A 143,594-nucleotide genomic window follows, 5' to 3' on the forward strand; every position below is an offset into this window, starting at 1 on the left:
CTTTTCTTATGGAAAGCCGTCTCCCCCAGTTGGATTTGAGTGCGCGCGCCACATCTCTGCTCGCGTGTGACGACGGCTGAGCGAGGTCCGTTCGGCTTCGAACCCGCGGCGGTTTAAACTCCACGTACGCGAATTTTCTCGAGAAGACAAAACTGCGGGCTGTACACTTGCCTAGCCTTTACCAAACTATCCCAACAAACCCGCTGATTACCCGGAAGCGGACCATTCACGCTTCTGGCTTTCCGGTCGTTCCTTCAAGTATTGCGGTGGAGCTCGTCTTTGCCTCGGCAGGCACGCCGACCTGTTCACCGCCGCTATAACAGCGTAGGCTTCATATACCGTAGATTAGACATGCCTTTTCATATAGCTGTAAGATAGTCTAAATATTTAGGTGCTGAACATCCTATAAGTTCTTTCTGCCGGAAAGAGGATGTAGAATAACACTTCTTTCCTACGGGCCGCCGCGGTGGCTCAGTGGTTATGGTGCTCAGCTGCTGACCTGAAAGACGCGGGTTCGATCCCGGCCGCGGCGGCTGGAATTTCTTTGGAGGAGAAATTCCAGAGGCCCGTGTACTGTGCGCGTTAAAGAACCCCCGGTGGTCGAAATTTCCGGAGCCCTCCACTACGGCGTCTCTCATTTAGTCGCTTTGGGACGTTAAACCCCATAAACCAAACCAAACTTCTTTCCTACGAATTGTTCTGCACGGTGAAATGCGTCCCGGGTAACTAGCGCTCGATTCCCTAGTCCGTATACCCGCTCTTCAGAGGTCGGTGCAGGAGCACAGACGGCGCAAACGCTATACAATGATAGCTGGCTCCTTAAACTACGAGCTGATCGATGTGAAAGATTACGGGACTGTTTACTAAGTGCGAAGCGAAGGCACCGACATAATGCGTATCTGTGCTGAGTCACGTCGCATGCCGCCGTCGCTTACATGCAACCTGATGCTAGTGACAGCGGTTTTCGCTGCGCGCAACGGGGAGCAACAACACCGATCTGTGAAATTTGTGGTAGTGTGGAGATGTGAGAATGGGCGAGCTTTTCTTTGCAGCTGCTCGAAAGTAGCGAAGGCTGAGCTCCATGTAAGCGTTGCAAGCAGCATGATGGGCATACGTTGGACGTGACTTTATCCATGGGCCTACAGCGACGTCCGGCGTACCTTTAATCGGAATCGACTGGGAACGTCGGGCATATATGTTTAGACATTTCATAGTTTTTATTTTAACTGTTATATTCTGCACGTTACAGTAAAAGCAGGAACTGAATGAAAGTTTTTGTTACTGTTCTCTTTAAAACTGTTACCGATAACATGTAGGAAAACGCGCGTAAGCTAAGCGCTTTGGTGCTTATTTTAGGATTCCCTTGAATTGAAGGTAGCGTTTGCTGTAAGGTAGGTTTGTATTGGGGCAAAGTTAGCTTACAAAAAAAAATCAAAACGAAACGGTGGTGCTGTTGTTGGTTTTACGCTGAAACTTTCTTTCAAAACAAACACATTAGCAATGCTTCAGTAATAAAATAAAATCCATATTAAACAGGGACTCACTCAAGATGAAATGATTAAATAGGACAGCTGATGTGGTTACAAGGTCGATGTCGAAATTGGCACTTGCTCCAGAGAGGTCAGGCAGGGAACGATGCAGTTGAAAAAGCTTTGTGATTTGTTACTAACTTCAAAATAAGCCGCAGTAGAACTTCACACTTATTCCTAAAAAAATGAAAAGGCAGGCGGATTGAAAACGACTGAATTCTTTAAAGTTGAGAACTCGCCGAAATTTCATTAGTCTTCTTGCTCCTCCGCACATCCCGAACCATAACCCGAACTCCCCGGCACAGGCTTCATTTTGGCAGACATACGCGTTCGTGGCTCCCTCTGTGAACTAGCGCTAGAATCGAGGGTCGGCGCGCGCGAGATTCGTGCTCTGTGAAAAAGTCTGTCGAACCAAAACATGGTCGTGGCGCGGAAATACTTTGTAAAGCGAGTAATTTCGATAGCCGGGTATATTTTTTTCAAATATATAATTTCAGTATGAATCATCAACGCGTTTTTCGGTTAGCAGCGAGCCAGGGACGAATCTTTGCAATCATTGCTTGGATCTTGTGTCCCAAGGCTTGGAACGTTCTTCTGAAAAGCCAGGAATGGAATTAGGACAAGTCGCATATTCTATGTTCCTCATACCCCCCCCCACCCCCCCCCCCCCCCCCCCCCTTCTTCTTTAACTGTAGTGCAGGGTCCGTCTCTTTCCTATCAATCGTCCCCTGCTCAGCAGCCCGCAGGTGGACCTTAGCTGGTAAAACTGTCTGGTTTTCAAAGAAAACCATTCCCCTTTTCTTCCTCTACAAAACGGAAAAAAATTCGTTCTCGGCAACGGACGGAATGCCGTGTCTTAGGATTAACAATTCAGAGAAGGAGGTCATGCAAAAGAACCAGTTACTTGCTGGAAGGCAGCGCAAATAAACTAGGTCGCTGTACAACACTCGTGTCTGCTCGGGTTTCTGGTAGACCTCGTTGCACACCGAGTCAGGAACGAAGAGACCCACGGGTTTCGAATCCCCGGGAGCAAAGGTACGGATCGCCATGCGAAAGAAGAGCGGCACCGCGACTTCGCTAGGGAAAAGAAAGGGTCGGAGCCAGCATGCAAAATATCTGCGGTACGCATCCCCAACATCGCTCTCCGACTCCCTCGCAGCACCGGTGGCGTGGCCTGTCGTTGCAAGCTTAAAGGGATGCTTCTTCCCTTCCCAACCCATTCTCTTCCCGACGTATTCCTTTTCCTTTGTTTCTTTCATTTTACCTTAGCGCGTTGTGTATTTCTTATTATGTATTTTTTATTTAAGCGACATTTTTAAAATTTTTTTTCCCCGTACGTGCCTGCAGGGAGCGCCCCCGGCGCGCTGTTCTTGCTTGTTTGTCTGGTGTGCGTCGCGAGTCGGATTCTTCTCCTCCCTCGGCTCATTAGAGGAGGCTTTAATTAAAGGGGAGAAAGAGATTAACACCACGCGCTGCAGGGACAGCGGACGCGCGCGCTGGGCAGGGTCCCGGCGTGTTTTTTGTGTACGCGTCCCCAGGCTGGGTACAGGGAGGGAGGGAGCGACTGTCCCTATACTTCCCTTTTCTTGCTCCTCTGGGCGCGGCCTTTTTCTTGCCTCCCGAGGCGCATTCGCTGACTCAGCGGGCGCTTGTTTTACCGCGCATTTCATTCACACCCATTCGCCCGGCAAGCAACGAGCGGTATAACAATACCGCACCCTGAACTTCTCCTCGGGTAGTGGGGATGGAGGGTGCAATTGGGGAGGGAACGTGGGGATGGAGGGGGAGCATCGGGAGTGAGGCAAAAAACAGGAGGCAGATTAGCGGACAAACGAGTAATGGAGTTTTCTGTTTTATCGCACGGCGGGAGAGGTGAGTTTAAATGCGAATGTGGAATGCTTTTTTGTTGAGACTCGATTTGTTTGCCTCGGATTCTATATATCTGCGCCCTTCTTGGGAGCACGTCAGGTGTTCCTTAGGTGGGGTGGCCATGTCATACCAGAGTCTGTTCTGGGTGGCTCGTTGAAAGTCATCCCCGCTTGCAACCGCGCTCAGTGGGGACAACGGTTCTGACCTGAGCGAAAGCGCAGTCTTTATCTGGCGCCGAGCGAGGGGTGATGCCAGAAGGAACTGCTTGCAATCAACGGTGTACTAACGCAATCCTCTGAGATTCAATGGCTGTCATCTGGTGAGGTTTAACGTGGGTTAGACAAAGCCACTTTTCCAATGAAGGAGACAGGTAGAAAAAGAGAGGAAATGGCAAGAAAAAAGGGAGAGATCAAAATTCTCTTGCACAGAGGGACTTTGGATCAATGCTCGCGCACACTGCTTGCTAAAAGCTTAGGACTACTGGACAGTAGTAACACGGATGAGGGAAGAAAAGGTACACAAACACAGGCGCTATGTTTGCGTCCTTTTCGTTGTACTGCGCTGTAGTCCTAATTATGCACAACTAACTATCCAGCCATTACGTATTGGTAGTGGCTATTTGAACAGAACTCCGCTATGGCTGCAACACGTCTCGCTGCCCATCGAGATACTTTAAAACATCAGATCTCCGTAAGTCCAGACAAAGAAAAGTGTAGTACACTGCAAAATTTAAGGCATCGGTCCGCGCGTATTCCTAAAACTAGAACCGAACTTCTGCACTGAAATCTGTGTGAATGTTTCGAGGTTCTTTAACTTAATCTTTGCTCTGAACGCTTCACTAGAAAAAACCCTGCACGGCAAACTGGCTCACTAAGACGTCGCGTTGAATCTAGGGGAATCGTAAAAGCTTATAAATGTGTTGTGTGCACATGACCGATCTTATGAAAAGAACGTAAGATCAGTTTTCTTAGAGAGTCAGTTTTACAACTTGCCACTTTTGTCCAGATGAAAATCTCGCATTGCTGTTTGTGCGCAACCGTCTCGTCCAACTTTCTTCGTTAATTACACATTGGATTATCAAAAATGCGAAAAGATATTTTGACGAAGGTCACTGGGGGGGAGGCTAGAAAAAGTAAAAAGAGACAAACTTTTCTTTTAGACGTGTTCGGCTTGCCAATGAGCTGACTGTTCAACTTTTCCGTATTTGTTTTTTTTTTTCCCTCAGACAAAATTCAATGGCCCCGAGTGCCATGCCAGTCCACCCCTTCAAAAAGGTATGTCCACCTTTATTCCGTCCTGCAGTGGCCCGATGGGGTGCTCCAGAATATAGTTAATGGTGGCACATAGCCTTAGCTTTCACCTGCTGTGCTTATTTCTTGCGTTGCCCTGTTTACATCCTTTGGCCGCAGTTATTATTGTGCGCTATGCAGTCACTAGCGTGTAGACCTGCTTTTACCGATGCAGCGACAGCTTATCTCGCAAAAAAAAAAAAAGTATGCTATCTAACAAAGTGCGTCAGAAAGGCCCTAAAAAAAGTTTTCTAACAATTCAAAACTTATTGACAGGTGTATCAAAACAAAATTACACGCGCACACGCACAAAAAAAAAGTACCCTGGGGCACACAAGAGATTCCAGGGTACAAAAACGACATGCGGAACCCCTGATCTTGTAGTTAATAAAGCACCGCCAATGCATCTTTCAATTCAGTGTAACACAAGGAAGTAAGTGTGAAAAACAAATTATAATTTTACGGGACACTATAATACAAACATCTAATGAAATAATATTATCAATATTGTTACAATCGCCCTTGTGCTTGAGTTGGCTTCGCCCTTTAGCATGTCAGTCATTATGGCGGCACCCTTTACAGGGGATTGAAAGACTGCAGAAAATAGACTACCTGTTCTCGGTTTAAATGTGTGGAAAGTGCTGTGCGAAGCGATGGTAAACGCTGGAGAATAACTGTGATGTAACCATTAGCCCATTATTCGTCCAGCTAGTGCCTTTCTCTCTCTCCAGTGTGAGATCTGAGGCGAGGCTTCATTCGGGATGGTTGCAACTCGATCATCAGATTTCTTTAAACTTATGTGGAATCGTCAACGCGTTTCGTGAACTGCTTCATTACTTGGAAACTGGCAGCGGCAGTGCTTTCTGCACGGCTGCTAAGTAGCCTGGGCACTCGGCGCACTATAGCCTCTCGCCACGCACGCAGAGCCGCCCCCACCGTACCCTCGGAGCCTGCTGGCTCCCAAGCCGGGGAGCACCGCCGAGCCTCCGCATGGCTTCCACCGATGGACTGCCGCAGGTGAGACCGCTTGGTTCCTTCGCTTCCCTCAAAGAATAGGAAATTGAAAAGTGCGGGCAACTTCCCGCTCTGTCGGAATTATGCCGGAAGAAAGCAGTTGTAAGTAAGGGCATGTTTACACCGGCGAGTCACGGTGGTCGCCCAGTCTGCTCCTAGCGAACGTCAACGAGCTACAGCAGTTAGTTGTTTATACAGGAGGTCTTGACTTAGCACTAGTGAGTCGTAGAGGGATGTTGGCATTATTGGCGAACAAGCATCAGGTGCGAAACATGTAGTAATATGTAATGCCGCTCCTACGGTCATAGGACACGGCAGTAAACAGTAGTGGTAATTTAGGACCTTCATACCTATTCAAACCTGCATCGCGTTTCATCCTCGTGCCGTTAAACGTGCTCCGGAAAACAAGAATACAGTAAGACTAAGCAATACATCGGTGAGTGTCGGTTCCAAGTTGAGAACACATCTATATCACACCAAACCTGGCACACTATTTCGAAAATATTGATTTCAAAATATTCGATTTCATTATCATTAAAAGGAAAATTTTGTAAACATTGCCTTGTTTTGAAACACATCAGAGAGCACCCGTAGAATCCTTGGTAATAGGATCCGACGTCGTGTCGCGAAACACGTGACTGCCCTACACAAGTCAGCTTTTGACTCCGCTAATGCAGGAAAACGGCAAAAACTAGTCGCACGACCTTCACGACTCACTTGAGTGGATGTGCCTTAAGATAGGTGAGTTAGGCCCGAAACTATAAATCTTTAAAGCATTTAAATTTAAAGCATTTAAATTTAAAGCATTTAAATTTAAAGCAAGCATTTAAAGGAGCGTAATTACAGTCCAGCTCTAGATTAGACAAGTAAAAATTCTAAAGCCAGTGTACCGGCCCGCACTAAACGTTTGTCTCGTTCAGGCGGTAATTATTATCTAGTTGGCGGAAAATCTAAAAAATTTCCTATCTTTCTCACATCCATGCCAAGATTGCACATTAAAAAAAAAAAATCTTCGCCTCCTTTTAGGATTAATTATGCGATTTTTTTTCGGGTTCTCAAATATCCACAAACGTGCTTCATGGCCTTTTTCAAGGTCTCAGTTTTACTTCTTCTGGCACATTTCTGTCATAAGAAGTCGCTAAACTCAGCCCAGTTTGGACACGTTTAATCACTCATGCTTGTTAAGCAAGGAAACTAAAGTACATACTCACGGAAGCCATACTGGAGCTTCCCTAAAAGGCGGAGGCATCCATTTCAAAGAGAGTTTTCTTCGTTAGTTTCGCAAGCCTGGCTTGATATGTTTCCACGCAAGGTTTTTGCAGATTTCAGCACATTTTACGAAGCACAGATTTGTGTGCACTGCACCCTGCATAAGAGTATTTGATAGCTTCATAGATGCGGACGAAGAGCCTGAGGGGGTTATGCATCGATACAGAGTCGAAACATGACAGAGTTCTTCAACATATTCAAGTTCAAACTTCGTACTCGGGAATCCAGGCGGCGCAGACCTAGTCTTTCTGAGTAATACGGTCGCTTTTCCATCAGGCTTGAATCATAGCCACCGACTTTCTTTTCGTGGGCATGCATAATGCGAACATTTCGACAAGGCTTCAGTGAACTGTCGTTGCCGTCAGCTATCATCGCAACGGCCACCTGCTTGCGTAAGGTCGGTCAGACTGTGAGGACGATGTCGATACCGATCCGCTCCGGTTCGGCTATTATTCATCAAAGCAGTCCCGCTGATTGGCGCCTGGGGGTGCAATGAAGGCGACACAGAAAGCGCGGGGTCGCGGTTGGCAATTAGGCTGATGGCTCGAACCCATCGAGGGAGCGGATGTCAGTGCCACCCCATAGAAGTCGTGCACACAGGTTTCCTTTTATGGTAAAAAGAAAGATTGAATAGGCTAGCCAACCACAATGCTCACGTAGGGACCATCGTTATAAAAAAAAAAAAGGTACACCAACGAAGCCTGTCTTCTTGAATTTTTTGTTTTTGCTTTTAGGCTACCTTTGTTTTATAAATCTGAGATTTGTACGCGAGAAACGTGCTACTGAATGAGTTTGGCTGAAACGATTGAAGATTGCGCGGAGAAGACGAAGAAAAGTTGAGAAATTCCATTAGCTGTGAAGCCGGAAGAGTAGGGCCAACAGACTGGATGATGAAAGGGTGCTTTTAGAGATGCTCATGAGGTAACGCTGTCCTATCGGAGGGGGGGGGGGGGGGGGGGGGGGGGGGGAGACAGAGAGAGGTTATGTAGAGGAGGAGAGTAAGAGAAGGCATCAAAGGCGAAAACTTCTTCATTCAAGAATGGACGGGGGCTCTTCATTTGGCTACTTAGCTGTTTGCACGCTACCAAGTGCTTAAGGAGGAAATACGCTTGAGGGGAGAGCGCGAATCAAAAAGGCAAGAACAGAAACGGGTGTGTCAACGATGGGTTTGAAGCAAAGAAACAAAATCTTGTGCAACGGGACGCGAGCTCAATCGTGAATACTTAGAGACAGAAAACAAGAAAGCCTAAAGTGAGCTTAAACAATATGCAAGGAAATAAGACTCGTTGTCTGTGTGAGCATACGCCATTCTATAGCGAAACTACGAATGAGAAAGCATGTGAAATCAACTTTCGTTTGCATCACTCTTTACGCACATGGCCTTTTCAGCTGTAGAGTTGGCTTCACCTTACGTTAAACAGTCTAGTGGCGAAGCAAGCTTCAAAGTTTCTTTTGTAGTGTGTTGATAAGGGCCGAACTATATAATGCACAACCGTAACACGTGATGCAAAACTGCAAAACACGTAACTGAAAGTTGTGAAGAAACGGTGCAAACATTTCTCAACAGTCATTTACTCGGAGCCAATCCATAATTGCATGTGATGATAAGGGTGCTGATAATTCATCGATTTTCAAAAGAAGCATCCACATTTCTTGTGGTAGGAAACTCTCGAGGGAAACATTTTCCGTTCAGAGAAGCCAAATATCGTAATTTTATGACCACAGAGGCATACTTTACCTGTTTTCACATGCTTTCTATCTCTCAAAACAGGATCCAGTGAGTGATGGGTGCAAGACATTTATAGTTTTAGTTTTCCATCAAGCAAAGCGAGGGTAAACAGAAAAAGCTCATTGAGAGATTACGTCAAAGAAACTAAAACGTCACCTGACACGAAGGAGCAGTTGCGCCAAGACCAAGGAAACACATGTAAATACAATGCTTTTTTACACCGCCTGGTGTTTTATTAGCTAAATATCGCCAACCTTTGGTTAGACGGGGCTGGGATATCCATTTCTGTACGCTTAGTTAGACTACTCGACGAAACATAAAACTCACACAACGTGATCACTTCCGATAATGTTAGCAGTGTGTAAAAACGATATGTTATGTAAAACTCCGAGCTACGTGAAGCCCTGCAGAGGAAAGGTGACTTCGTATCTAGCTGCCAAAACAACTGCGGGGGAAAGGCGATGAATAATAAACTGGCTGTTTTTCTACATAATCGTTGTCAGCCTTTTAAGGTCTAATGCATAGGGGCACGAAATGCGTTGCATTGACTTGTGATTCCGTGCCCGGTATCACCATAAACACGATTCTAGTCAGTCGACCATGCACAGAGAGGGTTTTTTTTTTTTTTAGCCATCTTTCCTGTCGTTTCACCGTGATGCTCTCAACACACGCCTCTCGCCACAGCCTGTGACACACACAGGGTGGAAGCGCTGGCAAATCTCCATTGACCGTGGGGGGCAGCGCCCACCTTAGTGCCAGACAGCGCCGCCAGCGGCAGTATCGCCCCCTGCCACCGATAGCTCGTGGTCAGCGTGCTGCTTGCGCCGCCGCCGCGGTAGCCAGCGACAGAGGGAGTCCAGCTTGCTTTGACGCGTCGGGAGAGATCAGGCGGGCGCCTCCTCCGAGCCAGCGAAAAAGGCTCGCTCGCTACTCAAACCCGCGCCGGGCTTCTTCGCTGCGGCGGCGGCGGAACAGCGGCCCGCTTTTTTCCGTTTCCGCGCCGCCCTGCGTGTCGGGATCCCGCCGCCCGGGGGCGCCACGTCGAAGCTCGGCGAGCCTGCGCGCAGGGCGGCGCGCCGCCATGATGGACAAGCAGCCTTCCCCAAGTAAGTAGGCAAAGAGCGCCTATTTGAAAAAAGAAAGCCGCGGCAACATAAAGCGTCGGGCCGCCCTTCTCTCTTCCTCTTCTTTTTCCGCTCCGGGCCGAGCCGCGCGCGCCGCTGCATGCACTCGCGTCGTCTGCTGCTGCCGGGGGCGCCATTACCGACTCGCGTCGCGGCTCCGCTCCTGGTCGCTCGACCGCTGCCGTTGTCGTCCGTGGCGTCGTCCTGGGTTTGCGGGGTTCTGTGCGCGCGCCCGGCAGCCCTGGCTCGACTCGCGGGCATCGATCGGGTGAGACGCGTGACTTGGGGTTGCGCGGACACGACACCGTTGCCGGCTCTTCCCGTTGCTGTGGAGAGGCAAGAATTAGCGCGTCCGCGACTTCGAGAGAGAGAGAGCGTCGATGTCGGAGCTAGAGTAGATGGCCCGCAAGTATGATGGCTGGCTCCCTCTGAGGCTTGGGAGTGATGGCTCCCCAACGCGTCTACTAGCGAGACGGTCGTCCCTTAACGGTAGCGTTGAGGGAGGTGTGTCGCGTCGTAATGGGTGTGTCGAGAGGTTGCTTCTCCGCAATGCACGCTCATGGTGCGGCGAAGCTAGCGCACGGGATGCGGGCGACGAAAGGTTTGGGTGGAGTGTGTCAGTGGGTTTGAAAGGAAGAGGAGAAATATCACGGTGAGGGGGAATGACAGGGTGGAGACGCGTCGACTGAACGCTGAAGGAAATACTGGGTGGTTCGCACGTCGATATTTGGCGAGTGCAAGCAAAGCTGTGTTTTGAAGAAAGTTTGAAGGCTACGGTGGGAAATGCTAATTGATTGGCGCTCGCGGAAAGGATCAATGCTAGGCGTTTCGGAGCTCAGAGCTTTTTCGCTTCGGCGACGAAGGTAATCGCTCGGCTCATCCCAACGACATTTGCTGCGGGCGCTGGCTCTAAAGGTGTATATATATTTTTATTTTTATCCTTTTCTCCTCATTCCCCAGTAGGGTTCTCGAGTTGATCGTTTAATTTGTAATTTTTGCCACAAAGATTTTCTTGGCGCAGCAACTGATGATAAAAAGTTGGCTAGCCGTTGTAAGCTTCACGTACCGCTTTAGCGCCGCTTATAACATACTGAAACGTAAGCAAACCATCACGCCGATCCTTGGCTTTTTACACAAAACAAGCTCGAAAAATAGGTGACTATCAAGCGAGTTTAATTAGAGGCACTGGCAGGTTTTCTATCTCATACTGCTGTTAGCATTAATGAAGTTGGCAGCTTGAAATTGTTCCGGCTGTCCTGTATCCTACCAGAGCATTGCTGCACTTGTGGTTGTTTCAGCATGGTATTAGGACGGACGGCAGCATGACTTCTAAATCTTGCTTATGGGTCCCCATGACTATACAGACACCTACACACGTGACACGAGAGACTATGGAGCAAATGAAAAGAAATAAGCAAAAAATTGGTACCAACGAAAGGGTTTCTTCTCGGGTACTAACACTTAAGGCAGCAGTCAAAACCCTTCATCCGCGAAGAAAATGAAGGCCATCATGAACATTGTAGAGCTAATTATAGAGCCAGAAGGCGTAATTGTCAGACGCGTATTTTTTTCTTCGTTAAATTTGGAGCGACGCGAAATCGCAAAAGTTGTGATGTAGTGTACTGCACTGCGCCGCTACAACGACTAGTAAATGCTTTTTCAGTACCAGTGACACGTGAGTTGAATGTTCTGCTGCGGTTACGTGAAGTGATCTTAACTCTCATTTAAAGCAGGTCGCCAAGCTACTTCGTGTTTCCGCGAAGTCAGCGCACGCGTTGACTTGATTTTCCTGGCAAGAGCGAAGATTTCCATGCAACGTATCACAATCCTCTGCAACAATTATACAGCGGACTGCGTTCGTTTGGTTGTAAAAAAAATCACTTAAATCCAGAACTGAAAGAAAAGCAGTTATTTTATGTTACTATATATATGCCATTTCTAGTAGGGACTGCGCACTCTCGTGACTTATATCGGTTTTCTGTCAAAATTCTGAAATGTTCAGTTTAGTTAACTGTGTTCATGACAGTAAGTAAGATAACAATGAGTGTCCGAAAGGCGACGCTGCAGGTTTGTACAGTGCGAAAGTAGACAACTTGGCTTTGTTCGACCTCCTGCTCATTTTGATTAAGCCGCCGCGGTGGCTCAGTGGTTATGGTGCTCGGCTGCTGACCCGAAAGACGCGGGTTCGATCCCGGCCGCGGCTGTTGAAATTCTTTGGAGGAGAAATTCTAGAGGCCCGTGTGCTGTGCGATGTCAGTGCACGTTAAAGAACACCAGGTGGTCGAAATTTCCGGATCCCTCCACTACGGCGTCTCTCATAGCCTTAGTCGCTTTGGGGCGTTAAACCCCATAAACCAAACCAAACCAAACCAACCAAATGACTTTTCGAACGTAAAACGATGGTAACTTATGAAACAGATTTATACTTCATGGATCATTTGAAACCACATAAGGAGTAACGAAACTGTTACAATAAGCTACTTATAGTCTGAAGAGAATTTCATTCGGCTCACCCCTGCGTGCCTGCTACGACTCAGTGAGCGATATTTGTTGCCAAAAACTCGCACTAAATACGGCGAGCATACTCGTCCGAAGTACCGAAAATCCTCAGTGAACTCCCTGAAATCTTTTCTTTGAAGACGATCAGAGAAAACATTTATGCTCGAAGGGCCACTTCCATTACGGCAATAAGCGAAAAAAAAAAAAGAGCCAGTACAACACCTCTCCGATGAATTGCGGTGGACCGAATGCCCAGAACCTCAGTGATCGGGAAGTTTAGACGTGTCGTCGCAAAACTTCTTTCTGAAATGTCTTCGTTACATAACTCATTCTTCAATCTTGCATGACTACACTGCGTTTAACATGAACCAAAATGTTTTGCCAATATGCAATGCGAACATATGGTAAGGAAAGTAAAATGAAGACGGCAATGTTGAAAGGCAGAAAGAGAGGAATGAAAGCTACTTAGACTATAATACAAACTTGCACTAGCTAATGGTCTTTTAGTTAAGGCAACAAGTATATTCTTATGTAGAAAGGCGTAGCCGGGGCCATTGCATAGCCAGATGGGCAGATGAGATTAGTAGGTTTTCGGTGATAGGTTGGCCGCACCTAGCGCAGGAAGCTTAATTTGATATCGGAAGAGGTCATCGCCCTGTAGAGGATGTTACCAGCGAGGATGATGATGATATGGCCAACACCACTATAGGAGGATTCAGCTTGAAAAACAACCGTTGTTAACATTGGGCCATGGTCCACAGCGTCCTGCTTTACTCTGCTGACCAATAATCACAACAGTAAAGAAAGTCAGCTTTTAACGTTTGGCTGTGTGAAACAAGCCACAGGCATCAAAATTCTGGAGCTTATAATTTTTTTCGTACATAGCTTCTTTTTTAGATAAAAAGAAAGACTACCAATGTACTACTTTTTTTACCGTGGAGGAATTCAATGTGGCTGTCTTTAAAGTGGGTGGAGCTTCTCTGCAGAGTTAAGTTCTATTCGTCTATAGAGCATCATTGGATGTAGTGCGTCACAATCAAGAGGGGATGCTCAGCGAAGTCTTACCACATTTCCCCTGAACGAATTGAGCGGCGTCGTCTCATAGGGCTTTGCATAATTTAGGTAGTTCTCTACGACTCCTCATGGTTAGGCATGCCTCTGCCCGTGTAAGAAATAACGTGATGAGTCCCGGACATTAAACATCCAGTTTAAATGTGAAGTGAATACAATATAACGCGTTCACCAAAGGCAAATGAAAGAGAAATTGTGTTATTCTGTTTCGGCTTGGGCTCCAACATATGTTAAAGATTACGCTTTCGCTATTCTGAAAAGCAAATAATCAGTTAGGGAGCAATTACTTATTAACGGGGCCATACAGCTACAGAGAAAAGCTAAACATATTTTTCAGAAGCTTCGCAGTTAAATTTTTTTTACCAGGAATCGAACCCGGGACCATCGCCTAACCGGCGCAGTCGCTCTACCAAATAAGGCATAGCCAGGATGGCGAAAAGATAGATGGTATGGTGAGGCCAAGCTGATGAGCAGTTCGAAGCAGGAACGGTATTAGCGCCAAGCACTTAGGGCAAATCGCCAATGCAGAGGAGTTTAAAATTAGGGAGTAATTACTCATTACTAGCCACTGATTTAAAATGACCCCAATTAGTCATTACTCCCGATTCGTAAACTACTAAACTTTGGGGGTTTCCCTTAAAGGGACCAGGATGTATTAATTTCTGAGGTTAAGTAAAGCAGATGAGTGATAGTAATATGATCACACGACGCCCCGTCACAAGAATTTTCCACCTAGGTTCATGACACTCCTAAAAATGACACTCCTCCTCGGCCCCTCAACTCATACACGCCTAGGCACCAGACAGAAATAAAGAAAACAAAACACGTTTGGTTTGCTTTGGTTTATGGGGTTTAACGTCCCAAAGCGACTAAGGCTATGAGAGACGCCGTAGTGGAGGGCTCCGGAAATTTCGAACACCTGGGGTTTTTTTAACGTGCACTGACATCGCACAGTACGCGGGCCTCTAGAATTTCTTCTCCAAAGAAGTTCAAAACAAAACAGTAATGAAAACGTCATGGTTGACGCGCTTGGTTTACCCACTTTAGAGCACCCTCCACACACGAATACACCTACATGGGTGTAAAAAGAGAGTATAAGCCATCCTCTAGCGCACTTCCTTTTATATAAGGGAGTGCACTAGAGGACAGTTTACTCCCTATTTACTCCCTTCAGTTTAGAGTGCACCCGCGTTTTCCCTAGCGTGGGTTTTCGCCTTCGTGATCTTCCCGCACATACGTACTTGGCTCATCGCTGATCTCGTCCTTCTCGTCTTTCGTCGGCAATGAGAGACCCGAAGCAAAGCGTATTCATCTCGAGCGGACGCAAAAGACACGTCGGTTGAATCCGGAACCGCTGACGGAAAGATGCGGCAGCGGCAAATCGGAACCACGTGTGTGAAGGCATTGACCTTGCTCACGCACGCCCCAGTGGTTCGCGCAGCAACACGTGCGTACGACTTTCGCGGCTACTGGAAGAATACCCGTGACGTCATGGCTGCAGCGAATGGCAGCGTCGGGTGGTCTGTCGCGTCTGGTGACCGTAACGTCCGCTAGCCTCCACGCCGCGTAAAGACCAGCGCGGGGACAAGAAGTAAAATAAAACAAAACCTGTTGCGTTTGCCGTAGGAAATCACAAGAAACGATGTCTCTGGCAAGGCATGTTCACTTCCTGGGAGATTAACTCGGGTTTTAGCCCTAAAGTGCGGCAGTAGAGTGCGAAGCATACTTACGAACAAAGTGCTGCATCAAGTAAAACGAATTACACCAATCTTAGACGCACGCATTAAGGTTCAGCCACATTTGGATTGAAAAATGTGCTTTCACTGAGCGTTATATCTGGCACACACACACGCACAGTACACATACCTTCATAAACATAATTCCATCAGACATTCATTCGCTAGTAAGGCGAGGAATCTTCATAGTTTTTACATGCAATGAAATGTATCGTACATGCACGTGCGCGTCAGAGCGATGCAAGTTACAAGCCTTACACGTACAATGTTTTTTATGAAATTATGCTCAGCAGCAGGGAGTATCCATGAAAATAATAAAAAGAAGCGTCAGCGCATTTTTTTAGGAGCATTTACTTCGATTCGAATTGTGGCGAGTTTTGTGGCGAGCTTTCAGGCCGCCCATTTCTCCGATTTCTTCCAAACAGCTAACAAGCTCGGCTCACATCTCTGCTCGTACTTGCATATATGTGCAAGTAAGGTTGCATATGAAGTTAACTTTCTTCAGATTTAATCAGCGTGTGATGTAATTGACGAAACTGGCGGCCGACTCATGAGAAAGACCTCCGTGTACCTGCAAATTTTCTGGCGCAGTCGACAGGATACAGCTTTAGAATGTGCCCTACGCATTTCAAAGAACCGTAAGCTTGATGACAGAAAAAAAGTTGTTTCACTTCGACTCGTCGATGCCAGCCATAGGTAGCGAAGCATCTCCTGAACAGCAGAGCCAGTCTACAAGCCTAATCTGCTGGGCCAAGTCTTGCTTTATTTTAATCCAGTCACAGCGCCTGCTTCCCAATAAAAACTCTTTGGACGCCTCTGCTCGTATATATGCGTAGTAATGTGGCGCCACTAATAGAGAGTTGGCTTGCATCACAACGCGAGCTGCTGGCACTGCTGGTGAATGCAGCATTATAAAGCACCGCTTACGAAGTACAAGAGAACGCAAAAATTTGTTCCTCCATTTCCCGTGGCATGTCTCTGGTGGTGGTGAGCTCTTTCCTCCTTTACAATTGCACATGCTGAGGAGGCGCGGCTCACAAATGGGAGATAGTAAGATAGGATAATAGGAGAGGCGTTTATCTGCGAAAGTCAGCTCATCTGGTTCGGAGTGATATCGAGGAGGCATCGGCTTCTGGGGAGCAAACGCTATGCGACTGGTGCTATGTGTAATGAACTTCTAGCACAGCGGGATAACGTTAACTCGAGTCTGTTGGTACGTGTACATTAAATGAAGTTACGAACTGCGCACAGACAGGACACAGCCAGAACAAGCCCTCGTCCTTTCTTGCTATATTCGGTCCGGATTTATTTTCTCTTCGTTTAGACAGCACTAACTGGTTTTTAATCTGCACGTTTCCTTCACGTTCTGCGATTTTCTTTTCCTTCGAGAACGTTCTTGAGAAACTTAGGGTCTTCACGTTGTCCACCGAAATGCTGTTACTCTGAATGAAATGGACGGCGGGGATTCAGAGGCCTCGACAGCACTGCTCCTAATGTCTCTAAACTTAGGCTATGCCGCTCACAGTGAACATCACAGGCGTCATGTCGAAACGAACACTTCGGAAGATAGCGCACTGTGGACAAGCAGTTGTTGGTGTACGTTGTCGGTACACTAAAGAAAATGGGAAGATGTGTCTTGACCGGAGGCACTACCATTTGTGACACTTTTTTTTTATTGGGTGGGCGGCCATGCAGATTTCAAAGCATGCAGCCAGATACAAACGGGAGGACGTGCTTGAGAGACGTGCGCCAAGAAAGACAGCAATGCCCGACAATATACACGATCGTGGACGCCATCACCTAACGGTCGAAAAGACAGCGAGCTTTACATTCGGAAGCGTCACCTTTCCCTTCACCAGGAAAGCTGCGGAAAATCGTTCGCTTCAACTTCATTTTCATATCTAGCAGGCCCTTTTGTGTCCCTATAATCTTCTGTCTACGCTAAGAAGCCTTCCACCATATTCCTCTGTTCTGAGGCCATTGGCGCAACGACAGCAGGAAGGGGACCGTCAAGGGACACACGGAAGTTTCTGTAGCCGGCCTCATACGCCGGTATGCGGTGAAGGTGGTGGCTAGCAGTACCGTTACCGCCCACTTCGTTTTGGTTTTGGGGCGTCGCAGCAAGGGGCTGTACCCTGCGAGTGGTGCTCCCCCACCCGGTTGTGCCTAGATTACACACGCCATGTGCAGACACGCGCCACGTGCCAGCACTGCCTCATCGCTGCCGGGATGCGTCGTCGGTGCCATGGACTTGGGGTTCTCGCCAAGCGTCCCGAGGGGCGGCCGCGGACGCTACCATCGCTCGAGCAGCAGCAGCAGCGACATAGCTTCGCTGTGCCTGCCTCCCCTTGTTGAGGAAGCAGCAGCAGCAGCGATGACGCCTCGAGCGGAAAGAGGGGAGCGCGGGCAGGCATCGATCGCGTGGCAAGCAAGAGTACAGCGTGCTTGTTTTTGAGAGGCGCGCTTTCGCGAAAGGGTGACTCCCGCTCGTCGGGGAACCCCTTCGATTGGGGGAGAGGAGGGACGCATGCAAATGGAGCCCCCAGCAAAACACGCACAAGGCGCAAACAACGCCCTCGCAAGCAAGCTCGCGCGCAAGCGCACACAAAGGGGAAGCAAAATGAGGGTTGCGTCATCCGCGCGGAGGGCGGCGGCGTTCCCTTAGAACCTGCAGAGCGACGAGCAGAAGCATCGGCGTCAGCGGCCGCGGCGAGATTCGCGGCGACGACGTCGCGCGCTGTTTGACCACCGGTCGGCGGCCGCACTGGCCACGTGCGGCTTCGTGGAGTCGCCGGCATGCCTGGGCACGCCCCAGGCTGCTCCGGGATCGGCGTGCGCGACGCCCGTCATCTCGCTGCAGAAGCTCAAGTCGTTCCTGTCGCACCACAAGGGCTGGCCGCCGCAGGCGCAGAGCGGTGCCGATCCGCCGCAACGAGCTCATGGTGAGCCGCATAGGTAGCGCGAGGCTCGTGCTGCATTCCACCTTGCATCCTGGTTCGTCACCCTTTCCACCACCGTGGTAACTATTCCGGTTGAGCTTGCTCCAGAAGCTGCTGCGCGTTCGGCAACGCTTGTCGTTGCTCCCAGAAGCAGCAATTGTCGGTGCTGATGTCCAACCAACGCTAGCGTCCTCGTCGGACCATGCAGTCAGCCGTGCTTAAAGGGACATTCAAGGGCAGGGTCCTTTCAGGTGGCTGCATTCAGGTGATGGCAAGTTCGACTTGATGACCGCACTGTAACCACAAGCTGCCTTGAAGACATCTTTCGGTAACGCTGTTTGCGATGTTTGGAGTATATGGGATCGTATAGAGGATGTTGTCTTACAGCGGACAAGAACATAGCGAAGAATATTAGCCACGGTCGAGGCATCAGTTACTGGGTTTCTACGGCATTATAGTCCCGCATTGCACGGTTTCACACTCTGACTACGCGAGTACCAGGTCATCTAGACGTGCAGCCGCGGCTACATTTCGTTTCACTTTGTGAGGACGAAGCCTTGAGTGCGTACATTTCTTGCCTGTCCTTAGTTTGGTTGAGTGTTCAGTAGCTTACGAAATTAGCCCCAGCGAACCTGCCCGATGCTAGGGCGTCTGCACCGCAGCTACCCCGCGCTTCCAGTCTCACCTCAGCGATGGCCACCGTGCATGCCTGAAATCTGGTCGCGTTCCGGCGTAGCCGCAACATGAGCGCTACACAGTTCTACGTCTGGCCATTTCTTCACAACGAAGAGAAATGTGAAGAAATGCTTTCTGTAAGGGTGTACTTCCAGGTAAGCCAAGAAGCTTTGCAGGGCCTTCTACTGCAGAACGCAATGCCACTGACCTGCGTGCTCAGTTCTAAATTGCGGCAGCATGATCTGTCCGGTCACTGGCTAACCTATTTATTTTATGCTGGGTTTAACGTCCCAAAGTGACTCTCGCAATGAGTGACGCCGTAGTGAAGGTCGAAATTTCCGGAGATCTTCGTTACGGCGTCCCTCATAGCTTGAGTCACTTGGGGACGTTAAACCCCCATAAAATAAATATGTTGGCCAGTGACTGGAGAGTGCATGTCCCGCAGTTTAGAACTGAGGGCCGAAGCCTATAGGTCGCGCATCTGTGGCACTGCATTCTGCAGTGGAGCCTTGCGATCCACTGGGTGTGTCACTGCCTCCGAATCTCTTTTGTGTCTGCGGCCAGGAACTACAGCTTGTAATTTGTACAGTATAGCGGTTGCTCTGACTACTGCTTGCCCTTGCCCCATTTCCTCTCGCAGGCCCGAGCTTGGAGGAAGGCGACCTGCTGCCCATGTACGGCGGCGGCCGGGCCTCGAACAGCGGCTCCTCGTCGTCGCCCGGCACGCCCAGTCCGATGCTGGCCGCGCCGCAGCCGCTCAAGGCGGCCAACGGCGCAGCCGCCGCCACGGCGCCGCATGGCCACCCTCCGCAGCAGAGGAAGTACCAGTGCAAGACGTGCCCGCAGGTCAGTGTCTCTGCCCCCTTCTTCCTCTTGTCTCTGTGGCCCGCGCGGCACCCGCTCTCAATAGCCTTTGACCTGCGATGTGGGACTCGTTAGAACAAAGCAATCGCTCTAAGGTGCTCCATCTACATCCTTTCTCGGGCCTTCCTGTGCCTCCGCAGGTCCACGGGAAGTTGTCTTACGAACCTATTGTGGCGTATGTGTAGCTTGCTCGGTATACTTTGTTATTCTGCCCATATCGCGTTTGTTGCCGTGATCTGGTGCTTGTGGAAAAGGTTGGCTATTTCATATTTCAGCAGATATACTTCCCATTGTGTCTCTAGGGGTTTAGGAGGACTTTCTCTTCGCTTGTAGGTGGTACATTACATAATACACAAGAGGCCCGTTTGTTGAGTGTTTACGTTTGCGCTTCCTTTGTCCATCGGGAGGGGGGGGGGGGGGGGGGTTCGTTGCGCATGTATGCATTTATTATCGGCGTCATCTACCTGTCGAGCTGCGTGTAAAACCGTGCATTCGCATATGTGGAAAATAGTCGACGGTCCTCACGAAGCTTTACGGTCTCAGGACAGATTCGGAGGGAAAAAAATATCTGATGAATTTGCGCACATTTGCTCAACCGTTCGAGGACAACGGCGAGGAACTGAGGTTGTGCTGAGAGAATTCTGTCTCCCTTTCCTTTAGCTACAACCAAGGTATTCTCGCTGCCATGCCATAAGGCTAGTAACGTTGTTCGAACGACATTTTGATGCGAAATGCCGACCTTTCTGGGAGGAAGCTGTTTGCATTATTTCGCAATTTCATGAGACGCTTACGGTTTGCAAAGGCACAGCAGCGACGCTCTTTGACAGTAGAGGTAGGTTAGGGGAGTGTTGAAACTGGTAGTATTTTGATTCTGCAGAACGCTGACGTAAAGGACGTTTTATGTTACGTGCCCTCGCGAGAAAAGAAAGACTAGTATGCCTAAATATGAGCATGCGAGGCGTCAGGGGCGAGATGGGTTCCCGTGAGCAGGCGTAGAGGAGTTCAAGGTAAAAGACAAGACCAAGATGGTATGTTTGCTTAGTTTTCTGACTCATGGTCACTGAACTTGAAATCATTTTTGGACCATCAAGGTGAGTAGGCTTAAGGGGAACTTTATTAACCTTGAGTATTTATACACGACACTAAAAGTAATGCTGAGAGTATGGTAAACCACAAGGTGTGCAGATTCGTCCATGCGCTTTATTTGCAAGATAGTTTCACTGCGACAGGATTCGAGCGTTGGGAAATTTTATTCTTACCACCCAACACCTTCATCTCTGGAAGTTTTAATCTGTCCCCTGGTGCTTTTCTGTGGCGGCTAGTACGGGATGAAATCGGATGCCTTCTCTTAGGAGAAACTTCGCGAACATTCGAAATTAATAGACATGTAAAAATTTATAGCGAACCGTGGGCAAAATAGGAACCAACAGAGTCTAACGTTAAAGTACTATGGATCGAGTATTTCGGCTTGCCTAGCTGTGTACAATGTTAAAAAAATTTTTACTTTATCGAAGTGGTCTCTGCTTGTTATGCTAAACGCCTGGGCGGAACTCACAAAATCTAATACATTTCAAATGTGTTTTTGTTGCGGCTACAGTGCAGTGGAACATATTCCACGTCTTTCTGATGTTAGAGTCAGTTGGTTCGCATGCCCGTACAGTTGGTTTCGTGCGAATTAACACAGCTGCATTTATAGCTCATGCATTGGGATTACGACGCCTAGTGAAAGAGATTGAATCAACCGGCCGGAATTTCTGCATAACGCAATTGTAAATTACACGCGACAAAAATCTTAAATTGTACTGTACGTTTGAGTTTTTTACGTCAGTTAAGAAAGTTCTACAAAATTGATAGTAATACAATACTAGTACCGCTTTTGCAGAGCTTTAATTTACATAAACTTAAACATGAGGCAGAGTTTAAGTTTGAACTTGGTCCAATTTAAGCTTCCTATAAACGGTGAATAGTTGATGTCAGTTTCTTTTGTGTGGCTCTAAACGTGCACGAACGAAGTCTCCGATCGGTATATTCAACTGTTTTCGGCAGTTTTTTTTTTTTGCGCAAATCACGAGTCTGCATTGTTATCGTTGCGTTTTTATTAATTTTTGCTAGGAATACTTCCGTTTTACGTCCCATTTAAAGTCACGTTGAGGACAACGGCATCAAAGCTTTGTTCTTTGTTAAATTCTGTTTTGTGGCTCTTTCTGGCTCTGTTGATGCTTGCCTGTTAGCAAATGACGCATTTATTGGTGAAGAAATCGCATGTAGAAATTTTCCCGCCACTCGATTCAAATTTGTGATGTCATGACAAAAAAAAAAGCGTTCCGCGATTACCATTAACAAGTGAATTGCGGTGGTCGGCTATTCTCAGGAATTCGCGCCCAAGAAACAGTTCTGACCACATTGGTCCTGACGCACCGCAGTTGCTTCCGAAATCGGCCGATGGTGGCGACACCTGTGTCCGTGCAGCCTAGCGTGAGCGGAAGTAGGGGGAAAGGAGCGGGACCAAATGCCCCCTCACGGTGGCCGTGGTCACATGACCATCTCATGTATATAGACGATGCCTCGCACCTCGCGCTGACCTTCCTGAAACAAACGCAATCGTCGCGCATTCATGTGCGCCAGGGAGGAACAACTAGCTCTCGTCATCCGCATGACCACGGGCGTAATAGCCGTAATTTATCTTTTGAAGCGAAAAGCTTCACTAGGCTAGTCAACACCGGGTCTGGCGTGCGCCGTGATCAATTTCAGCCACAGCTGCACATGCGCGAGTTCGCCGCGTGACGTCACTGGAGAGGCGCAGGTGGTCGGCGGAGCCGCCGTCGAGCGCGGCTCCGCCGGTCGACCTTAGCCGTCGTTCGCACGCTCTGCGCGTGTTTGCCGAGTGTGCATCTGCGCGCACTCGGCTTCCTCGTATGACGCTACTTGCAGCCGCGTGTTTACCACAGTTACTACGCATGCGGAAGGAGGGCTATATAACGCGCTTGCCTATACACCGTTATCGTGGTGCTCCCAGTGCATTGTGCGCGAACTGCGACAGCCGTGACGTCAAACAAAGCATAACTGCAGCTTTTCGCTTGTATATCCAGGCTTAACCAGAGCTAAGCCACTGCCAGTTTTTTAACTTATGAAAGCTCGTTTTTTGAGAAAGTAACGTCTTTGGGATGAGAACGTGGTATTCTCTCGATACAGGCCAAGTTCAATCTGTCCTCAGAGACTATGTGAATAGGAAAATGTCAGGAAGCCGCGGGAATGATATGGAAGACAGTTACTTAAATTGTGTGACAGCTAAAATCTAATTGCCGATGGGAAGGGTCCTTCATGTTTGTTCCTAAATTCTAAATCGCAAAATTTCCAAGTTTGGAAGGTTCTTTTTTACAAAAGCTTTTAATCTTGGTAATGGCAACAGATCTCAGGTTGCCACACCCATTAATCAGACATTTGAAATTCGATTTTTTACTATGCCGTGATCTTAGAAATCAAGCTTTTTTTTTTTGCGTTCTTGTGACCCGCGTTAACAATTATCCGCATACTGCAGTTAAGAATGTGAATTTTGTTTGCTGCAAGCGCTGAATAAGATATGGTTTGCGAAGCTTTTATGTTTTGGTACGGAGCTTGAAAACTGATATGGCTGTTGCTAAAAAACAAGCCAAATGTGTTGTATAAAAAGCAAGCTGCAAACATGCAGTTCGCAAAATTTCTATTTGCAGAAAGCACCTGCTAAATCAATATTTCTGCTTCCACTAGTCCCTTCATTATAAGTTTTCTTTCCGGGATGAGAAAAATTAATCGCATTTCGTGCAGTGGTTTGTTTAACAAAATCTTCCCCACGTTTCCAATATAATTGAATATAGAAACCGGAGTTAGAGCTTCGAGCTAACGGAGAACGCCTGTTGAGGGTTCAGCGTCAGGCGTTGTTGCCTAGGTTACATCTGTAGCTATACTTATGTTGCTTCCGAGGCGATTTCAATATTTAAAGCAGATTTCAAGGTGAAATAATTGTATAACTCTTAACTCTTTCTGGCTAACTTTCACCTTTAGGTTTTTACTTCTGCTTTTTGAACTTGTCTTGTGCCTGGTGTTTACAGCGGTGCAACCTCCACTGCCCATAATAAAGTTACTTTTAAATAGCTTGTTCTATTTGAAACAATTTATCGTATACACTTTTTGTCGCGTTGTATTTGCGCCTAAAATAAAGGCTTCGTACTAACCAGCACCAGATGAGCGCCGAATCAGCGCTTGTTTGTGACACAGTATCTTTCATTTTAGAAACTCTTGGGAGTTAATTTATGTTGGAGTTATCCAACAGTCTATCCAAGGAGCTATTAGTGATGAGCGGCGACAGAATGAAAGTGATTATTCCTTGATTGAACTGCATGTAATTGTGAATACAGATAAATATGCAGGGGTTTCCTGCACCGTTAGGTAGTGCTTCTCATCAAAGACGTAACTTGACGCAAGAAAATTGTTTCGAGCGGCAGTCATTTATTTGAAATTTAACCTTATCTTGAATAAAATAACAATTTCGACGAAGGTGTTTTAATATCTAGCAGAAATATTAAGACTGAGTACACAAATCGTTATTTCGAGAGATGTTCGAAATATAAAATGTCAGCCCCTGCGTTTTTTTAAGGTATGCTTGACTTCAGAAACAAAACTATAGGGCCGTCAGTAAGCGGTTTTCCTTCCTATCGACGCCTGCTAGTTTGTCTCCACCACTTAACGCGGGAAGTACTGGCGACATTCATAGTTTGGCAACACGTAGGGATAGGAGCCTTTATGAAGTTGCCAGCAAGAACTGACACCCGGAACAATTTTTTACCGTGGGTAGTGCAGGGTTTTGTGTGAAAAAACCGCCAACTACAATGTTCGCGTTGCATTCCGCGTCATTTTGTGCTTAAAAACAAAAAAAAAAGAATGACAAAAGGAGCAGAATAATTTCTTTCGGAAAGAGGAGGAGAAGAGGATCCGGTGTTTCATTTAACGAAAGAAACCTGCTTTCAATTAAGGAGCAGCAAAAACAAAAAGTTCAGTACAAAACGAAGGCCCACTTAAAAATCAACAAGAATACTTCGCAGAAAACTTAGTGTAGCTTCTCGTGAGGCGACAAAAATGTAAGTGGTTTCAATCCACTGCCGTAAAGAGCGAGGTCTGAACGAACGCACGCTCCGTATCACTTCTGTCGTCTGCTAGCCCGCCCGCGTCGTCTGCTACGGCGCGCGGCCGAGCGGTTCGAGAGTTGTATAGATGTACTCTCGTTACCGGCGCCGTTGGGGGCGCTGGCGAATTTTTTTTCAAACCAGCCCTCTTTGTTCCGGCGGAGGAAGGAGGGCGGTGGACGAGTCGGAAAAAAAAATGGCCTTCGTCGAGCGATCGCGAGAAGAAATTTTCGTTTGTCACCACCGACCGCGCGTCCGCCGCGAGTACGTTATGAAAATTACACTGTGAACGGCAGCTGCGAGCTGGAAGCGACGTGTGGCGATGCGAAGGTTGACGAGGGAGTTTGTACGCTCGTCCCTGCTGCGGACTCAGCCGGCCTGAAGGTGAGCCAGCACCACGGCCGCCATTTTAGTTGTTGTGGCGGGCGAGGAGAAAGGGGTGAGGGTAGCGTGTCGGAAAGAAGAGGGAAAGCGGTTCACTGCTCTTCGCGCGCGCTCGAATGCAGCGCAAAACGGTCGCTGAGTCCCCCACCCCTCTTTCTGCTAAGGGCTCTCCGGCTGGCCGCTGGCGTCACTAGCTGCTGCTGCTGCCTTCAGCGTGCGGTGGTTTCTCTGCGCTCCGCTACGCTGGGCTGGGGTGGTGTTAGCGCTGTTAGCGCGATTTGTTCGGACTTCTTCATTGCGTCGGCTTAGCGTTCTCTTACGCCAGACCCTTGCGCGAGCTGTTGCTCCGCAGATGGCGTCTTCGACGTTCACGTTGCAACTGGGGTGGCCGCTGTCCATGTGGATATCCCGACTCCGTGCTTTTTTATTTTGAGTCGGCCCGTGGTTCGCCGCCGAGTTGGAGCGGCGCTCGCAGTTATGCAACTAGACAGGTGCTCTGATGCGGGGCTCTGACTGGCGCTGTGCCTGCGTTTTGGGTGCGAACTTTGTGTCTTTTGCATCCTTCGATGCCACAATGATGCGGTTTGATGTGAACCAAGATTACAAGACTTACGCAATTTCTTTGTGTTACCGGAGGTTACCTGTCCTCGACGCACATGCAGTGCAAGCATGCGTTGGATGCAAATATTAACTCACTATTGCGGATATGTAGGGCTTTCCGCTTTGAAAACAAACCAACGTCATTCGTAGGTGCAAAATTCAAAGTGGAGGCTAAACGCGGGCGTAAACACAAGCAGGTAATGGCTAATTTCGGTTTGATGCAGGCATTTACAGTGAATCATACATCATTCCATCATTCGAAACGTAATAAAGAAAACATACTAGGCATTATTTGCTTCTTGAGTGTACGATGTCGAATTCGAAGGTGGCGGGGGGGGGGGGGGGGGGGGTGCAAATGCCCATCAAGGACTGGCGAGTTTGATTGGTGGCAGCCAGTGCTGCTCTTGAGTTTAGCAGCTTTTAGCCTCTAGGACATCGCAGTAAACCCGCTGAAGGTTTTCCCCTAGCTTGAAACTACTGCATGCAGCTTCAAAAATTACACTGCCAAGTATTTCCAAATAAAAAGATGACACCTGTGAACTGTTGTTCACTCATGAACACCCATTTCGCACTCAATGCCCATAGAGAGAGTTGAATGCTTATGGTTGAGCGGAGCCAATTTTGCTATCGATGCTGTAAAAGTGCGCTGAATATGAGATGTGTGCTAGAGCACAGTTGTGAGGGGAAAGTTTTTATAATTATGTTGGGAAATCAATGCATAGATGTTGCAGCAGTTTCACAATATCACAGAAGGGTCTTTTATTTATTGAATCTTGAATACTTTGGCATTAGATGTGATCCCCACGCCCTCATTTTTTCCATGCAGGCTGGCGGGGTGCTCTAGTACGTAAAGAGGCAACTTGCTGCTATGATTTAGTGCTATGATTGGACCTATATATATATATAACTTATTGTTGTGACATAGGATGTCTTGATTAATGCAGAGGAAAAGACCCATAAGAAGGTTCACATCAAGCTGTCTTCTTAGTAAAACTCTTCTCTAGCAGTCAATTTATTGTTAAAGGCTTATATCATTCAAAGTTAGCCCGTATTTCTAAAGGCCTGCTGGATAAAATATTTCATTTTTTAACTGTGCTTTTGACATGGCATTACATAGTTTTACTACTGCTTTGTAAGAGTAAGTAGTCTGAGAGGTAATCATAATTTTGTGAAACTTGCTTGTAATCTTTATTTTGTATATTTACAATTGCTACTATCCCATTTCATAGTGTCATTACAGAAAGTGGATACAGAACTTTTTTAGCATGCAACAAATCGATAAATTAACAGGAAACATGGTTTGACAATTCTCTCTTATTATGATCACCTTGATGTCCACGTACACAGATACACAGTTTTATGTAGATGTCAGGCTGGTAACTGTTAGCTTGCCTTGGTGCGTTTGACAGAGTTGTTGTGTTTGATGAGGGGCTGTCGTTAATTTGTTTGGTAGATTATGCAAGTGCCTTAGAAAGTTCAATGAGACTGAGCTGCCAGGTTAAACAAACCTGTTTTGAAAACTGACCGTTGTTAATGTTTATTTTTCAAATGTAAATATTGTATAGACCTCAATGAACTGACGGCTTTGGTATAAGAGGAGGATCCACACACATCTTTTCGCGTACACAAAATATGGCAGGGAGAAAGCAGGATATATGTTGGAGGCAAAATGTATTCACAGCTGAGCGCGGAAATAGCGCATATATGGCCAGGGGTTGGATGAGGTGTGATTAAGCCTACATGTGATTGGAGGGCAGCTAGGGCGACTTGTGAGACGCAACCTTATCGCCTGGCGGCAACAACGCGTTGCTCCATTTCAGTGTGCGCGAATCGTGTCGAAACATATTCTCTTGGCATGCACCTACCAGATGCATAGGGAAGCCGCCTAATTCTGCTGCAACTGCTGATGATGCAAGTACCATCTTGGATGGCTGCCATAGTTGCCGCGGTTGTTCTCAACGGCGGTGAAAGTAATGAATTCTGGATCAGTCGAACTATGGAGCAGCTCAGTACGTGTGAATCTCTGCTCTACGCAGCGTAGCTTAATGAAGCCACGAACGGTGCCCTGTTGAGAAACTCCGAGCTTGTTTGGACCACAGTTGGGACTTGTTCATGCCAGCCATTTCTAAATTGTTGTTGACTTGTGTGTGCAAGCACGAACACACGGCTGTCTCCTTTCTGTGAGTGCATCTCTGCTGTTGATGTGCTCGGAGCATCGTGTCTTGTGTTAAGTGGCCTTCGGATATGCCTTTTTTCTCCGCGGTTGTGCCAGGCTGTACTGTGCCCACGCAGGCACGCAGACCACGTGTTAGCTCGTTTTGTGTTCTCGGCACGATATTGTCACGTAGAGGTGACTGCAGTCCGGCGAGCAGGAAGACAGCGAGCATGGCTTCTAAACAAAACTCTTTATTTGGGCTGACTTGCGCCCGCAAAGAACTGAATGACTCGGCGGCGGCGTAGCAACAGGCGTTCTTGGCGGTCGTCGAACAGAATGTCTGCCGCTCTCAGCTGTACTCATTTAAAGCTGATAGCGAACTTTCCAGATCAAGCTTGGAAAGTTAGTACAACATTCTGGAACAACGTAGAATCCGCTCCGCCTGGATGCGGTCAATCGAGATAAATCTGGCCGCGTCTTGCATCACAAACAAAGCGATAAAGCGGCGCGCCGGTAGCTGTGAAGAATGAACTAAGATTACTCCCATTTCTATTGCGAAGATGGAGCCTTTGTTCTTGTTGGCACGGATTGTACGGATTCCTTATTCCTGTGCGGCATAGAATCGCTCCTTAGAGCTCTAAACAGCAAGATCTTTTAGAGTGTGGAAACAAATGATTTATTAAACCATGATATGTGAGGTAGCGCAAAACCGGACAAGGGACAGAGAAAGACGCACATAACACAGGCGCTAACTTTCGACTGACCTAGGCTGGATCACCATCACCATGGATCGCCGTTACCTACTCGTCCAAGTTTCTACCCTTGTGATTTATTAAACGTGCGCATGTTGGGATCTGCAGATCATAGAAGGGTGGACTTCAGTAGGAGCGTGTCGTCGGATCAGGAGATTATGGGGTTTGGGAGATCCCAAACGCCAATTGAAGAGGGTCATGGGAGATACCGAGTAAGAAGGCATTTCGGAGACTGACGTGGCGCTGAGGCAGAAGGCGATTCGGAGCGGTGTACTGCCGCTGTACTGTCTCCGTGGTTGCGGAATGGAGAATTCGCATGCGCGGCTGACACACACGGCCGAGTTTACGGTGGGTCCTGTATACAAACGGACCGACGTATTCAAAGTCGGCCTAACTCGTAGAGCAAGCAGAGCGATTGGAGGGGAATACACTACGCGAGCGCGTACCGAACTATCCCATCTGGCGTTGGTACTTCATCCTACAGTGACCTGTGCGCGTTCACAAGAACTCGCTGACAGGTGGGTCCTTGTGGCTGCTGCGACGTGGTGCAAAGGAGGCGGCCAGACTTCCGCCAGTGCCGCTGTACGGTCGCCTCTGTGTGGCAGCGCGTCTGTAGTCAGGGGTAGGAGCGCTGAAGTTCCCGTCCAGCCTCTTAAGCTGGCACATTGCTCACATGAAATGACGTCGTGACACTCAAATACTTACTGTACCACTCGTATACAAACAAACAAGCAAAAAAAAAATGTTGTGCACACTCTCTCTGGAGCATGTCGTTGTGGTGGATTTGGGATTGATTTCTTCGCGCGAAGATTTTTTTAACGCGCAACGTGAATATAAGCAGTGGGGTGTTTTTGCATTTGGGCCGCATTGAAACGCGTTGAAATCAACGAATACTGTAATACGGGGCCGACAGCTTTCGCTTTTAAAGGGATATTGAAGCAAAATCTTAAAATTGAACAAAAACACTGAAAATAGATTCTCGGAATGTCATTACAACGAAATCTAGCCGTCACATCGCATATTTTTAAGTGGACGGTTTTATTTTCGACGTTTTATGAGCGCGCGCCAAGCCCTCCCGGCCAAGCGATAAGGTTCCGAACCTCCGACGCTGCCGACGCAAAACTGGCAAAACCCGCGAGTAGCGATGGCAATCGTGTTCCTGCGGCAACAGTGGGCGCGCGGCTGTTATGAAGTCTAGTCGCAGCTTTCACAGGCGGCCGCCAGGTGCAACGATGCGGCAATGAATCGCGAAAAAAACGTGCTATCCGCCTTTTTTTCGCTGAGATGCTTGTCGCATTTATCAATTTCAGCAGTCAAGCTCGTGTTTACATGTGAAACAGCAGCTCTAAAAGTTTGGTTCAGTATCCCTTTTAGGGCGCCGCCATTTCCCGTCTTATTTTGCTGGACCGCACTTGCATCAAATTTTTGCCTGCAAGTAGAAATGTCTTACCAATTTGCCCTCATGCTAGCCAGTTTCACGCGATACGCACCTACGTCCACTTGACTCGCTACACCTGCGGAATTATAGTCTCCGCGCTTTTACCTGCTCCATACACGGGCGTCCCTGCTGCCTTCTAACTGATAGTCTATGGATTCACCGGCCTCGGTTGCGCTTTTGCGTGAATGGCTCCAACAGCTGCCAAGTAAATGGGCTGGCAGTCGAAATGGCAGAGCTAGAAGCGTGAAAGCCGTACGGGCGGTTCGGAGCCCATCGAGCGAGCGGTAACTGCGTGTCCACTCGGGCATGGCGCGCGCTCACAGCTGCGAGTTGCGTAATAAGAGTACTTAAATAAAATCGCAAGAGAAGAACCTATTTATCGTAACAGAACTAATTTTGCAAAGGCAAAGCACTGTCTGCAGCGGAATCGCATTTTTTTTTTTGTTCTGGTCGCGAAAAAAACTCCTCACAATTGCCTGCTCGGAAGCTCCCAAATGCAACTACATCGCGAATAAAGCAGCGGCGCTCATTTCTAAACAAGCTGAAATTATTTAGTAAGGCGTTTACTTCTTCTGTCTGTAGAAAAAGGGTAAGATTATCGAACAACAAGAAGGCTTTTAGAACTAACAGCTGCGTTGTTTTCGCCACTTCAAAATGACCACTGGCATCTGTGCTAACACAGTTGCTTGCTGTATGAATGTTGAAACTGTCGATGGCGTACGGCTTTGTCGTATAGCAGCCACACTTTTCTTCCAGCTGCATATGGCACGAGTCTTAATTTAACGCATACAGGTGTTTTCGCATTTAATTTTTTGGGGATAATCGTCTATCCGACATTTCAACTCTCATCTTTTCCAAGCTGTCGCACACCTGCGGAGTGAAAGTGAATTGAGGGAATAATGCATACCTGCTAAGCCAAGGTAAATCGAGTGAGTAGTGTTAAGCTTCAGTGAACTGAGTAATGCGCACCTGCTAAGCCAAAATGTATCGGGGCAGTAATGCGCAGCTGCAAAGCCAAAGTGAACCCGGGGAGTAATGCACTCCCTCTAGAGATACAAGTACACCACCACTAGTGGGCATTAGAAAAAACTGGAATCACGCCGCGGAACTCTTGGCCGGCAGTTGTAGGCATTACTTCTTGATTGCCGCTCTTCTCCTTTATTAATGCGAGAGGATTACACGGCTCTGTCGCGACAGCAAAAAAAAAAAAAAGAAAAAAAACGTTAGAGATCACTGCGGCACCTGCAGTGGAGAAATGCGTGAGCATGACGTGACACTTTTGACGTCACACCTTATGACCACACACAAAGACGTCGACGTAACACTTCCACACTTTTCACGTCAACCGAGACTCGCGACCGGAAGTCGAGACCCTCAAACCGGAAGTCGATCACATATCGATCACTTATCTATAACTTATCGATCCCTTATCCGATGCCTTATCCATACCACAATTGTCTTAATCAAGTTCCATCAATTGCCCATCTGAGTTTTCAAACTTCGCGCCAGGCATTGTTTTCAAATTTGACGCCACGTTTGCCCCGGCCCCGCACACTTTTCGGACATTTTTTAGTCTAAATAATTAAGAACCCCCCCCCCCCCCCCTTTCCGATTTCCAGCACGAAATTCTTTTATGTTCTATCCGATGGTGCCATTCTTTTTCGCATACACCCATTCATTCGGCCGTAATCGTGCGGACAAGCTCGTGATGACACGAAACCGCAAACATAGCCATACAATGCTTACGCATTAAATGTGTCCGCAATTTTGTCCGCATTATTACGTCGTTCTCTGAAAATAAGTGTGGGAAAGTGTGATTGTGAGAAATAGTGTGTGATAAAATGTTGCCGTGGGAAAAATTGGTTGATGAGCTGTAATTATTAAACGCGAAACAAATACACTTAGACGTCAAAATAGCCGCGGACGTCGATATAGTACATAGGCTTCACAACAGCCGCGGACGTCGATATAATGTGTGGACGTTTTGCTTTCGCAAGTTTTAGTTGTTGCTGTGTGCATTTCGAGAAGTACAGAACTTCAAATGGGCAGTTCAGATCTCTGCCGTATTAGAGCTTGGACACATAGAAAAAGGAAGAGACAAGCGAGAGAAAAGCTGTGCACCGGAGAAATAAATTATGAATTTAATTCATTTTTCACATTAAAGATTTGCCTTTATTTGCTGGAAAGCACTAGCGTTCCGTTACATAGCGAGTGCCACAGAAAAGCTAATGAAGCTTCCCTAAACGGTCGTGTTAAGCATTCACATCGTAACAGCACTGCAATGTGCAACGTTTCTAGTGCCGCACAGCGCGGAGTATTTTTGCCGGAGCTGAAACATCGGTCATTTGCATTTGTACGAGGCATTTTCATCGATAAACTGGCTGTTTCGAAACGAATGTAATTAGGACATGAACTTAGTGACGAAAAAGAGATAGATACAGGAATAATTGTTTCGCGGAAGGTGGAACAACTAGCAGACATGTTCACGCTCACCTATGTACGCGAGTGCATGCTTTCTTTGAAAGTTACTCATTGAATGCTTGTACAGAATTTTCATTCGCGTCGTTGCTACTTCCGTATTTTTCGAGAGATTCAGGTCATCGCAGACCGAAACTCTGGTCGTTATGCAAGTGGAGGGAATACCACAGTTATCTAACTCCGTGTGTGCACGGGGATAGTGCGGATGATGTGTGATATCTTCAGAAACAACAATGAAAATAATGTTGTGTAACTCCACTGCTTACTTAGGCGCAGCTGGAGGGATTAAAGCAGCTGGTTTACTCTGGGCGCGCTTTTAGAAAACTGCGGTTAGATTTATAGTATTGCCGTTGCCGTCTTTACCTGGACGACACTTGCCGAACTACGTTTACTGTTCAGTACCGGTCGCGCTGTGAGCGCTGCAAAGGCATGTGCCTTTTTCTACAACTTGGGCTTTTCAAGGCTGTCGTTTGGGCGTTGGGCGTACTCTGCTGCTAACCTTTCAGTTTCAAGGTGCTTTAAACGGGCCAAGTAATAGCACGAGAATTTGAGTTCGCTTTGACCACGATGCTCACTCTCTATGGCTGCTTGGGTTATTTGGTGTTTTCGTTTTTTTTTTGTTTGCTGTGAATAATGAGAACACTCTTCCAGCAAGCGCTGTATTTTATTATCCGATGCCGGCATGCACTTAGCTGGTTATGAAAACTGCGCTCGCTTGCTCTTGGTCGCGGTATGCCCCCCAGTTTTTCGGTCAACCCGTTGCAGGTCAGGTCACTCTCTTCGTCCCTCTCACTTGAGGTCTCGCTGCAGTGACGTGCTAGAACACCATCTGCAGTTGCGGCCGGCCCGTCGGCGGCGACAATCAGCGCAGATCGGGGGTGTGTGTTTGTCGGCCTGAGCCTTGGGCGCTGACACTGAATACTTCATGGGTGGGCGGGTTGCCGTCGCGGGAGGTCGCTAGGGTGGCGGCGGCGGCGGCAGCTGCAATTGGGTGCCTTGGTGTGACGGGCTGCCTCCCCTGTTTTGCAGATGTTTGGCGCCAAGGCAGAGTTGCAGCTGCACGCGCAGAGCCACCTGCGGGAGGCCAAGCCGTACCAGTGCACGCGGTGTAACAGGGCGTTTGCCAACGCGTCCTACCTGTCCCAGCACGCCCGCATCCACTCGGGCTTGAAGCCGTACCAGTGCGAGATGTGCCCCCGCACGTTCACCCAGCTGTCACACAAGCAGCAGCACACGCGCACGCACACGGGCGAAAAGCCGTACCTGTGCCCGCACCCGGGCTGCGGCAAGGCCTTCTCGCAGCTGTCCAACCTCCAGTCGCACTCGCGCTGCCACCAGGCGGACAAGCCCTTCAAGTGCCACTCGTGCTACAAGTGCTTCGCGGTCGAGGAAGCCCTGCTCGAGCACATCCCGCGCCACCGGGACTCTAAGCACCTCAAGAAGTACATCTGTCCCCGCTGCGGGAAGAGCTACACGCAGCAGACGTACCTGGCCAGGCACATGCAGAAGCACTTCGCCGCCGCCGCCGCCGCCTCTGCAGGTCTTCCTCAAGGAACCACCTCCGCCGCCGTCGTGGCCCCGGCACCCCCGCCCGCCGCGGCGTGGCACGAGGGCGAGTCGAGGTTGCCGCACCCACCCCAGTCGCAGGGTGCGAACGCCGCCATGGCCTACTGCAACCCCGTGTCGTCAGCACAGCAGCCCCAGCAGACCACCCAGTACGAGCCCAAGAGCGCCGCCAGCCAGCTCATCGCGCTGCACCAGATCAGGAACTTCGCCTCCAACACCTCCCCGGTCTCCCACGTCTGACAGGACCCCGGAGCTGGCGGCGGCGGCCCGCCGCTGGAGACCTCCGGGCTCGTCGCCGACGCGGACCAGAAGGGGCGCGCTGTCTTCCCAGTGACCTTCCGCCAGTCGGGGGAGGACTGCGTGAGGAAGTGAGTGTCCGCGCTGTATGCTTCAGCGCCATCCCCAGAACGGTGCCCATGTGGTCGGAGGACATCTGCGGTCACTCTTCGGCTGTTCCGGAGGACATGGTGGAAGAATGCCGCGTGGGAGTTCGGCCCAGGTCTGCCGCACTCTTGAGACGCGTCGTCGACAAGCCACCGGAGAGCTTCAACTCAGCACGGGCGGAGTTGTGTGGGACTTGTGGACATGGGCTTAAAACCATTTGCGTGGCCGCCGCGATTTATTCCTCGTTCAGCGTTATGGATTGAAGGCGCTAGACACCGCAGCGGACACGGGACATAGAAAGAAGACGACGTCTTCTTTCTATGTCCCGTGTCCGCTGCGGTGTCTAGCGCCTTCATGTCTCACCAACTGGCCTACACAGCTACCCTCCTAAGTTATGGATTGCCTGTCGAAATGAGGAAATACGTGGAAGTGCTGATGGGTTTTGTATGAATCTGTGTTTTAATCTCACAAGACGAACTATGCCGCCATGTATGTTGCGCGGCAAGTTCTTTTACATTCTTATTCTTTTTCCATCCCGTCGCGATCGAGTGGCATTGTTTGAGAGGCTGTGCCGCTAGTGTCACTTCACTTTTGTCACTTCAAATACGCATTTGAAGTGACAAAATGCAGCACGTCTGTGGCAAGATTTCTTTGCATGTCCATGAACCATACAGGCGATCTTGCTGGCCACCAAGGACCACCCACAACCTTTGGATACAGCGTGTCTGAACGCCATTAGAGCTGCTTTGTGACGTAAGACGTCGGTCATGGCTACTTGCCTGCAGACAGTAAAACGAAGGCTACCACTACGAACCACAGCTAGCTAGCCCCAACTCAGCATCAAACTGACCCGTTTTTGAGTTGTTGAAGGCATGTTGTGTAGCTCCCAAGAGAACTCTAGTATTTTGTCTAAAGCAGGAAACTGTCAATAATGGTACAAGCAAGACTTAAATACTTTACTGGAAGAGCGCCGTTTTGAATGCCGTGCCTGAATCGGCCGGCATTTAATAATGCTTCTTGAACACAGTTTTCTCGCAGAGGCCCTCTAAAAATGATGCTTTGTTTTTAGATTTCCGTCAGCGACGTCTCCGTGTTGTTTTATGTACGTTGGCCATGAAAGCTGCCCTTTGTATTGCGAGCTCGCCTCATGCGATAACGCCTTTCTCGGCGTATTCGGCCTAAAAGCAATATTTTGATGTGGCTTTGCTGTCCTTCTATAGCATCCGAGGCTCCCAGACAAGAAAGTCCAAGTCACGCTTGGAAATTTTGTTTCACCAGCTTTCCTGTACGCTACGTCACGCGGTCTGACGGTGGAGTAAGGCTAGTTTTTATTTTCACCGGGCCCTAATTTTCTTTGGTCTTTCGTTTCACACAGAGCAGTTTTCTACTCCGCACATAAGTCGTGTTCTACGCAGGTGTTGCGATGATGTTCATTTATATTCGAACGATACCGTCGAGAGCTCAGCGCGCACTCTTGGCGTTGTCAGAATTTTTTTTTTTTTTTTTCATGGACGCGCTCTCGGCTGGTCTGTTCAGGAATGTTTTTCGCCGTATGGTACGTGTTTCAAACAGCGGCTAATATGCCATAGCTGAAAACTCTCTAATTCACCCACTAGCCGAAGAGGAGGTCATCAGGTGGATCATGTCATCATGTGGGCTTGCGCCATGCGTGGCCATGTTATTAAGATGGGTAGGGGGGGGGGGGGGGGGAGATAAGTGCATTGCAGCTACCTTGGCCATGAGGGATAGCGATGAGTGTGTTCTTTTTTTTTCTTTGTACAAAAATATTTTAACTCGCGTTATTTTCTCCGCGAAAGGAGAACCGTGGTCACTGCAGCTAACCAGAGTTGCGTGGGAACCAGCGACCAGAACAGCTTTAATTTCTTTTTAAAATCCGTTCAAATTAGCCGCGCGTTCGGTTAATGCTTACTCAACGGTGGCCGACGTGGAAGAGACAAGGGAGGCGAAACGGCGTCCGCGCCAACGTGAAAACTAACGCTGATAAAGGCCGATTCACACGACGGACCGTTCGCCCGCGGCCCGCGCACTACGTGTGCATACGTCAGCACTTTGAGGGGCGCGCTGTCGGCCGCCATCCATCCATGCATCCAGAGCGCCTCTCAAAGTGCTGACGTATGCACACGTAGTGCGCGGGCCGCGGGCGAACGGTCCGTCGTGTGAATCGGCCTTAAGCGATCGGTCCTCTTCACCGGTCGTGAATGACTGTCCTGCTCGTACCCAGCAATGCTGGCCAAAAGCATTTGTCGACGGGAAACAGTTTATGAACGCAGTTTTTTCCTATATTGTAAGATTTCACTATAACATTTAATATATCCACAGATCTCACCTTGGCAGGCATGTGTTTTTATTGGCGTTCTTGCTATCGTCAAAAACGTTCCCGATTGGTTTTCTGTGGTAGTCTAACCTACTCGAAGCGAGCGACGGGAACACTTCAGAAGAAAAATTTTGCTCCGCATCGAAAGAATGGACCTTCAATATTTTCATAACAGTACCTTGCAAACTCGAATATTCGAAATGTTTGTCCAAGAATGCTGGGCTCGATGCGACGTGTGAGAAATTCTGGGCGGACTTCATTGGCTATAGCCTGATGCGTAGGAACGGAGTAGCTGTCTAGTTGCTCGTTTCATTCGCCGTCTTGTTTTTCCAGGTTCTTTTTGCAGCGATAGTATCCGCGCGTGGCACATTCTCCGGGGTAACTTTCTTTTTCTCTATCATATGGCTGTACATTCATCTCATGAAATCGAACTCGAATAATTGACTCCCCCTTTCTCGTGGATCTGCTTACCGTTCTCCCATTCGCCCCTGTGCTTGGAGGTTCTTTTAACGAGTGCCGTTGATTCACCCCCGGCGTCAAATGAGGGGAGATTACGTCTATGGATGCCACGGCATTTAAACCGTATACAAGGCTTTCCCAGAAGCGGTCCGTTGACATAGCTCTATGCGCAGAGCGCAGCGCCACCAAGTGCCAGAGAACGCTTAGCCATCAGTATCATTTCTGCACTTGTCTCACCAGGGGCGCCGGCGCAATGACGTCGCAAAGTTGACTTGGCTGCAAAGCTCCGCTGCGCGAACTCATGGGCGAAGCGGGGAAGCGCACTAGGCCCTACAGGGGCGTCGAAGGAGAGAAGGAAATCACAGTACGGTATAAGGTTGTGTCTTCGTGTTTTTCTCTGTGCGTGTGTGTGTGGCTGCACCCCTCAAAGTGTGATCGCAGTCGTGTGTCAAGCGGCGTGTAGTAGTGGTGGTCGGTGCCAGGCACCGCGCGGTCCCGTCTCTGTGTGTGTGCCGTCGATCTGTCTGTTGTGTGTGTAAGCATGCGCCTGTGGCCGTCGAATAAACGTCTTGCCTCTCAACGTTCTGTGTCGCTTCTTCATTCGCGCTGTCTTCAGCATCCCTCGCTGTGGCGCTCCTATCTTCTACCGTCGTTTCAGGACGAGAATCTCGCATCGGGATGGGCTATACATACTTGATTCTGCGTGGCAGGCAGTGGCCGTGGTAGTGGTGAACTACTGCCGAAATTGTAAATTTTCTCAGCGGGTGTCTGCAAACTGTGGTAGTGGTGAACTACTGCCGACTTTATCGCAAACTGCGGAATGAAGCGTAAACATTTCTTATGGGGAAATTGTCTTCAAGGGACATTAGGACAACTTCGTTCATGAAGTACTAAATGCCTGCGCCTTGAAGGTGAGCAAGCCGCCATTTCCGGTGGGGTAGCTAGAACCATGGTGCTAGAACGGCGACCGTCAGAATAAGCGGCTATGGCCAGAGTTATACCCGTGCCACACGGACAGATTTAATGCCATTAAGTGCTTACTGCCTTAAGTTTTAATGGCATTCGTGCGGTGCCACACGCATAAATTTAATGGCATTAGCCTTACTGCAATTCGCGACCTACTGAGTTCGCCACAACTCATTTGCCCGTGCAATGTGTACTCTCGTTCCCATTCCACACGCAGAAAAGCATGCAGCTTTGTCAGTTACAACTGCCTAGCCCACTATAAAATGGTTAATTCTAAACTTTCACCCAGATGAGGCACCTAAACCGCATTTTCGATGCGAAGAGCGCCATTTTAACCAGCCTTATTGACTGGTACTCTCGACTTAAGTGCTGACATGCGAGTTTATGGCTACTTTTTCGACTTGTAAAGCACGAACAGCCGTATTTTCTGGAAAATCGTTTTTACATTACATTTGAACATCATTCCCGATATATTCTGCTCATTAGGAATGTTTATATTAAGATGAAACTTTTGACTACCTTGCAAGCGTTATCGTCATCGTCACTTTCGATAATGGCATTAAAAGTGGACGTGTAGCACCAACTCCGAAAATAATGGCATTAACAAACTTAAGGCCTTAAGCATTTACTGCCATTTCTTGTGCGCGTGTGGCACGGGTATTAGTGGGGGCTGAGTGCGCAGAGCTCACTGTATGCGAGGGCACTTTCGCCAGCAAAATGGTCTAGCTTGCGTTGCGTCAACGAGAAGTTGTCCTTTGACTTCAGTCGTGATTTATCTGCGGTGTTTTTGCTATACCTTGTTTGTACTATAAACTAAAAATCTTGGCGGAATTGCCTGATTGGTCAAGTTTGATAACCTGTAGTGAACTGCGAGACCCTCCAACCAAACCTTTTTAATTGAAAAATCCCGACGTTTCTGAGCCGGCTTGGCTTCTTTTCTTAATTAAAATGTCTTGGCTAGAGATGTCTCGCAGCTTACTCTAACTCATATCGTTTGGCGCAGATCCGCCAGGTGACGCTGGCGCCCTCGGAACGATTTGCAAAAGGCGCGTTGTGGAGGCGTGGGTCATGTGTGGCTAGCAAGGGCGCCGCAGACAAACGGCTTTGCACTGAATGCGGTCCTTAATGTAAGAGCCATGTGGAAAGTGCACGCGCAACGTCGTTGCCATTTACAGCGCGCTATATATTTCACTGGCTTGATTTTGTGTGCCTTGTTATTTCTGAACCATTAGTTCTTTTTCGGATGTGATTCGCCCGGGTCTACGCAGTCAATGACTACTGGCGAGTGTTTCATGCTCTAAGACTTCAGTAGCGCGGATAGAGGAGATATACACAAGGGCTTCCTCTATTCAGCCGCCGCGGTGGCTCAGTGGTTATGGTGCTCGGCTGCTGACCCGAAAGACGCGGGTTCGATCCCGGCCGCGGCGGTTGAATTTCTTTGGAGGAAAAATTCTAGAGGCTCGTGTACTGTGCGATGTCAGTGAACGTTAAAGAACCCCAGGTGGTCGAAATTTCCGGAGCCCTCCACTACGGCGTCTCTCATAGCCTTAGTCGCTTTGGGACGTTAAATCCCATAAACCTAAACCTTCCTCTATTCATGGATGGATAAAGAGTTTAAAAGAGGTAAGTGAGCTGAGAAAGAATTTATACTGCGCTATCAGTGATGAGCTCTCAGGCGGGGCGGAAATCAGTGGAACCTTGTTATAGCGGTTTATAACGAAATAGTGGATATAACGAAGAAATGAGGATTCGCTTTGAAAGCTCGGTAAACGCGGGTTATAACGAAGCTACGGCTATAACGAACTTTGTTATAAAAAGGTTCAAATGTGTATGAAATGTGTGTTTTTATTAATATCGAGAAATTGCTTGCATTAGTGAATCTAGGCATAATTTATCGAGCAATAGCCAACAGAAGGAAGCATGTACATCGCTTATTAGTAAGCGTGTAACCCCGATCCTATCGGTTATACAGCCACGCTCGTCTTTAATATCTCTCTAGATGTTTCTTTCTTACAGCAGTTCGTTCACTGCCGCGAGATCCGTTAAGGCGATTTGCTCTGACATTTGGATGTCTAAACCGGCAGTATTGAAAAATCCCCGAAGAACTAAGCAAGTAACCTTTGCGCGAGAGTGGAAATGTGCGCGAAGTGAGAAGGGGAGGGTAAATTGGAAGAAAGAAGAGACGGAGGACAATGTAATTCCGAAACCATCCGCGAAGTATGTTTCGCGACCCCGTTCTTCGCGCCAAAGAGCCGTTCGCCTCGTTGGCTGCGTGCTCGGTCTGGTGTTCTTTCCGAAGTACGGATGTTCAGTGGGCACTCCTCAGTGGCGCGGCGCTCACTTTGATTCCGAGGACACGGGGTTGCGGCAGAAGACGTGCGATAGGTACGTGTTGGAAATATCGAACGCGTAGGAACACCCCCAAACAACGTGCGTTAGAAAGAAGTTGGATGATTATTTCGTTCTTGTCTCCTTACGTCGGCGTGGCAGTCCTGTTCAAGAAACAAAGACGATTGGGGTGTCCGGCCGTGCCGCGTTGATACGATCCCTGTTAAAAGGGACGACTCGGATTAGGCATAATTTTTCTGGGCACCAAACTTTTTCGGTGTATTTACGCCTCTGTAATGTGGAAACTCGCTGTTTGGACAATGGACGGCGTGAGAACGCACAGAGCTCATAGGGATGCATGTATTTTTGTCCCGTTAATATGGACAACGGTAAGAAGAAAATCCCGAGTGCCTCTATTAGGTGTTCCGCCTCGTGTGTATTTTCGGTACAGAAAACCATCGAAAGGCAGTGTGAAAAAGCAGATGCCGTATAGTTATGGCGTTTTTGTGTATGTGTGGTTTCATGCTTTAATAGTAGCAAGGCGCCCGCGTCAACGCGCCTTACCATTTCCCGGATTGCATGAATGGCGGCGGCGAAAAAAATTCTCTCTGTGCGCTATGTTGAAAACCACATTCAGCAGCTGTCAGCCGGGTGAGTACGGAGTTCTTGGGATGTGCACAGTCGTAGCAGCAGAGGTACTACCTCATCACGATGGCTACCGGAATAATGATCCTGCAGCTTCGAATATTTCGCGATGTCCACTTCACTGTCCGCCGCTATGCAAGAAGCAGTGCGTAATCATAAATAACTTTTTTGTTCCTACGGACGACTCGCTTTACGGACACTTGCTCGGGAACCAAAGTGTCCATATTAACTATGCACGACTGTATCTACAGGCCGCTTCAACGAAGCAGACTTTGAATGAGGCGGGAGTCCTTGTGGATGCTGCTACTTTGATCTCGCTGGTTTGATGATGTCATTCACCGGTCGTATTTGGATGTGTATGCACACAAACAGCACACAGACGCGCGCACATGAATGCACACGCACGCACGTGTAGAAACGGAAATGGCGGCTCTTCAACCAGCCGCGGTGGCCCAGTGACTTTGGGGTTCGGCTGCGGATTCGAAAGTCGCGGGTTCGAATGTCGGCTGCGGCGACCGCATTTCGGTTGAGTCGGAATGTAAAAGCGCCCGTGCATCGCAGCGGTGGCCTAGCGGTCTGAGAATCCTCCTTTCATGCGGGAGGTGCGGGGTTCGACCCCCGTGCCGCCGGGATACCCACCGGTGATACAATGGGTGCATGCTTTCCCCTGGTTTGGTGCTCGGCTTATGCAGAGTGAAATGCTTGGGAAATAGGTCTTTGACCCCACCTTAAGGAAACGAAAAAACCTCGTGCCATGGCGCTGTTTCGCCACAGATGTCTTTGTGCCATAAAAATTGGTGGTGATGATGATGATGATCATCATCATCATCATCAAAACCACCCGGGCGCTGCGCGATGTTAGTGCACGTTAGAGAACCCTTCGCTAGGGCGACCCTCGTAAACCACGTGTCGCTTCAGGGCGTTAGAGACCTCACATATACATGAACGTAAATGGCTGAGTTCCTCTGCCTAGTGCACGCAAAGCATTTCGAACATTTTTCTTATTTTGCGAGATGTGTGTGCAGTCGTCTGCTCTTTCTGGAGCTCAGGGAAGGGGTAGAATTACGTAAGATTGGCTAATAAACTTGTAACTAGACTGACTCCAGAGCTGCTCCTATTTTGGCTATGGTGCACAGTATGGTGCAAATTTGCAAGAACGTGCGTTTACCGGCAGGTTCTAATCACTCTGTAGAGAAGTTTCTGCGTAACCGCTGACTATGCTGCGGTTTTCTAGGTTATATTGTAACCCTACAAAACAAAAGGCACCTTCTACTGAAAGCTACTGTGTCAATTGAGTGCACTGGAGTATAGATTGTTAATTTACTTGTGGCGGTGGTATTTCTAGAGCTTTTCAAGAGCATAGCGTTTCTAAGCTGCGTGCGTAGGAGAGAAGGCACAGTATGCAAATGCCATTGCCAACGAAATAAGGTACGCACAAGGACCGGACCCAAACCCCAAACTGAAAACCGGCCGCCGCGGTGGCTCAGTGGTTAGAGCGCTCGGCTACTGAGTCAAGAGTTTCCGGGTTCGAACTCGGCAGCTTTTCATTGGAGGCAAAACGCAAAAAGGCGCCCGTGCGCTGTGCGACGTCAGTGCACGTTAAAGAACCCCAGGTGGTCGAAAAAAAAAAACGATTTTCAACTGCAACTCTTATTTTTACCCCACTTCTGTCACCACCGCACGCTCCTTCACGCAATGAAATATCCTAGTTTAGGAACAGCGTCATTTCCCACCAACAAGCGTGTCCAATAACTGCCGAGACGGAGGACCCGTTTTTTTGCGTTTTTTTTTTAATGCGAACCGCGGCGGCCGCGTTTCGATGGCGGCGAAACGCAAAGGGCAGCCGTGTGATAAGTGATGTCAGCACACGTTAAAGAGCCCCAGGTGGTTGAAATTAATCCGAATCCCTCTTCTGCGGCGTCCGTCATAGCCCGTGTGTCGCTTCGGGACTTTAGATTCCACAGTTTACCTGTACTAACTACTCTGCGTCAACAACTATAGGTAATCTGTCGACTGAGACGCCGCGATCCCCGATAATCTTTCTTGACATAACGATCGGTGTTAAGAAAAAAAGAAAGCCTGCATGGACATCGGCATGTGAATATTTCCAGTTCCATTCTCTCTGAATCCACTCTGTTGCATTCGGAATAAAATAATTTGATCAGCCGCGCATGCGCAGAGTGGTGATTTTGTCTTTTCGAAAAGGGAGGGCTTGGGAGGATTATCGCTGCCTGTCTTAAAGGTGCAGTGAAGAGGAATCTGAACTCGTCTTTTTGCCGCCGGAACTCAATCTCCACGTTCCGAGCATTCTTAGAAACCTCGATTTATTGCCTTGTGTGGCCGATTTCCTTAATTAAATCGAACTAACGTCCGGCTTCCGCCTTTTTTTTTTTTTTAAATTCTCCCCGTACGGTGGGCGGAGTCGACCAACGCGTGGAGTGCCTTTCACCCAGTCCCGTGGCGGCTTGCCGCTCTGCCATCGGCGGAGTAATACGTCGTAGTCCGTAGAAGCAAATAGAGCGCGCGTATTTTTATTTCTGCGGGCTTATTTGGCGGCTATATTATCTGCGAATGAAAATATTTATTAACGGAAACCTAAAAAACAAAATAAAGCGAAAGCAAAGCCTCCACGGAGCTGGCTGAAAGGCACTCCACGAGTTGGTCGACTCCGCCCACCGTACGGGGAGAATTCAAAAAATAAAGGCGGGAGCCGGACGTTAATTCGATTTAATTAGAGAAATCGGCCACACAGGGCAATAAGTGAGTTTTTAAGAATGCTCGGAACGTGTAGATCGATTTACCGCGGCAAAAAGACGAGTTCAGATTCCTCTTCAGTGCACCTTTAATGTGCCCCTCTTAATTTTTGCTGTGATAAATCAGTTGATATATTCAGCGTTTTCGCTGCAAAGTATATGTTCCATTTGTACCACTGGTGAAATGCCTCCCAAAGGCCGCACTTGCGGCGCGTCCCTCTCGTCGTCAGTGCGCGATGCATCTCCCTATCGCTTTGTTTCTGCGAATGAAACTATAATCGCCATTCCAGCGTGCCGTGCCATTTCATTGCCGCCGAGTGTCGCATCGACGGCCGTTTCCGCCGTTTGCACTGCGTACCACTGTTAAGAGACCACGGCACTGCCAGCGCTCTCGAAGGCATCCGCGAAGACAAGAACATTCAATCGATATCTCACGGGTATATCTCGTGACCGCTCACGCATCGATGCCGGAAGGCCAAACTATAGTATCTCTCTGAGTCGCTTTTACGTCTTTGTGTGACGACCAAAGATTTTGCCAATGGCTCTCAGAAGGTCGACAGTTCAAACAGGGTGATGTTTCATCATGCACAAAACATGTGGTCTTGTCTCCAGATGTATCTATCCATTGTTGGCGTATTCAATTGTGTTCGATGCGGAGGTGTTTCGAGATGTGTAAAAGCTGCGGGGTGCTTACATTCGGGCTGAAGTGCGGAAGGGGCGCTCTTTCGAAACCACGAACCTAACCGCGTTTAAACGGCAGCGACATCCCTTTTGTTGCGCTTACGTGAGAGCACTGACTCTACGCAAGGCCAGAAGCGTTCAGTATAGTTTCGTCTTCGAAGCTTCCTTGGCTTGCCTTGCGGCTTGCGTCTCGTTTTGATTTCGCGGTCTGTTATTGCAATGCTGTGTACGGCGTTCTGCACTCACGTGCTCCCGACGTGAGGTGCTGCGCGCTCTTGCCCCCAACTAAAAACTCTAGCTTAGGGTGCCTCGATGCGCGCGCGCTCTCTAGCTTTGCCGTGGGCGTCATCTGTCGGCGAAGGGAAGAAACCGAAACCGTACGTACACGGCCCTAGCACGTGAGGGAGCGCACGCGCGCTGAGTCAACACTTGCGCCGGGCGTTGATAGGTAACGGTGGGGGGGGGGGGGGGGGGTTGGCGGCCGTGGTGTCGTCGAAAAGCTCCTCCAGCAGCCGGCGCGCCGTGCACCTTTTCCACCCGCGGTGCCCACGCCAGCCCTGTGCGACGGTGGATATGTAGCGCCCGCAAACCGCGCGCGGCTCCGCCTTCTTGCTCCGTGCCCTGTGCGTCTATTACGCGCTGTCGCTGACAGGGTGACAAAGCGGCCGCGGCGGCCGCGCATTAGGGCTCGTTAGCAGAGCCTTGGGCCTCCGTGCGCGGGGCAAAAAGCGAGCCCCGTTTTTTGGGCGCACGTGGTCGAGCCCGCTGCTCCATCACTTCCTTCGACGACGACGCTGCTGCTGCTCGACCGTGTGGCGGCGTCAGAGGACCGGCCGGATACTTGCGGCTAAGCTGCCCTCTACCCTCAGCAGCGCTGGGTGGTCTGTTGTAGTACACTCCCGAAGCGCACTATCCTGCACGCGCGGCGGCTGGCCTCGCCTTCTTGGACCTGCGGCGCAGATTTTGCGGTGGTGCTTCCAGTAGCTCTGCTGCCTATTCTCGGATGGCTCGCGCGCGCCACGCGTCCCGGGCCAGCGCTGGGTCGTTGTACTTCGTGGCGTCCCCATTCGTGGCGCGTGTATGTTGCCTTTAAACAAACAAACAAACAAACAAACAAAGAGGAGGTCTGCCTTGCAAGAAAACAGCTAAACTCTGATCTTGGCGTTGAGAGGAAGGTGCAAAACGTGAAATGGTTGCATGCGTACAACTTCTGCACTTGTTCGTTTTATGGGGTTTAACGTCCCAAAGTGACTCAGGCTGTGGGGGGCGCTGTAGTGAAGGGCTGCGGAAATTTCGACCACCTGGGGTTCTTTAACGTGCACTGACATCGCACAGTACACGGGCCTCTTTAATTTCGCCTCCATCGAAATGCGACCGCCGCGGCCGGGATCGAACTTCGACGCTTGTATGCGTTCTGTGCACTGGCGTGGCCTAGCTATGACATAACTGCGATTGCTGTGCCGGCTTACTGAATGACTAGGGGTTCAACTTTTTGCGATAACCACAGCTTATAGATGTTATCCTGTCAGACATCGCAATTTTTGTAGCTGCCACGAAATTCGGTCACGAGTTGTTCACGCCTCTACACGCTGTCTCCGGATTTCTTTTGTCTTCGTTGTCAGCCCCGAAGGCTTGCAAGGTCCTGCTCCGCTTCCTGAAGGCGTCGCTCTCGCATCCGTCATCTACGTTCTCCGCCCTTAATTTCGCTGTTACCCTGTTTCATCCTTTCTTTCCCTTTCTGCATACTGCCAAGTAGCCAACCAGAACCCTCCTCCCTGACTTTCTTCGGGTTGTTCGTTTTTTCCCTTCCTCACTTATGCCTCCCCCTTTCCCATCGTCCATCCTGCCAGTTCCTCCAGGACGCGGTTAGCTCGGTCTCCTAGTTCCTATCCCCGATACACCGTTTGTGCACGCGCCAGCTTGCGTGCGGTAATTAAGCGAGCTCTCCGCTTTGTGTATACCGTGTCAGAATTTGTCGTCGTATTTTCGTCACGAATGCCGCAAGAAACTCTCGTTTTTCATATTGCAAAAATAAATAAAGAAAGAAAGCTATCCTTTTAAAACTCGGCACCCTAGTCACATGTGCGTCCTGATTCTGTTGCCGCATGTGTACTGAAATCGATGTATTTATTGTTCACTTCCTCCACACTCCAATCCCCCCCCCCCCCCCCCCCCCCCGCTCGCGCTCTGTGTTCTTTGTTCGCCTTATGTCAGCGTAACACTGGATCACGCAGATTCGAGCAGCTGTTTTATATTTGGAGATATTTCTGCCAGGCGTTGTGAATTCAAGCAGGGACTTGAAGGGGGGAACTGAAAGTGAGAACTTGTTGCTAACGTAACAGTTGTGGACTACGACGTTTGTAGATCTCGCGTTGCGCTGGATCAAAGTAAGCGAGGGAAGGGAAAAGAGAAGAAAAAAAATACACTAACGCTACGCACTGCCCCCACGCACTGCATCGAGTCAAGACGGGCGGCGCACGTTGGCCGCTTTTGTGTTGACGGCGCGCTTTTCCTTGCCCCTTTCTGCCTGGGTCTGTTAGCCGGCGTCGGTATAGTATAGAATAATAGCCCCGACCGACATTTGGCTCCGACGCCTAGATCGCGCGCGAGGTAACGGTCGGACGCCGGAAGTGCGGTGTTCGAAACCTGTCTCGATCGGCCGTGCACTTCCGGTCGTTGACGGAAGCAGAAACGGTCGCCGCCGGGCTTTGTTGCAACACCAGCCCGATCTGTTGTAGCGTACATGCCCCTGATATGACGACGAATAAAGGGGGGGGGGGTCTCTTCTAAACCGCTTCTCCTTGCACAGTGTGCCTGCATGCGAATTTGCTTCGAACATATGCGTTTTTGTCTCATCGCTTTGCTTTATCAGATTTTGTTTTCCGGATGGAGAGGGTGGCGTGGAGAGGTTACTGTAGTTGTCGTCTTGTTCATTATAGCGCTTGCTCTTAGAGGCTGCCTTGTGGCTTAAGGAAGCATTCATTCGCCGAGATCTTGTTGCTGTGTTGAACCAGCACCACCTGACACCTAGTCAGTGTCTAGGTGCTGTTGGTTCATCCCTTATAAAGGTCGCCTATAGACTCTATTGCCTTCTTATAGATATTTGCTTTTGTCTATTCGTAGTCTATACACAAAAGTCTGCTAAGAGTGTATGACCATAAATCTATAGATTGTTTGTAGACTGTCTCTATAGGGTTTGTATTGCCTATAGATTAGCCTATAAAATTTATCTATAGAAAGTCTATAGACTTTATAGACGAAACCTATAGCTTGGTCTATAGACTGTCTAAATACGTTTTTCTAAGGGACCCTACAGTTGTGCTTGTCGCCGGTCATTGCGCATTTCGGAGAGGTCCGAAGTGCGCGTTGATGCGGGAACAGTTCTGAAGTTGGCGGTGTCCTCAACGGTTTTCACGCCCCATTCTTGGAACTGTATTCACGAGGCTCACTGCGGAGCTCGAGCGCAGTGACAGCATTCGCGAGAGAGAACCTGCAGTCAGAGCGCGGTTAAGATTGTGTCGTTGAATTTACCAGCCGTTTAAGAGATAGTTTTCCCGCCAAACTGCGCTGCCAGTTTGCCTGATTCAACAGCGTCTGCGTTAGTGTTTAATACGAGCGGCATTCCTGCGAGAAACGAAAATACGGACGGATGCACGCCGGCGTGATGTTTAAGTAAAGGTGATGCGGCGTGGCCCGATACAGCTGCCCAGCCGCGCCATTGACCGAATGGTCAGAAATTCTTTTCTGAAAACAAAGGCGAAGGATGTACACGTGCGGAGAGGCGATAGTTTGTACATCTTTGGACAAGACACGTTGGTGCCCCCCATTCTTCGTTCGTATCTTAGGAAAGAGGACACTCAGAACACTCGCATGCGCTGTGTGCATGCGCTCGTGCCGAGTAGTAGCAGTAGTGGTTTGTTTAAAAGTAATAATCAAAGGAAGAAAAAGTTTGGGCTAGCCCCGCCATCTGCCACCGATGCGGGGAGCACCTGAGCTGGAGCAGCGGAAATAAAGGGATAGCAGGCAGACTGGAGAAATGGGATGAAAGAGGTGAGGGGATGGGCAGATAGGATAGGAGGGAGAGAGGTACAATATACAGATATTCTAATTACACTATAACAAATGTACAGGTCGGGCCTCGTACCGAGTGGCGTCTCACCTTTCGACCAGATTTCATTTCTGTTATGGCTATTTTCATTGCTGTACAACCATTATGTACAACCATGCCGATAAAAATAGTAAGTGTCCGATCGTCATTGCTTCTTCTTCAGGCGGAGAGCAGTAGGCCTAATGGTAGGAGGGGGGATGAATGGTGGCCAGCAGGAGGTAAAATAAAAAGTGAAATATTATTGCGGTGGGGGCCACGTGGGTTATGAGAGAAAGAAAGGGGGGGGGGGGGGGGGGGGGTATCGCTCAGCCGGTAGCCGGTGGGGCGCTGCGCGCCCCCTTGGGCCCCGACGGCGGGTTTCCCTTTGTACGGCGCAGCAGAGTCGGGGGTCCGGTTCGGGGATTAGCCAACGACGTCCGGCCACGGGTCCGGACTGCGCCGCTGGGTCTGGGACGCCGTTCTTCCGCCGCCGCCTCGGCAAGGTATAGTCCTGTTCGTCGTCGCGGCATCCGCAACATTCGTTAGTGCTTGTAAGTTTTTTTTTTTTCGAACCAATTTTTTTTTTGTTTCGCACATTCTTGTGTCTGCACGTTACCTGGTACCAGATCCTCACGGAAGTGTCATCGCTGACTTTGCTGGAAGACTCGTCTTCTATAGCTGCCCTGTGTTTGGAATAGGAACGACTGCTGCTAACTGGGTGGTGAGTATACGCCACTTTGGCTGCGGAGGCCCTGACGCCTAGACATGCATTCTTTGGTTTCCTTCGCTCACTGGAAGGTTCATCGCTTACATAGCCATTGAAGCTATCGAAAGTTTTGTCGACTCTTTGCGAAACTCGTCTCGAGTTGTGGTACTTCGACATACCTGCTCGTTCTGTCGTCGTCACGCTTGCCCATAACGGCCATTGCATGTCGTTGAAAAGTCAGTCTGATGTCTAGCGTTGAAGGTACCCCTGTCCTCGTCAGCTTGGTGTTCTCAGGGTCGCCGAGCCTTTTTCGATCTTTCAACTTTCTGCTGTTCGGGGTCGTTTGCTCGACTCGACTTACAGCTGCATTGGTTGCAGCTCACTCAGGCGTAGGCTTAAACGCGAGAACGCCTAACCGGGAGAGTCGGCGTTAGTGCTTCCGTTATTCAGGTTGCTAGCTAGCCTTGGGTTGCGAAGCGTGCATTTGCACGAGAGAGCAGCTTCCGCAAGTGGAACTTCGCTCATCTCAGCAACGATCTGAAGGCGTTGCTGATAATCACTGTGCAGTCGCCGGCCGTCGCGTGGACTTTCTTCTTCGTTTATCAATCAACAAGCTATAGTTAAAGCCAGGCGAAAATCGAAATGTCTATATAGGAACAGACGCTTGACTTGCGAGAGTGGTCGCCTAATGCTCGCTAAACGTCGCTCATTCCTCCTCCACTGTAGGCACACGCGTGCACATTAAGTACGCACACCCTGTATACTTGTGCAGATTCCGCGTGTGCGCGTCGCACTGATGCTGTGCACGGGTTGATCTATTACTGCGCAGTACCCGGATCCCGAACCTGTACTTCGTTGTCTCGATACATGTACGGGCCTGCTTACATTCTCCGTTAAAAATCTGAGGTTTCGCAGGGCCTTTTCAGCGCTTCTAATCGTATTTCTCAGTTATAGGTCATTATCTTCATTAATTAACCTTTCTTTTATGCCAGCAATCTGCGCCGCATGTGGCGTGGTCCAGGTTCGTGTGTCTTTGTCCATACTTGGTTGTAAGTGTAATCCATCGCAATCTTTACAGCTAACCGTTATCACTATTGTTAATAACTCCAAAGCTTTAAGCTTCGCTCAAGCTTTTTGCAGCATAACATGGTACAGCCAGAAGGCTGCACTCCGCATGCTTTTCTAATGTGTCGCATAAATGAAACCCATAGACGGATCATGCACGAAGACCTTGCAGTGCAGTCACCTCTGCAGTTGTGCTGTCCGCTGTCCCCTTCAGCTGTCACCCTCGGTGCACGAGGAAGAGATGAGGAGGCATGGAAAAACTAATCACCTGCGCCTCTCTATACTGGACGCTGCTGAATTGACTTGTTTTTGGAATCGGGAACACGGGAGGATAACTTCTGCCAATGCCTCAAACATGAGCGTACAGACGCTTTCGCTTTCTTTTTTTTTTTTCTCACGCGGTGACAGTATTAGAGCCACTGGCGGCTGATCGATGGTCCCCGAAGTACAGCTCGAATTCGGGATGCGCCTGGTCAAGCTGGGGGAGTAAGTTCTATCCCGGTCCACCTATAGCAACGATCAGGACAGCACACTCCGTGACTGGGATGCGGATGCGATACCGAGGGCTTTGAGGTGGCGCCTCGTGTTCCTTTTTGGCCGTCTTTTTTTGTTTTTACTTGGGTAAAAAAAAAAGTTCGGGTCCGGGCTTGAAAACGTCCGGGTTCTCTGTGGCCGTCATTTGTCGTACTTTCGCAACTGACCGGTAAGCTTGTCGGGCGGGCGAATAGCTTCGAAACAAAGGAGCTTGGTAGAGAGAGGGAGGGAGGGGAGGAGGGGGGGGGGAGGTCAGTTTGCAGTTCCAGGACGAGTGCGCGCCCTCTGCACGCAAGAAGTGTTCCGAGTTCCAGGTCTGGTGCGCCGCTGCCGCTCCTGACGAATGCGCGCCGGGTGTACTCGAAAAAAGATCACCTCCTAACGCCTCCGAATTTTCTTTAGCTCAGGTACCCTCAACTGGCCAAACATGTAACGTCATGCGCCCCCCTCAGCCCGCGAGAGTGGAGAAGCGGAGGATGCACGCCGAGCGTGGCCGACTGTCTCTCCCGCGGGAGCGTGTTGTTGTCTTCCCACTTTGCAATTCTTCCCGTGCCGAGCTGGCGGGGGCTAAACGGAATCGATGGCCGTTCGCTGCGGCCAAGCCCTCTTCGCTGTCGGCGGTGAGGAATGGCTGTCGCCCCGGTCGAGGCCCCCGAGACGCCGTCTCCGCGCCTCGCATCGTGTTCGGAGCGCGCGGCCGGGCTTCCGTGTCGCATTGGTGCCACTTCCCGCTTGACGTGCGCCACCCGCGCCCCCTGATCCCTCGCTCACTGTCTGCTGGCCATCCGAGGCTGCAGAGAAGGTTCGAGAGTGTGTGCTGGCTGTTCGACGCATTTCGGACGCGGGCTTGCTAGAAGCAGAGTCGAGAAGCCGCCGGACTGGCCGCCCGTTTCGCGCCGGCGCATGTTCGCGCCACAGAGGAAATAGTGGCAGAAGGAATTAGACTGATGGGGAAAAAAAAATGTGTCCGTGTGTAGCGGCTCTGGACGGCCATCAATAAATGGAGTATGAAAGCAATAACGTTTCACGAGAAGAGAGATGGGGTTAAAAAAAATACCTGGCCGTCATTGAAGATGCTGCAAATCAGTCGGATCGATCGATCGTCCAATCAATCAATCAGTCCATCAACCAATCAGTAAATCAATCAGTCAATCAATTAATCAATCGATCAGTCCATCAGTCAATTAATCAATGTATTGACCGATCAATCAATCGGTCCATCGAACGATTAATCAATGGGTCGATGGATCAATCAATCGGTCCATCGATCGATTAATCAATCAGTCGATATATCGATCGATTAATCAAATAGTCTATCAACCGATCGATTAATCAATTAGTCGATCAATCAATCAATGAGTCAATCAATCAACCAATCAGTCAATCATTCAATCTATCAGTCAATCAATACACAATCTGTACTCTCTCAATTATCATCATTATGAATATCCTTGATGCCCCCACGTAATTCAGAATGGCTGCCCGTCCTTCGTGGCGCGACATATTCGAAGACAAAGAAGTGAACCGCATCGATCATGGGTGCTTCTCTCGCTCCAGAAGGATCCGAGGTATGGCTCTCATCTCTTACTTGGGTCGACCGGTCTCTCTCAGCTGGACGTGGCAGAACCAGCGCGGATGTCGAGGCCAGCCGCGCATGTTGTACTACGCTGTAATCTTGGCGATTTTTTCGGCCTGTATGTAGGCACCCCTACAGTCGCTGAGGCGTCCGCATATGCGTTCAAACAGGTTACCCTGCCGCAATGACGAAGCGTCAGCCTTCGGTCACTCATTTTACTGCCTCTATCAAGTTATTCTTCTATACGCCGCGTATTAAACATTGCACGAACCATACAGGTTGTATCGCGAAAGTCTGTTGGCAATTAAACAAGAAAAGGGTGTTTTAAGGTTGGAAGAGCGCTCTCTAGGGCATAGTATTGACAGCGGTGGTGTGCAGCAGAATGCAGCTAAGACGTCAACTAGCAGGCTGGGTAACTAATATCGAATAGTTAATTTCAGGCTGTCATAGCTAGGTTCTTCATTAATTGAGATGTTTGTAGCCCACCATGTGTGATATTCATATCAATTTTTAGATTTCCGAAAGTGCCATTCTCGTCGGCGCTACAGCGCAAGGAATTTGGGGGCCGCATACGGGCGAAACCGAAACCGCACGGCCGTGAAGAGCGTTAGCCACGCCTACGAACGCGCGTCGCGCAGCGGCGCTTGTCACGTGGTCTCTGCCCGCTCGCCGCTCCCACATGGGTATGGTGGCTAACCTGGGTGCTGGGAAATTGTCACGTGACACCCTAAGCAACACCTATTGTAGTTTTGAAGCGGAAATCTTCACTACGCGAGTCAGAGCCGAGCTGGGGAGTATGCGCGAAACCGAGTGACGTCACGCGGTTTCGGGCAGGTGGTTGCTCCTCGCCGCTGCCGCAGCCGATCCGTCGCCTCACCTTTCGGCGCAGCCGCGCGCTACTGCGCATGTGCGTCGCCTCCTCGCTGTCGCTACAACTGCGCGCTTCGCCTCCTCGCCCACCGTTTGACCTTTCGTTGGCCGCGTCGCAGCCGGCAGCCCTCCTCTCCACATTTCTGCGGGCAGTTTTAACCGCGCCGATTTCCGTCTCCTCCTCCGCCTCCGTACAGGCAGTGTGTGGACGGCCGAACGCCGCCACCGTTATCGTGGTGCTCCCCAGTGCATTGTGCGCGAACTGCGACAGCCATGACGTCAAACCAAGCATAACTGAAGATTTTCGCTTGTATATTCGTGCTTAACCAGAGCTAAGACACTTTTTGGCGTTAGCGGCATTATGTGCAGGAGCAGTTGACTGCAAACAACTTATGACTTTATACGCCTGTTGTGAACCGTCGTTTACTGTGCTACTCCGTATACAGCGGAAACACTACGATCCCATTGGTATCATCAGTGAGGGGATCAATGCAAACGACCAAGGAGAGGGTTATGGAGTACGGTGTTGTTCGGTCGAACGCGTTTCCTATGGTGCGTTGGAAGTACGAACATTCTAACGTTGTTTCGACACGATCTGAAAAAGCGCGCGAAAACCTGCCCGCACAGCTGGGTAATAACTAAAAAGCGCGGCAAATAAGAACCGCGTGTTTCTTTCTTTAAAATTTATCCACCGCAGTTCGTCCTGCGTAGCTTCTTCGTAAGCCATTACTGTGTGTGGTCATTTTATATTTTAAGCGGTGGTGCTTCAGTTTTTCATCCACGTTTGTAGCCGGTCCTGTACCGGTTCAGCGCGGGTGAAACAGGGCCATGGTGTGGGCTTAGAAAAAAAAAGAGTTACTGAATGTTTATTTACTAATTAATGCTAAAACATTACTTGGTTATGTTCGCGATTTCGTGTCTGCAGAAAGTGGAAGCAAAACGTGTCGGCAGCCCTTACGTCGTTGGAGGAAGATTTAGGAGTAATGGTTGAATGGGATAGAGGGCGACAAGATGTCGATGCGCGTCAAATTTGATTCGTGTGGAATAAGTAGTTAGTTAATTAGAGACAAAAAAGTCAATTAGCCGTCGAAATAGCTGCAGACGTCGGTATAGTGGGTGTACGTCGAAATTGGGGCAAAAAAACGCAACTAAGCCGAATGAAGGTTTGAAATAGGTTAAAAGGCAATAATTTAATTAATGAAACAACGCACTGAAAAATGTCAAGCGCCATAAAAAATAATTACAAACCATTAATTGATTAAATTGCCTAAAAAAGTGATACCATGGCCGTAAATGCGGTGGTAGCGAACCAAGAAGGTTGTCTTGGTAACGCGTGACGTCATGCCGTCTCGTTGAAATGTGGTCACCGTGACGTCAGAGGAGAGGGCGGCGGCGCGATGGGGGAGGGGTGGCGCGATGGGAGAACCGTCTAGAAAATTCGTGCGCGTCGCATCTGCTTTGGGCGCTTCCGGCTTGCGTCAGTTAGTCACACGTTCCAGTGACTTTAGCGTCAGTCGTTGTCTTGCCGATGTCGAGTGCGCGCATATGAGTCGAATGCTCCGGCATCTCGTTGTGTTATTGCGTGCGCGTTGACGCGTTCGCGGTCATGGACGGGGCGTCTACATCGCCAGACGGCGCGTCTTCAAATTCCACCAAAACGTCCGCAAAAAGGAAACGTGTGAGGGAACGTCGGGAACGTAATACCGAAGTGAACCGTTTGAAACGTGCTTCGCAACACAAGCGAAAGGAACCCCAGCCACCGAACACTCGCCCCCGGAAACATGCCGAAGCAAGGCGTTTGAAACGTGCCAAGGATAACCCAGTCGCCTGACTCGCGGGAGTCCCCAGTGAAGCAGAGAGGCGACATATGTGGAACAGGCGCCTATGCTTTCGCATTCCCCCAATGCGGCTCGCCGCAGTGATCTCTATAACGCCAGCCGCTTCGCGAGGTCAGCGTGGCTGCGCGCTGAGCCTTAGGCTTAGACAAACTTTATTATATCAGATAATCAGGACGGCGGCCTCGCCATCCCGTCCTTTTCAGACGGCCGATATCCCTTGGGACCGGGCGGCTTCGAAGGCATATCTGATGGTCTCTTTTTGTTCTTGGAGGTCCTGGCTGCGTAGCAAAACCTCCCATGACTCCTTGCAATTCACTAAAGGTGTGGATTGGGCGCATGCCCACATCATATGGGCTAAGGTGGCTCGTTCTCCACAGGCCCTACATTTCCCGTAATTTCAGCCGGGCATGAACCTACTCAGCGCGGCTGGATTCGGAAAAGTGCCCACCTGCAACTGCCGCCATGCTACTTCCTCCTTCTTGCTCAGCTTCTTGTGCGGTGCGGAGTATTCTCTTCGACTAAGCATGTAGAACTGTGTGATATCGCGGAAAGAGTATAACCGCTCGTTTTTTGAAATGTGTCCATCCTCGGACGGAGTCGGTGAGATCGGCCGGAAGGTCAGTCCTCGGGCGAGCTCGTGGGCTCCCTCATTGCCTTGAAGGGTTTGGTGAGCACGCGTCCAAAGCAAGAGGATTGGACTCTCAATTTTTCCGTTCGACAGTATGCGTGCTGCCGCTGCTGATATTCTGCCTAAATCAAAATTGCGTATCGCGTATGACCACCTTTGTCTTTTTGTGTGAGCGCGAGCGCGATGGCCGCCTCTTCTGCCGTAGTGACCGTAGCTCTTATGATTGTGCAGCTGCTTACTAACCGGGCGCCTTCCTTTGCGACCACCGCTACCTTCGCTGTTCGTCCGTGGTACTCCGCCGCATCAGTATACACGACGTCCTGGCGCCCTGTATATTTGCGATGCAGCATTTCCGCCCTGTCTTTCCTACGTGCCTCATGAAAATCGGGATGCATATTCCGTGGCATTGGGGGGATTATTATTTTCTGCCTCACTTCAGCAGGCATTCCCACCTCAAGTTCTTTTGTCTGCGTGGGAGAATATCCCAGCTGCCTTAGGATATACCTACCCGTCTTCGTGGTCGTTAATCGATTAAACTGCGCAGTGAGCGCAGCTTCTATAAGCTCGTCTATGGTATTTGGTATTCCTAAGGCCTGCAGTTTTTTTGTCCGAGCCCATTGCTGAAGTCCCAGAGCTACCTTGACACTTTTTCTTATGATTGACTCTAAGCCCTTACGGTCGGAGACGGTGAGTTTTAGATACGGCACAGCAAACACAATCCTGCTTATTACAAAGGCTTGTAGTAGCCTAAGCAGATTTGCCTCCTTTACGCCTGCCTGCTTGTTGGCGACTCGTCGAATAAGCCTACTGGTGTGCTGCGCGCTACGTTGGATTCTTTCCAATGCTTGGGAGTTACATCTTGTGGACTGCACGTGTAGCCCCAGTATGCGCATGCAGTCCACCCATGGGATTGCCTGTCCACCTACCTTAACAGTGATGTTCGGATTTTCCTTCTTTTTCCGGGCTTGTGCCGTCATCACAAGGATTTATGATTTTTTAGCGGAGCACCGAAGTCCCTTACTTTGCAGGTAGTCTTCTATCGCATGCACCGCCGTCCTCTATAAGCCATAAAGCCATCGCTTCCATGGTTCATCCAGAGCGTGATATCGCCCGCATAGATACTATGATGGAGTCCCTCTATCTCTACCAGCTTGCTTGGTAAGCCAATCATAGCTATGTTAAATAAGATGGGTGAGAGCACAGATCCCTGTGGTGTCCCACGGACTCCAAGTCGAATCCCTTTCCGTCTACAATTGCCAATGCTGATGTCAGTTGTTCTGTTCGTTAGAAAATCTTTAATATAACTGTAGGTTCGGCTTCCGACCCCTAGCGAAGTGAGGTTGTCTAGGATAGCGTCGTGGCGGACGTTATCAAAGGCCTTCGCCACATCAAGGCCTACCACATTCTCGTGTCTTTTGTGCCTCTATTACCCGATGTTTCGGCGACCAACTTGTTCCTTCAGAGAGCCCGGCTGCAGTTACGGTGTGTGTTTGCTGCGCTGCGCACCTGTGGCGCTACTGCCGCTGTGACGTTATACCAGCTGTAGATTGCTTTCTTTCTCTCAGTCGCAACAACATAAAAAATTCAGGGGCACTTTGACTGTCTAAAGTGCGTAGAGGCGAAAGCGTTTTCCGCACCACTTTGCTTATGTGACACTGGTGACGTCACCACTGGATGACGTCACACATAATTGGTTGGTTTATTGGGGTTTGACGTCACAAAGCAGCTGGAGCTATGAGGGACGCTGTAGTGAAGGGCTCCGGAAATTTCGACCACCTGGGGTTCGTTAACGTGCACTGACATCGCACAGCACACGGGCTTCTAGAATTCCGCCTTCATCGAAATTCAGTCGTCGCCGGGATCGCCCCCTCGTCTTTCGGGTCAACAGCCGAGCGCCGTAAACACTGAGCCACCGCGGCGGGGCTGATGACGAAGTAATGACAAATTACTAATTAGTGACTAATTACCGATTAATGACTAACGCTAATTAAGTGCTAATTAATGACGCTTAACCTTCGCCTTTAGGAGTGGAACGCGACAGCGTGTTGTAGCGCTGCCAGGCAGTCCGCGGAACGCCACCACCCGTTCGGCGCGATGCCTTGCCCTTTGAACGCGACGCTTTTTAAGGAAAGGAAATGGCGCAGTAATTCTCTGTCATCTCGGTGGACACCCGAACCGCACCATAAGGGAAGGGAGAAACGCCACCACCCCTTCGGCGCGATGCCTTACAGTTTGAACGCAACGCTTTTTGAGGAAAGGAAATGGCGCAGTAATTCTCTGTCATCTCGGTGAACACCCGAACCGTACCGTATAGGAAGGGAGGAACGCCACCACCCATTCGGCGCGATGCCTTGCCCTTTGAACGCAACGCTTTTTGAGGACAGGAAATTCTCTGTCATCTCGGTGGACACCCGAACCGCACCGTACAGGAAGGGAGGAAGTGGGAGTGAGAGAAGAAAGAGGGGCCGTAATGGAGAAACTGAAAATTGTATTTGAGGAAAGGAAATTATGCTGTAACTGTCTCGCATATCTCGGTGGACACCCGTCTAAACGCGGACACATGTGCCGACCCGGACGGAGACACGGCTGCCGACCCGGACGGAATCACGGCTGCCGACCCGGACGGAATCACGGCTGCCGACCCGGACGGAATCACGGCTGCCGACCCGGTCGGAGACACGGCTGCCGACACGGATTGCTAACGACAGCATGAGGCATTAAAGGCTTTCGCCTTAAAAACAAAATATAAAAAAAATACCGAAGACGCTTTGAGTCGTCGCGCAGCGGCGACCGGTAGCCACGCGTGACCTGTAGACGCGGCGCACTGCGTTCCTTCAGCTGGAGGCGCTGCGCTTTTGCTTTCGCAACCTACCAGGCTTAACCAAAGCTAAGCCCCCCGCCAATTTTTTTTTCGAGCCCTCCACTACGGCACCTCTTTCCTCTCACTCGCTTCTTTGTTTTTTCCCTTAGGGCGCGGTTCGGGTGTCCACCGAGATGTGAGCCGAAAAAAAAAATTATTTTAAGGCAAGGAAACGACGCCTGTCTCTCTCATATCTTGAACCACCGTAAGGAAAATGAAATGAAAATTGGTTTTAAGGAAAGGAAATACCTGTCTCTCATATCTTTGGGTACACCCGAAAGGAATGGACACCACAGTACATGTCTCTGTGGTGTCCATTCCTGTATTCACTACACGCGCGTCTCCTCCTCCGCCTCCGTACAGGCAGTGTGGTGACGGCCGACCGCCCCCACCGTTATCGTGGTGCTCCCAGTGCATTGTACGCCAACTGCGACAGCCATGACGTCGAACCAAGCACAACTGCAGCTTTTCGCTTGTATATCCAACCACTGCCAAATTTTTTGGCGCGCGGCGCGCGCGCGCGCTGCCAAGAAGTGTCGATGGCGCTGCGGTTTCTGCATGTGCTGAGATACAGGATCACAGTGAAAAGGCGTGCTTAATTATTTGTGTACAAAACACATTCCACACGTTTTAAAATCACTATATTACGTTAATTACTACCTCTCACTACTCTTGGCAGTCGAACTGCTTCTAGCAACGCCCAGACGCGAGCGGCGCGAGCTAGTTCCCGGAGAATGGAGAAATGTAGTACCTCTCTCGTCGCCCGCCTCGGCGCGGTGCTCAACGCGCCAGCATCTGGCGCGAAGCCTCGGTAGTGTGATTGCAGTCGAGGCTACGGCTTATTTGCGCGAGTGCGTTTCCCTTCTAAAATCGAGCGGTCAAGAGCAACGCTGGCTTCCGCTGTTCTAGCTATCAGCAAGCACATTACATCACGGTGACATTCACTCCTCATCTGATCGGTTTTAATTGTTACCGCTTAGGACCAAAAATTTGAAGTCTCATTGGAAGCGCTTAAGAATGCACCTCGTTCTTTTGCACGACGCGCCGCTGACTGTTGTAAGTTCGTCTTTGATAGTGTTTTCTTCCTGTTGTGTTTACGAAACCCATTTTTTCAAGCGTTACTGCGATTTGAGCGCCTTCGCTTGCAACTTCTTTACTCGTGTAGTAAGAGTCTTGTACACACGGTTCGATCCCGGCCCGTAGATCGGCCGGATAGAGGCCCGTGTACTGTCCGTTGTCAGGTTAAAGAACCCTGGCCAGGTGGTCGAAATTATTCGGAGCCCTCCACTACGGCGTCCCTCATAGCCTGAGTCGATTTGGGACGTTAAACCCCAAAAGCCAACCAACTAGAACAGTGCGTAAACAGGGCTTCACCTTTTGGTTGCGGAAACCGGTAATACAGCTCTGGGAGCAACTGCACCACGCAATGTGGCGCATAGTTCGGTCGCGCACAGTTCGGTCGCGCTTTGATCAAAGCCATTCATATACGCGTTCCGTTGATTCCTGTAGTGGCCCCCAACGCCCGCCGGCGCCACATCGGTGATACGCGCCCGCTGTTTCGTCGCGCGCGGTAAATGGCGGGGCCGGGAAATGGGAGCTAACGACAAATGCGATGACTGACGACACCCCGATTTTCCAAAGCGGTGACGGGACAAAGCGTGTATACAGCACATTGCGCTGCAAGAGCAACTTTGCCACGGTGCGCGCTGGTGAAGAGTAAAAATTGCGAGCCGCTCGAGCGACCACGTGCATTGATTGCCACGGCTGCTAAACAAGCGCACGGATGAACAGCGCATGGGTGCTCCGTGTGGATCCTCCGCGGCGGCTCAGTGGTTAGGGCGCTCGACTACTGAGCCGGAGTTCCCGAGTTCAAACCCGACCGCGGCGGCCGCGTTTCGATGGAGGCGAAACGCAAAAAAGGCGCTCGCGCCCATATGCTGTGCGATGTCGGTGCACGTTAATGATCCCCAGGCGGTCGAAGTGATTTTGGAGGCCTCTTTCTTCTTTTCTTCTCTTACTGCCTCCTTTATCCCGTCCCTTGACCCGGAGGGCTTGATTCCGCTTGATTCGTAAAGGACATTTATTTTTTCACAAAACAACTTTTACGAAAAATCGCGATTTTTCTCAAGAAAACACTGGTACGAAAAATCGCGATATTTACAATTTTTTTCTCTTAATATACAACACAACAGCTTCTGCTCTACAAGAACGGCAACAACTGCAAAAAAATGACATTTGTCAAACTTTCTTCCTCATGCATGTGAACCTGCGCCCGGACCCAGAGGTGCTTTAAAAAATTATGCACTTTGTATTTTCGCGACACTTTATGATAATTTGAAAACAATGCAAAGGATGGAAAAGTAGGCTAACAAGGAAAGGTATGTGTTATTTGGTGAACTGTGTCTGCAGTTAAAAGTAGTGCCTTATGTCCTGTTGTGGTGAAGAGTGACTATTTTCTACAATAACTTCTGCTTCTTATTAGAACATGAGTTATTCTGTCAACGGACTGACACTTCTTATACATTTTAATATATAGATGCAGTGTGAATAGCACGGGCTAAAAAATCGGAAAGGAGGGGGAAGGGGGAATGCAGCACTGAGAAAATTTAGGGGGGTCTTCTGACACCAAAACAGCCCCCCCCCCCCCCCCCCCCCCTCCTTCCCCTGGCAATGCATTCTTTCCTTAAAAACCAGTTTCAATTTTGCTTCATGTGTTTTGGCATATCTGGCCATACTTCGTGCATATGTATACACATGCCCAGTGCTGTTGTATTTTCTGACTTAGCGCTTAATACAACTCGAGAGTGAAGCCACAAATGCCCCACAAAGGGGGCCCTCCAGCCAGTCCTGTAAACCGGTTGTCGTGACATCGCAGTTAATCCCCTCTCACCCAGTAGTGAGACATTGCAGGATGCTGGCCGCTTCTAGGCAATTATCAACGAAATAACCGTTTAACCACATGTCGTGACAATCGGTAGACACAATTGGTTGGAGGGCCTTCTTTGAGGGGCACTTGGGGCATCATTGTTGAGCTGTATCAGACTTTGGTACCGTAGTGCCATATGCACTGATGAGTTGACCAGCTTGTCATTGTCTGTTATTCACCAATGAAAGCAGATACTGAGACGTTCGAACTGTGCAGCCTACTTGCATGCTTGCTTGCGTCCCTAGTACTGACTGCATCCAGTGCTACTTCACACTTTAAAATGATGCTTCATACCTTAATTAATTGCCGTCTTTTTGAGAGTGGCATCAAGACCTATGTTGTTTAAAATCTTTTACAGGTAAAATTGCCATTTCTTCGTGCATTTTAATAGGATATGATTTTCTCATTGAATGTTGTGAAGTCATGCCTCGCTATAATGAAACGGTTTATGATGAAATCACGGGTATAACGAAGGAATAGCTATCCCCCTTGGAAGCTCCCATACAGGCCCATGCATCTGATATCGCGCGTTTACAAAATAAAATTTTTCTACAAAGGGATGCAACAAACCCAAGCGAACCCAACTCTCCTTTTTGCGCTGAGCAGACCGATTCCTAACTGCACATAACCCACTTGGTGCATTTCTGCGGACGATTCCTTGCATTGCCTTCGATGCGACAAGGATTGGGCGCTTTCTCACTCGTCTTCATCGAAATTCGCGCGACCTGCTGAACGTGTCTCATAGAGAGGTGCACGTTGTCCGGTACGCTGTGCCGCGCCTCTGTAGAGTTCTGCCGTTCTCGTTCTTTGGCTTCCTCGCTGCACAAGGCCTGCTATGAGTGCGCTGTGCTTCTTAGTTAGGTGACTTATGCAATATAGTTTCCGCTTTTGCAGTGTGGTCGTGTGGTTTGGCTGTTTGGCAGCGCATTTGGTGCGCATGACAGTGTTGATGTTTCACTCGTTTTAAACAAGGGCTAGATTAGTAATAGCGGTGGAACGCAAAAGCGCAAGACAATTTCCGCTGACCAGTAGGCGACCATAATCCAGGCATTTATGTAGTGCGAAAAATATGTCAGACAGCAAAGGACTTCACCGTATCGATGAGCACACTGCCTTATTGGCAACAAAGAAGCAATCACTAACGCCGCCGATCATGGTTTGTGAGGGACTAGGAACGCTGCTAGAACCATTGTTTTCGTAGCACTCCAGAGCCCTTTTCAAACGGTTTTTCGTCAGCGTTTGGCCTGGCGTACACATTCGTCATACATCGCTTGCTGCCATGCAGCAGGTTATTGTGGCCAGCATGCTCGAGCATCATCCGGGGAAGCGAATCACATTGGGTACTCGCTTCAAAATGGCTTCATTAACTGTAGAAAATGGGGCTGAATGCAGTGAGTATGTCTTTTCCTCTCATTCATGACATTATTTCGCCATGGCTTGTTTTCTAGGCGCTGAAGGTCATGTGGGTCGCGTAAGAAAACGGTCGCACACGCATTGGTTAGGGTGACGTATTTGGCTTGTGTACGTGTTGTGGGCGCTTGTTACATGGTATCAAGGCTCCTTCAACACACATTGGTGGTATGCTAAGCGCTTGGTAGGTTCTCGGTTTACACAGTGGCACGTAAGCCTGTTCGTATGCCACAGTTGCTGCCAAGGTTACCTATGGCCGTAACGAAGCAACCGCTATCATGAAGAGATTGCGGGGCCCCTTCGACTTTGTTGTACCGAGATTCAACTGTGCTTTTTTAGTTGCTTTCAGGCAATAGGAAGAAAGATACTTTTATATGCTTTTGACTCATCATAGTTTCCACATCTGCTGCGTCGATGAATGAGTGTCGATGATGAGTGTTACCACAGTGGAAACACTTAAATACCTGGGAGTCCTCATTTCTAGAGATCTAAGCTGGAAAAACCGTGTACTAAAAATCTGTTTAGCTGCTGAAAAGAAACTCTGGTTTTTGCGCCGAAGATTGAAACTGGCCTCACAGTCTGCCAAGCTAGCTGCCTATTTAACTTATGTACGACCAACATTAGAATATGCCTGCATTATATGGGATCCTGTAGAAAGTGGCTTAATAAAAAAACTTGAAAGTGTGCAAAGAAGAGCAGCTCAATTCATAATGTCCAGATATGCGCGTACTGATTCTGTAACAGAGATGTTGTGTCTTCTCAATTTGCCACCTCTAGCCGAACGTCGCCGAGTAACCAGACTAAAATTTTTATTTCAGCTCTCAAGAAATTCCTTCAATATCAATAGCTCCCATTACTTGGTCCGAAAACAACTTACACATCTCAGAGCAAGCAATGAATACTGTTACCAAACCCCGAACCCACGCATTAATGTGTACGCTAATTCTTATTTTCCGAGGACGATAACAGAATGGAATAATTTACCAGCATCTCTCTTGCATTCCAGTACATTAACAACTTTCGGAAAAGCTGTATCCATTTCGCTCTAAAAAAGTTTTTTTTGTGTCATACGCCTAATCAACTCGCCTAAGGTGGAGGCCGGGATTGTAGAATTTTTTTGTTATTTTTCCTTTTTTGTGTGAAATAACTGTTTTTCAAGTGAATATTTACTAACACTGCTTCTGTATAAAAAGTGAAACATTACGCGGTAAGAAATGATTGTATAGATGAAGATTCGCTTTGTATTTTTGTATAATCGACGAAACCTTTTTGCTTTTCAAGTGTCACGCCCCACCACTGTAACGGCCCCATTTCCAACAGTATTTTCAAATAAATAGTAAAAATAATTGTCGTACTTGCACACAGGCAAATTTCAGAACCTTGTGGAGGTGAAGGTGCCTTTTAGTTGTGTATTAGCGTTAATGGTAGCTGAAGGCAAGACAAAACTATTTTTACAATCAACCTAGTGTTTTTAAGTTGCGCACAGAATAGAACGTTCTAGCATACCGTCCATACCAATTCGTGCGCAGGTGTGTCATTGCAGTGCTGACTAAGAAAGCGAGTCTGTGCATGCATGGCACGAACTTGCCAGTTCAAGACCATGTTCCTCAGTGGTCCTCGAGTGCCCTGCCTGATGGTGCCCCTACTGGCATATGCGTGCAGGTGTTCGCGCACAAGTCTGCGATGCAGCAGCACTCGCGCGAGGCCCACCGGGGCGACCTGAAGCCTCATCAGTGCGAACACTGCCTCAAGTCGTTTTCGTCGACCCACCAGTTGGCACAGCACGCGCGCATCCACACGGGCGAGAAACCGTACAAGTGCTCCTACTGCGAGCGCCGCTTCAAGCAGCTCTCGCACGTGCAGCAGCACACACGCCTGCACACCGGCGAACGACCATACAAGTGCCACGTTGCCGAATGTGGCAGGGCATTCATCCAGCTGTCCAACCTGCAGCAGCATTTGCGAAATCATGACAGCCAAATGGAACGCGCCAAGAGCCGACCCTTCCACTGCAACATCTGCGGCAAGGGCTTCGCGTCGGATAGCAGTCTGCGGACTCACAGATCCAAGGTGTGTGCTTATCCTTTGTTCTCTTTACACCGGGTGTCCCAGCTAAATGTAACCAAGCTTTTAAAAAAGACGAAGTGTCCTAGTCTAGTGAAACCAACTCAGGGTTGTTCATAGTCGTATGGCCTAGTCTTGAGTATTTTTTTCGCTCTTCAAAGTTAATTAACCCTTATTCTGCCACTCCCGAGATAACTCGGGCTACCCCATATGCACACCCACTGCCTCTCCCGAGTTATCTCGTTTTGGCTTTTTAACTCGCCCCCTGCCGCTCCCGATAATACTCGTGTAAAAAAAAACTATGCAATTATGCAGCGCCATCTATGGAGAGACTCTGTAAACTCATAGCTCTTGTAGGGTAAATTTTAAACAACAGATGGCGCGCATGTTTCCACATCCGAGTCGCTTCGTTTTGGTCTGCGCCACCGGTCTGCGCATAGCAGCCATGAGGCTATGTGCCACACTCGTCCGCGCTTTGACGGACGAAGAAATTCAAAATTGCTTGTGAATTCGGAGTAAGCTGTTTCTCAAAGCGATCTACAACTTTTTCATTGACCCTTTGTTCCTCAAGTCAATAATTAAAAAGTTAGTTAATTAAGCTTAACTAATTATTCAACCTTGAAGAACGAAAAAAATGCTGCAGACTAGGTCACGCGACTCTACACAACCCTCATTTGGTTTCAAACGGCTAGGACACCCCGTGTTTTTTAAAAGCTTGGTTACATTTAGCTGGGACACCTGGTATATGCACGTGTAATTGTGTAGACGACTGGTGCACCTGCAAATAACTGTCATACGCTGCTTTAATTCCACTTGGTGCATTAAAACTGGCTGCCTAAATTTACCTACACTTGTCACCGCAAAGGCACTGGCAGTGCCATGGATTTTTTTCAGAATGAAGGCAACTACGACTCTCAGTAACGAAACATCTGCTGTGGTGTGGTTAAGTATCAGCTTTATTGGTAAAAGTCAGTACACACAACAGTTATGTCACTATACAGCCCCCTCCCTCCCCCTGGTTTTGTTATGAAGGAGCTTAACCCTTTGAGGGTCGAATTATTTTGAAGAAAACTTTCCCAGATGGTCAAATTACTTTATTGCGGATCTTGAATCTAAAAAATGTATATAATCGAGAATAAATAGTAAAAAAATATTAGGAACAGTACATTGGTGACAGCATCACTCACAACTGGAAAATGTTCAATAGAATAGAATAGCAACTGTGATAAGCAAGCTAAGAGCAGCACCAATAAAGATAGAAATCTACTTTCGCCACCTCTGCAAAACAGTGCCCACAAAGAGAAAACTCCGTTGCGATCCCACGGCGGAATCGAAACAGCGTAGGCGCGTTGCCACAGAGGGCGAGAATACCTCGCGAGCAACGGTGATAAGCAAGCTAAGAGCAGCGCCAATAAAGATGGAAATAAACTTCGGCAGCCCCTGCAAGATAGTGCTGACAAAAAGAAAACTCAAATTTCGCGCGACTCCGTTGCGATCACGCAGCTGTTGTGTCTTTGCGCGTAGACGCGTAGACGGGGGACAAACGAGCCGCTCAGCCAGTGCGCGATTCCCGCCGAGGTGTTGTGTTCGGGTTGCGCGTGAGAACGAAGGGCCGACGAACCTCTCGACGTTCCCTTCCTCCTTTCCCCGCGGCCCTCTCCTGTCTGCACCAGCCAGCCGTGTCTGGAGACGAGAGATGACTTCGGATCGCGCCGATGAGCGGCCGCCAGCGCGCACCGCTTGAGTCGAGTGCTAATAAATAGTTTTGTGTTCGTAAACGCCTTGTATCTTCGGGGCAACCGCGGACATAACAGTGGCGACGAGGATGCAGATCCGAGCCCAGCGTTAAGCTACGCCGCACAACAAATCATGGCTACGCTCACGCTTCCTGGACGGATACCAGAGTTCAACGGTTCCTCATGGACATCGTGGTTTGGACGCCTTCAATTCTATTTTGAGGCAAACAACATCACGGAGAATGCCCAGAAGAGAGCCCACCTGCTTACGCTGTGCGGGGAGGAGACGTACGACATCGTTTGCGCTCTAGTACAGCCGAGCACTCCAGCTGCCGTGGCCTACGACGACATCGTAGCTGCACTGCAGAAACACTTCGACCCGCGGCCGTCCGAAGTCTACAGCCGGGCTCGATTCCAACGGCGTGACCAGTTGGAGGGAGAAACAGCAAGTGCCTACGTTGCGGCACTAAAGAAACTGGCTGCCGACTGCAACTTTGGAACGCTGCCTGCGAGCACAGCAGCCACCGAACAGTCAGCCGGAGCAACATCATCCCTGTCGCTAGCTAACCCCACGATGCTCCCCCTGGACATCATGCTGCGTGATCGATTTGTGTGTGGACTGCGTGACGAGTCCTTGCAACAGCGCCTGTTCGCGGAGAAGGACCTAACGTTTACAAAAGCCTATGACATCGTCTTGCGAACGGAAAGTGCGGGGCAGCAGCAGCGACAAATGCGGCGATCTATCGAGCCAGTACACCAGACAAGCCATTCGAACAACCAGAGCCACAACACGAAGGCAAGTTCGAAAAAACTTCAAAAGGTCCAGCGCTGTTGGCGCTGTGACGAACAGCATAATCCGCAGACGTGCCGCTTTCAATCAACTACATGCAACTTTTGCCACAAGCGTGGGCACATCGAGAAAGCTTGTATAACGAAAAAGAAGCAGTGTAAATCAGCCCAGTCACGCAATCATAACGTAGACGCTTCTGAAGTCGCGGCACAAGTTGAGAAGCAAGAGTTTCAATCACCTCCGTCAACGCTGTACGACCTAAACACCGTTGCCAACATCGGCACGCGTCAGAAAATAATGGCCTGCTTGACCATCCACAATAAGCTGATCCAGTTCGAAGTCGACTCCGGAGCTGCATGCACCCTTATCAGCGAGGACACCTTTCGAACAACGTGGCCGGAGCACGCACCCCGACTAAGAGACGACGACACGCACCTCAGGACGTGGTCAGGTCAGAGCCTGCCGCTACTGGGTAGTGCCGACGTCGACGTTGTGTACAACGGGAAGAAATGCAAGCTGCCACTCTTGATTGTTAAGAACAGTGGATCCAGCCTCCTGGGAAGGAACTGGTTTGATGCACTTGGGATCACCATTGGTGGCGTCCACCAGACTGGTACGAAGTCAGTGGTGGAATGCCTTCAAGAGAAGTACAAGAAAGTCTTCTCCGATGACATCCCAGGCCACGAGGGACCTCCTATCGACCTGGAGTTGATCAATGAGGCCAGCCCTAAATTCTTCAAAGCAAGGCCAGTACCTTTTGCTTTAAGATCTGCAGTAGAAGCGGAACTTGATAAACTGCAAGAACAAGGCGTCATTGAGCCAACGCAACACTCCGAATGGGCAACACCACTCGTCGTAGTTCGGAAGAATAATGGCACCTTACGACTATGCGGAGACTACCGGAGCACAGTGAACAGGTTCACCAAACCGTTCTCCTACCCGCTGCCAACGCCAGAGGAGGTTTTCAGCACACTTCGCGGAGGGAAAATTTTCACCACCGTGGACCTTACGCAAGCGTACCAGCAACTGAAGGTGAGCGAATCAACATCTCAGTTGCTTACCATCAATACGCTGAAGGGCCTCTACAAAGTCAAACGACTGCCATTTGGCATAGCGGCAGCCCCTGCAATTTTCCAGAGGTATATGGAGACAATACTTCGTGGAATTCCTGGAACATGCGTTTATCTCGATGATGTAATCGTCACAGGAGCATCAGACGAGGAGCATGCTGCACGTTTGGAACAAGTGTTCGAAAGGCTAGCCAACGCAAACTTGCGTATAAGCAAGGAAAAATGTTGTTTTGCCGTACCCAAGGTGAAATTCCTTGGTCACGTAATTGACGCTGAAGGCATCCATCCGACTGATGACAAGGTGCGAGCAATAACCGAGGCACGAGCACCAACTAACAAGCAGGAACTCCAATCCTTTCTTGGACTTCTTACATTCTACGACCGGTTCTTAGAACAGCGAGCAACTGTGGCCAACGACCTGTACAGACTACTGCAAAAAGAGGTCCCATGGACATGGTCGCCAAGACATCAGGAGTCATTCGTGGCCCTGAAACGGCTTCTTTTGCAATGCACAGCCCTCAAACATTACGATGAGAACAAGCCCTTGATCATAGCCTGCGATGCATCACCCTACGGCGTAGGTGCTGTTCTTTCACAAGCTGACAGTCAAGGAAGAGAGGCACCAATTGCTTTTGCGTCACGCACTCTATCAGCAGCAGAGCGCAACTACTCTCAGCTCGATCGCGAGGGGCTTGCTGTGGTCTACGCGGCCGAACACTTTCGCCAGTACATCGCTGGACGAAAGGTAACGTTCATAACAGATCACAGGCCACTGCTAGGCATTTTGGGGCCCCAGAAGTTAATACCGCAGATGTTGTCACCACGCATGACACGCTGGTGCATCAAAATGTCAGCATATGACTACGATCTTGTACACCGATCGGGGAAGAAGCACCAGAATGCAGACGCACTGAGCCGCCTACCACTGAGCACGACCCACGAAGAACCACCTAACCCGGGAGACGTGTTGATGCTCGAGGCCCTGCCAGAGCCGCCGCTAACAGCAGATACAGTTGCTACGTCGACCCAAGAGGACCCATCCCTATCGGAGCTTTTCAACGCCATTCAAGAAGGCAACGTGAGCCGACTAAAGGGAGAAAGCTTCAACGCCTATCGCAAGAGAGCTACGGAGTTAAGTACGCACCGCGGTTGCATCACCTGTGGGTCACGAGTTCTTATCCCACCAGCATTACGCGCGCAAGCTATGTCACTGCTTCATGCAGGCCATCGAGGCATTGTTGCTATGAAGAAATGCGCCCGAAGCTTTATGTGGTGGCCTGGAATCGACAGCGACATCGAAGAAAGTGCTCAGAATTGCAAGATATGCCAAAACAATCAAAAGGCGCCACCAAAGGCCCCGGCCCCACAGTGGGAGAAGGCAAGTGAGCCCTGGCACACTATTCATATCGATTTTGCAGGACCGGTCGAGGGAAGCACGTTTCTTGTTATTGTCGACGCCTACACTAAATGGGTCGAGGTAAAACAGATGACCAAAGTAACGTCAGCTGCGGTCATTGAGGCATTGAGAACATTGTTTGCCACGTTTGGATTGCCAAGAAAAATCGTTTCTGATAACGGCAGCGCCTTCGTGTCAGCGGAGATCAGGCAGTTTTTCAAACAAAACGGTATCGCAGCCGTCACATCGGCTCCCTACCATCCGGCTACAAACGGCCAGGTTGAACGATACGTGGCAGAGCTCAAGCGAGCTCTACTGAAGGAACAAGCTGGGTCATTGCATCTACGCATCGCCCGCTTTCTCTTCAAACAGCACAGCACGGTGCAAAACACAACCGGCCGTACCCCAGCGCAGCTCATGTTCGCCCGCGAGCTGCGAACCCACCTGAGCGCCGTTCTTCCAGAGCCAGCACCTGAAACCGGACAGACGGAAGATGATCTTCCCCGCGTTAAGAGAATGCGAAAGGGCCAACGCGTTCTTGCTCGCAAATTCCACGGACAGCACGCGTGGGCCCCAGCTGTTATAGACAGACGCATTGGGAAAAGATCCTGGCTCGTACGCATGGAGGGGGGCATTGCTCGCCGACACCTCGACCAGCTTCGTCTTCTGAAGGCACCGCCGCAAACGAAACCGATCCAAACAAACAGCCCTTCGGCCCCTGGTACGGTGGCTTGGGATATCGTGGCGGAAGACGCACCGCTCCAACACGCAAGGTGTACGCCAAATACAGAAACGGCAAGCGCCTCTTCTGATGCCACGGCCGTACTACAGCGCGCTTCCACACGTGCGCGCCGGCCTCCTGACCGCTACCAGGCCCCTTTCTAAGGGGGGAGGAAGTGTTGTGTCTTTGCGCGTAGACGCGTAGACGGGGGACAAACGAGCCGCTCAGCCAGTGCGCGATTCCCGCCGAGGTGTTGTGTTCGGGTTGCGCGTGAGAACGAAGGGCCGACGAACCTCTCGACGTTCCCTTCCTCCTTTCCCCGCGGCCCTCTCCTGTCTGCACCAGCCAGCCGTGTCTGGAGACGAGAGATGACTTCGGATCGCGCCGATGAGCGGCCGCCAGCGCGCACCGCTTGAGTCGAGTGCTAATAAATAGTTTTGTGTTCGTAAACGCCTTGTATCTTCGGGGCAACCGCGGACATAACAGCAGCGAAACCAAAACTACAAAAGGGGTGTTGCCGCAGTCTGTGCCGCTGCTAGACATAAGTTCTGCTTATCTCCGTAAGAAGGCAGCACAAAATTCAAACACTTCTTGTAAGTCCTAAGAGGTGGCAGCACCCCCCCAGTGAGCACGCATTGTTCTTTTGGCGCAAAATTTCAAACGGAAGATCGAAACCGTACCCGTACGGCAAAGACCTTGCGGGACAGAAAACCGCCGCCGTACATATACGGCAAAAACCTTCAAAGGGTTAAAATTAAAACTACACAAACCTATGAAATGGCACGTTATTTGTTTTTGCAACCTAGCCTGCCTGGGTGCATCGATGTATAGATAAGCAGTGCTAGGTGTTGTTGCTGGTTGCAAAGCCAGTCCATGCACTTTTTCAAGACAGTTGTTTTGCATGGTTGCTCTCATTCTGAAAGAAATTCATAGCTGTATTCACACAAATGATTAATGTAACAGCAGTTCATCATGGAAATATGGCACATTATTAGTTCATGTGTGGCACCCTGGCGTTTCCTTGTGTCGTCTCCAGGTGTTGCTGCGGGAATCAATATTGACGGGTAAAACCCTTGTTTTAGTGTTTATGGTAGTGACTTTTGTAAATATAACCTCGTTGGTATGTTCATGGTTCATTCGATTTCTTGGTTAATATGCTAAATAGCATGAGCAGTAAAAATTTACCCCTAGAGGTACGCTACTTTTCTTCTCGTTAATACTTTCCCGGATAACACGATTTCCTGGCTACTGCGTTCAAAATTTTGGCAAATTCTAGTCGTATAATATGTTTAGTGGTCATCTGCACATATGCAAACAAACCAGTAGGCCAAACCTGGGTGCATGTGACATAAGCTAGAGTGCAGCGGCCTTCGCCTGCTGTGGCAACTTCTTTGCAGTGCTGTGGTGTAAAGGGGCGAAACATTAAAAAAAAAAAAAGAATAGCCACCTAAATAGCGCCGTTCTCGCGTAGAAGTGACATGAAGAGTAGAAATCCAGTGGCGTCCTCGTAGTGCCTTGGGCAAAGGGGTGAAGCATCCGAAAACTACAACTATGCGCTTACATATGTACAGGTGCAAACAAAAGTAGGTGGAGCACGCAATTCTCTTCGAATATTTCTCATGCGTTACCTAATTGAAATTTTCGGCAATAGTATGTGCATGCTGGTAGTGAACGTTGGGGCGCTTTCTCGTGAAGAAACAGTGTTCCTTCATTTCCAATTGGCAATGCATGATTGAACAAGATAGTGTGCTCCATTTACACAACTGTACGTCCACACCTGTACATACATAGAAGCGGGCGGGTCTGGGCAATGTGCAATGTGCAATGGTGTAATGGTGTACACCATTGTGCAATGGTGTAAGGGGGCGAAGCGTCCAAAAACAATGCGTAGGGGATCCCGGCTTGCCATTGCCATCCACGGGCAGGTGTGTTGCGAAGTTTCTTCCATGCAAAGGACAACGCAACAGGGGACTGAACGAGCCCTCTTGTGCCGAGAAATTCTTTTCGGCATTTCTTGTGCAGTGAAATTGTCGATAAATGCCTTTGTACCTCATTCAATAGTTGCATTGTTCAAAATCAGGCGGTGTGGATTGTAAGTTTTTCTGGATAATTTGTTTATCTGGATTTCCTAAACGCTTGTCTACTCCTTTTTGTGATGAATTTGGGTGGGTTAGCCTTTGCTGTCACAGCATGTACTAATGAAGATGGAATTTGAAACAATTAATAAGCTAGTTGTCTTTGTGGATGCATTACTAGAATTAGCGTTGTGCAGGAAAGTGTGGAGATGAAAGAAGCCAGCAGTCATTGAAACTTGGCTGATTAAATACTTGATTGAGTTGCTATACTGCAAGGTCAAGGCTGTCTTTATTGGGCTTACTTTCATTGGTGAGAAAGGTTTTATTGACAGAATAGTCCAGACCACTTTTACAGCTGGAGCACATGTTAGTCTGGCAAAAGAAAAAGCGCTGCTCTGCAGCTGGGCACTGAAGACGCAGTCAGCAGAAACGGTTTTGTGTATTAGATGTAGAAATGCTTTATTATGCTGAGTACCTGATGAACATTCCTTTGTCAGTAACTGGTGCATCTTGTGTCACTTGCAGCAACACGCGGCACTGATTGGAGGAGCAGCGTCGCAGTCTTGCCCGATCTGCCACAAGATCTGCGTCAACGCTGAAGCCCTTATGGAGCACATGCGCATTTCACACAAGGATCCACCAGGCACCACACCAGGTACGAGATAAAATAGTGTCAGCACTGAACCGGTCATGTCTTTCCAGCTTCTCTGCATCAAGTCTACGAGTTCTTATTCTTGTCTCTTTTTTTTTAGAAATGTTCGTCTGCTTTGAGGGACATGGCAGTAGCTCAGCAAAATTAATTTAGAAAAAAAAAAAAAAAATCCCCTGTGCCTCTTGGTTTCTGTGGCTGTTGGCTTCTGTCATATTTATAACGAGCCCCTCAATCCCCTTCCCTTGTTTGCTTAATTGCTTAGCGAGGGCCTCGGTTCTGGCAGCCTTGACGCCATAGGAAGCATAACAGGGTTCTCACGCAGCTTCCACCCTTTCCGTTCGATGACGTTCCACGTCACACCTGCGGTAACTCAGGACGTTCTACGTCCGCCGCTTATGAATGTGGGTGGCGCTGATGAACACTCTCAAGGTTAGGTTACTTGTAAACATAAATACCCCCGAAAGCAGAAGGTTTGACAGCCGTCGCCGTAGCTCAGAGGTAGAGCACTGGACGCGTAATTTGGAGGTCGTGGGTTCGGATCCCACCGGCGGCATGTGGTTGTTTTTTCTTCTGCTTTTCTAATCAATTAGCTTTAAGCGATAACATATTCAGTAATATTCTAAATTGATCAACACCACAAAATAAATAAATTAATTTAGAAAAAAAAAAAATCCCCTGTGCCCCTTGGTTTCTGTGGCTGTTGGCTTCTGTCATGGAAATACCCTGTGTTACCAAATTCTGCACATACATCAGCTCGTTTGTGTTTGTAAATATCCACTGTAAATGTTTGTAAAAGCCGTCAAACCAGGCCGCCTCCTCCATTGTCTGGCCCAGGAATGCCACCTCACCCTTCTTAATACTCCTGGCTCCCCTACTCGAGCGGGCAATGCCTACAGCGCCCCACGACACCCGACCTCACTTTATCTCGGGGTTCACTTTCCTTTCACTGGCAGATGACAGCCGAAACTCTTCTCAGTGACCACTTTCTCATCCATATTACCACCTCTCTTTGCCACATCCCTCGATCTCATCCAGTTATTTACACTGACTGGCACGCCTTTTGCACTTATCTCGCCTCCGACTCCTTTCAATCCTACGACGACTGGACATTGCACATCTTTGCAGTGCTCTCGTCCAGTAGCCGTTGCGTTCGCTTTCAATTCCAGACCCAGATCCTCACCTACTCCATTTATGGCTTCCTGTAAACGTCTTCAACACTCCTTTCGCTCCCAACCCCACAATGCCAGACTTTCCTCCCAGATCACTGCTCTGTGGGCCGAGATCGTCGCCCACTGCGCCTCCCTCGAGCACTCTCGTTGGAGTGTTCTTTGTGATGGCCTTGACTCTGCATTGCACTCGCGATCCGCATGGTCTCTCTTTAAATCCCTCCTTGGCACTAAGCCTGCCCTTGCTCCCACTCTAGCTAAAACCCTCACTCAGGGGACTCCCTTAGATGTTTTTGATCAGCTTGTCTCTCTCTACCTCCCTCCGCCTCTGGCACCCTCCTACCCGGTGTACTCGGGCGGTCCTAACACCGATCTGGACCACCCCTTCTCCGGAAGCTCGAATCGGCTCTGGCTGCTAATGCTACACTCTCGGCTTCCGGTGAGGATGCCATTACATACACCACACTTAGTAACCTTCCTGACTGCGCCAAAGAATTCCTCCTTCAAACCTACAATGAGGCCTGGGACAGCGGCTGCCTGCCGAGCTCCTGGACCTCCTCCCACATTTCTATGATTCCAAAGCCGGGCAAACCTCCCTCTCTCTCTAACCTCCGCCCAATCTCCCTGACATCGTGCGTTAGCAAGACCCTTGAGCAAATGCCTCTGACATGCCTCTCTAATTTTCTTGATTCGAGGGAATTCTTCCCCCATTCTGTCATTGGCTTTCGACGCCGCGTCTATGCACAGGACATGTTTCTGATTCTCGAGCACACCTTCCTGTCACCTAACCCCACTCAAGTTCATGCACTTATGACTGTCGATGTTCCCAAGGCCTTCGACGGTGTTTGCCACGACCACATCTTTTCTCCACTTGCCTTCTTGGACTGTGGCTCCCGCATGTACTCTTATATTCGTTCATTCCTCCCTGAACATGTGGCACGCATTTGAGTAGACACCCATCTGTCCGACCCACACCACCTTACCCATGGCAGTCCTCAAGTTGCTGTTCTCTCTCCTACCGTTTTCAATCTCGCTATGGCCCCTCTCGCCTCATAGCTAGCTGAAATTCCCGACCTGCATCATATATTTTACGCCAATGACATCGCTCTCTGGTGTTCATCGGGCTCTCCCGGTCACGTACAGGACACCCTGCACCATGGCCTAGATCTCATCGACTCCTTTCTCACCACCGCTGGCCTCTCTCCTGCTCCTGAAAAATTCGAGCTTCTCCTTCTGAACCAATCCTTCTACCAGTGCTCACACAACCACTTCGTCTCTCTCCACCTTTCTGGCTCTCCCATTCCTGTTGTCACGCAGTGCAAAGTTCTTGGCTTCCCTTTGCACGTGGCCAAGAATTTGCAAGCCCTCCACCACGCTGTCACCACCTGCCACTCGGTAACTCACCTGCTGCGGTGCGTGGTCACTCGACGCTCAGGTCTCCATGAGGCTCATGCGTGCCGAGTTTCCCACGCGCTGGCCCTTAACAAGGTCTTGTACTTTGCACCCTTCACTTCCTTCACTCAGACTCAACTTAACGCTCTCGAGACTGCCCTTGTAGGCCTCTACAAGGCAGCTCTCAACCTCCCTATCACTACCTCTACCGCCAAGCTGTTTGCCCCAGCCCTTTTCCATCCTCTCTGTTCTCTTCTCGCTCTCCATCGTGACTCGCAGCTTGCCCGCCTTTTCCTTACCCCTCAGGGTCAGTGGTTATTGACTCAAGCGCGTATCTCGGCCATTCCAATCTCCCCATTTACCTCTCCTGTTCCCACTCCGGCTCCCAATCTTCATATCCTCCCCCTCCCGACCAACATGTCCCCCGTCCTGCACGCCGGCCGTCGTCATGCGGCCGCGCAGCACCATTACCCATCTTTGATACCCAGGGTGTAGCTACACGGATGCCTCCTTCGTGGCTCCTCGAGGTTCGTGCGGCTACGCCCTGTACCATTGACATCTTCCCACTCCTGAAACACACACCAGCGAGCCGTATCTACGCCCTGCGGACGCATTGTCCCTCGAGGTCCTTGCCATTGCGCATGCCCTGCAGTCATTTGCCCTCCTTCCCTCTCTCCAAGAGCACACAGTCTATTCAGACGTACAAGCCGCTATACACCACATACAGAAACGCACCCTAACCCCTTCTCTCCAACAGGAGGTCAAACGAGCAGTCTCCGCACTGCAGCCTTCCATCGTTTTCCTCTGCTGGGTCCCTGGGCATTCAGGGATTGACGGCAATGACCTGGTTCACCAGCTCGCCCGCGACACACTTTTCTGGGCACTGTTGATCCCCTGGCCCAAGCCCTCGAACGGAGGATGCTCAGAGACTCACCCTTCGCCGCACCATAAAAGAGGTCTACCTCGAGCTCCCCCTCGACAAACGCCTTTACCTTCCCCCTCATCCATCACTCACGGTGCCGCAGGCTCGCCTTCTTCGGCACATCCAGATGAATGCAGTCATCACCCCATCTCGCCTCTTTCTCTATCGCTATCGATCGGACCCTTCCTGTCCCAACTGCCCCTGTATCTATGCGGACCTGGCCCATTGCCTCTTCTATTGCCCAGCTGCTCAGCAGTCGGGTTCCTGTCCCCCGCCTTCTCTATCTATCGCCACCTGGCTCGACTGGCTTGGCGCTGAAGGGGAGGAAGAACAGCGACTTCTGGTCGCCCAGGCGGTCGACATGCTCAGCCTGTGAATTATGGTCGAATAAAGGTCTTTTACTACTACTACCACTGGTGACAAGGTTTATCACAGATAAAGCTCAGGATATAGTATTGTGCTGTCGTTTTTTTATGTTGAGTTTAATATAGATAATACTCAATTAAATCATAAAGAAGAAAACTATTTTCATGGCAAATACCCGTATTGCTCTGCAAACAGCCACCATTGGAGACCAGGGCAGCTTGCAAAGGCGGCTGAGCCTGAGAACATTGTTTCTGTACCGGTCACGATGGCTACGTTTCGAAGGATGCAAAACGTAAATGGTGCCTGCCTGTTGTGTGATGTCAGTGCACACTAAAGAACCCTGTTGATCGGAATTATTCTGGAGACCTCTGCTGCGGCACCTCTTTCTCTCTTCCATCCTGATGGGTAACAACTTAGTGCATCGTGAAAGCATTTCACGAGTTAGACACGGAGAGCAAAGCGCTTCATTCCTTTGCTGCCTTAAAATTTATGTGCCTTGGGCTGGACTATCATTTTTCATGCTTGACTTAGTTTGCAGTGCGCCTCGCAGCATCTCGTAATTGCTTCAGAATCTAATATCCTTCCTGTCAGCCCAAGTATACACACTGCAGCATGAATGCATTAAAGTAATCCCTCCTTTTTTTTTTTGATGCAGGTACAACGTGGACCGGTGGTGACACTCCAGGTAGCACTCAGTCGTCAGGAGACCAAGGTGAGCATTTGCTGAAATGGACACTGTGTGTGTTTTCTTCTGAGCACTCGCTGGCTAAGGAAAGAGCGTAGTCTTTTATTTAGCAAATGCACTTTTTATGCTTTTTTGGCACAGATGATGATTTGTTCTAATACTTTTTGAGCATTCAAAAGAATCAAAAGAAAACATTCGACAGAAGTCTGTCTGGTTGGGAAATTTAATGTTAGGAGAAGGTAAGTGACGCCAACCAAGTAAAATACAGGAAAAACACGACGTTTCGGGACCGGCTCAGCCCCTTCTTCACGGTGTGACTACGGGCGAGCGCAGCTTGGCTTTTTAAGCCCCTGCGTGAAGGACCTCCGGGTCAATGGCCGCAGCCCATGGACGTAGGATGAGGGGAGAGTCCCCAGGGAATGATTAACATTCTCTCGTGTTTGCTGAATGTGCCACGACTCGAGTAGAAGCCTCCTGCGTGGGTTAGCTTCCGTTTCCAATACAATGGTGCTGTCGAAGTAAATTGGGTGGTCACACCCTTCACAGTGTTCGGCCGCGGCGCTGCGTTGACGATTCATGTGACGGACGTCCGCTCTGTGTTGGCTCATCCTTTCCACGAAGTTCTTCGTTTCCCCTATGTACGACGCCGGGCAGACGGAACACGGAATTTTGTATACGACACCCTTGGCCTTTTCTCTGGGCTGCCGGTTTTTTGGGCGGGGGAGGAGGCGACCGATAGTGCTGGTCGGTTTGTGCGTTGCCAGCACCCCTTCTTTTCCGAGAATGCGAGCCAGCGTCTCGCTCACGCCTCTCACGTAGGGGATGCAAACACGTTTTCGTTTCTGGCATGCGTCTGAGGAAATAATAGATCGGATTTTGTTTTGCCTTTCTTGTTTCCTGATAATGCGCCGGATGATTGAGTTTGGGTAGCCATTCTTTTGGAGGTCAGAAATGACTCGGTTCTTCTCCTTCCTTTTTTCTTCACGTGAGGAACATATGGAGTCGGCTCTCTTCAGTAATGGTGTAACGGCAGATGCTTTGTGCGGGATGGGATGGTTCGAATCGAAATGTAGGTACTGTCCTGTGTGGGTTGGCTTCCTGTGCACCGAGGACTGCAGGCCTTTGTCGTGCCTTGTAAGTAGGACATCCAGAAAAGGCAGGCTGCCCTGCTGTTCATGTTCAACAGTAAATTGTATGGCCGGTTCAACTGAATTTAGATGACTCTGGAGGTTTTCTATCTCTGAGGTTTTCACCACACAAAAGCAGTCGTCTGTATAACGGAGGAATAACTTTGGCTTGGGATTAAAGGAGGAGAAGGCCCGGCTTTCGACGTCTTCCATGGTTAGGTTAGCCACTGTGACTGAAATCGATGCCCCCATAGCAGTTCCGGTTGTTTGCTTGAAAAATTCTCCATTGTAGGTGAAAAAGGTACTGCGCAGACAGAGGTCGAGAAGGCGACATACCTCATCGACGTTAAGTGGAGTTCTCTCGTGCAGCGTTTGGTCGTTTTCGAGTGCGCGGCGAGCAACGGACACAGCAAGGGGAACCGGTACGCAGGTAAATAACGACACCACGTCAAACGAGACTAGGCTTTTGTCTTCCTCCACGGTAAGGTTCGAGACAAGTTGGACGAAATGCCGCGAATTCATTCAATGGATGTTTTTCTGTGGACTGTGGTTGACAACGGCATTTTGCACCTTGGCAGACAAAGTCGCCTCAGACATTGATCAGGCATGGGTTGGACATTGGTTTGAGAATTAGACATTTGTCAGTCACCCCTGGATGTCTATTGTCTGTTTTTTGATATGTTTAATGGATGTCCAAAGTGGAACTTTACACTTATTTTATCCGAAATAAAGCTCCATGGATAAGTGCCTATTTCGTAATGTTTCGGGTGAGTTATTTCACACAACCTGGTACATTTGCATTCTCCCAGCAGCGTTTATGCACAATCTAAGAAACTTATTACAACCAACAACATTCTAGGTAATGGCAGTGATCTGCTCATACACCAGTGAAATTTGGATGCACCTTGGGAACAGGTTGCTTGAATAAGGGAGTAATTACTCATTGGCATCCACCCAAGCGCAGCCATACGGCTGCAAAGGAAAGCTGTACAGCTTTCTCAGAAACTTCGTAGTTAAAGAAAAATTCGAAGTTTCTGAGAAAGCTGTATAGCTTTCCTTTGTAGCCGTATGGCTGCGCTTGGGTAGATGCCAATGAGTAATTACTCCCTTATTACAAATTTACTCCACCTTGGGGGCTTCCTCTAAACATTTGACCAACACTGTTCCCACTTCGAGTTATTGATCAATTCGCTCTCGCCCTACCATAAGCTTGCCGTCCCGGTTAGCTCAGTTGGTAGAGCGACTGCTCCGGTGTAGCGGTGGTCCCGGGTTCGAACCCCGGACCAGGACGAGTTTTTCTTTAACTACGAAGTTTCTGAGAAAGCTGTATAGCTTTCCTTTGTAGCCGTATGGCTGCGCTTGGGTGGATGCCAATGAGTAATTACTCCCTTATTACAAATTTACTCCACCTTGGGGGCTTCCCCTAAACATTTGACCAGGTTGCTTGAATGTAGTAAATGAGTTTTTTGAGGAAGATATGTGCCGAAAAGGTGCTGGTGTATGTTGGAACTTTATGACGTTTACAGAAAGGCACCTATGTCACCTGTAAATATGCATACTGTACAGAAAAGGTGTTTTATTTGAAACATTTACTTTTCATTGTTTAGCTCTCTTGTTCAGTGTGCGATGTCTTTGCAAATATGTTTGCATAAAGTTCTTTTTGCATCTAAAAATTGGCTGAGAGATATGTGAATGTGTCCCTTGGATGCCTGCTATGAACACCAAGGAACCTATTGTGCCATTGCAGTGTTGCGCAGTCAACTTTGAGTGTGTAGCCTAGTTGCTTTACAGCTTGCCTTTATCCTCTTGGACCACTTGGCTGAGGCCATCTTTACTGGTTAGTCTTTCAAGACAAACCAAATCAAGTTTATTCTCAACATTTGTACAGTGTCGATGACCTCCTTAGCAAAACGCTGTCAGCACAGTTTGACTAGGCCAGGGAGCCATTTTTGTAGCAGTGACATCACATATAGAGGACATTGTGCTATGAACAAAATGGTAGTAGTAGTATACCGTAAAAACCCGCGTATAATACGAACCCGAATATAATGCGACGCTAAGTTTTAGAGGCGCGAAATGGGAAAAAAAAGTTTCACCCGTGTATAATACGAGTAACACAAGCTCATAGAATACATTTATTCAAATCGCATCCCGCACTTCACTTCAATTACTTTCTTCTTCAGTAGCGCTTTCTTCGGACATTTCTTTGTCCGACAAATCATCCCAAATGTACTCATCTTCCGTGCCATCGAGGGCGTTCGAGATGCCGCACTTCTTAAGCCCGCTTCAGCCACCCGGTTGGCGTCACTGCAGGCTCACCTGAGCGCATCCACTCAGCGTAGGACCGCTTGACTGCGTCCTTGAACGGTTTGTTTACACAACCATCAAGCGGCCGTGAAAGCTTCGTCGCGTTCCGCTGCACGCGAAAAGGGCTTCTTTCTGTTGTGGCCATCCACGAATGCTTCCTTCGACGACACCAAACTGCCTCCCGGCCGCACCGTAGCCAATGTTCTCCTCAGCTAACATCGCTAGAAAGTAGCCGAGTACTGTTTTCGAGACCGTGACATCGTGCTCCCTAAAACAATATCCACTTCACGAAGTGTGCCTTACATGCGAGCACGTGCGTTGTCAACAGGCGCACGGCACACCGCGACCCCCCGGCGCACCCAACGGATCAACAAAGAAACGACGTCGTGACATCGTTTGTTGAGAGTAACGAAGCCAAGCCGTAGCCACGCGCCAATAGCAAAGCCAAGCCGTAGCCACACCGCAAAAACGAAACCAAAACTTCGAGCAACTTCGAAAATTTTTGTTCGGATCCGCAAATAGTACGAGGCGCAAATTTAGGACGCTAATTATGGGAAAAAAACCTCGTACTATATGCGGGTTTTTACGGTAAATGCTTTTACACTGCGATACAGGTAAAAAGGCAAATAGTGTATATGTGCACTCTGCATATTGATCAACACCATTTTTGTAGCAAAAGGAAAAAAAAAAGTGAACAAATGTTATGAAAAACTGTGCTATGCACAAATAGTAGTATAAAAGATTTTACGGCATGATTCGGGTGAAAAAGAGGCAAACAATAACATGTGTGCTCTGCATATTCATTAACAAAATTTATGCGACGAAACCAAAAAGGCAAATAAATGTTACTAATGCTAGTTAGCAACAAAGATGTCACACAACGCTGCAGGAGTTAAGTCAGTAGAAGCAACAAAGTATATTTCTTTTTTACTGAAGATAATTTGATTGTGCACAGCCGCAGCACAAACCATTCCTCAAATGCTCTGTTTTATCCTTTCGCTCTGCTGCCAGTGCTGTCTCCTTACTTTCAGTTTTTCCATATGGTGGTGCAGTGAGTTTGACGTTCATTTGCTGAACTCAAGGTCACAGGATTGGATTCCAGCAGTAGCCATGTTTCAGTAGGAGTGAAATGCAAAAATACCCTTTGTGCGTTACCATGCCAAATCATGGTGGAGAACCCCAGATGGTAGAAATCATTTAGAACCCTCCGTTTTCCCTCCCTTCCAACCCTCCTTTTTTCGGAAGCAGTCTTTTCATACTTTCTTTGGCTGTTATCTTTTGACAGATTTGATGCAGTGGCACAAAGAGACGTTACAGCTGGTCTTTCATTAGCTTGAACATGTTATATAATATGAGTGTTGGTTTATTTATTTATTTATTATACCCTCAGGGTACAAATGTACATTATAGAGGGGAGGGGCGGATGCAGAGGCATACACATTGTACACAAAAAAGTTATACACAATCTCTGTGAAACCAGTACAAACGAAAGTAAGCATACAAAAAAAATGAAAAAGAACAAAGGTACAAAGAGTAAATTACGAAATCGGTAACGGTGTTAATAAATACAGAAAAAATATGACAAAGAAAACAAATAATAAACAAGGAATGCAGTTCCTAATAAACAAACAGTCGTAATGGGAATATGAACATCATCTATGAACGCCATGATGATGATATGAGCACTAGCTATGAAAAGAAACTGTGTAATGCCGATTTAAAGTTCTCAATTTCAGATATGCTTGTTAGTGATGCTGGTAGGTTATTCCAGTCATTGCTTGTCCGAGGAATAAACGAGTATGGTGAAGTCCAGATGTGAACTGAACGCCCGAGCCCGCAGTGTGAGGTTTCAGCCAAGCTGCACAGCCTTGCGCCCCTGACCGGTGCTGTCTGTGGGCGCAGGCAAACAACAACAACAGCAGCAGCAGCAACAACAGCAGCAGCAGCAGCAGCAACAGCAGCAGCAGCAACAGCAGCAGCAGCGGCGTGCCAGCCAGCCACAGCAGCCGCAGCTGAGCCATGCGTGCCCCGTGTGTGGCAAGGTGTACGTGAATGAAGGCTCGCTGCGCAAGCACGTGAGCAGTCACCCGGAGGCCGCCTCCCTGGGCTCTCCACTGCGCATGTGGCCCTGCACTGTCTGCCACAGTGTCTTCACCCACGAGACTGGTAAAGAGAGAAGCTGGCAGACATGTTCGTTCGGGAGGGGCTGAAGCTCCTGCTTTGCATGCAGTTCTGAGGTGGAGGTTGGCGAAAGCATTTCTGGTCCGATGGTCATCGCATGCTCTATAAAATACCGTTTTGCTCGCTTTTGCCGAAAATCTTTCCCAGCTCAAATGGTTTATGGAACAATTTCCAGATGGTTCCAGTTGGAACCATCTGGAAATTGTTCCATAAACCATTTGAGCTGGGAAAGATTTTCACCTGGGTTACATGGTCCATGGCATCGTTTCTAGCGAATGTCGGACGATGCCAATGCGATGTACACAAGCTGTTCTTTGAGTGCACACTTACATTTAGTTGGGCTTCAGTGTATGAGCCTCATGTTCTGCTTGGCTGGAGGAGAGGGTTGGTCTAGAATATTTCTCCTGTGTCCCTCTGTGCCCACTGTACAGTTTCCCTGATAAATGCACCACTTGGTTCTTGTAATTCTCGTTCACGTTTTCTTGAATTTAGATTCTAAATTACTATCTTCCCAATAGGTACATTCACAACTGCTAGTAAACTGATGGCAGTCATTACACTAGTTGGCCATTTGACACCTGTGCTTCCACTAGTGATGCAAAACTATCGGAAAATTAACTGTCGATAGTATCAATAGTTTTTTTGAAACTATAGATAGTGTAAAAAAACTGTTGATAGTATTATCGATAGTCCACTATCGATAGTAATACTGTCGATTCTATTATCAATAGTACTACTTGCGATAGTACCGCTATCGATAGCAAGACTCTATAGTGAAACTGCGATGGTAAGACTATTGACGGTAACAATATTGATATTATGCATTTGTTGGCCAGCGATATAACCTAAACATTTGCGATACCTGATTGGTTTGACGGTCTCATGAGGCTTAATGTCCTGAGACTCAAGCTATGAGGGATGCCGTAGTGGAGGTCTCCGGGTAAATTTCGACCAGCTGTGATTCTTTAACGTGCACTGGGACAGTTCGGAAAAATACGTGGAACTGCATCTGATGAAAGAGCAAGCACTGGGACAGTTTGGAAAAATACCTGGAACTGCATCTAATGAAAGAACAAACAGCCCAAGTTTTGCTGGCTTGCAGACGTAATCGCTGCAGAAATGGTTTTCGCACACATGCTTCGCAACTAGAGGATTCGAACGCTAACATTTTATCCAGCAACTTTACGTAGGGAACGTCTACAGAGCTCGGTGATGCGTAGGCCGTGAAAACGGGCGAGTCCTGTCAGCAACTCATACCATCACCTCCATACCACACACTCGGGAAACCTAGTTTAGGATGCAGTGTGTACACGTAGTTGATTTTATAGTATCGATAGTACTATATATAACAAGTAATATCGATACGGCTATCGATAGTACTATCAATAAACTATCGATACTACTATCGATAGTACTATCGATAGTACCATCGATAGTCTTTTATTATCGATAGTTTGATAGTGACTCAACTAGCGATAGTATCGATAGTACTATCGATAGTTTTGCATCACTAGCTTCCACCCGTACTTTCCGCCAAACGAAACTAAACTAAATCCTGGCTGCCAGCATCCTTGACAGGAAAGAGTATATGAGACTGGACATAAAAAAGGGTAACAAAATCCTGACTAACATCACAGTTTTAACATCATGCTGAACTTGTCATTCAGAAGACTCCTTGCTTCTTTCCTCTAAATCAGTCTTCTTCCCGGAGAGCTGCGTCAAGGTTATGACATACGCCAAGAGAAAACACGAACATTCATACACTTGTCAGCTTCTGTCACATGTACCGCTTTTGTAGCGAACAAATGGAAAGGCTGTATTTATACAACCTCTGACCCTTTTTTTGATTATCATGAATGCTTTGAAAATCTCTTCAGTACACTGCTTATGACACAACTTTCAGATATTTGTTATCATAAAAAGAGTGACAGCCACAAGTCTTTTGGAGAGCCAGATTGCTACCCGTTCCAGGTATTAACAAGCTGTCATGCTGTTGTAAATCATTCCCAGTCGTTAATCATTGGAATGATTTACAACAGCAACCGCCTCATGACAGCCATCACACAGTCCCTAAATTACATAGTTTCATACATATGGGCCAACTACAAGCCTAACTACAGATATGTGTACTGGTGGCTGTAACCACACTTGCAGAATGCCCAATGAGAGCGCGAGCACTATCTTCTCTTTGTCAGTGTGCAGTGAGCTACAGCAGAAGACACCACTGCAATTGCGGGCATAGAGAGCCTGAACATACTAAAGTGTACCCCATCATCATCATCAGCCTGACTACGCCCACTGCAGGGCAAAGGCCTCTCCTATGTCTCTCCAATGAACCCTGTCCTTCATTCACACACACCAGTAATGTGAAATGTCTCTAGTTGGCAACCCATACAGTAGACTCCCGTTAAGACGAACTTGCTTAAGATGAACCCTTGGTTAAGATGAACAGTGGTGGTCATTTGTTTGGTTTCCCATTGAGTCAATGCAAAAAAAAATCTGCTTAAGATGTACACTGCACACGTGCTAATTGGTTAAGGTGAACTTTCACGACCAGCCGTGCCCAAGCCATGCAGCTTTACTCGACCGTTCGAGCAGTATTTCAGCGGAAGGAAAGAAAAAAAAGCTAAAAAATTGAAAGCTTTTTTGCACCGCCGACGATCCATGCGACGCGGGGAGGCACAGAGACCTAACCACGTCTCCATTGAAAGGCGATTCTGTGAAAGCAGAACTGTCGCTGCTCCTCCCCTGTGAGGGCACTGAAGGATATCTTGGAAGGTTAAGTGATATGCCTACATTTGTAGCAAGCAGACGATTTTCTCGACAGACACAAAAAAAAATAACAGACTGGGCAACACTCAACAGTGCCTGATGCACTGCACTAGTAGTGCAATAAATGCTTATGTTGCAATTATTTTTTTCCTAAAAGACTATTTCATGGCTTTGTTCACATATACGAAGTATTTGGACACACACTGCATGCTCGAACATCATTTTAAGAAGCACTCCTAATTAGATGAACTTCTGATAAGATGAACAGTCTTCATGGTCCCTTGGAGTTCATCTTAAAGGGAGTCTACTGTATTTGGGAATATGGCACACGACTAGACAGTGGGAGACTTTTTGGGTGTCCCTGGGGCACAGTGTTCTCTTGCATCTGGTTGGCTTGCGTTGTGTGGGCAGCGGTTGAGGGACGGGCGCTGGTGTGTTGTGCGGCAGGGCTCCTGCACCACATGGAGCACATGCGCATGGAACCAAAGCACCAGTTCGCGGCTCAGTACCTGCTGAGCCGGGCTGCCGCGGAGCGCAGAGAGAAGCATGGTGGGCCCTCGGCGGGTCCCCCCGACATGCTGTCCACCCCGCAGCAGCCGCAGACGGTGGCCCTGGCTGCGGCCATGCCCCCACCGCCATCCTCACTGGCTGTGCTGCAGGCCAGCCACCTGGCACACTCCTGAGGCATGGTGAGCACCCGTGTGTGCTGTCCAGATTGTAAAGTGAAGTGCAAGGGGCAAATCCAGAGAATAAAGTAGAGACGAGAAACCAGTGTGGTGTTTTACGTCTTTAGACTGACTTGTAATAAGGGAGTAATTACTCATTGGCATCCACCCGAGCGCAGCCATACGGCTACAAAGGAAAGCTATACAGCTTTCTCAGAAACTTTGTAGTTAAAGAAAAATTCGTCCTGGTCCGGGGATCGAACCCAGGACCACCGCTTCACCGGAGCAGTCGCTCTACCAATTGAGCTAACCGGGACGGCAAGCTTGTGGTAGGGCGAGAGCGAATTGATCAATAACTCGAAGTGGGAACTATGTTGGTCAAATGTTACTTACTTATTACTTACTTACTCAAATGTTACTGACTTATTTGTCGTTTGTTTACGCTGCAGACACACATAATGGCTTGTCCAAGAAGCTGTTTGCATTTTTGCAGTGAGAAGTGCTAATTTGTTCCATAGAAATTTCGGCACCAATGGTTGCTGTAATAGCCAAAGCACCTTGCTCATCCAAGCTTAAGAGCTGTGCACCGGAAAACCGCTACATTTTCACCATTCATAAAAGACAGCCAAAGCACAGGCTTTATGCCATTACACTTACGTTTGTCTGGTGTTGGACATTATGCTGGGAGTAATAAACCTTACTCCATCAGGTAGGCAGGGCAGCACCCACTCTTTTCGTAATCCTGTTGAAGACGGCTCCTGCACGACAACAGAGAGAGCAAGCAGACATGGCGACCTTGGCTGCGCGCTCTTCCTCGCAAAATGTGTGGTGCATGCAAACTTTTTTTCCAATTTTTTTGCGAAAATAGGGGGGTGCTTAGTATAAGAGGGTGCGTAGAATTTCGACAATACGGTATGTTTAGCTTTCATGTTTCCTATTAGCACGTCCGTAAAATAGACTGCTATCTTGAAAATCTCTGCAGTCGGCATGTTTGCACTGGGCTGCTAACTCCTATACCAAGGCAACATGTCCTGAAGTCAAGCCAACATTTGGGAGCTGTGCTTGCATCTCATGCAGTATTGCAAATACAGTCAAACACATCAACAATCAACGGCTGTACTACGAAACGACCTGTTTAATGAAGAAGGAGATAACTTGACCTGGCTAGTTTCCTATTACCGTATTTTCACGATTCTCAGCGCCCCCTGAATCTAAGCACCCCCCCTATTTTCGCAAAGAAGTTTTGGAAAAAACGTTTGCATGTGAATCTAAGCACCCCCTTTTTGCGAGGAAGAGTGCATTGCCAAGGCCGCCAAGCGCACTTGCTCACTCTTTCGTTGAGCCTGTGGAGTCGAAGTCCCGAGGTGGCGTGGCCTGCGCGGCGTCCACGGCGCTTTTTGTGTTGCTGCATTCCGACACTACAAGACAGATGGTGGCACACAACAGAAAAAAAAAACTAACCAAAAAAACCAGCCGAAAGTGACCGCGATAAATGTCAGTAGTATTTATTTATTTTTGACTGTATTTATTTTTGAGTAGTGTTGGGCCTGTCAGCCTGTTGTCACATGGGCCTGGTATCGGCGGTGCTCGGCAGGTTTCATGGGCATCGTGGGCACGCGTTGCTTTGTCTAGTGTCAGTTGCTTGACAAGTGTCAGTTGCTCGACAGCCCTAACGCCCAATGTGCCTAACACAAGTTGGGATGGGTGCAAAGAGGGCTGCCTACAGCTTGAAGTTCAAGCGAGCTGTGATCGAGTTTGCCGAAGATAATGGCAACCACAGTGCCGCTGCGGAATTCGGCGTGGACCAGGCGTGCGTCATCAGGTGGAGGAAACAGCGGGATCAGATTTTCAAAGGTGCCGCGGCACGCAAGAAGTCCACGGGACCACACAAGGGCTGACATCCGCAAATCGAACAAGAAGTCTGCGAGTTTGTTTGCAACGTGTGATGCAGAGGCTTCGCTGTCACTGCTGATGCAATTCTGGTCAGAGCGATGGAAATAGCAACACGAATGCAGATTGGTAAATTGGTTTCTGAGGAAAGGAAATGGCATAGTATCTGTCTCACATATATTGGCGGACACGGAAGGGAGGAAGGTAGGAGTGAAAGAAGGAAGAGAGAAAGAGGTGCCGTAGTGGAGGTCTCCGGAATAATTTCTACCATTCCCTGCACGGTGTTTCGTCCAAGCCGGGACTGGGTGGAGTGCATGATTTGGGCACTTTCATCCAGAATGACATCGATCTTGTCATTTTTCATAATCGCTGATATAATTGCACTGTCCTGTACCCCTCCTAGCGGTGGTAAATTCTAGCCTAACTCCGATCAAAATGGTGAGCTTTTCTAACAAAGGCAGTGCTGCCTGTTTTCCTTTCATTGCACCATGACATTCGGCATGATGTCAAGTCATTAGTGATCACTCTCATTAGGATTGTATATATGCTGCCAGGCAGTCACAGTTGGTGGAAGGGCGCAGCAGTGAAAATGCATGGTGTCTCTAACTCGGTTTAGCTTGCCAATGATTATGGCCATGGAGGCTGTCATTAATTCCTTTCCCTCCTTTTATTTTTTTTAAATTTGACAAAAGCCACTGTTCTCCATGAGAATGACATTGCTTCCTTCTCTTTATTAGCCTTCATTTTAAAGTGATAATGAGGAGAACGCCATCTAGTTATTGATGCCAGTAAACATTATTCTCTACCTCTTTCTGCATATGTTGACATTTGTTCGACAACTTGATAAATTGTCTGAGAAAATTGAATTTAAAAATTTTCCCTCCACATGATTCAAACTTGGGAGTCAGTGCCAAGAAGGGATAGTTTCCATTGTTATGAAGTGAATGGCAGTACAAATTAGCCTCTAGTACCAACACTGAAAAATCAGTGTTGATGCATGCAATTTCCTTTCAAAATTGGCCAGTGATGGCAGCACCTGTATTTCGTTTTCGTATCTTGTCTAGCTTATAAGGGCTTCGTTTCTGGTGAGATTGATCTCTGTGCAATTAAAACACAGTACCCTATCGATGAAGGACTGTCCTCAATCTGTCCTCAGTGTCCTCAGTTTTGTCCTCACTTTCAGAAGGCGAATATGCAGGGGAGGCTGGAAGCAGCATTGCTTTGGCCAGTCCTCTCAACAAACCCATGTGGATGAGGAAAGTTTTTAGAGCAAGAGCTTTGTGTGACATCTTCGCTGTTTGCCGACACATAGCTTTGTCTACGAACAGCTCGGTATACAGTCGATCCCGGATATATCGAACTCGAAGGGGACCGCGATAAGATTCGATATATCAATAATTCGAAATATAAAATACACCTATTAGATGCTTATTTCAAAATTGCGCACATCTCGGACAATTTCCCGGAATTGTGGCAAGTGGGAACTTACCGATCTGCTCCTCTATAGTCCACAAAAACGAGGCACAACTCCACGACCACCGCACTTTATTTCACAAGAAAAAAAGTCTGAGCTTTGCTTGCCTCTTATTCTGCACCACACAGTTCATTAGGCTGTCCTCAAGCTTGCTGATGGTATCCAAATGAGAAAGTCCAGTGCCTTCCATTGTGCCACAACAGTGACGAATTATGCTGAATGCGGATGCGAGTTCAGCCGCAGTGCATGGCGGCTGGGCCTCTTATCTAGAATCTTCACCACTGCTCGGGTCCGCTTCCTCGGTATCGATGATAGCCACGATCTCAGCATCAGCACGATCTGCAACGGCCTGCACGTTGTCGTCAACACTGACAAAATCTTGTGCTGTTACGTCGTTTGGGACGGCTCACGAAATTCGCTATCCAGGCAGCCAGCGCCTTCGTCTTCTGTGTCTAGACATCTGTCTTCTGAAGCCACCACAAACCGTGCTTTGCAGAAGCAGTTCACAGTTGTGTTTCACTTCACATCATTCCAAGCACCAGCCAGCATCTGTATGGCTCCTAGGAGGTCCACCTTGAGTTCGATATTCAACCGAAGGTTGATTAGGAGCCTTCGCACCAGTCTGCGTCTGTAACCAACCTTAAATGCCTTCACTATGCCCTGATCGAGAGGTTGAAGTTTCGCTGTTATATTTGGCGGCAGAAATTTGATGGTGGTTGCTTCAACTGGCAGACGACATGATGCGCAGAACAGTTGTTGAGAAGAAGACAAACCTTGCGGCCTGACTTCTCCAGTTCGGAATCTCACGTTTGGAGCCACTCGGTGAACAGATCACGTGTCATCCAAGCCTTCGTATTAAATGTGTACCGAACCGGGAGGCCTTTTGTGTTTTTAAAACAGTGTGGTGACCTACTTTTGCCGATAACCAGTGGCCGCAGTTTACACGACCCATCCATATTTGCCGCGAGCGGAATCGACATGCGCACTTTACTGTTCTTTCCATCATGGCATGCACTGCCCTTCAGGTGGAGAGTCTTATTTGGCAGCATTTGCCAAAACAATGCTGTCTGATCTGCGTTGAATATTTGCGACGGCGAAAAGCTCTCTCAAATCTCTGGCCACTCTTCGGACAGCCACTTCTCCGTGTCAATGCTGCTGGTCGCCTTGCTTTCACCCGAGAGGGTCTTTCCGACGATGCTGGAGCGATTCTTAAAACGCTGCCGCCAACCAGTGCCACCAGTGAAGCTCTCTTCTCCGAGGGCTACAACAAACCATTTCGCTTTTTCCATGTGCATCGGGCTGTCGACAGGGAAGTTTCTGGCACATGTCTCTAAGAACCAGGCATACAAAGCTTTTTCGACCTTGTCGTAGGTTGGAGCAAGCATTTGACATGCTCCAGGGCAACTGGGTTGCGCTGCCTTCAACTTCACGTCGGCTTTGTTCTTCAGGATTGTACGCAGCGTGTTGCGAGGAATTCCGAACGCATCGGCGACCGACTTTTTCTCACCGGCCTCCACCCGTCGCATAATATCCACCTTTGTTGCCAAGTCCAAATTCTTGCATTTTTTCGTGTTCATGGCTCCCAGACACGAGACCAAAGTGAAAAGAACGCACGGCACCGCACAAGTCACAAGCGAACTCACACTGGCCTTGCGAACAAAGCGAAAAGAACAACCACTGCACCGCAATCAGTACCACACCGGTCACATGTGCATGCAGCACCAGCAGTATTAAGAGCCAAAATGGTCACAACGTTGGCGACGGCTAGCTGACGTCCCTTGTTTTGGCTACACCAGCGGAGTCGCCAACCAGCATGCAGAAATCAGGCATCTGTGGGCCTGCGGCCAGCACGGCTCCTTACATGCCCCTATGGCCATTCCCATTGCCTTTCACACCCCCCACAAAGTTCCCATCACGTGACTTTTACTTGTGCAGCTCGGAGTGAAGCTGTCCAAAGCCAGCGCCGTGCACGGCATATCGGATCGTGAACTCAATTAGGAGAAGCCCAATTGCAGGAGCGCACACTAATGGGAGAAGCCCACTTCCAGGGTGGTGCATACAGGGAGAAGCGCACTTGCCGAGGCCGCGGCGCGGCACGGAGTTCAATATATCAAATTTGGGGTGCACGGGAGTTCGATAAACGTAAACAAATTTGCTATACCTTTGCATGAGACTCCCAAGGGGATTTTACATCTGTTCGATATAGGCAATTAATCGATATAACCAGGTTCAATATATCGGGGATAGACTGTATTAAAACTCTTGACCTCCAGCTCGCTAGCGAAACTCCACAGCATAGCACAGCTGGAGGCACAAGCATCCTCACTGGGCTGAAGCCATAGAGGGTGCACATCCATGCAAGGGTTATAAGTAATTAAAAGGAAAGTTGCAGCAGCAGTCTTACAGGGGGAGGGGGGGTGGGTAACTGGACTGTACTATGAAGGAGGGGATTAAGGAAGGAGGAAAGGGGCAGAGATTTAAAAAGAAATTAAAGGTTGGTGTACCAGATCTCCCACAGTTTTGTGATTTATGCAACTAGCCTTAACTTTGTGACTAGCCTTAACTTTGTGATTTTGAAAGTGCTCAAGCAAACTACAATGAAAGTGCATGGGTTGATACAAAATGGCATATTTTTGTAATCTGTGTTTTGCTCCAAATGTTCCTTTTAAATGGATTGGATGGTACTTGCACAGCTTATAGATGGGTCACAAGAATGTGGAATTCAGGCTGTTTAGATGCTTCTGCAGTATCAAATTGTCTGATTAAAATCGGGAAAGTACAAAGCTGGTGGGAAAGTGTTTGCATATCATAAATTGATTGATTGTTCAATATATTGAAGGGAACCCCCTAAGGAATTGTTTTTTTCTTCAACTGTAAAGCTTTTGTAAAAGCCATATAGCTTCTGTTTAGGCATTGACTTTGCTTAGGTGGACATTAAGGGTTAATTAATTCATTGATTCAGTTTGTTGGCTCAATCAGTGTAGTTCTCAGTGTTTGATATGACAACGAATCCCTGTGCAGCATGCCAGCCTGGCAGTACACAGTGTTAGAACCTTGCGTTTCCGTTAATTTTGCCCTTCGTTTCTCTCGTACTGCAGGACTTCGTTGGTGCGAGCCGCCAAGAAGTTGCCCTCCTCCCCCATTTCTGGGCACAAGTCGCAGCGGCAGACAAGAAGGAAGTCCGTGTCTCCCAATGACTTAAACTTGAGTGCAGCTACTGCTGGCCGCTTCAGATGGCCTTCATGACTTGGTCAAATGTGGCCCTTCCCATCACTGGTGGGAAAAACATGTACAATACCTTCATTGTCTCATGGGCCCACGTTGGCTGTGGGCATGTTTCACTTTCAGCTTGGCGCGGCACTCTGTTTTTTGTTTGTTTCTTGTGTAGTTGGTGTGTACCGTGTGTGCTTGTTTTGCTTGCGAGTGGTGTTTTTGTTTCCACATATATAAAGGGCTGCACCGCATTTTACGCTGTCGTCTTTCTTTGTCAGCGCTGGCAGTAGGTCTGTTTTGCAAGGGCTCTTTCGTGTGCATATGTGTGTGTGTGCGTATGTGTGTGCAGGGAACTGTGACTGCTGCCTTTGCTTCCCACAAATGGTATTACACTGGTGTAGTGGAGCGCTCAAAAATCGATGGTCCTTTTCTCAGAACTTAGGGCATGCAGCTTGTGCTTTCTCCTTCCTCATATACTTGTTCAGAGTGCTGACAGTACATTCTGCTTATTCATTGCTTGAGCAAGCTTGGCAGAGAGCGCCTATTGACATGTTGCCAAGATGCATTGAAGGCAAATGCATTGCCTTGCAGCACTAAGGCATGAGAAGCAAAGCTCGCCTAGTTGATATGTGTGCACAACAAAAGCAGTAGTTACGAACATGTGATGATTTGCGATATTGTTTTTGGCAGTAAGTAAACTGTGCCAAAAACTTGGGGTGCAGCCCATGCACAAATGTACAGGCCTGCATAAGTGCTTTTGGTGTTTTTTCTTCTCTTCTATGTCTTTCTGTAAGGTGTCTTCTCACTGCCCTTCAAGCCATGTACAGTAGAACCCCACTATAGTAAACTCGGATATAGTTAAGTGAAACTTCGGTCCCATTTCGTTTTCCATAGACTAGTAAAGATTCTTTCCAAAGAAACAGCTATTGCAAAGAGCGTCTGGCCACGGCGACGTATTTTCCGCGGAATGATGACAGCGCGGCACGCGCGAGACCAGCATTCGGAGGCAAATGGATACTGAAGATGATAAAACGGTGCTTGTTGAGATAGCTTCACCACCAAGCTCAAGAGCTGCGAGGAGAAGCCAACTCCTTGGCGCCGTGAGGGAAAGCGCGTGGCGCGCACGCACACATACACAAAAAGTAAAGCTGACTGGGAACTCAGAAAGAAGGCGGCACAGGTCGCTGAGCGACAGTAAAAGTGTAGTGAAGTAGTAGGGAAGGGAAGAAAAGGGCAAACATTCGCAGCACAGCAGCGTGAAGCACAGGGGAGTGGCGCAAGAAACGCGGGCGCGGCGGCTCTGCATGAGCGGTACTGCCACACCTCGACTGCGTCGCGTGCGTTTCTTAACCACTGCCTCTTAAACGACGCTGAGGCTGCGGAAATGATGCTGTGTTCACGCAAAACTGGTTTTCACATGAAATCAAACTCGCGTTACATGTGTAGCCACATTGCATTTGTGCAGATGTGGTACTTCCATGAGATGTAAACAAAATCAAAAACATAATAACATGAGATGTGGTAACTGAAAGCAAATAAAAACAATGGGACAATACGAGCAGCATGGAAGCTATTTGTGAGTGTTTCTTTTATAAACCAACCTGTGTTTAGTAAGTAGCTAATTAATTACCAGAGGGCATCCTCGGAGCCATGCTATCACCAATAACTAACATAGTAAAGACCGTGATATAGTAAAGATTTTTGCTGGTCTGAGTCACTTTACTATAGAGGGGTTCTACTGTAGTAACACATACACTGTAAAAATTGTCATGTGTTGTTAACTTTAAATCTTGTATATTGGCTTGTCGCTCTTGGCTTAGTAGTGCAGTGAGTAATGTTTAATCATCTTTGTGTGGGAAAGCTGGCTTGTGAGCTCTGTTTATTATCCTTCCTTTGCACATATGTTGTGGACAGCAGTGTTACATGGCATGGTGGCTTGTTATGTGCGCAATTGAAAGTTCAAATTCATAGGTTAAAAACTGGCATTTTATCTGTCTGTTGGTAAGCTTTTGCTGTAGGCTGAGGTTTTTAGTGCATTCTGTGTAGAAATGAGGTAGGAGCAAGTCCATTTCTCTGCAAAGTTTACAAGGCAGTCACTGATGCCACTGCTATGCACTGGTTCGTGAATAGCCTTTGAATGGCAGTTTTACATAGCATGAAACGAACCGTGTTGTGTTTTACTTGTTGGTGTTAATTTGCAGGTAGGCCACAGTATGCAAATCACATGAAAGCGATTGCTCAGTATACGCTCACGTCTGTTAACTTGAGCTCTGAAATGGCCGCCTGCACAGGTCTTTGAAACCATATCACATTCATAGCTGTGAAACTTCTTGCTTTCTTATTTTTAAATATGAGAAACCTTGTTGTCCAAATGATTGTGATGTAACATTTTTCACCCCTTTTCCATGCAACACTCTTAGTTTGTTCCTTTGTTTTGTGCAATTTTTAATCTAAGTTTTTATAAGTGTGACTGTGTCCTGGGGCTGTTTGTGCTTTAGCAGTTTGGTTTAGTTTAGTGCCAAGTGCACTCAGCACCATATTTTTGCCTTTTGTACCTTGAGGCTTAGGTTCAATCAAAATTTTTGGCTTCACCACAGCGCTACAATTAGGCTTATGGCTGTATTTTGGGCTGCTTGAGTTTTCTTTTACTTCGTCGAAAAGATGGCACCACGCTTATTGACTGTGAAATCCTTTTAGTGTCTGTCTGCAGCAGCTCTGAAAAGTTTAGCTCTAGCATGCCCTGCTTCCTGGTCTTGGCCCTGACTGCACCATCATATTCAGACAAAGCAGCGGCGACCTAAATTTGAACTTTGTTACTATACTGGCTGCTGCTTCCTTCATACGGAATGGCAGAATTCCACTTGAGAGGCTCCTCAGTGACAGTGTGTAACCGCAGCTATTGTTTACCACATTACCCTGAAAGGTTCATGTTGAAAATGTTGATGTGGTTGCATTACCCTGTCACCAGCAGTGTATAAACTAGCTCATTGGGAGTCTACCCTGAAGCCATATGCATCTGTACTTTATTGCTTTAATTCAATAAGAAATTAAGTTGACCCTGTATCTAGAAGGTTTTCACAAAAAGCAAGTTTTTGTCGAGCTGTTTTTGTGTTAGTTCAAACGAATACGCGCAGCATACCAAGAGAAGTAGACACTTGTGCGTGGAAGATCATAAATTGCTCTTGAAATGTGCTGTGAGAGTGTCCTTTTCCTTGACATGAATGACTGTTTATGTATGAGTACTGCCAGTAGTCATCTCCTCCTTAGTTTGCATCCTTTACTGGTCTTGATTTGAATCACTTTTGGATATGTTCCAGGCTCGTACAAGTTTGGTATCTTGAGCACATCAAACCATGTTTTAACATAACGGTAATCCTGCTGGCTGAACGAACAACTTGCCAAAATTTTCATTAGTGATAAGTTGTCACAGTACATAGCGGACAGTTTTCTGTGGGCTCTTCTTGAGTACACCGTGCTGTTTCAAATTAGCGCTGTGGTGAAGGGGCTTGGTGCATGGTTTTGTATTGTGTGTTGTCACTGTCTTGTTTTCATTTTAATGTCTTCAGCTTTGATCTTTTAACAACCATGTTCGAAGATTCACTGTTTTCTGATGTTCTTGTGAAGGTTTAGCTTGGTTAATTTCAGTGAAGCATCGATGTAATGTTTCAGCGTAACATGGGCTTCAGCCAGAGAATTCATCTGTGCATATGTACGTAGCAGAATGTTGGCTGATGTTTGTTCATTGACAAGGAGAAATATGGTGATGATTACTGGTAATGTCAACATGCTTTTCTCTGTCTTGCTTCCTTGCAACCTGCAACCATAAACATTCATTCATGAAAGATATTCTATTGATCCTTTCCTTTTCTAGTGTTTACAGCCCGTGTAGATAATTGCTAAGGAAACTTCACTGACCTACAAGCACTTTGCTGTTTTGGGGGAGTTCATACCAAGGACCACTGAATTTTAATGAGTTTTTTCTGTAATTCTTTTGGTGCACATTGTTAGGGCTTCTTATGATTAATAGAAAAATAGTATACTGTATAAACTTGTACGAGTTGCACTGTTTTTAAAACTTTCGGGTGTGAATTTTGAAGGTGCTGCTCGTACACGAACTAAAACATGCAAGCATATTTTTTTCTCAGTTATCTAGTCCAAAACAGGAGGTGTGGCCCATACATGTGTGCAACGCTTACACAAGATTTTGCGATATATTAATCACTTACTTTTTTCATATACGCATGGCTTAAGTAAAACTCTAGTTTGGGTGAGTTGGTTCATGTTGAAAGAAAAAACTGGTAATGGTGCAAGAAACGAGGACACAGAAGGCACACAAAAGACAGGACTGACGCCAACTTGCATCTGAGGTTTATTGCACCAAGCCTGCTTTATTTATCACAACCAAGCCGTATCAACAAATGAATCAACGTTGTACATATCAATCGGTAATTCATGCGAATACTCGCAACAAAGTGTCACTGATCACTACAGAATCTACCCTAAACAGAGCTTGGGATGCCAACTTCTTTTCTGGCCAGCAGAAACGATAACAACATCAACCAAGGCAAAAAACAAGGCACTGCGGCATGACAAGTCTGCACTAACCGGGTTATTGTTGGTCATCTATTTTTCTTTGTATTTTTTCATTTTTCATGCAGTTTTATCATATAGTCCTTCGATTCTTGCTCTTTTTTGCTTTCACCACGCGTTTCATAATTTGTTAGTGCAGACTTATCCTGCCCCAGTGCCTTGTTTTTTGCCTTGGTTGATGTTATCATTACTGCTGGCCAGAAAAGAAGCTGGCATTCCAAGCTCTGTTTAGGGTAGATTCTGTTGTGATCAGCGATACTTTGTTGCCAGTGTTCGCATGAATTACCGATTGATATGTACAACGTTGATGGATTTGTTGATAGGGCTTGGTTGTGATACAAAAGGCAGGCTTAGTGCAATAAACCCCAGTTGCAAGTTGGCGTCAGTCCTGTCTTTTGTGTGCCTTCTGTGTCGTCGTTTCTTGCGCCATTACCAGTTTTTTTCTTTCTACGCATGGCTTGTGGAGCTGTAGGGAACCACTCCTTATTCAACTTGTGCACCTTTGATGGAGCTGAAGTATGCTAGAGTTTTGATAGCTTCCCTCAAACAATGGTTGCAAATTGCGCCAATTGCGGCCGCCGCGATGGCTCAGTGGTTATGGTGCTCGGCTGCTGACCCGAAAGACGCGGGTTCGATCCCGGCCACGGCAGTTGAATTTCTTTGGAGGAGAAATTCTAGAGGCCCGTGTACTGTGCGATGTCAGTGCACGTTGAAGGACCCCAGGTGGCCGAAATTTCCGGAGCCCTCCACTACGGCGTCTCTCATAGCCTTAGTCGCTTTGGGACGTTAAACCCCATAAACCAAACCAAACCAACCAAACCCAACATTGCTTCCATCACAGTTTTAACATGTCTATTGTCGCAGTTTAACTATAATACTATGTTCTATGGGGTTGTAATAGCGGGGATAAATATGTTCTCCCGTGGTTAATCGCGGCTGACTCAGTTCAATATCGCCGGACCCTACCCCGTGATCGCGTACTCTACTGAGCGCACGCCGACCACGGCGGGCCTTGCTCTGGGATTAACGAAGGAACGACACTGGCTAACAAAAACGGGCGTTTATTGCTACAACAATAACGCCAGCTAGCAAGAAAATACTCCTAGGAATCGAGGTCGTCTGACTCACCAGCAAGGTTACGAGCGAATGTTCGCCCACGCTAGGGCAATGTATACTCCGCGGCTGGACGGGATGAGATGTGGGAGAGCGTTCCTCCCGATGAGGCCTCGCCCCGCTGTCGGAGAGCGGAGCGCGACGCCTGAACTTCGGCGCGCGCTGAGTTTCCGAGCCGAAGAGAAAGTCTGCTCCTCTGCGCTGGTGCGCTGCAATTTTGCCGTTCGTGGCACTCGTGTTGCTGCAACACCGGTGCCCTCTTGTTTGTTTGGGCAGCCCGCGTGGCTCAGTGGTTATGGCGCTCGGCTGCTGACCCGAAAGACGCGAATTCGATCCCGGCCGCTGAGGTCGCATTTTCGATGGAGGCGAAATTTAGAAGTCCGTGTACTATGCGATGCCAGTGCACGTTAAAGAACTCCAGTAAATCCTTGTTAAAGAGCGGGTTCATGCGACAGCCCGAGGCCTCATTTTCCGGGCACCAGCGGAACATCTACCCTAACGACACAGGGCGGAAAGCACATCACCCTCACAGACTGCAGCACCATAGGCTATCCCGTAGAACATTCCCTCCACCACACGCGGAACTAAACCGTGAAGAAGTCGACCAATTGCGCCTGCTCCTAATGTCTTCCCCAGCCTCGCGTTCAGGCATATCACCTACCGTACCATGTGCCCAGACCGATTCCCCTCCTGCGAAGGGCACCCATACCATAAACGTTGCCCGTATACCTTTATCACTACACGTGGGTATGCCTCCAAACCCCCTTCACCCAGCAACCCATGCCCAACGCCTTACTCTCCCAAGTCGCTCTTTCCAGCACAGACCTGGACGACCAGCAAAGACTCGTGACCATCCTCTGGGTGCTAAATAACCCAAGACTAAAGTTTTCTTCTACTATTACTGCACTTGCGGGCCAGCAAAGGCAGCCTAACGCACAACGAAAGGCAGAGTGGAAGAGATGCGACACCAGAAGCGGCCGCCACTAGCAATTATAAATGTAGAGTGCAAAATGTAGCAGTGGCCGCTTTTCCGCTCCTATCCCGCTTCTGCCGCGTTTTGATGGGCGTTCTGTTTGTTTCGGGGGCGATTTTTGGCTTTACGGCGAGCGTAGAAGCAGCCTTGAGTAGAAGTGAAGAGCGAGCGAAAAGCTCGCCGCGCGAGAGCCGCACCTTGAGGAAATAATGTTGCAGTCGAGCAATAGTGAGCACAAAGAGAACGAGAACGTAGAGGAACAGATCGAGCACTGCCGGTACGCTCGCGGTGGTTTATCCATGGTGTGCTTGAGTCAATGTAACTACACACCAGATGCTTGCAGACTGCGGACAGTTCTGCGGGCTACGTTGAACCTTCGTTTTCATGCCGAAGTTGACACAAGATGACTGAAACTGCGCACTGCTTGTAATTTCAATGATACCTGTTTCCACAGCATGCACACGTTTCGGTAAGCGCCGATCAGCGTTGTGCATCTTTCTCATGAGAAAGCAGCGCAGTATCGTTTGGAGAGAGATGTACTTAAGAGGGCGCTTAAGGTGGAACCACGCAGGCTATTGTCTTCATTGCATGTTTTAATTTGTTAGATTCTGTTTCTGTGTTACGGGATTACGCCTCACGCGCTAAAAAAGAAAACCGCACACACATTTGATCTCTTGTGATAAGATGCAAAATCTAGAAAGGCACTGCAAATGGCAATGTCCAATTCCAGGTAGTCACACTTGAGTTCACAGATGCGCGAAGAAATTTACGACTAAGCCAAAACATCATCATTACTATGCCGGCTTTTAAAAACGCCTATTTCATATAATACACCAATGTAAATGCAGTCCATTAAACTTGCGACCAATCAGCGGTCGCTGAAATCAACCGCATCGGTCACTCACTGTCCATCTATATACACGTGCCTCCGCAAGCACACAATCCGCAAGACTGGAAGCCGGGCGCTTCGCTTCATCTTGTGACGCACATTGGTGCGGTGGAGACAATTGCGACGGTGACATTCGCAGAGAGTTGCGGGGGCTACACGCGTGGCACATATGGGCCGAAAGACACGGAGTGGTTGTGGGGCTTTGCCAGGAAGCGGGCGTCGCTCCAGTGGAAGAAGTAGCTGCCTGTCGTATTGACCGACAACAGCACCATGGCCAACAGGATGGACTTGCCGGCCACGCCCACGAAAACCTGAAAACAAAAAATTGGCAGTGGCTTAGCTCTGGTTAAGCCTGGATATACAAGCGAAAAGCTGCAGTCATGCTTTGTTTGACGTCATGGCTGTCGCAGTTCGCGCACAATGCACTGGGAGCACCACGATAGCGGTGTAGATTTTGAGCCAACCCCCTCGCTACCACTTCTGGGTCTTGCTTTTCTTCCTTCCATGGCGAATGTCTGCGTCTCTTCTACGGCCGCCGCTCACAAGTGCGTTCTCGCAACGCCTTGCGAAAGAACCTTCTCTTGAGACGGCGGCGGACACCTCGCAGCAGCGGCAAGGGGTAAACCGGTGGCGAGGAGGAGAAGTGGCTATGGAGCACGCGCCGCGGCGCGCGGCCTCTTTTATGTCCGCCGCCGCCGCTCGGGCGTTATCGCAACGCCTTGCGATAACGCGATAAGAACCGCTAGCAGCGGCGAAGGGTAAACAGGTGGCGAGGAGGAGAAGGGAGGGGGTGGCGAGGATGAGGAAGGGCGCGCCGCGGCGGCGCCCAGGGGTGGCCTACGCGAAGCGCGGTGTTGACGAGCCTAGTGAAGCTTTTCGCTTCAAAAGCAGACACCTTTGTTGGTCGCGTGCAGTGCCTGATTTTAGGCCCTAAGGCCCTAGCTGGTAATTTGTTCGTGCGCTATCCAAGCGGAGATGGAAGCCTAAGCGGGAAATGCCGGTTGCCGATGGCCGGCCGACCACGACCTGTGTCGGTCATGATGCTCTCGTAAACAAGTATGTTGACACCTGTAATGATCCTTGCCATGTCTTTAGCACTGAGGCTTACGGTTCATTAACAAAGCTGAATGTTCCAGCATGTGCAAATATGTTAACCCTTTTTGAACAAATGCATGTTGTTCGATATATTCGCAGCTAATTATTCGTATTCGGCTCATACTTGAAAAAAAAAAATGGTATTCGCACACTTTTAACGAGCAACTACCGAGCTGAGCACGCTGAGTTATCTGTTGGCGGCTTGTGGCCACTATGTGTGAAGCCGGGAGACGAGCTTGCTCTTTTCTTGTGGTCTTGGAATGAGGCGAGTCACCTGTCATGCGTCACGACTATATGCGTATCTCACCCGTAGAAGTCTGTTGTCTGCGGTAGCGAGTAAGCCTAACACTGACCAGCTGCTGGAGGGACACGCTCCGAGCCTCGTGCAGCATGGCGAGCGGCAGCGACACCGGTCCCAGCATGTTGCTGGACAGCGCCACCGATACCGGCAGCAGGTAGTACAGCAGTCGCGTGCTCGACTCGGAGGCCTGCGTATAGGGTCTCCAATTAGCGTGGACAAATGCCTCTGCTAGATGGCACTGGAACTCTAGCCGTTGAAGCTACATAACGTATCAAATCGGTATTTGATTTTTCTTGCAGCGACTAATACGCATCCGTTATAGGGAGGAAAGGAGGCACCTTCCCATAGCCTTCCTGGACACTGTTTTGTTGCAACTGCGAGAAACTAGCAATGGCTCACAAGCGAAGATGATTGGTCTTGTTCAAGCATACTTAAGTCGAGGCTGGACTGCACTATTTTGTCAGCAACAGGGAGTAATTAAAAATAGTGAAGGCGTGCTGTGACTATTTAGTTTGTCAGTTTGTCCAGGTTAAGTTTTCAAAACAAGATGAGTGGATGAATCGTACGATGGTGACGAGTATGGGCAGCAACAGGCGGCAGAGCTGCGCCACGCCCACAGCCTCGGCCAGCACGCAGGCCACCGCGGTGAGCAGAAGCTGGTTGGTGAGGCGCGAGTTGCCGCGCCAGAAGCTCGGGCTCACCAGCTCGAAGAAGCCCTCCACCAGGCGGCCCTCCTGGTCGACACGGGCGACATGCGCATGAGCCAGCAAAGAATTGCATGCTACAAGCCTGACCCCTGGAGGATCCACAATCCACAACAATTCTCACTACAGATTGTATTTTTCACTGCTGCCATCATCACTAGCGCGCTGGAAAAGTTCGGGGTGCGCACTTAATCTGGGGCAGTGTATGCGTCAGGGGCAGGGAATGGGCGCTCTCTAAATTGAGCCGTTCGTAGCGTTGTGGTCCGTGTGGGCTTAATGAGGGTGGGGGGTGTCTATCTTGTGGTGGGTGGGACGCAGCTCTCGCTAGTTCTTCTTCAAGAAATGGCGGTAATTAAATCCGGGTGTCTACTGCGAAAGCAGCATAAGAGGCGGTCTCAGGGGTAAACGGCGTATAAGTAGTGGTAATAGCAGAGAACTCGGCTGTTTTAAGGCGGAAGCCTTTAATGTCTCATCGTTGTAAGCAGCAGTTGTCGACAGAAAATGTCACGCTTTTCAATTGGTGGAAACGGTCGTGACGTCACAGTGCGCGAATTTCAAACGGGGCCAATTATACTTTGGCTAGTAACCATGCAACCAATTGAAGGGATCGTATAGTGATGCTCCAAGGAAGTGGGACTGAGCTTAGTTAATTGCTTAATTACCCAATTCGCCTAATTAGCTTTACTAGTCAGGCCATATAAATAAATAAAACCGATTAAGAAATTGGTCGAGCTCGGGAATCGAACCCCGGTCTTCGGCGTGAGATGAGCATGCTATCCACTCCGCCATGCCAGCTCGACGGTTTGGAATGAACAAAGGCGCGTCTAGTGAATACGGTGTCTTCACTCACTCTTCTTTTCTTTGGTGGAGAAATTCGAGGCCCGTGTACTGTGCGATGTCAGTGCACGTTAAAGAACCCCATGTGGTCGAAATTTCCGCAGCCCTCCACTACGGCGTCTCTCATAGCCTTAGTCGCTTTGGGACGTTAAACCCCATAAACCAACCAACCAACTCACTCTCATCCTCCTCCATTCCCTTCCGGCGAGGTTTAGGTGTCCACCGATAAATGAGAGACAGATACATTTCCTTTCCTCAAAAACCAATTTACCGACGAGCGAGGCGTAGAACCGAATGGGCGATGGTGTTCTGTGGACTCCCTGGCAGCGTTGCAAGACGCTGTCGCGTTCCACTCTTAGGGGCGAAGCTTAACATCTTAACCACACATCAGTGACCACACTGTAGGTCAAAAAAGTGCCCCCCCCCCCCCCCCCCCTGAATTTTGTGAGACAGTTACTGCGTAATTTCCTTTCCTCAAATACAATTTTCACTTTCTTCATTACGGCTCCTCTTTATCTATCTTCTTTCACTCCCACTTCCTCCCTTCCTCTACGGTGCCGTTCAGGTGTCCACCGAGATGACAGAGAATTACTGCGCCATTTCCTTACCTCAAAAAGCGTTGCGTTCAAAGGGCAAGGCATCGCGCCGAACGGGTGGTGGCGTTCCGTGGACTACCTGGCAGCACTACAACGCGCTGTCGCGTTCCACTCCTAAAGGCGAAGCTTAAGCGTCATTAATTAACAGTTAATTAGTATTCACGCATTAATCCGTAATTAACCATTAATTAGTGATTTGTCATCAATTAGTAATTAGTACTCAATTATATGTGACGCCACCAGTGCCACAGAAACAGCGAAGGTGGTGCGGAAAACGCTTCCGCCTCTACCCACTTTAGACAGTCAAAGTGCCCCCTGAATTTTTTCTTTGCGTTGGCCGAAAGCAATGTCACCTAGCTTGGCTTGAGCCGTAAGGGGCGCTTGGGCACGGGAGTAAGATCAGAAGACGTGTGGACCATGTGTGACGCTCGGAGTGTGCAGACTCACGCGGACAGACGGTGGAAGACAGGAAGTCTTGGCGGCTTTCTATTTTTCGACTTAACCATCAGCTATAGGCTGGCAAGAACCGATGTATGAATAAACGTGCATGGGGCCTGAATCAAATACACGAATATTGACGATAACGTAGTAAACTGTAACCGCCTCCCTGTTAAGCAACGAAGCGCGAACTGGGCCTGACAACACGCAATTCGCGTACCACAGTGAGGTGCGTGACGAGTTGGGCGCCCCCGAAGACGCAGAGGACGTTCCAGGGTACGCCCGCGACCAGGTTGTGCCGCTGGAAGGCCCTGCGGCAGGCGAGCCACCGCGATGTGCCGGCGGCCACCACAGCCAACGCTGCCAGGGTCCACACTTGCCTGTGCGGGATCGCAACGACGGCCCTCCAATGTACACAATAACACACTGGGTAAAAGAACATGCGTCTCGTAGTCCCTCCTCAGCACACAAACAGAAAAAAAAATGCTAAGGGCCGTTAATTTGCTCATGCTATGCAACCATGTGAGATGGCCGATTACCTGTGCGGCAGTATATTTGCGTATACATTATTCTAGTCAATTCCCAGTTACCTCGCACCCCACTCTCCCTTACAACGCGGGTGAACGCCCCCTCGCTTATCGCCTAGACCACTTATGGTTCGACAAGTGGTCGTCGATACCTTCCTTGAGAACCAACGCTGTTAAACAGATGAGGCGACAACGTCAGGCCACGTCTTCAGTTTGCTATCTCCCCGGAAAAAAATTACGGCCAGAATCATGCCAGGCGACGATTGTATTCGCTAAAAGGCAACATCGCTCTCACGGTTTAGGCTAGAACCTGTTCATGCCACACATGAGAACGATAATCTGCCACTAGGCTATATATCCTGACCATCTTTTTTTGCATCTACTCTTAAAAGTCTACCATGCATCTTTGTAAGTTATCGAACACACACGAGGCGCATGTGCGGCTGTGCCCTTACGGACAGGAGAGTTAAGAACCAGGAAGCTAGTGCATTTACCAGAACAGGCTAAATAATTGAAGCTTCTCTTTGAGCAGTATTGCACAGTTCAGGGCCAGGTAAACACAATACAGATTTGCTTGTGAGCTTTCAAAATTATGTGTTAGTGTCAAAGATATTTACGAACATAAAATGTTATTCCCTTTACTTCTTTTGTGAACCTACCAAAAATCTAAGTCTCTGTTCGGGTTGTGCATGCATGTGAACATAGGAGTGTGTTTAAAAGTTTTCAGAGCGAATATGCAGCTGTATAGAAAGGTGCGACATCACCATCTCGCAGACACCGGGGTTCGGATCTTTGAGCTTTAAACTCTGAGGCATAGAGAGAGAGAGAGAAAAAAATTGTCGCGACTATCCGCTTAGTCTCTGGGCCTCGCGCTGGGGCTTAGCCCTAGCAAGGCGTAGGGCCGCCCCCCTCCCTTGGGTCTCCGGTGTTCGCAATTCTCCGTCGGGTTTTTTTAGAAAAAGGACACTCCATGTGTCGATAAAACTGTACGAACAGGCCTGGGGTGCGGCTTAATCTCGGTGAATAGAACCGACAACGCACTTCCTCACCAGAGCAGGATTTGGCCACCCTGGTGAAGTACTTGGCCGCAGCCTTCTATGACCAACGCAATTAACCCTCGGCCCTCAGTCCCCAGTGGCTGCGGAGCAACTTACCGGGGCGGCGGTCAGACCTGTGACGCAGCGGAGGATGCTAAGAATCATTGGCTCCGGACAGGCCGCCATTGGAAACTGAACCTAGCAACGTTTGCAGAAAATTAGAGGGTCGGATGAGATTAAGAAATTTGCGGGAATACGGTGGCCGCAACTGGCGGAGGACAGGGTTAATTGGAGGGACATGGAAGAGGCCTTTGCCCTAGCAGTGGACGTAGTCAGGGTGGTGATGATGAGGACTATCCGCGTAGTAGTGCATTTTGCCCATATGAAGCCTAACTCGCTGAAGGCGGAACATATGGCGTGGGCTCAGGAGAGCTGAGTATGAAATGCGCAGTGCTTGTAACGCGATCGTTGATTTTAGTTCTCTCATTATAAAATTTATTGGCCTACTTGATAAGTTCATTCGTTCGGAAAACATTACTTCTGACCATTATCTTTAATCTTTCTCGTCATTACATCAATGATTAGGTAGGCGGTTGTCGCTGGACGCGGTAGCGATGTTTGGAAATCACACGGCATCTGCCCAATGAAGGTCGACTCACGTGGGGTGCGCGCCAAGAATGAGAGCGCCCATCAAGATGACGCTGGACGTGATGAGGTAGACGAGGAACAGGTACCTGCCCCTCCTGTCCAAGACAAATGTCGTCGGGAAGAAAAGGAGAAATTATTGCCCTAGTACTTCAGTCACGACCCGTGTGGGTTTACAACAATATCTCTATGATGTGTGCACTGTTCGCAGCTTCTCAGGGCGCCTGGACTGATGCTGTAGGCACGATATTATGGGCTGTGGGCCACCATGCTGTAGTCGTCTACAAGAAAGCTCGTGATGACTTGCACTCTTGCTACTGAAGCTTGCTACTAATCGATTAAGCTAAAGATATTACGTTGTGCACGGCATAGGAGGCGCTTTGCAGATTTCTGAGAACAGACATGGCAGACTAACTGCCTCAACAACCGGAAGGTGGAGGCAGAATTTATATTATTCGGGATTTGCGCATGTAGACGTAGGAGTGCGCCATGCATTAATTTCTGGTTACTTAAGTTCTGCTCAATGAAATGAATGGCCGATGTTGACATGCTACTGGTCATCGCATGTCGTATGGAACCTCGCATGGTACTTTAAGGAAGAGAGAGAGGGAGTGGGTGGTGGGTGTCGGCATATAAGTCGTTTTTTTTTTCATTTCTTCAGGATTTGACCTATCAAGTATGGCTTTAGTGGCGGACGAAGGTGTGAAAGGCGCGGAACGTACCTGGGTACTGGAGGTGGGGAGGTTCGCTTGCTCTGCGCCACCTGACTGATGGCGTGATCACCGGGTGAGCACTTGGTGACCTCGCTGCAACGCGGAGCCAGAGTGTCGGGGATGTATGCAGCTTTTGTGAAACAGATATATACACTCCACCGGTTTTGCTTCTCGGGCTCTGCAGTATGATTCCTTTTGAACACCAACAGCGCCCCGAATGTGTCGAAATTGTGAGAAACACCCATCATCACCCCTCAAAAGCTTGGGTCTGCCAGGGGTGGCAGAGGCCCATTACATGGCTTGGAAGAAAACTTTCTTGGACTGCCTAGTTCTGACAAAGCCCTTAGTAGTAGCAGTATTGGCTTATTAAAGTAATAATTAAAAGGAAGGAAAAGATTTTTGCTAGCCCCGGCACCTACCATCGCTACTGGAGCACCTGAGCTGGGACCGCGGGAATGGAGGGATAGCAGCCAGACTGGAGAAATGAAATGGAAGAGGTGAGGGGACAGCCAGACAGGATAGGGAGGAGAGAGGTACTGTATACAAACATTCTATTTACACTATGACATATGTACGGGTCCAAGGCTTTAAACTACATTGTCTGCACTGGTAGATGTGCGGCCAAAAACATACGAAGCGGGCTCCGATTTACTAACTCATTCACTTGTGTTCCTAGCAGAAGTAAGAGAGTTGGGGGCTTTTTGCATTCTGGTTTTATTATGCAAGTTCAAGGTCATTCATTAATGTGCATAATAATGGTGAATACAATAAAATGAGTACAGAAGGAGATACCGTAGTATATGACTGTCGGGGGGCTTGAACAAAGCGAGTGGTGTAAAATCGCAAACAATGGGAAGCAGTGTATCAAGCAATTAGTATAAAAATACATCCTACAAAAAAAGACATGGCAGCAATAAATGCTTCAATAAAAAAGAACACGAAATATATAAGCATTGTCAGCTTATATACATAGTACAGACAAAATGAAACACAAACGGAGAGCCAGTAGGCACTCGCTACAAAGATATCGGTTATATGAATTTCATTCATAGAGCTACTTCAAATATGGTTGCAACCAGAATTTTTCTTTTCCGACCCCTATAGTTTGGTAAAAAGAAGGCTGTCAGCAATCACACTGTTCGACTTTGTTAAAATATAATTTTCATGACACTTCATCTTCGTAACTAAACAACCATCGAAACTCCGTAGACTACACTTGTTAGAAAGGCGGAAAAAATCACACCTCAGGTTACTGTGCACTGGAAGCACTTACGTCAGTTACGAGATTTCTGGGAAACTTGTAATCATGTAATACTGTCAAATTAAACAGTGAAATTAACGACGTTTATTCTGTCGTAGTCTTTAAGCGCCCTGGCAGAAACCTAAGCAGTGTTCGCATATGGGCTGGTGGAGGTTTCATAGTTCTGAAATCAAGGAAGTGACTGCAGGGATGAACACGAGATCGCCTGCTCACTGCTGTTGCAGGTTTGCCACGTAGAAGTAGCTGCAGCAGAAGAGCATCACTCCGAACACTCCCGGCAGGGTGAGCAGCGCCCACAGCCACAAGTCCAGAGCACCGTCGTCCTGGCCAGCACTGCATTAAGGAGTGGCGCCGCATCACTGTGATATGTCATCAAAGGTGTAACCCACAGTACCACACACTCTAAACAGGAAGGAGTAAAAAGAGAGTGTCCTCTCTTCCAGCGCAATCCGACAGCTTACTCGCTTTTGTTGCGAAAGCAACACTACGTGAGTCGCCGAGCCATTTCGCGGAGCTGATCAAAGGCCATACTGCGCATGCGCGAAGAGCGGTGACGTCACACGGCGCACAGCTGGCACTCCGCCGCCGCGCTAGTGTGACGGGTCGGCGCCGCTGCTGCGCGCTCTCCATCCCCCCCCCCCCCCCCCCCCCTCTCTCTCTCTCTCTCTCCTCGTTGCTTTCGCAATCCTCCAGGTTTAACCAGAGCTCGTGCTTAGAATGCAGGGCGGTGTCTGCAATACATGGCTTCTAAATTGCTTACGTCTCATTGCAGTTCATGTGGCGCTTCTGCTGGAGACTTCTCCAGCCACTGGAACTGCCATCTCGACGGTAATGAGAATCTATACGTAAGATTGCATATCTTGGAGAAGAAATTCACTTTCTGCTAGTATTGTGCGCACGAACAAAGATAAACCAGCAGCGGTGGTCCAGTTGCTTTCGCGATCGGCTGCTTATGCCAAGGTCGCAGGTCAGAATCCCGGCCGCGGCGACCGCATTTTGATGGACGCGAAATTCAATAAACGTCAATGTGCCGTGCGATATCAGCGTACGTTTAAAAACCCTAAGTGCTCTATATTAATCAGAGGCCATGCACACAGGCATAACTTATAGCCTCATGTGTCGCTTGGGGATGTTAAATTCCACATACCACATTCCAACAAATATAAGGCCCGGAAACCATAAAGTAGCTGGATAGAGGAGCGATCGAGCGGCAGACAGTGCGAGGCGTCGGCCTATCGGAGGTGCATCGATGCTTTGGAGCACTTGATTGTGTCTGGCCAGGTACAGTGAAAGCTGGTTTGAGCTAAGATCCTAAGCGTGTCTACGCAACGGACATGAAGAGATGGGTTTCATGCAAGCTACAGTATAAGAATAAATAGTAAATCATGAACTGAGTACCGTGGATGGACTATAGGCAACGCTGAATCCTTCGAATGGTCTCATGGAATTGCTATCGTATTTATGTATAAGCAACACATACGGTGTTGAAATTTTCAATGAGAGTTTGACAGTTTGCATGAGGTCGGCTATGCATACAAAACCGATTCGCCTTTTTCGCCAAGATGTCGCGCCGTCCAGAGAGCATGCGAAATTTCGTTTGCCACACGCACACGCACGCACGCACGCACGCACGCACGCACGCACGCACGCACGCACACGGACGCACGTACGCACGCACGCAAAAAAAAAGAAAACTGATTGAAAACGAACGCACGTGGGCGTCGCAGCTGCAATCCGCTTCCGCGAAGCACCAACAGTGCAAGAAAAGCGGCAGGTGTGCGCTTGCAGCTGTTGTCATCTGTCGCCGGCGCCTGTCGTCATCAATAACTGCGCATGCACGCTAAAGGCTGGCGGTTTGTTTTCGAACAGCAGAACTGGGGAGAGGGCAGAGGGTGAAACGAGTGCATTCTCAGAGGATACGTGCGTAAGAGTCGAATTCCAAGAGGTGTTCGTGATCACTGAGTCGAAAGAATATTGTGGCACGCAAATGTAGATGAGTCCCACAAAATGAATTGTTTTTGTTCCCGCAGGATGACCTCTTCAATGTTAGCCTCTCGTTGTAGGCTGCGGAGACACCTGACCCTTGCTGCACCACTTATTACTTGGCTATGGGATAGTCGCTTGCTGTTGCTTTCGTTGTCCAAAAGACTTGTGAACAGAATTTGTTCGGGCTTACTGTACGGTCTCGGCGAGCGGGAGTGCGAAGCGCGATGGCAGCGTCCACAGGCTGAACACGTTCCCCACCACGGCCATGATGACAGGCCCCACCAAGAAGGCGGTGCGGATCTCCGCGTACTTCCTGCGCAAACAGGAGCCCGACGACAATGGCTCAGTGCACGACCACACCACACCGAAGTCAGTTCGCTGCACCGCATCTCCCCCTCCCACCCCCCATTCCTCGCGTTGTTTAGAGCTAGGTGAACAGCTTTTCAGGCACCACATCAGTGCCAGTGGGGTGCAGGCCTGACTTCCCCATTTCTGATGCTTTCTAGTTTGTCTTCTGGAAGGCAGAGGAGAACGAGACAAGATTTGCACAGCCACTCCCACGTCCATTAGGACGGCCCACTGGCCCCGTTAAATGATCAAAATCAGCTTCAGGCGAGGAAAATGCCTTACATCATATAAATCAGTAAAAATCAATGCTTCTTAGGGAGCCTAAAATTTCGGGCAATTTACCTGTGCTTTTCCTCAGCCTCCAAGGTTTGCTCGTCCACGTCAGAAACGGGACCTGCAGGCAGAGGAGACAAAATAAAGCAGTGAGAATTAACCACGTAATAACGTGTGGAACGCCTTCTACGCGTTATTTGCCTTGAGAAGCACCAAAATTTTCAGGGATTAAGAAACCCAAAACCCAAATGTATTGTCTTCATAATAGAGCAAACAGGGCAAAGGGTTAGAGCCAAAACTGGTAGAGTTCTTCCTCACAAACAAACATTTCAAACGTTTTATATCGACGCCTACTGTCTTTAAGGGCATAGCAAATTTAAAATATTTCTTATGCTCATAATTTTGCCCAGGTATTGCAGCAACAATTCCCACAGAATGAGGTGCGAGAGTAGTCAGATTGATGCCATACATTTTGCGCACCCTGTTTGGAATATAACAACCAGAGAATTTGAGCCAAACTGATGCGTGAGTATGTGATCTGTGGAAACCAGTTTTGTTCGCTCTTTTTAGAGCGCAGCTCTTAGGCGCCCGTTTCTGCGTTTCGCGGCGTCGCCGTCGCCGTTGTACGTTGTAACCAGGAGATGATAAAAGCACAACCTCTTCCCCTCCTTAGCCAGAAACAAACAAACAAACAAACAAACAAAAAAAAAACAGCGCCGCGAGGACGGCCCTCGCCGGCGCGCGTCGTAAAACGAGGGAGAAGGAACCCTTGGAGAGCGACTAGCCTTGTGTGTGTGTGTAGCTGCCCCCTCTCCCACCGCTCGCCGACGACTGTTCTAGACTGTCCGAGCCGTTTCTACGCGATGCTGACGGAGAGGGGTAGCCTTGCGTGCGCTAAGAGATGCTCTCCACCTCTTCACTCGCGCGACGGCGGCGGCGCCACGACAGAAAGTTCCAGATGCTCCTCGAAGCCACTTCCGGCGTTTGCCCAATGAGGACGCGCGCCCAGCGCGAGAAGGAGACTGCACAGCCGACACTGTGTGTATGTGTACGCCTGCCTTGGCGCGAAGAACAGACTTGGAGCGTATAAGAAGGGCGTTGACCACCCGAGCCTCCGTTTAAGCTTCAGGGAACAAATTGTGTTTTGTTTGTTTGCCTCTCTCTTGTGGTAGTGCACTTTAAGTGCAATAATTGTTTTGTATTGTAATCTCTCTCAAGTGTAACTTTACTGTTAGGGGAGTGTTTCTTGATGAAGGACTATGTCTGAAAAATAAATAGCTGTCTGTAATTGTACATGCATGTCTTGCTCTCATTCTTTGCCTCAATCTATCGAAAAGCTGAAACAGCTGATGAGCTGAGCTCAAATTTCGCATTAGGAAGTAACGTAATCGTTGGCAATTTTTTTCTCTCTGGCTTTAGTTACACTGCCATCAGCTGTGCAGCCAGCCACTGCCAGCTGAGCTTTATTATTTAGTTATAGGCTCCTTTCCAATTCATTGGGCCCTGTCCTTTCACTTTGCTTCTTGTTCATATACTTCCCAAGACCTTGGTGGATCTCATCGCCGTTACAGCGTGCCATGCCGGATACTCTGCTTTGAACTTTATTTATTTATTTATTTAGAACATACTGCAGGCCTACAGTAGGCCCAAGCAGGAGGGGCGAATACATAATATATGCAAAACAGAACAGGTTTAGCAAAATTGAAAAATGTTAAATACAAGTTGTAACACAAAATACAGCAATAAATACAAGGCTCAGATGCAAAATACAAAAAGTAAACGTAGAAATAAATGGCTCTCAAATTAAATGCTGTGAAGAAAACATTGAGTCAAAAGAATCAGCTCTGGTTAAGAGCTGATAAGACGTCTGGCTCGTCTAGCGCTGGGTCCTTTCAAAACTGCCGCCGCGGCGGCTCAGCGGTTATGGTGCTCGGCTGCTGACCCGAAAGACGCGGGTTCGATCCCGGCCGCGGCGGCTGGAATTTCTTTGGAGGAGAAATTCTAGAGGCCCGTGTACTGTGCGATATCAGTGCACGTTAAAGAACCCCAGGTGGTCGAAATTTCCGGAGCCCTCCACTACGGCGTCTCTCATAGCCTTAGTCGCATTGGGACGTTAAACCCCATAAACCAAACCAAACCTTTAAAAACTCTATTTACTCGTCCATTCTGTGTCTTCGCACGAGTTACCATGTCAAGGCTACCCAGTCGAAAAATGTGGCAGTGTTGGTTGCAGAATTTAAAATGTTTGTCGTCCTGGCGTAATGACAAATTTTTCTGCAGTATCGATAAGTCGCCTGTGGTCACTGCGACAAGAGACTACGCAATATTACAGCAAATTCTGTCGGTAATACAAGAATTCCTGATGTCACCACAAGGCCAGGCCACAAAATACGATATGAAAACCTGTCATGTTTTTAGATAGGGCATCCAGCAAGCACCAGCTAGCCCAACCTTCCTTAGTTATGAGAACACCCTAGTAATACCAGAGCCACACGGCCAAATTTAACGCCGTTAAGTGCTTGCTGCCTCAAGTTTTAATGCCATCCGCGCGGTGCCACACAGTCAAATTTAATGACATTAGCTTTATTGCTATTCACGACGTACCGAGTTCGCCACAACTCATTCGCCCGCACAGTGCGTACTCTCGTCCCCATTCCACACGTAGAAAACCAAGCAACTTCTTTATTAACAACTTCCTATCCAGTAGAAAAGAGTTTTCACAACTTTCAGCCAGACGAGGTACCCTTACTGCATTTTCGATGCGAAGGGCGCCATTTTCATCCGCACTTCTGGCATACTTCGGGCTTGTGTGCTGACACGCAAGTTTATGGCTACTTTTCAGACACTACTAGCAAGAACAGCGGCGTTGTTTCAAAATAATTTTTATACTGCATTTTTACAACATTTCAGAGTGCTCATTATCACTGTTTATATTCCGGTAAAATATTTCACTGCCTGGAATGCGCAACCCCGGCAACTCTGAAAATAATAACATTAACAAACTTAAGGCCTTTGCATTTACTGTCATTTCTATAGTGCGCGTGTGGCACGGGTACAAGCCCCGTACGCCAACAAAGTGGTAGATGGAGTACAGAACCGTTTCCGTCCATCTTCGACATCGAAGCGCACTGTGCAGCAGAGCGGAAAGAGTGTTAAAAGTGCTGACGGTGCAGGTCGTATACCCGAAGAGGCGGTCGTCTTGTGCGATCCCACGTCGTCGTGTGCCGAGCGGAGCCGGTTCCGGTGCAAGCGGCCACTGCTTATGCGCGCGCCCCCGTCTGCCAGGGACACCAGACCAGTGGAGCTGGTGGTCCTGCGAAGACATCTCCTTCAGCTTGTACAGGCTTGTGCGTAAGCGTAACTGACTTAACGTATGAGCATATGGTCCCATGGCGGGGACGACGCTTAGCCAAGCATTCATGTAGGCGCACTGAAAAGCCAAGTATTTAAACGGCAACTGAAGAGGTTTTAGAATTCGATGAGTTTAAACGAGCCGAGTGTGTGAAACTTGCAGGTTAAGCATGCGAAAACTTCCTGCGCTAGGATTTGAAATAGTTACGTAATTGCCGACTAAAAGGGCATCGGCGTTCAGGCTTCTCTGCAGCGCGCAGCGACAGGCAGAGGCCCCAGTGATGACGTCAAGTTCGGCGGCGCTAAGTTTCCAGCGAAGAAGCGGTTATTTAAAGGAAGACAACAAATGCCGTCGAAGGTGAAGCTCACGAAGCATTGTTTGGCGGCATCGGAAGACGCACGGCAGCATGTAGACGAAGGCTGTGGACATCTGAAATTTCGGCAGTAATGACGACACCAGGAGTTTTCCCGCACTTCTCCAGCGCAATGAGGAGAAACCTGAACATCGTAGAGAATTTAATCGGTGATTACGTCGCCATTTTAAATGCTAGTGCAAAACTTCTTTGCATGCATTACCAAGAAGGTTTATAGTTTGAATTCTCGAATAACGTCAAATTGTAAGAAAACTTCCCACCTTCCCTTTAAATAGACAACCAACACTACTGATGTTTGTAGTGCGGTTCGCAGCGCCGTAAGGCACAACCCAGCGAGAGAAGCAATCGTTTCTACGCAATGCTGTGGTCGGTTCTCGTATATTATGCGGACCGTATAAAAAAGATCACAAGTGGCGACAACTTCCTGTTTTCGCACATTACGAAGAAATTGCGTTCGAAGCGCGGATGAAGACAAACGGTGTGATGTTAATTATTTGCAAGCTGGAAGCAGCACAATGACGCCGAGGACCTGTAAGAAGAACCGACTTCCTGACAATCACCATACTATAGTGCGCCAAGTTCTCTGGACCGCTACACTTCTTCCTATCTGAGTGCCTCAGTGAGATTTGAACGGGCTGATTGAGCCGCAAGGCTTCACTGAAGTCAGGTCGCGCGATTCCTGTTGTCGTTTCGTGATCCATCCGTATGGTCAGCGGCGTGGAGTGTACTTTTAATGCAGTGCGCCAAGTCAGTCGTCGGCGCGCAGTAGAGTACTGCGATAGAAGACGCTTTCATATGTTCAGGCTAGTTGCTTCAACGTGACAGCAGTATGCCGCGCATTTGGGACAGGGACAAGATGGCGAACGTTTTGTTACCTGTCTTGTTCCCAAAAATCCTAGCACTGTGATTTGTAGCTTTGTACAGCTCCCTATGATATATTTCTTTTTTCGTTCGGAGGCCATGCAACCCAACTTTGAGTCGACTCAATACTAGGAATTTGGGACAAGTGCTTGTAGTTCCATTGGCGGCCACTACGCGGCGCATGGCTTTAACATTCAAAAATAGCGCGTTCACATCATCCGTGACGGAAAAAAGAAAGAATGACCAAGTGGATGCAGAACAGAACGTCAGATGCCGCTACGCTCAGCAGCACTGGCTGGGCCCACTCCATAATTCCTGGTAATGAGAGAAATAACAAAGGTGCTTACTTGATGACGCAGTGGACTTACTTGGAGGTGATGCTTGCCACTCGGCCTTTGACAGACTGCCGTCTAGGGGAACCGCCAGTGATACGGGAGGCCGATGACTCGCGCGAAGAAGAAGTGAGCGGCTGGGTCAAGGTGCCGCTGCGGGCCGTGATCATGCGGACGGGAATTTCAGCGGCCGCGCTGTCAGCGCCGCCAGCGTCAACGCCAGCAACAGAGCCGTGCAGGTCGCGCCGAGACCTGACGCTTGCGGCGCTTCCCGTCGACACGATGGAGAAACGTGGCGTCACCATTGGTGGCGAGCTGGTGCCGGACACCTGGGAGCTGGTGATGGGCGCCCTGGTGCCGTCGTGCGCACCCAGGTTGGAGCACAGGGAAGACTCCCGACTCCTGTCTTCTCCGACCACCATGGACTTCTGCGCACGGAAAGCAATGACCACTACGGTTACCAGCGATCTGTTCAAACTCCTGAACTACCTCGCCTCGTGAAACGTTGAATATGTCTAACCGGATGAAAGCTGTCGCTGTACAAAACAAATTAAACGAACACAACTCGCTACGGCCCCGCCGTGGTGGCTCAGTTGTTATGGCGCTCGGCTGCTGGCCCGAAAGACGCGGGTTCGATCCCGGCCGCGGCGGCCGAATTTCGATGAAGGCGAAATTCTAGAGGCCCGTGTACTGTGCGATGTCAGTACACGTTCAAGAACCCCAGGTGGTCGAAATTTCCGGAGCCCTTCACTACGGCGTCCCTCATAGCCTGAGTTGCTTTGGGACGTTAAACCCCAATGAACCAACCAACAACTCGACACGGTGACTTAGTGGCTGTGGCTTCTCCGCTGCTGCAACGAATAGAAGTACAAATACGCCCGTGTGCTGTGCGAAGTCAGCGCGTGCGTTGAAGAATTCCGGGTGGTTGAAAATAATACAAAGCCCTCCACTACAGCGTTTATCATAGTCCATGTGCAGCCTTGGAACGCTAAACCCCACATACCATATTGAAATGAACACTAGACAAAGGCACTGCTCTACGAAATGAAAGAATCAACATTTAAGAAAAAGACCGACGGGTGTATGATTTAAAGAAAGGAGGCGGCTAAGGCTTGTCTGCGTCGTTTACTTTCCGTCCCGTGTGTTCCCTGTGCGCTATTTTTTACATAATGGGCGGCTAAGGGTTGGAATTTATGATCCTTGTTGGTTTGTGCTATACCACTTCTTGCTGCACAACAACATAATATTCGGGACCGTGTATGCCGTGATCTAAATGATACTTATTTCATTAGAAAAAGAAAAAATAGTGGTTTGGAGTGCATCAGTATCGCATCAATCTCATGGTAGGAGAATGAGTTTCGCTTGTTATACTGTGTCCATTGAAGTTGGTTTCACGTTCGCAGGTCTGAAGTTTTCTTTATCCGCTTAATTTGTGAACATCAGATGGCTGGCGCTTTAAATTCCTCTGTCGGCTCTAGAAATAAATAGTTGTTGGTAGCGTGTTGCCCTGTGTTCCTGTCTGGCATTTACATTGTCGACCACTAAATTCACCCCAAGAAATACGCAAACTAGCCAGAAAACAAGTTTACACGACTAACAAGAGGGTCAGTTTTCCTACTTCACACGCGATCTTAGCGCTGACTGCCTTGACGAAAGACACGGCTCGGTGTCAAGTAGACTGTATCAAGGATGCACACATGTATACTGGTTCTAAAGGAAAATAAGAGCTGCTGAGGCATGCAGGGAAGGCATATTTGACCGTATTCTTTAGTGAACAAGCAAGCTCCTTGGGACGACATAAGCTTGAGGCAGCCTGAGCCACCAGCAAGTTCATACTCCGCACTGTTCCCGTTTTAGTCAGCGTGAAGAACAAACTATAATTTCGGTTAAAAGATGAGGGAATTGGCTGCAGAAGACCGAGTGTAAATTTTCTTTAAGATGTGAACGCACAATCAAAGAAGTAGTGCACACGTCCACGAGTTTAGTGCAGAATCCATTGCTGCAAAACACTCGTTGCTGAGCTGCAGTTTGATGGTGCAATTAGCAGCGTCGAGAAAGTGCCTAACACAATTCTTAGGTGAAGGTTGCGATCTTAGAAAACCGTGCCCCGTGCTTTAATGTGAATGCGAGCTATTATAACGGTGACTCTAGTCGCTCTCTCTCCAATTTTGCTTTGCAAAGAAAAAAAGATGTCTAGAATTTACTGCCGTATTTCGGGCATGAGAAAACGATAGCTGTATCGCCCCCTTACGGCAGTGTCTACTCCAAAGCCTACTTGGATCGCAAACGATTGATGACGCTTTCTGAAGAGGGCCCACTAACCGGGCTCCAAGTTCCTTATGCTCGAGGCCCATCGGGACAACGTGATTACTAGCAAGCAGGTCAAAGCGATGGTGTTATAGACTCGCTGCACAAGGCGGAACTGTCTACCGTACCCTCTTGACGGAGGGGCCCTGCATCGGGACAGCTGCGTTGGACGGCATCCTGGCCGCAGCCGCCGCAGCCATGGCCTCAGCCATAGTCTTGGCGGGCGGCTGGCACTGGTACCGGGGCGGAGTGTACCAGTTGAGAGGGTGGTCGGCCAGATTGTGTGGAGTGGACGGTGCCGATGACGAGGGCGGTTGCGAGCGCGGGATCGAGCTCAACAGCCCCTGGCGTTGCAGCACCAGGATGGCGCGTTCGCCTTCGTCGACCGTGAACAGCGCCGGGTCGCCTAGCGGGGAACGCAGCGACATCTCCTGCATTGAAGGAGACAAGGAAGTGAAAGAACGGAAATGAAAGAACCACAGCCATCTAGAGTATAGAGATGCAGAATTCTGTACTTTTGCCCATGGTCCCGGTTAACGGCAACATTTAGCTGCTTTCCACTTCGAGGACGTCTCCACCGAAGCCAAGTGAACTGCAGTGCCCTTGGTGCAGGGCTTGACGCTGTTGCAGCAGCCTGCGGCTGTTAGGTGCATAGGCTGCATCTCCCGACTGTTCGATGTAATATCGTTCTACTTCGGCTATCACTATTTTTTCATTTCTTTCACTTTTCGGCAAAATGTTTAATGCTGAACTTTAATGCTCACTAACAATTCAGTAAGTTTGTTTATCAGCTCAGCTCAGATGTGGTGAGTCTGGGACACGCGAGGATGCATGCTGCACAAACCGCGATTCATGAACGTTTTCCGGAGGGATCCCACCAGGGCGTGTCAAAACGCCAGCAGCTTCAGGAAGAGGATATATTTGCAAAACGCATTGGTTCCGCGAGTCTCGCGGCTGGAAAGGAATGCACTGGCAGAGGTGCGAAGCCTGGAATGCACACGATTTGCCAGAATCGCAAACAAGATGGAACATCAGACCTCAGCCACGCTTAAGCCGTACTTTGTAGAACTGCTTGCACGCTTCACAAACACTGCGACTCACGACGGCAGCTCTAAAATCCTCCCTGTACCAGAAGCTCTCAAGCCGCAGTTCCAGGACAAGTCGACTGGCATAAAGTTTACGCGTTCCCTTCGTTGGAGCGCATACCTCCAGGTAGCGGATTGCGGGTTCGATGACCGCGAAGAGGACGACGGCGACCACCGCCGCGGGGAGGCGCGTGGCTAGCAAGAAGGCGCCGAGGCACACAGCCGGGAAGAGCCACCGCAGCCGCAGGCGGTCAGCCTGGCAGCGGAGGGCCAGCCAGGGAGCCAGGCGACAGTGCACGTCGTGGTCAGCGGCCGAAAGCACCAACAGCAGCAAGGCCTCGAGAACGTCCGCCTGGGCACAGGCGACGTCATCTTTCCGAAGCGTCCATGATGTGTCAACCGGTGCCGATTAGGTTTTGTTGCTCTGTGACGTACTTTTATTTGAATGCGAATGGGTATGTTGGTTTGGCTGATGGCGCACGTTTCCGCCGCAGTGCGAAGTTCAGTGTGAAAGGGCTAAAGCAAGGCTTTGAGCACTGCGCCGTTTATTTAGCACCAGTATTCACGGAGCTATATTGATCACAGTACGGTTAAATTGAACCTGCCTAATACGAAGAAGCTAGCCAGTACATTGTATTCACTCTTGACGCGTGGAATCACCGACAGGGCCTTACTGATTGTAATTGAGATCTGTACCAAAATAAGTACGACGTGGGCATCCTTTGGTCCCATTTGCCACCGGAAGGCGAGCAAGAGTTGTCAGTACACGCCTTTCAAAGACGTGTACTGACCGGAGATTCAGAACTGCGCCGGAAGCGGTCATCGTAGACCCTCTAGATATGACAAGACAAGGCAGAACCATCTGCGGTGGTTATGAGAAGCGATACGTATACACGTGCTACAATATGAAATGAAGCGCATTATGAATATTAAACCAATGATTATTCCGTTACCAGTAAGGATGACACGAGTAATTTAGTCTGTTTTCTAAGTAGTTTTCCTGCGTGTGTAAATACTGAAAAGTCATTTTCAACTCGAGTGCAGAAACAATTACAAAATTAGACCTTTCGTGCAAGCTGGCTGTTCCCTTTGGTTTTGGAACCTCCTGAATTTTCGTCTGTCCAAAGGCGGAAAGAACACATGTGCTTGTTTTCCCACTGAGAGTCTAGCAGTGTCCTCTCGTGTTCTCGGCAAACACGCGGACATGAAAATTCACGTGGTGCAAGCATAGTGCGTCTTGTGTATCTAGCTTATAGGCGCTATCTGTCGGTAGCAAAAGCCTAATCGCTATGCTGCTGTTGCTTCCTATAGCCAAAAGTTTGCCGAATGCAGACGTGATCATTCAGCTACTCTTTAACATTAAGCTCGTGTCATTTTACAAGGGGCGCAGTGTATTGCAACTGTACTGCATGCGTAACATGAGCAGGAAGAGTAAATCTCATCATTATGGATATCGCTAAGGTACCCACTTTCCTAAAAGTAATCGACCAACGGGGTCTACTTCTCAGCCGTATTCTGTGGACCCTACGGCATTCCTACGGACCAAAAAGGACTCGAAAGGTGAGGACTAAGGTCCTCATTACCTTACACAGATTAGGAGCTTATGGGCTGCTTTTGGCAAAGACAGTACTTAGTGAGTTCCGAAAAACATTTCTCGCGTTCAAACCTGAGCAAAAAAGTTATGCGAAGTACCTAAACTGCCGCCTAAGAATTTGAACACAATTTTGGCTTCACTACATAAGATGGCGAGACATGCTAAAATGTGATTAAAACTACTCTATGTAGGGAAGCCAAAAACGTGTTTACATTTTCAGGCGATTGTATGGACATTTCGCATAATTATTTTTGTACAGGCCTGAACGCGAAGTATATTGTTCGGAGGTGTGTGATTACCCCCGCAGTATTATCAGTATTGAGCTCCGTACCGAGAAGAAGCTGGATGCCAGCCGTTGCGGGTCGGAGACCTGGAGGAGCGGGGCGCAGAACATCAGCAGGAAGGCGTTGGCCGCCTTGGGCATAGGACCGATGGCCCACCAGCTCAAGGTCAGCGTCACGCAGTACAAGGAGAAGGAACCCTGCGCGAAGGCCGGTATAGGCAATTCACCCACGCACGCATTAGGTTGCAAGGTAAGCACCTGCACTGCTTCTGTCTTCCAGCAGGTTACGTGCGATATTTTGAAGCGAGAACTTCATTCTGCTAAGTAAAGCTTGGTATTGGCGTGTGTGCAACATGACCTTCACGAGAGCTGCGGGGGCTGTGGTCTGACGTCACGGCAGGCCGTATATAACGGGCACACCATAGAGCGACCTAGGAGGAAGGTGGGCCACCTAGGTCACGTGACCTGGTGGCGTTATCACCACCTCCCCATCGGATAATGAACAAACTGTCCATCGTGGCAGGCGGCAGTCATATTAAAGGTGCACTGAAGATAAATCTGAACTCGCCTTTTTGCCGCGGGAACTCGATCTACACGTTCCGAGCATTCTTTGAAACTTCGACTTATTGCCCTGTGTGGCCGATTTCCCTAATTAAATCGAATTAATGTCCAACTCCCGCCTTTATTTTTGAATTCTCCCCCGTATGGTGGGCGGATTCGACCAACGCGTGGAGTGCCTTTCATCCAGCTCCGTGGAGGCTTTGCTTTCGCTTTATGTTGTTTTTTAGGTTTCCGTGAATAAATAGTTTCATTCGCAGATAATATAGCCGCAAAATAAGCCCGCAGAAATAAAAATACGCGCGGACTATTTGCTTTTAGGGATTACTACGTATTACTCCGCCGATGGCAGAGCGGCAAGCCGCCACGGGACTGGGTGAAAGGCACTCCGCGCGTTGGTCGACTCCGCCCACCGTACGGGGGAGGATTAAAAAAAAAAAGGCGGGAGCCGGACGTTAATTCGATTTAATTACAGATATCGGCCACACAGGGCAAAAAGCGAAGTTTCTAAGAATGCTCGGAACGTGTAGATTGAGTTCCCGCGGCAAAAAGACGAGTTCAGATTCCCCTTCAGTGCACCTTTAATGACTAATCGCTCGGAAAGAGCAACCTGGGTCGCAGAAGGCCCACCGCTGGGAGCACCTGCCATCGCAGGGCAGTGTGGCGCATCGCTTAACCGCTGCGCCATTGCGCTGGGAGGGGTATGAGGACTCCCAGGGAACTATGAATGTTAAGTAGAGAATGACCTTCTGCATATAGGAAAATAAACCCACTACGCTATCGATTCATACCCTTAAGGCGGAGCTTAAGTGTCCTGTGCAATTTTTCCTTTTCAAGTTACGTTACCGATTACAATGAGAACAATCAGTAATCAAGCGCAAAACGTGCTAAAAGTTGTAGCAGAGAAGAAAGATAGTGGAATACATGCAATGATATTAGCAACAACACGAGTAGAACAGTATAAAAGTGTTATTAGTATCCGTGATTGAATTGGTGCTACGGCACAAGAGGTGCATTTGAAAAATATCGATGGTATGTGCACTGCTACCAAAGCCATGGCTAACGCACAATATGCAGAGTACGCAAACATTTTACTCACGTGCGTCCCGTAGAACAGCATCGGCGACAGGTAGAAAGGCATCAGGTAGCCAATGTACAGGAAGCCACGCTGGTATCCTAAATAGAAGATATAGGACCATTTTTGGGTTGAGCTGAACTGTAGCTTAATCGCTGTGGTCTCTTAATAGGTGTATATTGCGCAAGATGATAATTGCTTCCGCCGCTTCTCGAGTGCCATGAAACCCGAGGCTCATGAACGATACTAGCTTTCTTGTTACGTTTCGTAGGAAGTCGTTGAAAGCTCTTTGGCCGTATCGCTTGGAAGCGGCACATCTTGGAACATCTGCATACTCTGTTATATGACAACTGGCCTCAAAAGCACCAATAAGATTACTTCCGAGAAACCTATAATTATCTGTTCGCTGATTTTGGTGGCTCAGCCTGCGAAAGAAAAAAGTATCGCCACTACGCTGCCTTAAATGGCTGCCGGTTACTAAGAGATGCTTACTCAGGACAGCAAAGGAAGAACCGCCGGAGAAATCATCTCCTTTCCCTCGAGTCTAAGAGGCAGAGTCATGTGCCGGGAACGATGGTGCCATGAGGTTGAAAACCACCTGCCGCGGTGGCTCAGCGGCTATGGAGTTTCCCTGCTAAAGGACGTGGGACCTGAGACCGGCTGCGTCAGCGTCATTTATATGGAGACGAACTGCAAGAACGCCCGTGTGCTGTGCGATGGCAGTGCGCTTTAACGAACACCAAGTAGTCGAAATTATTCAGGAGCCCTCCACTACGGCGTCTCTCATAGACCGACTTGCAACTTTACGACGTTAGACCCCTATACCACCACCGCGGAGGTTGTAAACTGGGCCCTTTTATCTAGATTCGGGGCCTGAGAGCACAAAAGTGACGGCTACTAGTGGAGAAGGGACGGGACAAGCCATTCGTTCTGCTGCAGTGTCCCATTATGTGTACTGATACCCCGAAATAGGGATTTCGTGATACCAAGGTAGGCATAGTGCGACAGGTGCATAGTGCGGTGCACTGCGGTGCGTACAGTACCTCTGTCGTCGATACTCCTCCTGTTGTGGCTTGGCATGAAGGCTGGTCGGGAGCGGACGGCGTTCACCGCTGGGTTGCTTCTTCTTCATCTGATTCCGCGTGACGCACGAGAGGCGCTCCTGCGCGAGGGATGTTTTTGTTGTTGTTTACCTCAGTAAACATGGCACATACCCACGCGGAGGGATTGGCCGAGGTAAGCGGGGGGGGGGGGAAGTCGGATGGATTGCACTGCTGCTTCGCGTTCTTCAATACTGCTTCTTGCTTTTTTTTTTCTCAGGATTAGCATAGTTTGTGGAAAACTGCTCGGGTACAGCTAGTTGTACGGGCAGAGCACCGAATGGGAATCTCCTTTTTATTTGCTGCAGGCTAGAGCGCCAGCTACTGTTTCGTCGTCTGGTCCGTCCTACAAAAAGTAAAATTGAAAATTGGTTTTTGAAGAAAAGAAATGGCGCCGTAGCTGTCCCGCATCTTGGTGGACACCTGAGTCACGCTGTAAGGGAAGGGATAAGGATGAGAGTGAAAGATGAAAGTGATTGATTAAAAACTTTATTTAAAGAATGGCAATTCCCGGAGCCTTCGGTGGTCCGCCTAGTCCGGCTGCCCACTGGCCTGCGCTGAAGCGTGGGCCCTGCGGACCGTTCCTCGCTGTGCAGGATGGCATCCAACTGCTCCAAATTGGGATTCAGAAGTATTTATACAGCAGGATTGAATCGGCATGCCCACATCATGTGAAAAGTTGTAGCTATTTCTCCACAGTGTGGCCACTCTGGTTTGTAGAGTGCGCGATACCACTGGTGGAGTTTAAGTGGAGTTACGAGAGTGTCTGTTTGTAGTCGGCGAAGCCTCATGTCTCTCGGCATCCACAACACGTTCCAAGAGATCTGGGAGGCACAAAGATTGTCACAACTTGACCGCCTGGCGTCTTCCCTGGACTAGAAATGATTTATATTAATTGCATCGCCTTCAGTAATTTTTGCTCACCACAGTGCCAAGCTTGAAGAGGGAATATAGCAGGTAATAGTAACAAATGAAATTTTATTAATGCAACAACTTCATTGAACGCCGTGTTAATTCCCTTCAATATGCGTGTTTGCGGTTTCAGGTCGGCATTTCGCAGCTTTCTATATTAGGTCTGATGCACGGTTAATGACGCTGTCATCGTTAATACCCCTGTCACACAGGTTTTGTCAAAGGCTATTGAGTCGAGAGCCTTCGAGATTCTATATATCGATCTCGAATGGGTTGTGCCGCTGCTAAATGAGAAATTGGACCGTCGGCGTGAGATTCAAGAATCTCACGCCAAGGCGTTGTGGCGCCACCGTCGCCGCCATTAATTTTGCGGGCATGCTAGCAGCAATCAACCCACAAGTTTAATCTGAAGATGTTCATTTATTTATTTATTTACAATACCCCTAAGGGCCCTCGTGCGAGGGTATTACATAGGGGGGGGGGGGGGGGGGGCGATACAAGCATAAAAATATGGCACAGGAATTTGAACAAAATACACGTAATAATGAATTAAAACTAGTAATGTACACAAATAATAACAGCAAACAACGCAGAATAAAATACTCAGTAAATGCACATAATACAACAAAAATACCAAATCTGTTAGTCCATGGTTTGCTTTAACGAATGCTGAAACGATTGTGGGTTAACCTCAGTAGCTATGTGTGATGGCAAGTTATTCCAATCTATTAGAGTGCGAGGAATGAATGATTTCGCGTAGAGCAATGAACGGCATGTGATGCGTTTTATTTTGTTAACGTGGTCACGGCGAGGAAAGACTGCAGGGTGTGGCAAAAAGAAGTCGTCGTGGAGGGTGGGATGGTGATAGAGTTTGTGAAGCAAGGTTAGGCGAGCGAAATGGCATCGACATGATAGCGGTTCCAACTCGGCACGTTGTTTTAATGCTGTGACACTGGTGAAGCGTGAATAATCTGAAAAGATGAAGCGAACAGCACGGTTTTGCAGGGATTCAAGGTTGTTTATGATGTAAGCTTGATGAGGGTCCCATATGGCAGAAGCATACTCAACTTTCGGGCGGATTAGCGTGATGTAAGCAAGTTTTTTTAAATGTGAAGGCGCGTGTTTGAGATTATGAGATTAAAAGCAAAATGCTTGTTTCGCTCTTGAAAAGAACTTCGTTGTCTTAGGCAAGCTGCAGTAGCATTCATGTATACTTTTGAGCAAGCTAGTGTTGGTTGTTTCTGTATTGCCGACAACAGAAAGTAGATTGAGGTTGAAAGTAACCTCGCCCGCTCCACTAAAGTACCGCGGGTGACAACAGTAGTAGTATGTGTACCAACGTTTCTAGTAACATTACGGTGTCTAGACACCCTAGTAACGTTGATGTGTGCTGCAGTGTTTCATCGCCAGGGCTCTATTTTTTTTTGTTTTGCAAAATAAGCTGTATAATTTGAAGTTCCACAATTTTCAAAAACGATATTGCAATGATTTTAGACCCCTTCGCTTTTCTGCGAGCGATCCGCGGCCATCAATATCTCGATAGAATTCCGCACTGCCCTGCAGACTCGATATACTGTTGACTCAATGGCCATTGAAAGTGCACATGTAGCAGCGCTCAGTGGCCTTTGTGTCGACAGACAATCGGTTCGAGGGCTTTCGGCATGCCCATGTGACAGTAGTATTAGACGCAAGTGTGAGCATCAACATGAGTACTCAGTTCAGCAGTTCAGTGGTCAAGCAATGCAATCGAATGCAAAACAAATTTACGGTCAGCGGCACCAAATAGGCTGAGGACACTGAATCACTGAAGAAAATACCGCGCAGCGCTTTTCGGTACGTATTCAATCATTCAATCCGCTCGAGAAAGCATAGTGATAAAAATCAGAATAAATCATTCGCACTAAAATCTGTGTGTACTTTTCAGCACAGGACAGTTTTTTCTTTGTTATCATGACAACCACTGGGATACAACGTCGTTGCTATATAGAGGCCGCCATCTTAGTCTTTATCCGTGGAATCAGCATAGCTCGGAGGCTCGAAACGGGACCAGTAGGGCTAACGCTCTAAAACGCTGTGAGGCACCCTTTCCCCAAAACCAGAGGGGAAACGGCTAGGCGATAGCAGAGAAGTAATAGCGAAAAATGCATGCCTGTCGAGTTATATTGACTGCTACAGTGAAATTTCACATTCATGTACTATTTCCTGGAAAAAAATGCGTTTGTCCAGATTTTCTGGGTTTATATTAAACAAAAACGGCACAAAAAGTCTCCTGCAGCCTCTTTCCGTGTACTGGATCATTTATAAAAAGAAAATATATAGCATGCAAAAGAGATTCTAGACCTACTAAGAGTCCTCTGTTCCTTATGTACTACTTAAATGCTTAGTGTAGAATCACTGCGGAAATTGTCAGCTACGTCCTGTTATCTCTGACTAGAAAACGGGCTTGTAGGTCGACTCGTGTGGCAACGTAAAAACTCGTCGTATGTTGTTACAGTTTCCTTTGCGTAATGGAATGGCTTAGCAAGAAGTACTCGAAGCAGTTACAAACTTCCGTTTATTGTCAAACCTCAAGCGTGCACGCATGCGCGTTGTCATTAGGATGCGCTAGTCGCTCTTAAAATTGCCTCGTAGTCGCGCGTGTGATGGAGCTCTCGAGAGGGGTGCACAACGCTAGATGCGTAGGCTTGCTTACGGCTAGCAGGCAGATGACCTGCTAGTGCTGGTGATGGTGGTGGTGTAATATGCAGGCGGGATTAGCCTTACAGAGGCATGTCTGCAGTTGCTCCGCCTGAGTCACTGATTTAAGAGATTGCGTCCCTACCACTGACCCATATGACCAGTGTCCTCTAAAAACTTTAGTACTGATCGTGGCACTGATAAGGACATGCGCATGCTTAAGAAAGCTTCAGCGCCCGACAATCTTCCTCTGAATTGCCGTTCCTGCAGAGTGCAGGGAGAGAACCACGTTCTTGAAAGCATAAAAAGGGTTGAATTCTTGCGAGACCGTCTGTGCTATCACCCGTTTGGGCAGCATCGATTATGAGGGATATTTCATCATACAGTCAATTTAAACGTTCTTTTTTAGGAAGATTTTCTTCTCGCAAATTTTCCATCGCAGCAATAAACCTCAATGTTTATAGTGAGCGCTCATGTTATCGCCTTAATTTGTTCATATGTACATACACAAAAACAATGGTGCAAAAACCTTGACCATAGGTTCTCTCATAAGAAAAAATATTAAAAATGTTTTCTACTTCTGTGTCTCGCATTCTTTTTTTTTTTAAGTGCGAGCTCACTTGTCCCACGTCAAGGTTTAATGTTGGCTTCAATTTCCCACATGTATCAATATAGTGCATTATGAAACTGCGTAAGTCGGTCCGTCTGCCGATGGTATTAGACTCAGGTTAAGCACTGATTGAGGTTAAGCTGATCTGATCTGTTCGCACCTCAGATGGAAGTTGAAGACGATGAAGAGCAACGCACAGTGCGAAAGTGTGTTGCACTTTAACACGAAACATGATCGGCTGCGGCGATAACATAGTGCTGTAAATAGAAATGAGTAAAAGGGAAGTAACCTGTCCTCTTGCACACTTCCTTTTATGAAGGGAGTTTGCCCGTATAGGCGAATTCCATATAGGCGAATTCGTGTTCAGAGTGCAGAGGTCTCGTGCACTGGCCAACGAAGCTAATCTATTCGTGCCTCCACGGGTTCGAATCCCAGTTGCGGCGATATTTCTTTGACTTATATTTATTTATTCGACTTGGTATAAACCTACAAACACCGCAAGATCTTGCTCGAGGTTTACTACCCATTGGAATAGTGCTTTTGCACTGATAAATTTCGGAAGCGAATGTTCAATTCCCAGTATCGGCACATGCAAGCTGCGTTTTATCGCTCAGCGAAAAGTTTCTTTGCAGTGCTTCTCGTTTCACTGTTTAAATAATTTTTATGAATTTATTGCAGTTATTAGATTCGGTTATTTCTTTCCAACAACTGAAATTACCATCGCTTATTATATACCGGGCGACTTTTTAAAACCTCTACAGATTTTGGTTTTATAAAGAGTGAGCGAACAGTCGGTACGGTATGTGCAGGTGGAATGCACAGCAACGCGAACGTTATGTACAGCCGGCCAAATCTTTAGCTGGCGTGCGTTACTGCCGCGTTTTCTGCGCTCCTGCTCTTTGCGACGAAGCAAACTTTCGGAAAGCTCCTTATTAAGCACGGGCTTAGTGAGCCTGTGCTTAGAGTTGATATTTTCACAAGTTTGCTCCGTCACAAGGGGCAGGAGCACGGAAAACGCGGCCATCGCGCACGCCAGCTAAAGATTTGGCCGGCTGTACGTCTAAAGGACAATGCAAATATGATTCTATCTCGAAACTGAAGGCCGTCAACACCGAAGGCCAACCTGGTTTTTAAATATTCTGAATAGCCATTGTGGGATCGAGATATTGAAAGTGAAATATTCGGCTTCGAAAGGTCGTTAAGCTGTCTTTCTCTCCTCGCGAATTCATAAGAAGCTGTCCTCGGTTTCCTAACGGAGCAAATATAGACGCAGTTTGTGTATTTCATGATGCAGAAGATATTAACGGGATTTCGGCAACAATGCGACGCACAGCGGCGCGATTTTGTAGATGTGCAACGAGAAACAGCTAGGTCAACAAGCTTTCGAAAGCTTCTTTTTTTGACGCTCATTATTTTGAAGCCACAATGCTGATTTAGAAAATTTAAACACTGGACCTGCCGTTGATGTCGGCGGCCTTCTGTGTCGCAAACCAGAAATAAAAATTATCAGTTAATATTAGTTAACCAACTGACTTTTAACTGACTTTTAACTGATCTCTATATCGTACATAACGTCCGTCTTGCGCTACAATCCTCCTGAACAAACCAAACCGACGTATCTTTTAGCATTTGTAGAATAAAAAACTGTAAATATTTAAAAATCCGCCGGTATATATATCTAGCGTGCTTACGTGTTCTATCAGAGCGACAACCGAATGATGGGCTTTAGCCGTTTTAGACGCCTCTGCTGTTCACGACGTTATTCGAATGGAAAACTCCTAGTGCTGAAAGGGAATTCCGCACTTACCTGCGTTCATTGTCTCAAAAAGTTCCATGTTCACCGAAAACACATTCAGCGTTCACACAAATCTCACGAGGGCGCAGTTGGCTTAATCTGCTTGACGTGTCATTGCAAACCTATTTGCTGTTGTTTGCGTTGGTGGCTTCTTGCGAAACAAATATATTTAAGGCTAAGGGCAGAGAAAAATACACCTTTCTTTGGAAAGAATGGAAGGAGTGCTGTCGAGTTGAACGAAGTTTTCTCAGAATTGAATTAAAAAATAGGAGTTTTTTTGCGCCACAAACACATTTAACTTTGAACACAGTGCTTTGCACCCTTTATAATGAGGTTCAACGTCTGGTGACGTCTGAATTCACAATTTTAGCACTAGCGAGGTTTCGGTTGTTAGTTCGTAGGAACATTGGCGTCATATCGCCGGGGTGGCCACGTGCGAAGTGAGGACACCAGGTCTCATATTACTACACAACCCCTATCAAATTCACAGAGATGTCGCATCACGCGCATATAAGAACACTAAGAGATGGTAGCTGGCGTGAGTGGCTCACACGGCAAGCACTCCAGGACAATCAACAATGACTCCGGTCAAGATGCTGTCGCTATTCCTCTTTACTGCCACCACCGTATTGGTGTAAGTGCTTTGAATGTTGTTGCTCTAACACAAGGCCTTCGTGCGCAAGTTTAGAAACTCTGTAACGTTTAAAATATTTGAAGGAAGTTCGGCTACGCGTATAACCGGCACGTTTGTTCTTGTGGGGCGAGGGTGAGCCTAACGATTAGGCGTACACATTTTTCATTGGGAGAATCGTATAGAACAAGCACGGAATCTGTTTTCGCATGGTCTGGCTTTGCTTGCAAACCAGCGGCTGCGGCTTTCGTGCATTTAAAGCCATGCATTCCTCCGTGCATTCCGAGTTGGCTGAACAGCGCACGCTGGGCACGCCGGAAGGATACCACAGCCCTTGAGTGCCTAGCTCGAATAAGGCAGATAGAGTAAAATAATCTAAAACTGCTTTCTGCCGTGTTTCTACTGTAATAATCGTATAAAAATTACTCCGACTGGCGTTTGACTAAGGTATCACCAGTCAACTTAAAATGAAAGAAAGAATTCGCGATCCCCTAAAAAAATAAACAAACAAAACGGATTGAAGACTTGTAGAAGAGGAAAGACTTGCAAAAAATTCTAACAGAGAGAAACTTTAATGCTGGGGTGTAATCCATAGAAAAGAAGCTAGAAAACTAATAGAAAACAATTGAACTTCGTGAAAAGGAAGTATATATACCCGTTATAGCCGTTGATTCATTGAAAGTGTTTGGTTGACATTGGTTGACATTAGCGCGTCCCGCAGAGCTTCCTGACAGCAAGCACATCGAGGGCAACATAGGTGGTGTTTAGTTCGTCGCCGAGTTTGTTGAGGGAACCTTCAACGCACGCACGTTTTTTCCTGCGGCGTCTAGGAAACGAATTTTGGACGAATGTTGTCACAGAGGACGAGATCAGACCTTTCCAGATTATCAATCCCAGTTTGCTTGGGGATGAAGCCGGTACTGGCGGTGGTGAAAGACAACGCGTGGTGGCGATTCCGAGGCGAGAGTTCGTTTCTTTTTGCTTTCTCACATGAGGCATGAACTCGCTGGGCTTAAAATTTCTTCGCATGGCAGCCCTGTTTAGTGGAGAATGAGTACTCCAAACCGAAGGCTGCGGGAAAACCATTTGATATTTCATAAAGGCTCCCTCAACTGCTTGCAAGGAAAATGATCTGAGCTCCATTCTTATTCCTTGCACATGGTGTTAGTGACGGCTTTTTTGTTGCCGAATAGTGTAGACAGCTCACTCGGAGCTCAACAAAGTCATTCTTCACCTGATACTTTGTATCTGAAGCAACATCTCTTCTTTGCATTCAAATGAAAGCTCGCGTATAATGAAAGTTCCCTACCAAGTGCTCGCGCACTGTGACAACTGTGAATTCAAACGTGGAACTCGTCATAGCCGCTGTCGATATGTCTGTGAATATGACAGGGCAAAAATATTAAGTCGAAAGCCTTTAAGGGCTCATACTGTCGTCCGTTAACAAAGCGTGTCACACGTGTTTAACTCGGGAGCTTATAAAGATAGAAAAAAAAAACAATGGTTCCTTCAGATAGAGGAGGAGAAAATGAACCTAGAAGCCAAGTTTGAGGACTGTAGGTTAATTAGTTAAATGATTATAGGCAAAGAATGCCGGAATTGCGTGGAAATAGCGCGGACGTCGATATAGCCACGAGAACGGTGTGACGTCACATTCACCGGAAGTCGTCATGGCATAGTGAAAATTGTCACAGAATGGTCCTAAAAATTTCAGATTTGTGTCAAATTAGGTGGAGAAATCTATAATTAAGCGTAATTTGCAATTGAGATCCCCGAAAGATGTACAGAGGGCAAAACGCATGCCTAGAACAACCAAACTCTCTGTTCCGGAGTTCCCAAAGCCGCTGCATCCAAGAAGGCAAAAAATGACGATGAAATTCTGTGAGGTTAACAGCAAATGTTTACATCCAGACCAATTTTAACCATATCTTATCGCTAGTTATCGCGTGATACGCCCGAAACACGCTCAGAGCGTGTTCTAGACATGCGTTTTGCCCTCTGTACAATTTGGATATCGATATAGCCACGGGAACGGTGCGACGTCACATCCACCGGAAGTCGTCACGGCATAGTGTCCTCGGCTTTCGCCTCTCAACACTTTAGTTGTCAAAGTGTCCACGCAATTTTTGACATATTCTCTGGCGAAAAGAATTAAGAGAAAAAATTGGAGGGTACACTTAAGTTTCGCTTTAAGGGTACGACGCGATAGCTTTAATGGTTAATGCAAATAAGAAAGCTAACATTATTTTAATCCATAAGAAAGGGTTCGTCAAGGAGTTGAAATGACAAAACGATCAGCTTTTTGTCCATTGCTACCTACCAAGGTAATCGCGAAATCAGAGCAACTTTATACTTCAGTGAACTCAAGGAACAGGCTGGCGTTCGGAAAGGCTTCTCGACAAGAGACCATATTCACACCACCATTCAGGTAATGGAGCACCGTGCAAATAGAACCAACCCCTATGTATAGCCTTCCTAATATACGAGAAACCATTTTACTCAGTTGAAACCTTAGCAGTCGTGCAGACATTATTTACAGGTACCTTACAGGCCTCCAGGGAGGCATTGAGTAAGGGGGGAGCAATATATATGTGCAACAGTAGCTAGAAGAAAACAAAAATGCGTAGAAACAAACACTGTTACATTCTAAAAGCTGATTACAAATTATCACGACAGTACAAAATACATGCAGAAAAACACTGAATAAAAAAAAAGAATATAAATACGACAAAATAGAACGGGAAAAAAAAAGAACATGAGCAAATACACAGGAAAGCAAATGGGCTGATAAACAGGGTGTGACAAAAAAAACGAAAAAAAAAAACAGGCATAACTCGGGCAAAGAAAACGTGCTAGGTGTTATCTATATAATGTTTGACCAGATGATTATGAAACGTGCCGTGGTTGGGCTGCGATGCAATGCAGTTTGGAAGATCATTCCATAGACATATAGCACGTGGGAGCGGAGAAAAGTTCAAGGCGTGAGTACTGCCATAAATGCGCGTGTAGTTGAGGTTATTGTGCGATCTGGTTGATGAATAAGAGGGTCGTTGCAGGTGCGATAAAGGTGACTGAGTGGCATGGATTAATTTGTGAAACAGAGATAAAAGGGCTATGACATTAGAGAACAAGGGTGTAGAAGAGGGTGTACAAAATCTTAGCAACCTACAAAGGACAATGGCTTTGCTTGACTGCAAAGCGATTTGAAAATGTGCGAGACATAAAATTATAAACAGAAAGGAATGGTAATGGGAACTACGCAACAACAACAAAAAAAATAAACCATGCGTCTGAACTGAACTGCCTTATAAAAATATTTCAAAAATGCTGGCAGGCTCCATTTTCCGAATACCCTCGAAGAAAAGAGACAAAAGACAAAAAGCGCCTTTTCTAAACAATCAATCTTCGTATTTAATCTGCTTGACGTGTGTGTATGCCATTGTACTAAAAGTTCATGATTGCCAGCTTGCGCCGTGAAGGCGGCGAGGCACAGTTTCGATAACTTCTCTCGAATGCGTATGATTTTGCAGGATCGCAAGAGTCTTCGATAAGTATACAGAACTAATTAATGGTTTCATTATTGCCGGTAAATTAATAAATTAAAAGTGTTCTCCGCATAGGTTTCAGCAGTAAGCTGGAAAAACATCTCCACAAAATGAAAGATGTCTTCTGCGAAGTGGCTGTCCTGCTTTCTTTTCACTTTCACTGTACTATGCTAGATTCTGTGACAAAAAATCTCGAATTGCTTTCTTCTCTGAAGAGCGGAGAATGGAAAGCTGAATGAATTGTTATTTTATTTTTTGAAGTAACTGGTCCTTTTAAGTGCTTTTAAAGAAATTAAATTTTTTCTTTGCAGTATGAAAAGTGGCACAGCTGATAAGCACTGGTGTGAAGATTTCGTAAGTTTTCATATTTTTCTTCTGTTCTCGGCGTAATCCTTACAGTTGTAGCTCACTTTGAGGCATTCATAACTAACGAAATATATGCACGATTACGAGCAGCTAAACTGATTTATTCTTGAAATTTTATAAAAGTAATTTAGTTCGGTTGGTTCTAGCCGTCCTCCACAGATGTGTCCATGACAAAATACGAATTATATGGGCGGTGTGGCGGTGATCGAAAGAATATGAGGTGCACTGAGCGTTCATCCTGTTTACATAGAGTGATTAGAGAAAATGTCATTCTACCGTGAACGTCCGGCCCTGTGCTGGCGACTGTAACGGCTGCGTCCGTGAATCATCCGAACTTTTCGACACGCAACGTTGGCACGACTTTGTGTGATAGAATTAAAATAATTTTTGTACGCTTGTGATATTTGTCTATGCTCTTGGCTTGGGAAGTAAGCTGCACTTAAAAAACAGCAAAAGCTTAGGCTATGCGGGGTAAGCCTATATGCACGCTGAGCGTTATTTTTGGTACAAACATTTCTAGCCCTGTCAATGAGAACTGGTAATGAACCTTAACGTATTTCATCTACTTTAATTTCAATTACGTTTAAGACTCTTCAGCATTCCTGTCTTCTATGAATTCATAACTATAATTAGAAGTTGTCTCCCGCATTACTAGGCTGGAGGTAATCGAACTTCAAAGCCGCTTTCTTGCATGTAGAACCTGAAGTAAAAGTATCACGGTTCTTGGTAGGGTACGTTATGCTTAACTTCGATCGTTCTGCCCCGCGTCTGCCGTGAAAATTACGACGCTTACATTGGCGCTCACAAAGTTACGAGAGCACATCGCGGAATTGATCGCTCGAACGGGGAGCTTACAGTAGCCGGATACAACTCATGAACGCAGTTTAAAATGGCCTTCAACGGAGACAACCTTCGAGCCAATGATGTCGACCCAGTGACATGGCGTAGCGGTTCATCCCATTGCATCTGCTAGTTTGACAAGGCGAGTGGCTGCCAGGTACAACGGAATTAAAAAGAAGCTGAAGAGTGTGTTGAATTCGAAACCCGTGACGCCCGGACATGGCAGCTTATAATCCAAAAAATGCAATTTTTTTTGGCAATTTCACAGACAACATGACGAAGTTAGCGCCAAAAAGGAGGACCAAATTGGGAGAAAGACACAACACGAGCGCTTTCTCCCACTTTGGTCCACGTTTTTGGCGCTAACTTCATCATGAGTAAGATTCAACTTGCCCAGCTTTCCACCTTACTTCATAGACCAGTTCCAAAACCTAGACGTTAGCTTGACTTCGCGGCAGAAATTTCCGCTTCATAACGGCAGGACCGCACACCTGTACAATAATTAAAGTACTAACACCTTTTAGCCTCTTGCAGATTCACACGTAGTCACCATACGTATCTGCATCGCGCGAAAAGACAGACATTGGTTTTCCAGCGTCCCTATGGTGGGGATTAAGCGTGGTAGGTGGAGCGTTTATACCGTGGGGTGCGGCATTCGCGTCGGAGGCAATACCAACGCTGTTTGTGACGATTCTACTGAATAAAGTGACGCCACCATTCCACGGGAATTTCTGCGCAACAGGGAAGTTGACTTGTAGGTTGTACAAGTCGTCTATTCCTAGAAACGACGTCATCATCATGTTAAGTGCGTCCAGTGTAGGATAAAGCCCTTTCCCATATCGCTCCTATTAACCCTTTCCTGTGCCAGCTGCAACCAATTCGTCCCCGCCAACTTTTCAGTCTCATCTGCCCACCTGACTTTCTGACGCTCCTGTTACGCTTGCTTTATCTTGGAATTCGCTTCGTTATCTTAACGGACCATCGTTATCTTAACGGACCAGGGCATGTTATGCCTTCGCATAATATGCCCTGCCCATGCCCATTTCTTCATATTGATTTGAGACTAGGCTATGATTACATCTAGTTTGTTCCTTCATCCATTCTGCCCACTCCTTGTCTCTCAACGTCACACCTGCGATTTTTTCACTTCTGTAGCACGCTGCGCTGTCATCAATTTAAGTTCAACCCTTTTCATCAGTCTCCACGTTTCTTCCCTATAGGTTAGTACCGGTAATATGCAGCTGTTATATACTTTCTTCTTTATGAATATTATTAAAGTGGGTTTAATTATCTGGGAATGTCTGCCAAATGCACTTCACCCCATTCTTTTCTTGCTGGTTATTTCACTCTCGTGGCCCGGATCTGCGGTCGCTACCTGCCCTAAGCAGGTGCATTCCCTTACCGCTTCTAGCGCTTTGCTGCCTGTCGTAGACTGCTGTTCCCTTCTGAGAGCGTTGAACATTGCTCTGGATTTCTTCATATTATTTTCAGACCCACCGTTCTGCTTTGTCTCTCTAGGTAGGTCCTCGATCATGCTTTGATAATCGGCCCCTGAGTCACTTCGCATATCAACGCCATGAGCAATTCGAAGGCTCCAAAATATTCTCCAATAGCTTTTATCGCAAACTGTTCCCACTTCAGTTCTCTGAACACCTCCTGTAAACACGCGGTGAATAGGACTAGAGCCCTAGCGCCCTTCATGATCTGTATGTTGTTACTTTTCGTGTGAAAGACTATGACCGCTCTGATCGCTCTGAGACTATGATCGCTATAGCAGTTTTCCAGTATCTTATCATATGCTTTATCCTTGTTACGGAATACTTTCATGGCAGCTGGGGTTTCATCTGTGTCCAATTCCTTCATGTTATGTATGAAAGCCGTAGAAGAGGTCGGCTACATTCTGCGCGCTTCTCTTTCGCCTGATTGATGGTGAGAACATGATGTATTGTCGAGTAGTCTTTCCAAAAGCCATCTTAGTCTGGGCAGCGAGCGGAAACTGACTACGTGACGTCCGCACTGGGGTCTCTCGCTTCTGCGCGTAGCCGTGGCCGTTCAACCAATCAGGCTTCGTCTCCAATGGGCTGCGCATATCTTGGTCTTCCTAAAATGGCGGGATGATTCTGCCAGTGATCTCTACAGCCTTCGGCTGTACGACAACCTATCGCGACCAAAGCCACCTCAGATCACTTTCACTGTTTTCTGTCCTTGTATATACTTTTACAATATCTTTGCAGCTACACTGCTTTGCCTTACTTTCTTTATATCTCTACTATCTTGCGGGACTTCGAATTTAAGGCCAATGTCCTGATAAACTTCACACAATGGTTACAACTCTAAGTTAGTCCCAGCTATATCTCAACACCGCCACTCAAGAGGTTACGTGGTCGGTGGTCGCGTTATGTGCGGCAACTATACCGATCCCCATTCCCTGCGTGTGACATTTCTCCGAGTCAGGTCGTTGTGGTCTCACACGTGTAGGTGTCACGTAACCCCGTTCAGCGCAGTAATTCAGCTGTCGCTCAAAATCGTTGTACAGAGCTGTAATCGTCCTCGCAGGATGTTTGTGGATGCGTCTTCATTTGTTGTGACACTTTTTCCGCTTGCTTTCCTTCACTTTTCAGCCTTGCTACGAGGACAAACCTGGAGAGAGGACAGAAAATGCAAATGCATGTCCTCATCCGTGCTATTGCGACCCTGGCTATGATAGTGGCCGTTATTATGGACCTGGAAATTGCAAGACATTATAGTCCACTGCACTGGAGTCCACTGTAGGAGAATAAATGAATCTCAGGGCACATAATAAAGAAATAGTGTTTCAGAATTAAACGCTTCTGGGCCGCATCACGAGGGTCTCGCAGAGCCCTCTGGTGCATGAATACACAAAAATGTTTTTTTTTTCCTTCAATTGATTGTAATGAAGAACGTGTTACAAGGCGTTGCGTCGCGAAAAATGAACATTACAGTCCAGATCCAGACCAGTGGCAGCGATCAGTCCAAGGTACACACGATCCTCGGAGCGGAGGTTCCGGAGACGAAGGCCTACGTCTTCCCCAGGAGAAAAGGCGCAATCCTGGCGGTGTAGGGTGATGTGACGACGGCGGGGTCGTAGTGGAAAGTAGAGAGTGATTTTCTGCATATATGGGAATTAATTGCGCTATCACGTCGTACCCTTAAGGCGAAGTTTAAGAGTCCCCTCAAATTTTTCTGGATGTGGAAGAGCGACTGGCCTGTGACCGTTTTCTTTTTGGCCTTCGCGACACCAAGTTGTGGGATAGGCTGTGCCGCAAAGCGAAGCTTACACTGGAACAGGCGCTTATTAAAGTACACCGGGCAGAAGACGCCAAAAAAGAGAAGAGGTTTCTGTTAGGGTGTGTGCCAGAAGGAATAACAGAACTAGACATGAGAAACATCTTTGCAGCGAGGGTTGGGCAGAAACGCCAACCGCAGCACGTGCGTAACGCTGCTACCACAGGCGCTTCCACAGTCAACCCTGGGTTTGTGGGTTCTGCGGACGCTCTCCTCATCTGCACTCAGATTGCCTGGCACGTCGTGCAAGTTGCAACAAGTGCGGAAAGAAATTAGGGGAACGCTTAAGCTTCGTGTGACCAGCAGAAGCGACAGAGCCTTCGCCCCCTTTTTCCTCTTTTTATTCCTTTTCTTAAGTTGCAGTCCCAATTATGGATTATAATTACCGATTGCCAATAACTAATCATCGATTACCAATCACTAGTACCGATTACCAATCCACAATCGCATTACCGATCACGTCCATCGATTACAATCCCGATTATCGATCACATTACCGATTAGCAGTCACCAATCACAATTATCGATTACCAATCACCAGCGACTATTTTAGGTTACACCGCACGGAATACTGCGTCACACATACAAATAAACTCCATTTGTTTCAGTACAATGAAGCTCCATAACACAACCTTTTCATTCTGCGGAATTTTTTGTGCCTAATTAGCATATGTATACGTAAAGGTTAGATTAGTTTCTTCTATAACATTGAAGGTGCCCCACTGTCCTAGTCGGTGTAATGACGACGTCTTGCCACAGCTGAACTAGAGGAGAGGTAAACTGATTCTTTATAAATAGGATTTCACATATTTACAACCCGCCGCGGTGGCTCAGTGGCATTTTCTTTTTGCTTTCTTCGTCAAGCCATAGAGAAAGATATTGGTAAAGAGCGGACACTCGGCGAAATCTGGCCCCAGGAAATGACGCGCAATCCTCCTCCTCCACTAGATAATCTTCCAACTCCAGGATGGCGCCACCAGTCTCTAAACGCGCGCGCGCGCGCGGGCGGGTAGCCGGCGCGGCGGCTCAGACCCATCCAAGTGGCAGACAACGGAGCATCGTGGGGGCTGTTTCGTGCGCGTGAAAGCGTGCGGCGTATTTGTTCGTGCGTGCAGACCGCAATTTTTTTCGTCTCTCTTGCCCTTCGACGCAGAACTCCTCCTGTTTATGACGGCGGCAAGGTGAGAAATGTTTATTTGTGGAAGTACGCTGTATTGCATGCAATTTAGGCGGCCGCGCCGGCCGCCGTTGCCTGTCTGCAGTTCGTGAAGCGGCGCGCTTGCTCTGTGGCCAGCCGGCTGTTGTTCACGGCATTCTTGCAGTTTGTGACAACGTCAAGGAAGGAATGTTTTGTTTTTGCAAAAGTACGCTACATTTCAAGCACTTTATGCAAAATTACGCTGCATTTCGAGCACTCTAGCTTAGTACGCCGGCGCAGTTGTGAAGGGCGCGCGCACGCTGTGTCATGCCACGCCGTGGCGGGAGCGGCGGGAGGAATGATGCTGCATGATGCAGCCTCGCCGGTCGGTGCGTAGAAACAAAAAAAAAAAAAACCTGCCCACGGCCTGTGGCCCGACGCGCTGTGCCTAGCGGTTAGTTTTGCTTGGTTTCGCGCTTTCTCGGGACGTCACGTTTTTGTATGGCCCCCGACAATATGTAACTTCTTATGGGTGACATTTGTCGGTGTAAGGTTAAAATGTACTTTTTTGAAAGTGGGCGAACGGCGAAGACGACCGTTCCCGCGCAGCAAGTACGGGACCGTAGTTTTCAAGACTGGTGGAAAAAAAGATGACGCACGAAAAGCTCAAAAACCTTACTCTTGTAGTACGTATGTATGTATGTATGTAGTACGTGTGAAAGAGTCCGTTATCTGCGCTCGTGGAAACGCACATTTCACCCGTGCATTGACAACACAGGAATGCGCTTTTGAAAACCGGCAAAAAAAGGCAACTCGTCGGGCTTTCTAAACTCTAAAGAGCTTGAAAACCAAGAACTGTTGCGCCGATAGTTTAATTTTATATGCTTCTTAAAACATACGTTGCACCCGTGTATTTCTCAGTGCTCCTAACACATTGTGTACTTCTGGTTCGTAGTCCGTGTTGTGGCCGTCTTTGTACGAAATATTCTCGAACAAACCGCGTACTCTGCTGTCCACCTAGGTTTTAGAAGGTAGACAATAACGTCGGGGAATGTAGAAATGCTTGCAAAAAGCTGATTGGTATCTGCCGTGTAGTACGGTATGTGTATTGTACTTTGCGCAACGACGTTCAGCACGCGAGTTTCGCAAAAACATGTTTACTCCGCTCGTAATTTCGTTCCCTCGCCGCTTTAGCACCTTTTCACTGTTTACAGAGTTACAATATAAGGTGACTGAGAATGACCATACTTGCGAATTTTTCAGGTGATGCCACCCGTCGGCAACACCTGCTGTGTGCCGTGGTGCCGCAACAGGATCACCTTGAGCAGGAGGCCAGGAACCATCTTCCGCATCCCACGGCTTTGTTTATGTTGCACAAAATAAATGTTCTCATTTCACTCAAAACCTGGTGTCTTTTGTGGAGTGCTAATATTTGGCAAAGGCTGTGATGCAGCTGCGTTCATGGCTGGTCAAAAGCACTCGAAATCTATTTAATTATACGCTGCCAACGGCGCAGCGGGGCGCGGCGTATGCTAACATTCAAACCGCGCGCCCCTGAAACCGGAACCGGAAGTCGTCCCAGGCAGCGAGGCGCAGCGCATGCAGCCATTCAAACTGCGCGCGTTGAAACCGAAACCGGATGTTATGAGACTCCGCCCGCTTGGTGCGCTGCAGTCAAATGGGCCGCTGGGCCCTATGGGAGTGTCCGCTCTTTACCAATATCTTTCTCTATGGTCAAGCCGTGGCATTGCACCAAGAAACTGATGCGTAAAGGCTACTGCGTCTACAGGAGTCGATGAAAAAAGCCTCTGGTAGTATTCATTAAAGGCTTCTTTGATGTGGTCAGTGTCTGCCGATAAGATACCCCCCCATTCTATTTTATCGATGTGATTTCTTTCAGCGCACGCTTTTTCTAGACCAAGAGCACGTTTCGATGGCGCTTCGCCAGCCCCTGTGTCTTCCGCCCTTGCCCTCACTAGTGCTCCGCGATAACGCCGTTCTTCCATAAGCTCTATCTTTTGTTTTGTTTTCCTGACATCTTCTATCCATTTCCCAGGCTCTTTGCATTCCTGCTTCATCAGCGTTTGAAGCAGTGCCCTTAGCTCAGCTTCGGCTTGTTTTTCCTTATAGCGCACCGTGTGCCAAGTGAAGCTGCGGCGATTGCTGCCGGAGTTTTTGTGGTATCCACAGAAGAGCTCTCTGGTGGAACTTTTGGTTACTACAAAGAGATTGTAGCAGGCGTTCGGTTTCTTTCGGCACGTTTTTCCACCGATTATTTATGGAAAAGTAAAAGGAAAAAGTTGTGCAATAATCTTTGTGATATTGTTTTCCCAGAGCCCATGTACAGGGCCTTGTACAGTGGAGGCCCGGGAGGGGATGTTTTAAAAAGGGTGAAGAAAATGCTGGTGCCACCAGGAGTAAAGACTTTCTTTTTTAAGTTACACACCGGGACGTTACCAGTTAAAAAGTTTCTAGAGGGAAAGGATTTCTTTTTACCGTGGGGATCGAACTGCTTAATTTGTAAACAGCCTGAAACAATAGACCATGTTTTTTTGCATTGCTGGGAAGGGGTTTATTTGTGGGACGTGTTACAAAGGACCATAAAGAAAGAGCTACCACTTGACTCGCACGGAATTCGCTATTTAAGCACTGATAATGAGGATGGGGCACCTTTT

The 143,594-nt window shown here is 48.3% G+C and overlaps 3 protein-coding genes and 1 long non-coding RNA gene across 5 annotated transcripts; 3 read left to right on the forward strand and 1 right to left on the reverse strand.

The window, feature by feature from the left end:
- Window positions 1-9,526: 9,526 nt before the first annotated feature.
- On the forward strand, window positions 9,527-96,859 carry dati (zinc finger protein datilografo). Of its 2 annotated transcripts, XM_089574089.1 has the most exons (8): window positions 9,531-9,805; window positions 19,384-19,589; window positions 64,853-65,260; window positions 73,568-73,697; window positions 78,196-78,252; window positions 83,562-83,825; window positions 87,060-87,301; window positions 93,740-96,859. In XM_089574089.1, the coding sequence occupies exons 1-7, from the start codon at window positions 9,781-9,783 to the stop codon at window positions 87,293-87,295; spliced, it is 1,326 nt and encodes a 441-aa protein (XP_089430215.1). In that variant the 5' UTR covers window positions 9,531-9,780; the 3' UTR covers window positions 87,296-87,301; window positions 93,740-96,859. The 2 variants fall into 2 exon arrangements, with proteins under 2 accessions (XP_089430216.1, XP_089430215.1); XM_089574090.1 differs by lacking the exon at window positions 83,562-83,825 and having other exon boundaries at window positions 9,527-9,805.
- Window positions 25,017-34,779, forward strand: LOC149364073 (zinc finger protein rotund-like). Its single transcript, XM_089574091.1, has 2 exons — window positions 25,017-25,150; window positions 33,603-34,779. Exon 2 carries the CDS (start codon window positions 33,603-33,605, stop codon window positions 34,377-34,379), a length of 777 nt encoding a protein of 258 aa, XP_089430217.1. The 5' UTR covers window positions 25,017-25,150; the 3' UTR covers window positions 34,380-34,779.
- Window positions 96,860-101,340: 4,481 nt separating the features above from the next.
- LOC149364074 (uncharacterized) lies at window positions 101,341-113,759 on the reverse strand. The gene is made up of 10 exons (XM_089568631.1): window positions 113,726-113,759; window positions 112,250-112,301; window positions 111,750-111,872; window positions 109,787-109,906; window positions 108,322-108,405; window positions 107,614-107,697; window positions 105,611-105,770; window positions 103,382-103,549; window positions 102,868-103,002; window positions 101,341-101,730 (listed from the first exon to the last, which is right to left on the reverse strand). Exons 1-10 carry the CDS (start codon window positions 113,757-113,759, stop codon window positions 101,572-101,574), a joined length of 1,119 nt encoding a protein of 372 aa, XP_089424757.1. The 3' UTR covers window positions 101,341-101,571.
- Window positions 113,760-140,669: 26,910 nt separating this feature from the next.
- Window positions 140,670-142,323, forward strand: LOC149364075 (uncharacterized). The gene is made up of 2 exons (XR_016288596.1): window positions 140,670-140,962; window positions 142,183-142,323. It is a non-coding gene; the product is annotated as an uncharacterized LOC149364075 (long non-coding RNA).
- The last annotated feature ends 1,271 nt before the right edge of the window (window positions 142,324-143,594 follow it).

Source organism: Amblyomma mixtum, chromosome 2 (genome assembly GCF_055824585.1).
Source record: "Amblyomma mixtum isolate Tamu chromosome 2, ASM5582458v1, whole genome shotgun sequence".
Classification (NCBI taxonomy): Eukaryota; Metazoa; Arthropoda; class Arachnida; order Ixodida; family Ixodidae; genus Amblyomma; species Amblyomma mixtum.

What these genes read in the sequence shown, in the direction of transcription:
- LOC149364073 (XM_089574091.1), top strand. Translation starts at nt 33,603, where the DNA reads ATGTTTGGCGCCAAGGCAGAGTTGCAGCTGCACGCGCAGAGCCACCTG.
- LOC149364074 (XM_089568631.1), bottom strand. Translation starts at nt 113,759, where the DNA reads ATGGCACGCTGTAACGGCGATGAGATCCACCAAG. An exon ending in CGGCGATGAGATCCACCAAG is followed by an intron (nt 112,302 to 113,725) that starts GTCTTGGGAAGT and finishes CTCTGCCTGCAG; the next exon opens with GTCCCGTTTCTGACGTGGAC. An exon ending in TCGTCACGCACCTCACTGTG is followed by an intron (nt 103,550 to 105,610) that starts GTACGCGAATTG and finishes CGTGTCGACCAG; the next exon opens with GAGGGCCGCCTGGTGGAGGG.
- dati (XM_089574089.1), top strand. Translation starts at nt 9,781, where the DNA reads ATGATGGACAAGCAGCCTTCCCCAA. An exon ending in GGACAAGCAGCCTTCCCCAA is followed by an intron (nt 9,806 to 19,383) that starts GTAAGTAGGCAA and finishes TTCCTCTCGCAG; the next exon opens with GCCCGAGCTTGGAGGAAGGC. An exon ending in TGCGGACTCACAGATCCAAG is followed by an intron (nt 65,261 to 73,567) that starts GTGTGTGCTTAT and finishes TGTCACTTGCAG; the next exon opens with CAACACGCGGCACTGATTGG.